Source organism: Brachypodium distachyon, chromosome 2 (assembly GCF_000005505.3).
Source record: "Brachypodium distachyon strain Bd21 chromosome 2, Brachypodium_distachyon_v3.0, whole genome shotgun sequence".
NCBI lineage: Eukaryota > Viridiplantae > Streptophyta > Magnoliopsida > Poales > Poaceae > Brachypodium > Brachypodium distachyon.
The window spans coordinates 57,501,494-57,618,220 of NC_016132.3; the positions used below are offsets into that span (position 1 = coordinate 57,501,494).

Below are 116,727 nucleotides of genomic sequence, written 5' to 3' on the forward strand. Positions count from 1 at the left end.
ACAATACAAGCATCGCCAGAAATTTAACAATTCGTTCAGATACCTTCCTAAAGCAGCAAGAAACAAATAAGAGTATGGAGATCAAACAAATTTTAGAAGCTACCTAAAACACTAAGGTACCCCTTGCATTTTTTTTTTCTTGCCCATGCTCTCAATTTAGAGACGAAACCACAAAATCCAAAAACAAAACAAGAAGATCTAGCCTCACTCGTGGTACCACGGATAGAGGATGAGTACTGGAGACAGAGATGGAGCTTGGTCGCAATAATGGAAGTCGGCCGCTAGTGAGACAGTGGAGATTAGTCTCCTTCAACTGCAGCTCCCCCGCCTTTTTCTCCACTTCTGGCTGCTCCTTGCGGCCATGCCGGGCTGCTCCCAAGCGCTAGTGGCCGGAGAGAGAGAGGGGGAGGTAGAGAGATGCCAAGCGCTAGTGAATGGAGAGAGAGGGGGGAGGGAGGGAGGGAGAGAGCTAGAGCCAAGTATGGGAGGGGAGGGAGGGAGAGAGGGTAAGAGAGATAAAGCCTGGGCAGCACGTGGACGTTGTGGCAGAGATATTAGCAGATGGGTGTCAGAGTGATCAAGAAAAGGAAAACACACGCGTTGACTAGAGACGATACGGGTAGATGCCGTTAGCGGCACCGAGAGGTTTGGCGGCAAGGAGGCCGCAACCTGACAAGGCAGATGCTTGTCGGCATGCACATGCACTCTGTATCAGCACTGCACATGCTCTTTTGCGATCGGTGTGGTTGAGATATTTTGCCAAAATACTAAACATAGAAATACTCTTTATTTACATTGTTTTCACTGTTCTATGTCACATATTATCCTAGAGTCGGTTGCTGTTTTTTTAAACAGTTTTGCTATTCAAAAGTCGTATGTTTTTCAGTTAGAGAATAGGCGACATGTTTGGCCATCGGATTTTAATCCAACGATATCACGTGGGAGATGGAAGAGTGAGGATGACCATTAGATCTTAATCCAATGGCTTGACACATCAACTGAGATTTCAGACATTTTGCTTAAAAATCAGGTGACTGAAAAATAGCTACACCCTTTTAAAAAAAGCAGCTCTTAATAATTCATCAAAATGTCGAAAGTAAACAGCCGAGTCAAACATCAGTGCCTATTACCCCAGCTCTTAACATTTTCTCCGTTTGAAATAATTTCATGGTCTTTTTTATAAACTCGACAAGACATAATTTATGCTCGGTCTCAGATGACTTGGCATTATGAAACTATTGACATGCTCAATGTGCATGCTCTGACAACTGATGGCGTGCGCTTGCCTGACCAACATCAAGGACCAAAGCAAGGGATCATGGTATTTTATTTAGGACAGTAAAACTGAGCACAATCTCAGCTCTCTCAGGCCACCTGAATTTTCGACAGGAGGCAGGGTATTGGAACAGACTTGCACACGGCCAGTGGTAGTCGTAGGTCCGAGTATTTTGAGAGTGAATTCCAGTTTTGACCCACGAGTTTGACTTTTTTGACAGCTTTGACTTCATTTAGTGGGATTTTTATTTTTTGATCCCATTTAGCAAAACTTGTGCCACTAATGACACCATTTAAGATTTTTGCCCAAATCTCCTCCCACCCCATTTTTTTCTTTTTCTCTCTCTCCCCATTTTTTATGCTTCTTGGCGTCTGTTATACATAGGCGGTTTAGGTTATGTTTGGCAGCAAAGTACTCTAAAAACTAAGGTCTCGGCAAACCATACTATTTTAGCCTATACATATAGGATACTACAGTTGTAAGAAACTAGGGTATTTTAAAGTATCGAAAAAACATTGACCTGTTTGGTGCTCTATTTACCATGCTAAAAAAAATTTAGCTAGCCAAGCTGGAAGTTCAAGGAGCTGTTTGGATCATGCCCCAGCCAACCCTGCCAAAATTGGCACGCTGCCACGATCTCGCCAACACGCGGACGCAAACAGAATGCGGTTACCAAATGCGTGGTTCCAATTTTCTGACGTTGAACCAAACTGAAGCCACGGTAGCGGTCAACGACCAAATAATTGGCAGGGCAAGTTGCGGTTGCAATCCAAACAACCCCCAAATCCTCTGGCCGCCATACGGTGGCATGCTGCAGCAGCTGCAGCTCACGGAGACATGGCGCCATGCTGCTCGTTGTTGATCTTGCTTGTCCTAGCCGCGTCGAGTAGCCGGGCAATCTCGCTCTGCAGCTCCCTGGCAGTTGCGGAGCGGCAATGGCAAGCTGCAGCGGCAGCGTGAAAACCTCCCGCAGCCGGCATAACAAGCTCCCGCGGCCGGCGCCGGAGCTCGGGCCAGACCGCGAGCTAGCCTGCGCATCTTCCACATAGCCGCCGTCGTTTGGGCAAAAATCTTAAATGGGTCATTGGTGGCACAATTTTGCTAAATGGGGTTAAAAAACGGAAATCTCACTAAATGAGGTCAAAATTATCAAAAAATTGAAAGTTGGGGTTCAAAGAAATCACTCGAGTGATTTGAGTCTTTTTCTCTGTGCTTGTTTACCATCATGTGCTTTCTAGCAAACCATGTTTCTGATATTTCACAGCTGAAATTTCTAGCGACAGTGTGTCCCATTGACAAATTCAGTTTTCTGTATTTAGAAACATATATGCGGAGAGGCTCATCGTGTATCCACCACCGAATCATTGTGTACGGTATCAATAGATCCTGCTGGTTGAGCTGATTCAGGGGTGTTTTCTTCATCCATGTCAGTATCTATCACCACACACGTGAGCAGCACGGACACACTTACACGCAAGGATGTGTTTCTGCATGCTTCCCATTCCCAAACACATGTTGCCCTCTACATGACCGATACACATCGTGCTAATTTGCATTGCTCTTCCGATTTTATGTAGAGATCCTGTATCATGACGAGACGAGGTAGGAGATCAGCTTGGCTGAATGAATAAGTGTGGAAGAAAGCAAGCTGATGACTCACTTTGCAAGGACAGTTCGTGCTTACTTACACCAGTCACGGAAAGTGGGTGGCTATATATCCTTCCATTTTGACCAATTTAAGGTCACATATTTTAACACCAATTTAAGATCAACATTTATCTCTTTTTACTCCGTGCTCAGACCAGCGCGTTTTTTTTTCACTTGATTTTTTTTACTTTTCAAAGCCTTCAAGATGCTTTGTTGATTTCCACATTTACAATTTTAAATTAAAATGCATTCTAAATATATATAAAATGTTCTAGCTAAATTTATGAAAAGTATACCAATATCGGCATATCAAAATAAACTAGTAGAAACCAAACCAGTTCATTAATGCATTTTGATGCCTGTGAGCCACAACAATTCAACTAGTGCCTTATTACAGACCATTCAGCTAACACATCTCATCTGAAGTTAACTCCTCGGAAAACAAAAACAAATAAACGCCGAATTCGGCGAGTTGTATTCCACCACATGCTACCATTCTGTTGAATTTGTGCATACAGAACAATGAGCAGATGGAGTAGCACAACGTGTTCTCTACCGTCTATCTAGAAATCGAACAGAGATGAGTCGTTCAGCTGATTGACCAGAGTTTTTTACATCCATGTCACTGCCTTCACGAGTATCTCTAAGGATGTGTTCCTGCATGCTTCCCACTCCCAAATGGCAAGATGTCCAGTTGTCGGACACAAATCGTACTAATTTGCATTGCACTCCGGTCTCCAGAGTGTATAACCATGGCAAGATAAAGTAGCAGATCAGCTTGGCTACTAGGATTTGGGGGAAATATCTAGCGTATGTGGTCAGGTGGCTTTAACGGGCTGAGGTGGGCAGCAAGGGCCACGCATCCGTGCCTTGCAAGAGGCAAGGCACTGGATCTCTGTCCCAGGTGGCTGCCCTGCCCACATCTTCCGGATGCGTCTCACCCACATGTTCTTTTCTGTTGTGGTCATCAGACGTGAACCGACGAGTATAGCATTCTTTGGAAGGAACGTTCGTTTGGCAGTGCATCAGTGATGATCGATGTCCTTCCCCTGCCTCCAGTTCTTTTCGTCTTCCCCTTTCCGTAGCTTAGAACCGTGTTAAATTGGTTGAGTGTAGCGTCAGAATATATGGTCCTTCAAGGTTCCACGGTTTTATTATGCCGGACGAAGCAAATTCAGTTTGTTGGTTCCATGGAGCCAAATCAAGGCAGGAGCAGATCGTTTTCAGTAACTCCAGAGATCTCCACCGTCGCCGAAGTCTCCGCTTTCCCAGCAGGACGCTTCGTTGGTGTCCTGCGGCGGCTCCATGAGCAGCCCCTCGGCGAGGTCCGCGTAGTGCATCCCCAGGTCCATTTCGCTCGGCATGTCGAGCTCCAACTCCAACTCCAACATGCCGCTCCCCATCGCCATGGGTGGTACTGGCAGTGGCACCTCAAACAGAACTCCAAGGAACGATGGCCATGCGCCGGCGGCACCATTATCCACAGGAACAACGGCCACAGGAACCACGGCCACAGGGATGACGACGGACACGATGGAGGGGGCGGCCTCCCGGCTTAGGAAGCCGGCGACGGCGACGACGGCGGCGCAGCCGAGCGCGGGCGGCGTGGCGGCGGCCGAGTCCGGGAAATTGAGGAGGCATGCCGCGGCGGACGGCAGGAGCGCGAGCATGGCGGCGTCGTGGGCGCGGCCCGCGGACTCGGCGGTGAGGTGCGTGCCGAGCCAGAGGCGCTTGCCGTGCGCGCCCGGGACGCGCACCTCGCACACCCAACGGCCCGCGGCGCCGCGGTGGCGCACGCCGCGGTACACCGGGTGGCGCGTCTCCTTGAACTTGGTGCGCCCCGCGGGGCGCTTCGACCACACCGCTAAGCCTTCTTGCGAGGAGGACGACGACGGGGAAGAAGAAGGGGAGCTGCAGATCCTTTCATCGAAGCCGTCCATGGCCATGAAACTGCTTGCTGGGTTACTGCTGCCGGTTTTCGATTTAGCTTAGTAGTGGTAAGTACTCCTTTGAGCTGAGGCTGGAGTGTGAGGAGGATATTGAGCTTTGAGCTGAAGAGTTCAGTAACTCTATGGTGTCTGGAGCGTGCTCCTTTATAGGCCAGCCAGGGAGGAAAGGAAAGCCGGTGCGAAGCGGCGCGTGAGGTTCTGTTCTGCAGCGTTGAGCAAAGGCAGCAGCTTCCTGAGTCACAATCACCTTGTTGTAGCTAAATATCTGGCCTGTTGGCCATAGGATGCACCAAATGAGGAGCTTTGTCAGTTTTGATGGAGCTTGAAAATAATTTTGATGAAATCATCCAACTGATACTCGTTATTTCTAGTTAAATGCTCATATATATATTTCCATCTCAGAAAAGCAGGACTGATAAAATTATATATTTCTTTTCTAGCCTAATAAGTATGCTCGTGGGGCATACATTATGAAGGTAGTGTCAAATATCTCGAAAAGCTGGTTGATCATCTATAGTTTTTATTTCAACACATTTATTAAACCCATAAAAATTATAGTATCATTGAAAATCTTTTGGAGACGAATCTACACATATATATAATCCATCAGTTTACAAAGATATATGTAGTCAAAGTTTGACCACAATCATTTCCATATATGATTTTGGTGAACTTTAAAAAAAAAGTACAACCAACAACGCCTATGCATATGGAGTAACCTAAATAAAGGTCACTCTCTACAAAAATTTCCAAAAAGTTATGGAATTTTATGTGTGTTATGAAGCATGCAATATTAAGAACGTTTTTTGTTGTCAAACTCGGATCCAACCACACACACGGTTGACCACAACTGTTGCAAAGGAAGCTCTGATCATCTCACGACAAAGGAAGCCCTAACTAAGAAGTGACAGCAGGGAAGATCGATGAGATCGCTGGTTGTTTAGCATTCATTTCCGACGTAGAGCCTAGCCATGTGGCTCATGTTGTAGACACTGGTGAATTTTTCTAGGCAAATTCACATAAATATCACCACATATAGGGCCTCTTGTGCAGGGGATATGTTCCGGATGCCTCCCGTTGGCAGCAGCACTGCACATGCCTCTAAAATTTGGTGCATACCATATCTCTCTCCGGAATCTCAAGTGTATTACTATCTCTGTAATTGTTGGTGCACTAGCTCCAAGTTAAATGGGATCCAAAGTTACTCCAGGTCAGAACTGCACTATGGACTTAATTGTTGATTGTCACAACTAACTATTGGAGACGAGTTCTATATATAGGATTTGAGAAGGGGCAAGAAGCTACTCACTCCGTTTCATAATTCTTGTCGAAATATTACATGTATGTAGACGCATTTTAGGAATAGATACATCCCTTTTTGAGTAAATTTAAGACAAGAATTATGAAATGGAGGGAGTAGGTTGCAACTTGACAAGGCAAATGCTTGTTTGCATGCATGTGCACGCACTCTGCATGCTCTCCGCAACTGGCGCAGTTGAGATATTTGCAATCTTCGATCTCCTTTCTTGTACAATGATTTCCTTTAATCGAACGACGGAAATCGACCATCTTTTTCTCAAATATTTTGTCAAAGCACTGAACATAGAAAATACTTTGCATTTACATTGTTTGCACTGTCCTATGTCACAAATTATCCATTAGAGGCGGCAGCTGCTGTTTATTTTCTAAAAGACAGCTCTTAACTACAGTGTATCGAAGTTCATCAAAAGGCTAAAATTAAACAACCACGTAAAAAAGAAACTCAATGAACGACCTTGCATTTTTCTGTTTAAATGACTTTATGGTCTTTTTTATCAAATCGACAAGGCATAGCAGTGTTTTCTAGCAAACCATGTTTGTTGTATAGCAGCAACAGTGTGTATCGAAAAACTTTGTATTATATACGAAAAAACAGTGTGCATCGATGAATTCAGTTTTCTATACTGGGAAATGAGTGGACTGATTAGCTATGTATCCATTAACACCAATTTAAGATCACATCCATTAATACCAATTTAATATCAACATGTGACTCTTTTACTCCGTGCTCAGAGGTAATTTTTCACCTTTTTTTTAATACTTTTCAAAGCCTTCGAGATGCTAGTGGATATACAACGGCTTGACTGCAGTGTCTTTCCAAGACATTCTGTGTCATAGTCTTTGTAGTGTTAGAAAGTTGAGTTCCATATGAATTTGTACTCATGATAAGAGAGGTAAAGTTTCAGGATTCATGACCAGTCTTAGAGAATTGGGCCTTCTTGATCAAGTTTTTCGTGCGGGATGCTTTGGGTCCTACCACTAATTTCTCCTCTATACAACACCCGTCTTTCTCTCTTGGTGTGAAATTGAATGAAGACCCACTCAGCCAAGTAGGGTAGAATCATTTTGAAATGATCAAAGGGGTTGCCCATTTTGAACCTTAAAAGAAATCACACAAGTAGTACTCCTAACAGTCTTTTTTTTTACCCATTGTCCCGCCTTTCACCAATCGTGTGGTCGATCTCTACAAAATCTTCCGATGTTGATGGATTTTTTTAGTGTATATGAGGTATAAACATGATTGTTAAAAACAATATGTGACATCTCATCCAGAACCATCCGTCGTCGTTGAGAACAATTGTTGTATAGTAACCCTTGGTGAGTGGACAACAGATCAATGGTCAAGACAACAGATCAATGATTTTCCCGCCAAGTTGTTGCCTTTATAAGTAGTACAGATACAGATACAAAATAGTAGCGTGGCTCCTGTCGTTGGCTGGTGAACTATCCAAGACACAAAAATCTCGTCCTTGGATGTGGGTATATGGCAGGAGATGTATTCTCAGATGCCTCCTATTCTCAATAGTAACACCTAAAAATCTGGTGCACATCATCTCTCTCCGGAATCTCGAGTGCACTCCTGTTATTTATAGGCGCACTAGCTCCAAGGTTGGAAAAAAAGCTATTAATTGGTCGATGCAAAGTACTACTCCTAAGGCCTCGTTCGTTTCACAGGAATTTCACTGGAAATTCAAAGGATTCAGGATTCTCTATAGGAAAATTCACTGTAAATGCATTCTTTTCATAGAAAACAAGCAAATTGATTCCTTAGGAATCTCATGGAATTCCTTTGTTTTCGGAGGAAAATGAACGTTAGGTCCAACCTCTTTTTTTTATAGGAATGAAGTTGGACCAATTCTTTAGGATGACAAATGCCACCCTGTGACAATCCTATGTTTCCTATGTTTTGATTTCCTTTGAACAGAATGAGCCCTTAAATCTGACAAAAGTACGGATCGAAATATTTGAGCAAACAGAAGAAGATGAGGTATTTTTTTGAATTAAATTTGTATACAAATATACTTGCTTATGATTATAGTTTGGATTACATAAGTCATATGTTATGTTAATGCACTAATTTTTGTCAAAAGCCTAGTCAAAGTAAATAAAATAAGTGACGGACAGAGGGAGTACTAGTATTTTTTTTAGAGAGTACAGATTACCACTGGTGAGAAGGCACGATTTCAGTGTTGCTGGCTCTAAACGGACCTTTTACTAAAAAAATACACCTCTGCTCCAACCTGCGCCGCCGCTCAATCTGCTCCAGCCTGCGCCGCCGCCCTCCTCTGGCCGACGGAACGGGGCAGCCCAGAGCTTCCGCCGCTTCCTACTCTGACCTCGACGGCGCCCTCCTCCGACCTTGACGCCGCCCCCCCCCCCCCCCCCCCCCTCCCTTGTCTTCGTCTTTCGAGCGAGCGCCGCCACCCCTCCCTTCCCATCCCGCTGCCGAGCAGCGCCCCAGCCCCCTCGCTCCGTCTCTTGTCTTCCTCCTCGTGCGAGCGCCTCCACCGCAGGTATCTATCTCCCCTCGTTTCTCTCGCTCCCGTCACCCCACGAACAGATCCCGCCCTTTAGCTTCCCGTTTCATCTCCTTAATATTCGTAACTGAGGCAAAAATCAAGGTAGGGCGGTCGCCCTACCGGGTCCTCCGCCCTTGTGTGCATCTAGAATAATGTCCGTGCTCACATGCGTGCTTGAAAGCATGGGTTCATCCTGTAGCAGACCTCACTTGAACGAGGCGGAAGCAGCTGAAAACGGAAAAGTAAGCTCTAACTGATGCAAGTAAATGGCTACGCGGATTGGGTCGACTGCCACATTTGATTTCCTTCTGATACACCTGGTAACAGTCTGCAGAGATTGACCGGCGGATTTTGCAAGAGACCAAGGCTGAGCAGCACATCCACAAGCTCTTACTTCTCGGTACTACCAACTGGCTGAAACTTGAAGAGACATTTCCTTATGTTTGTGTATTTCCTTTGTTTTTATCATGTCTGTTATTAACAAATTAGTGAAAAGTAATGATCCTAGAAAAAAACACTTTTCTGTACTGATAGCGGTCCTTTTCAATTTTTTTGTTTTATCTCAAGGTGCTGGAGAATCAGGAAAGTCTACGATATTTAAACAGGTAAGGCTTCTTTATGTATCCTGGAAAATCATTATTCCTATGACATTGGTGTGTCTTATGTATTCTGAATGTTTGTTCGCAGATAAAGCTCCTTTTCCAAACTGGCTTTGATGAGGCAGAACTGAGGAGCTATATATCAGTCATCCATGCTAACGTATATCAGACAATTAAAGTATGCAATACTGGAAAGGGTGTGTTCAATATTTTTTTTTCCTCGTAGTGGGGATTATGTAGGGAGTTTGATTAGGGAGCTGTATGATGTGTTTGTGCCTCTTTTGCCTTAGTAACAAGTTAAATGTGCACAGATACTATATGATGGAGCTAAAGAACTAGCCCAAGTGGAACCAGAGTCTTCAAAGTATGTCATATCCCCAGATAATCAGGTATGTACATCCTATTTTGTTTCGAAAATAAAGTTACATATGGGCATAAACATCCATATCTCTGCCATGGGTTTACAGCCCTATGGGAGGCACACCAAGGATTAGGGCAGCAGGTTATTATGGACAGCATCTCTTTATGATTTGTTATTATTACATTCTTTTAGACAAGATTAATTACCTTATGTTAAAAATAGCTTTCTAAGGGGCTAAGCCGACCTGTCTACAAAAGGAAGAGCATGTATCCCACATGAATTAGTCAGAAATAACCAATCTATCTCCAGTCTCCTTCTGCCTGCCGTTGAGGCGCTGCTGCCGGCAAGGTGCCATCACACTTCTTGGCTCCATGGCTGCCTTGAATTAGGCTTAAATAGCCCCTATCTACCCCACACGTGTCAATCTGACAACAAATTTGGTCTGTAACTACTGAAGAAATAGGCTATACTCAAACCTGTTCAGACTTTGCACTTGCAATTAGCTCTGCCGCATTATTTTGTTTTATTGTGGCATTCATAAGTGCAAGGATATGTATTGAACTGTTATAATTTAGCCAAATGGAACATATATATAATGATTTCTAGCTTGTCCTCCTTTGATTTTCCACAAATATATCTTCTACTAGATGGGAATAAATACTCTACATTGTTATTATACTTGATTTCTTCAGACAAGAAGATTAACTCGGTAATTGTTCGTCGGCTCAAATAATTGTCCTTTTGAATGTTGATTGTTTATATTTGAGCACTTTGAGGGCTTGACAGTTTACCTTGTTTGATGGTTCTGATACTAATTCCTTGTTAAGTATTGCCTTCTTTTTATACAAGATAGTGGTCACCAGCTTTATATTATTATTTGACTGGATTGCCAGCTTTATATCGCACACCTTACAAAATCAATGAGATTATAAAGTGTGTTTCTTTAGAGTGGCATGCTATCCTAATTTCAGGAGATTGGAGAAAAAATATCAGAAATCGGTGGCAGGTTGGATTACCCACTGCTTTGTGAAGAACTTGTACATGACATAAGAAAATTATGGGAAGATCCAGCCATTCAGGTGGAGCAAAAGTTCTTATCTCAATTTCTTTAAATGTGTTTACTGTCAAATGGCTAGCTTAACTAAAAGGAGATGCATCTGTAGGAAACTTACTCACGTGGAAGTATTCTTCAAGTTCCTGACTGTGCACAGTACTTCATGGAAAATTTGGACCGATTAGCTGAAGCAGATTATGTACCAACAAAGGTCTGCAATTATCCACTATCTAATTATTGTATAGAGACATTTATTTACTGGTTTTCTGATGTCTCTGAAACAGTACATCATTTGTTTCATATTGGTTGTCAGTATTGTTGTGAGGACCGTTATATGATCTCACTAATGCCAACTGACGTGCATCTTATCCTTGGATTGTGATTCATCTCGTCTAATTGCTAGTATCGCGACACATGTGTGGTTAGATGCATATCGGAAAGATCAGGTCATGTGATTGGGCAGTGTCGGGGTGCTCGCGAGAGAAGTGAGCTCGCCCCAGAGTGTGCTCTGCCCCCGGCCCAAGGTCAATGACGCATCTCCTCCTCAGCATCGAAGAGGGCAGCGTGGAACCTGAGTGTCACCTCAGAGCACCGCTGCTGGCGCTAGGATGATGATATGTTCCTACTACTGCTCCTCGGTGTTGGATTGCGCAGTTTGGTTCACAAGGACAGTGATGCCACATTCTTGTGTTCCTCCTCGATCTCGGTGTCATAGTGCTGAGTGTGAGATACGAGCTCGCTGCAAAGTGTGACTACTGGCGCAAGGGGCATGATGCTGCTCTTGCTCCTCCTGGGTGTCGGCGTCTTGACAATTTGGCCCGGCGATACTCGACTTGCCTGCGCTCAACCCGTCAAACCCATGCAAAGTGTCCAGCCCAAAATCTTTCACACCATGTTATTTGTGAGCTGGGCAAAACCGCGTTAACCCGGCCATGGCTGTGAATAGGCCTACCGTCATCTTATTCTGGTTATCATATGGATATAATGATGGTTAGATATAACATATGATAGTTTTATTTCTCTTTGTAAACTGTTGGAGTCTAATATTTCAAAACTCAATATTAATGGGTCAAATATTCACTTTAACTAGGGTCTGCAGAACCCCCTTGCCTAGTTACACGGCCAAACGATCCACATTAAACTAATTTAGTCAGTTGGTGGCAGCGGTCCGCGCCACACATCTGGTACAAACTGTTAGGATGAGAGCATGTATGAGAGCTTGATATGGCACATTCTTTGTGAATCTGTAGCTCCGTACTGTTGTTATGCTAGTTAAACTAAACATCCTATACCTTGGCTACTAGACGGTTATTTACAAGGCACAATCTTATTATCTGAACACCTTGACCTTTTGAGTTTCCACATGTGCACTGAACTGTCGATCAAAAGTTCAGTTACTTAGTTTATGTGTTTGTAAGTACTTTGCTTCATCCTAAGTGTATGGAAACTGAAATTCATGTGTTGTTTAATTTTCTTTATACAAGGGATTCCCTCCATATTTCTGTTCAACATTTCTAGATTCCCTGGTCACTACTAGCTGTGGAAGTTCTAGAATCTGCATATGGAATTATTGATAATTTGTTGCTCTGCATGGTTACTCAAGGATAGCTTTAAGGGGTGGTTACTGTTCTATCATTCTTATTCTTATTCAAGAATACATCTGCAGTATTTTGCTTAACATTTTGAGAGATTTTGCAGGAGGATGTGCTCCATGCAAGAGTACGGACAAATGGCGTTGTGGAAATTCAATTTAGGTAATATGTTTACCCGAGGTTTGCATATTTCTTTTGCTCTACTCCATACAGGATGACAGACTTGTATCTTTTAACATCCAAGATACATCATGAGAGGATTCAAACGAGACTCGTCATGTTAACTGGGTAGTCTTTGTGCAGCCCTCTTGGAGAGAGCAAAAGAGGCGGGGAGATATATAGGTTGTATGATGTAGGAGGTCAAAGAAATGAGAGGAGGAAGTGGATTCATCTTTTTGAAGGTGTTGATGCTGTTGTCTTTTGTGCTGCCATTAGTGAGTAAGTACCATTTCTAAACTGCTAAGTTCTTCTGAAGCTACCTGCTTACTTAACATTTAGTTTGTCTGGGCAGCACTGCATAAGGAAGTGCTGTTAGTTGTTAGCATTTAAAAGCTTTTGTCTATACTCTGATCAACACTCATTCTGTGATTTGTTAGTCAGGTTTAATTGTGGTGCTTGGACTTGAGCTGTATTATCTTTTTTTACTTTTGAATTTAAAATCAATATGCGCTAAGAATTTAAATACTTGATCAACTTAGAACTTGCTCCATTAATTCAAATTGATGATGCGGGAAATAAGCTAATATTTGCACGTATGGATGCTTCCTGACACGAGAAGTCAAGAATACACACTTCCGGCACAAAGCATATGAACTTCCACTTCACATAAATGTTATCATTATTGTTTGTTATTTGACTATTATTGATTTTATTATTCACTAACAAAAGCAAATGAAAGGCATCTTAACTATGTTAACAAGCATCTTTCTTTGTATGTAAAGTATTTATAACCATGCCTTAATGTAGCAACAATGGCTACAGCGCTTACATTTATGTTTGCACCAACAGCGTGTGCATGCAACTACATGAACTAGTGCACTGAATGCTTGTGCCTACAAATACATGAATAGGTGCACGGAGTGCTTGTGCATGTGAATACATGCATGTAGAGAGCCGGAGACACAACCTTTGATGTAATGTTGGGGCTTGTTAATGTCAGGTACGACCAGATGTTATTTGAGGATGAGGCACAGAATAGAATGATGGAGACCAAGGAACTCTTTGACTGGGTATTGAAGCAAAGATGTTTTGAGGTCTGCATACATCCATCTCAAATTTTTTGTTCTCATGCTATGTATCCCATTTTGAATCCTACTTGACGCGATGCATTTTTCCAGAAAACATCATTCATGCTGTTCCTCAACAAATTTGACATATTTGAAAGGAAAATACAGAAGGTAACGAGTACCCTTCGTACCCATTGAGAGATGAGTAATACTCAAATCAGTACTCACATTTGTGCCAACATTTGCTGCCCTTATTTGTAGGTTCCTTTAACTGTGTGCGACTGGTTTAAAGACTACCAACCGATTGCGCCTGGGAAACAGGACGTGGAACATGCCTATGAGTGAGTGCACCCCTCTTAACGGTCTCCCTGCCACTCTTAACGGTCTTACAGAGGACATCTGTCGGCTTATGATCTGGGGGCACGTTTTACAGGTTTGTCAAGAAGAAGTTTGAAGAGCTCTACTTCCAGAGTAGCAAGCCTGATCGTGTCGACCGGGTGTTCAAGATCTACAGAACAACGGCGCTGGACCAGAAACTTGTAAAGAAGACGTTTAAGTTGATTGATGAGAGCATGAGACGCTCCAGGGAAGAAACCTGATCGAGGAGGCTTGGTTTGCGAGCCACAGGAGAAGTCAGTTACGATGGAACAGAAAGTTTATGATGTTGCGGCTCTGTATTTTTTGTAATTCTTTTTTTCACAGGAAGAACACTGATTGTCCTCTTTGTGCTTTGACAAGCTAGGAAAGAAATCTGATGATTACTATGCAAGTTTGGATTTATTTATTTTTTGCAGATTTTCTCAGATCCCCCTTCATGGCGTCACACAGAGCACCGTGCATTTGTTCCTGTCTGTGTGTAATCTGGGTATATGTTTGCCAGTCAGTATCAGATGGTTACTGTAAATGCATGATAATTGTTGTGTGATGATTAAACTGGTAGAGAAGGATAAGCAAAACGGTGATGCCTACTATTCATACTTGGCGTTGTTCACACTTATTGGACATTTGGATTTTTATGTTCTTATTAGCTAACAATATGGGGGTAAATTCATTGAAACCTGGGTCGAGCCAGTTCAGTTCTGCAGTTTTACAGCAAGTTTATAAAGTGCAACGCAAAAGCCTGATCATACAACTGGCACATGGCTCAGCGAGTGGCACAGAACACAGCCTGGAGATGTTTGGTCGAAGTCTTCGGCTTCTTCAGCGGGGAAGGCTGCGGCAAGAGGTTGCCGATCTCCAGGGGCAAAACGTGTCATCGGAGCGTCGAACGTCACATGGTAGCGCAAATGGGTGGAGTTCAGAGCTGCAACGATACATTCTTGCAGAAAAAAAGAACACTGGATGGGATCACAGCAGAAGCTACAGGAAGAAATTGACGATATTAGTGCTTGTTGTCTTGCAAGTTAGCTCGCTGGATTCCCGCAGAAAGTTCACATTTTATCGCGGAAAAGGCGATATCTGCAGTGCAAAGGAAACATTCATTTGGCACAGCAGATCATATTGTTTGTAGAATAACATTATACTAGGATCTGAAGAGAGCAGACACATACCTTTCGAACTCTAGCTTCTGGGCAACAATTCCATTCAGCAAAACCTCCGAGTCAAATATTCCCAAACCTGCAACGATGGCGAAGAATGGGCAGAATCTGCCCGTAAATTCCATAGAAGAAGAAACTGAAAGCCCCAGACAAAGAACTTTATGGACAGAAGATATGTAGTGCTAGTGTACTAGTACATACCATTCTTAATGAAAGGTAAACAGATGTTGTGGTCTTGTTCACAAGAGATTACAAAGGCTCCTCCAAAATTCTTATTCTTCATAAACGCTGTGAACCTCTCCAATGGCTGACAAACAAACAAACAAAACGTTATCAGCATGGAAGCAAGTTAAGAAAATTCAAAGCAATGTATCGAATAAATGACAGTTGAAAGAACAATTGTTCAATTTCTGGCAAAACAAGTGCACACTAAGAAGTTGAGAAAATAGAAAAAAAAGGTCACTAGAAAACTAGATACAGGTACATCCTAGCCATGCTAGGGCTCCACTTTGGCTCCACATACTTCCATACCTTACAAGTTCCTTTTGGGTCTGCATTGCAATCACAAGGTCTCCCAATTCAGGGTGCACTTTACAGTTTACAAAAGAACATGTAACTCGAAACTGGCATTGCCATTAAAATACACTCGACACTTAAACAATTCAGCAGATCCATAAACAAGTATCTATATTCAGAACGTCAATGCAACAAAGGTATACTGCCAAGAGCAAGGGGATGGGGATCTTCTCTAATAAAAGAAAATGGACATCTGTATGGATACTGGATAGAGATAGGAATAGGATAGCCAATTGCATACCTTGCCACGAGCCGCCAGTACTAAACTTTTCAGAAGCTCCTTGGTAGGCTTAGCATTTGGCGTGATTAGTACTCTTATACCCTAGAATGAATTTTAGAGACTCGGTAAATATGAAGATATCACAAAAATTATACGGAGTAATAAATTTGCCAAGACAATATTACTACGAAAGTTAAGAGATCACGTCAAGATTATATAATTCTCCTCTGACACTATTTGTTGTCTCATTTTAATTTATTTTTAACTGCTAACAAATTAGACACTAACCTCTAACAATGGCTTTTTGCAGGCTTGGCTTAGTGAGGCAGGCATGCTGAAGCCTAGCTCCTTTTCCTTCTTTGCATCCCTCATAATGTATTTTTTCTCATCAATGAAGCATCTTGCTTCTCCACAGCATTCAAGCCATGATGGTGTGACTACAGGTATGCCCATGGCTATTGCTTCTAGCATGTTCCTTGTACGAGCAAACTTTTCAGCAACAAAGTGTGTAGCCTCTGAAATAGTAGTTGCCACTGGTAATCCAAAGTGTATCAATATCTGCCAGTAGTTGAAAAGTGAGAAACATTGAGATATCTTCAATTACTTGTGTTTAGTATGTGCAAATGAAAAATGAAACTACCTTTGTTTGTTCTTTAATGGTTTTGCTGTCCATGCTTTGGCTGAATAGAACACGGACTGTGGACATATGTCTCTTTCTTCGCCTGCTTGATTGCAAAACTGGAGATACTTCATTACTAAATAGACTAGCAAGCTCTCTGGAGCCTGCTGATTTTGTCAGTCCTCTTTCCATTGGCTTCTTGGTTGTATGTGTCCTAGATTGGGGCTCTGTACTATTTAGCTTTCTCAGTGGTACTCTACTCTTGAAGCTAGAATCATTGTCTTTCTGTTCAGATGTGGATTGTTTTACCAGTCTGGTGCTAAATGTTCCTTCAGGCTGACTGGAATGCGAAGTTTTCTGAATTCCTCGGACCTTGCTACGGGTTGTAATTCCAACAGAAGCATCAGCAGAGTTAGCATCTGATACAGATGCTTCATGAATAGCTAAAGAAGACTTGCGGGACATGTTTGTGCCTTTTATGGTACCAGGATCGAATATGCATACTGTTTTTGCTGCTGGCAATTCTGTTACTCCTGTAGTTTTGGCTCTGACTGTAGTTGATCTGGTAGCTTTATAGAACTCAACTTTCGAACTTCCCGAGGTAAGCATACAGGTTCTCTTTCTTTTAGGATGGATTACAGCATCTTTACCTAGTAAACGAGTATTTGGGTCATCTGGATCAGATCCCATGATTACTTCTGACACCTCATCATTTGTGACTCCTAAAACCCCACTGTCCATGCTTCTTTTTGCTTTCCTTGTCATCTGATTTGTATTCTTCATAGTTTTTGACTTACTGGGACAATTTGCCAAAGGGATTGAACTTCCACCATTTGGTCTTTCTATGCCATCTACCTTGAGTTGATTAAATTGTGTTATCATCCCCCCTGAGCTCTGAGGTAAGCAGGTTAGCTTTTGGTTTTGAATTGGTGAGTTTACTGAACATACCATATCCACTTCAATTTCTTTCCCTAAAGAACTTTCCAGGTGATCACTCTCCCTGACATCATAACTGACAGTTGCATTGCACAATGCTTCCATCGCTTCAGCTGCCATTTGAGTATTTGGCCCAACATCATATGCTTCATATAAATCATTGGCAGCAACAGCTGTTTCTGGTTTCTTCAGATAGATCGAGCCCGAGTCCTCATCAATACACTCTAGCATGGCCCCAGCCCTGGTACCTGATCCATAGCCACCGCATCTCTGGTAGTCCAAATACGAAATTCCGTTTTTTACATGAACTCTTGGATTTTCTCTGGAGATGTTACTGATAATGCCATCATCGTGATTGGGAGTATCATACCAGTCAAAAACACCTTCCTTCTCTACTGGGCAACTGCGGTCAGTCCTATTTGCCAAGCACTGGGCTACTTTTGAACCTAAAGTGGAAGCTGACTTTGTCCCACTTATCTGGTCAATGGTTATTGCCTGAGAAGTTTCTATATCATCATCTACTAGCAGCCTATCCACAATATCAATAGCATTGGCCTGTGATGCATCACCTGGCTCCTGCGAATTAAGGTACTCTAACCTTGCACGCTCTCTTGCAGCAGTCATTATGCTCATACTGTAATGGCTGATATAGATAAGCAAGCGCCAATTGAACCTATAACTTGAAACTTGCAGGCCCTGTTACCAACACTATATAAATCATTACCAAAGAGTTGTATTGTTAAAACAGCAAGAGAATGCAACCGGGTGTTGAAATTTTCTCAGATTAAAATGATCAGAATTTTGAAGATACCAATACTACAGCAAAAGACGTGGTTGTTTTTTGCTGTTGTACCAATACTACAGCAAAACTGAATGAGTGGTAAAAACATAGTTAGGATGCGAAAATATCCAATAAATATAGATACACACAAGTGCACACGGAGAGTGTAAGGTCACAACGAATAGTGCAGAGTTGTCTAGGGATATGGAGAATGAAAATAATGCAGGGAATTGCCACAGAATTCCTGCAAAATCTATATTACTTTCCACTATTGAGGGTTAAAAATGTTGGGTTCAGATCACATAGTGCTCACACGTGAGAAAACACAAAGCATATTTTACACTTAAATGGCGGGTTTCAGATATATTTGGCTACCATTAAATTTAATTTCAAATATGCACCATGTGATAAAAAGCTTATCTAGATTGAAATGGAAACCAGTTGCATGCGTACCAGTATCATTTCCTCTAAATTACAGGAGCCACTTATTCTCTACTAGGTAGATTAGAAGTCACAAGCATAACAGCTAGCAAATAAGACTAGCATCTACTAGCCTTAAACCTCAACTAGACGGTAATTAATAAAAAAAAAGCATCACACCTTTTTAGCAACCTGAAAATCAGTGAAATGAGATTTCTCAACAACAGCCTACAAGTGCATGCATGACACGCAGCTCAACCTTACTTACACACCATAGCAGATTTCACCATGAGCATGAATCCATAACCAACACAATATGTTGCCTAATTAACCGTTTCTGCGTATTTTCACCAGGGTTTCTCGGCAATACAATCTGTATTCAGCGACGGCCAACCGAACAGGGGATGCCCTGGCCGCAGCAGGGGGGCTACCTCACACATCAGTAACCCAATGGCCGAACAAGCGGACGGGGTTGAGACGAAACGGGGTACGTGGAACGGGAACGGCGGCGATCGCGCGCGCGAGTGTGCAGGGATGGGGGGTTGGGCGCCCGCGGAGGAGGGGCAGGGCACACCAGCAGCTCCGCATTCGGTCGGATTCGGTTAGATCAGGATTCAGTTGAGGGGGGAGGGAGGAAGAGAGGGTACGTACCGGGGTTGGACGGGACGGCAGCCGGATTTTGAAAGCAGAGATACAGTACTCCACCCACCTCGTGGCGCTAATCCGCCATGAATCGGAGCCGGCGGTGGAGCATCCGATGCGGCTTGCGGGATGCCGGCGAGCGTTTAGGGCTTTGGGGCGCGGTAGGGATGGGATGGATGGGGAAACGGGAGAGGGAGAGAGAGAAGGCGGGAGTGAGAGGGAAGAGGGAAGGGAAGCGCGGGGAAGTGTGCAGGAGAAGCCAAGCGCTGTGCCGCTCTTCACTTCTTCAGTCTCTCTCTGTATTTTTTAATTCTTTGGAGGGAAAACGGATTTGCTGAAATCTTTTGGAGCGAAAATAATCACTGCTCTTTTGAAATAATTATTTTTCAGAACATATGTGTACATATTTTTATTAGCCCTTCAAAAATTATCCTGGTGAGGTCAAAAGATAGTGATCTTCGAAAGTACCGTAGTCCGTACGTGAATTTTGAACAACCAAGCTCCTGTGCTCCTTTTGTTTTCGCGAGAGTACATGGGAGATGCACGCAACTCATGGCCTGTTTCGTAAGCTGTCCTCCCCCAGCTTCTTGGAGAAGTCGCCACTTATTTGATTAGGTTACCAAACTAGTTTATCTAAACTATTTTAGAAATCTAGCTAAACTTGTGATAGGTGAGAGCAGTTTTCTAGAGAAACCGAAAAGAATGCATCCTCAATCTCTCTCTCTCAAACATCTCGCACGTACGTGTTAATATTACAAGTGCATAAGCAGATTTTGAGTGTTAAAAGACAAGCTGTTAACCTTACACACAAAAGTTAACCTATGCTCAAACACGGTTCAAAAGGCATGCGGAACATGGGCCGCAGATGAATGAACAGATGTGCTATTGCAACACTTGCCCGTAGAATTGCAAGGTAACTCTCCCCATAATCCATTCACTCACACCAGCCAAAAGATAAAACAACACATCTAGCTTTTGCAACCTTACAGAGTTGACGGCATCTAACTGTCCTAACAGGCTTTACATGCTCTCAGTAACAGGTAGAGTACCATCGTTGCAGAGTAATAACACAGGTGAACACCAAAGAAATAGGACCAAACAAATGCCAGAAACAAGAACACTTCCTATCTCTTATGGCAACCCTCCTCTCAGACTCTCTAGGTTGCAACAAACATCATCTGTTAAACAGTGCCGCGGCCCACCTACGGGCGACAATCGATGTGACGCTCAAATTCAGATGGAGGTTAAGAAAGTGGTACTAAATGCTAATCTTTGCGTCTTGCCACAAACAGTTTTCCCATATCTTCAGTGACAACGTTACTCCTGTGAAACCAAAAAAAGGGAAAACAATATTCAGGGACAACAAATACATAATGTGGAAGAACTTTTCTCAGCATAATAGATGAAAACACTTTCCTATTTGCCTTACTCCACTCGAACAATTTGATTGAAAAAACAACTTTCGAGAAGCAACTAAACAAGTTATATACATGCCACAACATCTTTTGAAGTATCTGGAAATTATGACTAACCTTCCGCTAAGCTGTGGTGGAACTAATGTTCTTGCAGCATTCCTGGCACCATGAGATTGTGATGACTGAGCCCTTGGAAATTTACTCCGTGGATCTTGAATAGCAGATCCATTTGATTCTCTTTTCCTTGAAGAGCTGCCCACCATAACAGCAGAACCTCTAGAGGGAAGAGAAGGGGAGCCAAAAAGATCAGCAACATCTGGTAGGTCAAATGATGGTGTGGGCAGGGAGGTGTTGCTTGAATTAGTTGATGCTACATTCCTGGACAAACAACAGAAAATCAAGTTAAGAACTCTGTGATACCATGCCAGAACGTTTAGAGGGAAGAGAAAGTAAGGAACATGAAATTAGACCAGGCAGCAAATGAAATGTACATGTGAGACAATCCACAAATATGACATGTGAGTATCAAGTATGTGACCCGATCAACTCAACATGGACATGGTACAAATTACCTGAAAAAATATCAGCTGCACCACATGAAATGGCTAGGAAGTAGCTGACTGACTTTTATGAATTAAGTACAAGCACGCAAGTAGAGCTGGTATTGGACTTCGACAATCCATTGGATTATGGACTTATTCTTTCTTGGACTTCGTTGGATTGGATTTAACTGGATGGTGTCATGGTGGACATAAACTGGATCACACCCAACATAACATTGGACAGATGGACTGTACCCAAGGAAGGTGTATATACTACAGAACCAGAATATCCTTTCCCAGGTCCCAGCAGCCACATGCGAACCTTCCTGTTGCCCCTCTCGACACGCTGCTACTGCTGGCCAGCAGCGACGGTATGGCATCATCCGCCATCACCTACCCTATGGCTTTACCTTCTCCCATCTCTTTTTTCTCCAGATCCGGGCGATGGCATGGAGGCTAGAAGAGAATGCCAATCACGGCAGAGCTGCTCGAAGCTTTCATCGCGTTATTCCTGCCGGTGTACATGGTGCTCGCCTGTGGCAAGAGGCTTGAGTTGGATATTTGGACAGGCCTTGGACTCCAAGTACAATGGATTGGACTGGATTGGATACTTAAGAGATAGGTTTGATTTTATAATGGGCGTGGACTTCTTTTGGTTGGATATGAATTGGACTTCTGTTAAATTGGATTTGGACATCTACCCATTGCCACCTCTATGTGCAAGTGGCATGGCATAGATCACAAGAATAGAAAGTTACAAATAAACAGCCTACCTAATTGAAACCTGCAAATAATTAACAAACTCACAGACATTCTGAAAGAAAGAAAAACTGTACATTAACAGAAAATGTCCCTGTGCATGATCTTTCACAGGGGACAATTTTGAAGAACCAACTGCAGTTTGTCAAACCATGACTCGTGTTAACAAAAGTTCAGGCACTACCACAACAGAGGAGCCCAAAAGGCATTTGTTCAAATGAATCATTGCTTGACAAATTCAAGCAATTTTAGTTGTAAGTAGAGCCGGTCAACTGTGAGGGAAGCACACGTCAAACAAATTGATGAGTTGTGCTACTCATGATTGCTTTCTAAAAGTACCAACATCACCATTTTTGGCACCATATATCACTCTATCAGCATTGGGATTTGCAACTTGCTATAAAGGCAAACGCTAAATTAGAAGAACACAGAGCTCTCCTCTGGGTTCTGAGGCTTACATGATCCCCACCAATAGAACAAGTGAACCCAGCCTGAGCGAACCAGTTCTCATTTCGAACGTGACATTCATATCGTTGCACATAGTACAAACTAATTACAGCCATCGACTTGTGTTGTTGCATGATTTTCTACTATGGTACAGTGTTTCGATTCCCAGTAGCTTAAGCTCTAGCATATCCGCATAGTTCTACCCCAGCGGTGAAATCAACAGCACCAATATGCCTAAATCTAGTAGACGCAGACAAGAGCTCCCGTAAGTGAAAGCCCAGATCAAGAGTCTCCCCACCAATTTCCCTTTCCGGCGGACGAAACCCTAGGAAGACAGACAGCACGGGGGCTTACCGGTTGGATGCAGGCGGCGGCGGCGGCGGCGCAGGAGGCTGAGGAGCGGCGCGCACGGACGGAGAAGGTGACGGAGGCCTCGGATGCGGCCCTAGGGTGGCCGAGAGGTGGGGAGGAGGGGCTGGACCGGCGGCGGCGGCGGCGGGGGGCTCGCCGGCGTCTTCCTCGTCTGAGGAGGCGTCGTAGGCGACAAGCGACATCGGGTTTGGGTAATGGATCCGTGGGTTTGGTTCCTCTTTTGGACCGTCTGCGTCTGATGCTGTCTGGTTTACATGTGGGCCTACTGGTCTCTGGAAACGGGCCCGGATGTATTCGTTCGGCCCGAGTGTTTGCTTCTTTCTTCGATTTCGAGCCTGACCAGATTTTTTTTTTTTTATGAAACAGACCAGATCTTCTTGTCTTGTTAAAAAAAAATCAAGGAACTAAATATGAACTGTATTTGTTTCCTTTTTTTGCTGGAGTATCTGTTTCCAGTTCTGTGATTTGCTTTCATCTAAAAAAGAATCTGGAATTGTTTTCTCAGACAACTCATTATTCAACGCAGACAAGATGCTAGGTCCAACTGATACGTATTACACACCTCAAGCATCCGTTAAGGCATATAAACTACCGAAAGATACAAATATTCTATCGAGAAATGCTTCTTGGCAAGCAGGGAATCATGCTAATCGTCCTTGGGGTCAAAACAAACGGCCGTTCTTTCCCGCGTGAGATGCACGCGTAAACAAAGAACATGTACATTGAAAGGGAGATTCGGCAGCATCGAGTTCGAGCGCATATGAAGCTACAAGAATAAAATACTCCACACCCTCCGATCAATAAAAAATGTCGCCTACTTGGTACAAAATTTGTACTAACTTAGTACAAAATGGGTGATATTTTTTATGTATTTGAGGGAATGCATAATTTTTTAGAACATTGAGCGTTTTTTAATGGAAAATGATGAAAGAGCCCATTGCTTCGAAAAACATAAAATTAGAGTACTACTACTCATTTCTCCTTATTTTTCAAGCCATATTAGCTTTAACACAGGTATGAATCAAGATTCTTTACAAGAAGGGCACACCCATATATTAAACCAACACTAACCATTTAAAAAGAAAAGGAAGACCACACACAAATCTTTGGGGGAAACAATGTTTGTCATCCTCTTCCTCTGCACTAACCGGTGACGCGTCGTGAGAGAAGTTTGATGTTTTCTTTGGAGAGACAGAAAAATGTTGTTGATGCAACAATCAAAAAATCGTAGGGTAGGACAAAAAACGCCAGTGATAGTGATATGAGAGATAGATTGCCATCTTGAAGAAGGAGACGAGGAAGAGGGCTGGATGGCCAGCTCATATCCGGCCAGACAGGTCTAAAGAGACCTAACTAAGGACAGAGCCGAAGCATGGGGGCACTGGTGCCACTTGAGCTAAATACACATACAGATTTTTAAAAATTTGTAATGTCCAAAGCTTCAACCTTTTGAGAACCAACAAGAGCATGATACCGGAACATAAATTTTAAATGTCTCGTCGCGAATTGTAAAGGAAAATCCCATGTTCTTCCGATAGAGTACTCCCTCCGTCCTATAGTAAGTGCTGAAATATTACATGTATATAGTCGTTTTTTAGTTATAAAAACATGCATATTTGAAAAAATTGTCAATTTTTTCTGTCGTCCTTGACCGAATTTTTTTAGTTGCTCAAACGTGCAAATCAAGAAACCGCGGAGAGACCAAACTCTTCCAAGATTTAACGTCTTCACGATCCAACCTATACAGCCACCCTCGATTATCTACCGTCCGATCCAGAATCTTGCAGCCCTCTCAGCGGTCGGATCCTCGGGCTGTTCCAGGATTTCTCGAAGCCGCGGCCGCATAGTCCGGGGAGGCTTCGGAGCCGTCGGGGGTTCTCCTCCCCTGAGTCCACACGGTTCCATATAAAGCACCCCGGTTTTGCTCCTGCCCCCTCTCTCAGGATTCGAAACCAGCCGAGATTTCTCTCGCCGCGTAAGCCAAACCCTAGGCGTCCCACCCTCGACCTCCTTCCCTCCAGCCGCCGGCGCGGGCTCTCGCGAAGGAAGGTAATCGCCCTCCGCAATTCTCCCCCTTTCCTCTTTATTCATAGTTCGATTATGATGTGCTGATCCGATCGGGGCTAGCGCCCGCGTCTCGCGTCGTCGATCGGGTCTGTCGTGGTGTTTGATCTGATCGGGGTTTCGCGGAGAGGGTACCGGTTTCCTCCGGGGCGGATCCGCCGCCGGCGCAGGGGATCGCGTGTAGCCGCGCTGTTCGGCGAGCCCCTGGAATAGTTTACCTTACTTTTTCTGGGTTTTGGGAATTTCGTGTAGATGTGTTTTGCTTCGATCGATGTCGATTTTGCGGGAAGGATTAGATCAGTTAGCATTGTTCCTCTGTAAATTGTCGATGTGGTATTGTGGATGATTACAAATTTGTTTAGATGATGCCTGTCTCATGTTTGGGTTTTGGGAGTAATGTTTTCCATCCTGTATCACCCCTTCGTTGCGTACGTATAGCAGTTTAGTGTGCATAGGTGTCAAATTTATTTGTAAATTTGGGCGCGGAAGTTCGGTGAGGAGTATTGAGGTGTCCGATTTGCATCAGGCTTCAGCGCACTACTGCTTGCATCCGATGGGGATTGTTTTTTGTCCCGTAGTCCAGAATCATTTACTCGTGGTGTCGTTATGTGTACATATGGTATGGTAGTTACTAATAGCTATTAGGCGTGGGTCGCAAGGATCGCACGATCTTTATATGTGCATCTCTTGTAGTGCATTTGAAGGATGCCTCCTAATGATATAAGGATTGTCAACTCTGCTGCACTTTCTTAAACGCAGTTCTACAGTTTTTTAGTTTGTGGTTGGTAGCTGTAAAATATGTTGGGTCTGTTTTCTCTTTTAATTTGTTCTATCTTCAACTGTTTTATGGACCAATATTCTTAGCCTCTGCTTTTATATGGTATGGCAATTGATCTTATAGAAGTCTGTTTGCGCTGCGTCTTATTTGTTGAAGATGATTCTGTATCCCATACCTTTATAACACTTGCATGTCTTTGTTTGAAAGGTTCTTAGTATTCTGTCATGTTTTCTTTGATTAATAGTGGTCCTTTGAGATAACTTATTTGCTGTAAGCTTTATATTTCTTACCTGATATATCATTGAATCTTCTTTGACATGGTAGCAGTTCCTATCTGAAATTTATACCCATTAACTTATTTGGCATCTACTTTTTACTTTCATGACTGCATGTTTATATTCCTTCTTTTATGGACGAAGTTGCATCTCCATTTATATGATGTTATAATTTGTTCTCGTTTCTGCTCCTGGATAATATGTTACCCAGCTTTCTAGGCAACTCCAGTTAACTTATACATATACTGGATTTTAATCTTGCAGGTGAAGGTAGAGGTGGGAACACAACCAAGATGGCAGACGGTCATGAAACTGACAAGAACATTGAGATCTGGAAGGTCAAGAAGCTGATTAAAGCACTTGATGCTGCCCGTGGAAATGGGACAAGCATGATTTCATTGATCATGCCTCCTCGTGATCAGGTGTCTCGAGTCACCAAGATGTTGGGTGATGAATATGGAACTGCTTCTAACATCAAGAGCAGGGTCAATAGGCAATCTGTCCTGGCTGCTATTACCTCTGCCCAACAGAGGCTGAAGCTGTACAATCGAGTACCACCCAATGGATTGGTACTTTACACAGGAACCATTGTCACTGATGAGGGCAAAGAAAAGAAAGTCACCTTTGACTTTGAGCCATTCCGACCAATTAATGCTTCCCTGTATCTCTGTGACAACAAGTTCCACACTGAAGCACTGAATGAGCTGCTTGAATCTGATGATAAGTTTGGCTTCATCGTCATGGATGGTAACGGGACACTTTTTGGAACGCTGAGTGGCAACACAAGAGAGGTTCTTCACAAGTTCTCTGTTGATCTCCCAAAGAAGCACGGGCGAGGAGGGCAGTCAGCACTTCGCTTTGCCCGCCTGCGCATGGAGAAACGTCATAACTATGTGCGCAAAACAGCTGAGCTAGCAACACAGTTCTTCATCAATCCTGCCACTAGCCAGCCAAATGTTTCTGGACTCATTCTTGCTGGTTCTGCTGACTTCAAGACTGAGTTGGGTCAATCTGACATGTTTGATCAGCGTTTGGCAGCTAAGATACTCAAGGTGGTTGATGTCTCTTATGGTGGAGAAAATGGTTTCAACCAGGCAATTGAGATATCTGCTGAAGTCCTTTCAAATGTCAAGTTCATCCAAGAAAAGAAGTTGATTGGGAAATACTTTGAGGAGATAAGCCAAGACACTGGGAAGTATGTTTTTGGTGTGGATGACACCATGGCAGCACTTGAAATGGGTGCAGTTGAGACACTGATTGTGTGGGAAAATCTTGATATCAATCGGTATATTTTGAAGAATTCTGCAACCGGAGAAACTATGGTAAAGCACTTCAACAAGGCACAGGAGGCAGATCAGAGTAACTTCAAGGATAAGGCGACATCTGCAGAGTTGGAAGTAGTGGAGAAGGCCTTGTTACTGGAGTGGTTTGCTGAAAATTATTGGCAATTTGGTTGCATGCTGGAATTTATCACAAACAAGTCACAGGAAGGATCTCAGTTCTGCAGGGGCTTTGGTGGCATAGGAGGGATCCTTCGCTACCAGGTTGAGGTGAATGCGTACGAAGACCTGTCTGATGAGGAGAATGACGACGACTTTGAATAGCAATCAATTGAAACTCCAGTGAATCCGGTCCAGGAGGAGCCTGTGCTGGCCCGGAACCGGGACGCTCCGCGACAGGAGGCCGAGACATCCGCAAGCTCGTCGAGGAAAACTAAAGGTTTGTGCTGAATCCACGCAAGCTTCTCTTGACCTCTCTTATAAAAGAATTCCTTGTATCTTCCCTTTCTGACATTTGAATTCGATTTTCTGCCTTCAGGTGCATGACTAGAAGACTCAAGAAACGGTGATCACCATGATGATGATGTGATGGAAGCATGGATAAGGGAAGTCTTCTCAGCGTAAGGAGGAGGAAGTTTGCATCTGGTCTATCAGAAGTCAGAAGACTATCGTATTTATTTAGTACCGTCGCTATTGATAACAATAGCTGTAAGCTATTAAGCGTCTCTTGAGTGAGTCTTGAACTAGTCCGTTTTGAGTCTGTAAGTTAGTGTCGCTGCAGCTGCAGCTCTACTTTATATTTCTGAACCTAAGTTGTGATCATGCTACGGCTACATTTGGGTGTGACGCAACTCTGTCAGTGCGGTCACTATACTTGGACCTACTTGGACCAAATCTATTGTGTTTTCTCTACATGTGTCGTTGATCATATTCGTGCCCATCTGGCCTTTTATTTGCTTTTACCATTGTGCTTTTGTATATGCGAGTATATTCAGCCATGAGCAGAGCATGCTGGTGCAGTTCGGTCCCTCATGTCCGGCCGGTGCTTGCAGCTTAGAGTGTTGTATTTTTGTTGTCGAGGCTCTGTAAACAAGTGTGCCGATGCCAATTCGATCTCACGTTTGATTTGGATGCTTTACCACGGCTTCAATCAACATTAAAAGTATTAGGAATATAACCCCGTCAACTGTTAACCCGAGGGCGGTTTAAGTTTAGTCTGTCGCGTCCAGTCGATCGTCGTCTCCCCGGAAAAGGCAATAGAGAAAGCACGAGCAGCTCGGGAAGGAGCGAGCGGGCGGCAACACCTTCCTCTTCCTCCCCCACTCATTTAATGGCGGCCACAGCTTGGTTGGCGCCATCGTCTACCTCCATCAATGCCTCCATCCACCTCCCCCATCTCGTACAGTCCTACTTAACACAAGCCCCCGCGGTCGGGGCCGTTGCATCCATGACCCATCCACCCACCGCCACCTCCACCTCATCACTTATCCACCCCCGGCCTCACCGCCAGGCCAGCTCCGCCTCCGCGGCTCTCGAGCTGGACGGTGGGTGGACACGTTTAAGGCCGCGGCTTTGCCGTTGCTCTGCTTTTGCTTTACCCGCTTCGATCGATCTGCTTTACTCTTATCCTTGCTCCTCTGAGCGCGGGGTTCTCGGTGTTGCGTTTGATTTCGCGTTCCACGGTTCTGTGGTTGTAGGTGGTGGTGGATGACCAGCTCTCGGAATTCCTCCGGCGGGATTGGGGTCTTGTTAGGTTCGTGTTTGGTGAGCGATTTTCGCGCGTTGTTGGGTGACGCGAGCGTCGGGCCTTAAGGTGTTCGACTAATTGCCGAGGAGAGCAGAGCACACACAAACATTTTTCAGCATTTTTTTGGTTCGCCGCTGGATTTATTTCCCTATTGCCTATTGGTTTGCGTGAGGGGGAGATGGTGGGGAGCGTGCACGTCAATGGATCGCTGAACGGCGCCAATGGCACCGAGGAGCGGCTGGACGAGCTGCGGCGGCTGCTCGGCAAGTCCGAGGGCGACTTGCTGAAGATCGTCAGCGTTGGCGCCGGCGCCTGGGGCAGCGTCTTTGCTGCTCTTCTGCAGGACGCCTATGGCCATTTCAGGGAGAAGGTGCAGATACGGGTCTGGCGCCGGCCGGGGCGGGCGGTCGACCGGTCCACCGCGGAGCATCTCTTCGAGGTGATCAACTCGAGGGAGGACGTGCTGAGGCGCCTGATCCGCCGGTGCGCCTACTTGAAGTACGTCGAGGCGCGGCTTGGGGACCGGACCTTGTACGCCGATGAGATTTTGAGGGATGGGCTGTGTTTGAACATGGTCGACACGCCACTGTGCCCGTTGAAGGTGGTCACTAACCTGCAGGAAGCTGTCTGGGATGCTGACATTGTGGTGAATGGGCTGCCTTCCACCGAGACACGGGAGGTGTTCGAGGAGATCAGCAAGTATTGGAAGGAGCGGATCGCTGTCCCGGTGATCATTTCCCTTGCAAAGGGGATAGAAGCCTCCTTGGGCCCAATTCCTCGTATCGTCACGCCTACACAGATGATCAGTTCGGCAAGTAAGCATCTCTTCTTGTACTGTGCTTTTGCTCACATATATTCTCACTATATTGAATAATGTAATGTAATCATTTGGTATCCTCGAGGGAGATGAAATGGAATTGGTTAGAGAATGATGTGAAGCCTAGGACACGATTGGCTGTTTGGTCAATCAAGTGTTGGCATTGGTTATTTTCTTGTGCAATGATTGCATAACATACTGTTTGCTGAGAGAGGAAAAAAATAGATCTCAATGAAAGCTTTCTAAAAAGTAATTCCGGTAGAAAGAAAAGTGACTTTAAGGCTTGATATTGTATTGTGCAATGTCTGACATTTTTGTCTGCAGTTCATGGCAATAATTTCACTACATGACATTCCGTGTTGCATTATGGTCTGATTAGTGTCGGTTTACAGTTAGGGAGCAAATACATATTTAATACTTCTCTGTTGCCATGGCCCTGCACAACTAAGGCAGTTAGCACTGCACAGCGACTCTGGATATGTGCCAACCTTCATTTTACTCAATCACATCGGGTGCCAAGTTACATTTGAAGTTTTGCTTGTGGTGAAAACTGAATTATGGCATGCCTGTAAATTTAATGAATGACTGCGACATTTGTTTTGCAATCACCCTTCATGGTGCACTTAGGCAACCAATTCCAGTTTGGGCAAAAAAGGTAAATCAACATAACAAAAATCATTAGTTAGTATTTTAATACCCTTTGAAATTTCACTATAAGAAAAAGAAAAGTTTTAGGTGGGCATTAGTATTTATTTTCTCCTATTTTTTTTATTTTCCTTCTAATTTATCATTTGTCAGCCTTTATCCTTTTTACTCTTCACATGGGATGAATTTGAAATTCAAATTGGTTTCACAAAAAGTAGGGTAAATTGAGAAGAACTTCTAGGATTTTGGAGACTTTCATGTTAATTTGGTAACTAAACCAACATTGATAGCATGAGTACACCAAGGGTGATTTCATAGCATATACTGTATATGTTACAACAACAACATGCGCGTATCTTTTGATTTTGTGCAAATATGTTTGATCTTGACCTGAGTCATATAATTAATTTATGGCCGTTAGCATAGTGACCTCTTGGGCAAACACCACCGACTGTTTATTTCACTCAATCACATCATGTAGCCTGTTCCATTTTAGAGCTACATGAAAACACAATGTGCCATGTCAATGACATGGTGCACATCTTCTAACTTGCCTGACAGATGTTTTGGTGCTGACATCTACCCATCTTGCTCATGTAACTAAATTTTGTTGTCTTGTCCGAGTTCACTCTTTGACTTATTTATCCAAATTGCACCAGATCTAATTGTTTAGAAATGAATTGCAGCTGGAGTTCCAACTGAGAATATACTCTATCTTGGAGGCCCAAACATTGCCTCGGAAATTTATAACAAAGAATATGCAAATGCTCGAATCTGTGGATCCAACAAGTGGAGGAAACCGCTTGCTAAGTTTTTGAGGCAACCGCATTTCATTGTGTGGGATAACAGTGACCTTATCACTCATGAGGTGATGGGTGGCCTGAAGAACGTATACGCTATTGGCGCCGGTAAGTGTCTCCATTTTTTTCTTCCAAATATTAGATATTAACTAGCTTCATAACACTAAATTTAGTTCACTGAAACGAGGACGATTTCCTATTGTATCTGTTGTTTTGGCTTTTATGGTCGTAGTGACTTTCAACTATCCAAGCAAGCATGGATAACTTGATCTGTTTAATGCTCAACATGATCTCTTGCCTCATTAGCGTATGGGCCAGCCACATTGAAATCTGAGGGTGCAACCTAGTTTTCTCAAATCTATTTACTTACTCTCTTTTTTGCAGGGCAAATCTTTTTACTTACCCTTTGATTTTATACACAAAACCATAAAGACTATTTAAACTGAGAAGCTTCATGACAATTTAAACACTTGTTTCCCTATTTTGCCAGGATACTCATTTGGTGTTTATTTATTTGTGTTCTGTGTAAATATACAGAACCTTTTGTTCTGTGTAAATTTGCGACAGAAGAAACCTTTCGTTCTTGCCTACGGGATCGCCTGGTTAATTTCTTCTGTAACTATGTTATCTTTCCATCTTAACCATAACCTTTTGTTCTCTGTTTCAGGAATGGTGGCAGCTTTAACAAACGAAAGTGCAACAAGCAAATCTGTGTATTTTGCTCACTGCACATCAGAGATGATATTCATCACTCATCTACTGACAGAACAGCCAGAGAAACTTGCTGGCCCTCTGCTGGCTGATACTTACGTAACCCTCCTAAAAGGTCGCAATGCATGGTACGGGCAAATGCTAGCGAAGGGGGAACTCAGTCCCGATATGGGTGACAGTATCAAGGGAAAGGGGATGATTCAGGTTATCTCATAGCAATGCTCTTTTCTTGTCTTCCAGAAGTTCGTGTGATTGCTGAGCATGTTTTGAATAATAACGAAATGTGAAATCGAAAAAAGATACATTGCCAAAAAAGGCAGAAAAAGAAATCGAGAAAAGATACAAAACCTTTTGGATAGTCTTGTAATAATATATAGTTGCATTTAGCATTTTTGGTTCACTTTTATGTTTTGTCTGTATTACATTGACTGAGTATAGGCTCTTTGCATTTCATTGGACAGGGTATTTCTGCTGTTGGCGCATTTTTTGAGCTGCTCAGTCAACCCAGCTTAAGTGTACAACACCCAGAGGAAAACAAGCAAGTTGCTCCTGCTGAACTGTGCCCAATTCTGAAGAGGCTTTATAGAATCCTAATAAAACGGTTTGTGCTCTGCATTAAAATTATGGATATGGAAATCTGCATACTTTGACTATGTACAGAGTGCAACGTAGTTCAACCGAAAATTCAGCCTCTTCTCTCCTCACCAGTCCACTGCTGCTTCTTGCCAGCCTAACCAGACATCAGCAGAACTGCTAACAAGAGATTGGTATACATGAATTTAATGTAGCTCCAGCAGTCTACGAGCATAGAGCTGACATGCATTCTCGCAGGAGGGCATGTCGTTTCCTTTGCGTACGCAGTGCCAGAGAAATCCTGTTTTGTTAGTACATTCTATTTACATTTTCCATGAACAAATTGGTTATGCCCTTTGATCATAATAAATTGGTATACATTTTTGTCTTATGCAACTCTTCTCTCTGAAATCCGCAGGGAGCTCCCGGTAAGAGACATTCTCCAAGCCCTGAGAGACGAAACGATGAACGACCCTCGTGAAAGGATCGAGATGGCACAAAGTCATGCGTTCTACCGGCCGTCTCTGCTTGGAAAGCCATGACCTTTGTTAGTCCTGTACATGATTAGAATGTAAACAAAAGTTGGGTTGGCTCCAACTCGTGACAACCATTTCCAATTGAGCAAGGCATCTCTGGGTTTCTTCTACTGGCTTTTGTGCTTGGATCCCAGGAGCCTTCCTTAGAGTGGAGGGTTTGTTTGTGCGTAGTACTTCTTAGTAGATTATCATGTTGTACAATAGAGTACCATGTCAATAAAATATTTCCTGGACAACCTGGACAATAAACACGAGACAAGACGGTTACCTCCAGTAGGATGTTACTGGCACCTTGCCGTTTCTGTTTTGCAGAACTGTGTCATACTATTTAAACTCTCGCTGCTAAATTATTTGTTAGCGTTGGAACGAGTTGCAGATGGGCAGTGAGATTCAGTTACTCGTGTTCCTCTGTTTGTTAGCAGTGGAACGAGATGCAGTTATTCGTCTGGTTCTGGTTCTAACAAGAAAATTAAGAAACAAAATCTCTCTGAGCAACCAGGCAAGCACGTTCCGTTTGATCTTGAGCTGTGCGGTTACTGGATTCAAGGAAAAGGGGTTAGACAGTCGACAGACACGTGTCGTATATACTTATACTGATAAAAATATTCAATAAACACTTCTGTTGGGACCAAGACATGATGCACGATTACGAGTCGTCCATTCCACAGTCCACACTCCAAAGCGAGAACGTGGGTTGCCATCGTGCACCCAGCCCGCACGAGTCCGATCACCGGTTGCAAGTGTCAGACCAGGATTTATTCCCTCTGTTGTATCGTGGCGTATCCGTTGCCGACATAGTCCGGTGACTTTGAGAAATATGAGAATCCAGCATGCGTGATTAGTTGCAGGTATGTCTTTCGCACTATGTGTAGGGTTTGTGAGTGTGGTGTGCGTGTGTCAGTGTTAGTGCGTGAGTTCACAGATAGCTGTAGTGTAGCCGAGAGGCCTAAAAAAAAAAGAGTAATCAAGATGCGTTTATTCAGATTAATAAGAGGAGCAAAAATGAACCGTGGGTATTTCCACACGTGCATGCATGCATGGATCAAACTAGCTAACAGTACAACTTCAAATGCTCCATCTGAGTCCTGGCAAGGCATGTCTGCGTTAATATCGTAACTAACACTCATATGTGCGAATAACACCTCCTAATTAACGCTGTAAAAAAAAACACCTCCTAACTAACACTTGAGATACTGGCAACCATGCATACATCTATCCCAACAATCAAAGAACATTACTACCAAATGCATGCTATGGATCATTGCTTCTTGTCGTCGACGGGGGGCTCCTGTTGCTGCGCTTGCGCCTTGCCGATATCCACCCCGAAAAGCCTCACGACGCGCTCGACTACTGGCGCCGCCGCCGCTTGCTGCTGCGCCGGATCCTGCTTATTCTTCTTCTTGGGCACGATGGGCGTGCCCTTGTAGTGCCTCCGCTTGTGGCCCCCGAGCTGCTGGCCCTGGGCGTACACCATGCCGCACTGGTCGCACGCGTGCATCTTGGCCGGCTTCGCCGCAGCGCCCCCGTGGCACGCCATGGCGCCCTCGCCGGCGCCGGCAGCGAGGGATTCCTGCCTGAGGCGCTTGTTCCTGTGGCCCGCCGCGTGGCCGCCCAGCCCCTGGTGCGTCGGGTACCACTTGTCGCACCCTTCCTCCTTGCACGGGAAGTACCCCGGCCGCTGCTGGTTGTTATTGCTGTTGTTGTTCCCTGCAGGTGGGTGTTGCTGTTGCTGTCCGCCGGCCGGGGAGACGACGACGGCTAATTGCTGTTCTGCTTGTGCAGCGGAGGGCAGCGGCATGGGCGCCATGGCTTCTTCTTGCGGTTTGGGTTCAGGCGCAGCTTCGGTGGCCGACGGCGGGGGAGCGGAGGAGTCTTGTTGCTGTTGAGTATCCATGGGCGAATCGCTCTTGCTCATCTCTTTGATGGCGACGGCGACGGCCACGACGCTCTGCTGATTGGGGCTGCAGGTACTGGTGGTGGTGCTCGCGATCGCGAGCTGTACGGGCTTGGCGCCGTCGTGCTGCACCACGGCGACTGCAACGGCGGGCGCCGGGGCAACGGGGAGGAGCTTGGGCGGCTCCTTCTCCGGGGCCGCGGCGGCGGCGGCGGCAATGGCCATGGAGATGGGGGAGCGATGGTAGTCCACTTGTTGCGCTTGCGCCTCGCGCGCCTTGCTGCCCTTGCCCTTGGTGGCCTGCGCGTGGACCTTGGTGTGGCCGTTCACGGCCTTGATGCTGCCGAACTCCTTCCCGCAGGTGGTGCAGAGGAACTTCTTCCCCGGCGACGGGGCCGGTGCCGCCGCAGGCGCGGCGGCGGCGGAGACGGCGGGACCGTTCCCGGCTCCTTCCATGTCGTCGTCGACGGTCGCGTCCGAGTCGTAGCCGGAGGCCACCGCCGCCGGCGCCGCGTTGATGATCGCGGCCGGGCTGCGGCGGGGGGCGTCCAGAGGGTTGGGCCCGAGGTAGTATCGCACGGCCTCGTCCTCGCTCTCCTCCCCGTCGCTCACCGCGCCGTCCTCGTAGTAGTACGGACCGCGCGGCGGCGCCACCATCTCGTCCTCCTCCCGGCGCGAGGACGACGCGCGATCATCCGCGGAAGAATCTCCCATGGAAAGAAGCAACAGAAAGAGAGCGATCGATCGAGATCAGTAGGGAGGGAAGAAGCGAGCTAGGGTTTAGTCTCGCTCGGATCGCTTTGCTTGTGGGTGGGGAATAGCCGGCTAGGGTTTGCTACGGTTTGCTTGGCTTTGGCGCTTGTGGGTGGGGGAAGCAAGGCACTGGGCTGCCTTATATGGAGACTAGGGAGCGAAGATTTCGTGCGGCGGGGGAGAGTGCGTGAGGGCCAGGATCGATCCCCCGAGAAGCGCGGCGGCAGGTTTAAGAGTGCCACTCGGAGACGGAGGGGCTAGCTGGAGAACAACAGAGAGATAGAGCTAGCTTTGTTTGTTGTGTTTTCTTTCCTTTCAAAGCCGGCGGGAAGGAGATCGGAACGGATACGCGCGATCGAGTTTGTTACGCTCCTCCGGGGTTTAAACGATATTAGCCCGGTAACGGCCCAATCGGTCCGGCCCGGATGACACCATCGGATTTGGATTCTGGATATTTTTCTTCCAGAACACTCTTCTTCGACTCGTGTCTCTCTGGTCCTCCTCGCCAGTGGCTCCATCCAGTCAGGCTCTCTGCTCGCTCCACCCACCGTCCCCTCTCCACTCCCTCTGCTCCGGCGATGGCGGCGGCCGCGCCCCCTCCTCCGGCGGCGGCGCCGGCGCAGCTCAGCAAGAGCAAGATGTTCGGCGGCCACATCCTCCGCTTCCGCCACCACAGCGCCGCGCTTGGATGCCCCATGACCTTCTCCCTCTTCGTCCCGGCGTCCCCGGCTTCCAACCTCCCCGTAAGTGCCCGCTCGACCTGGCACCATCCTCCCCGGCCCTCCGGGATCTGACGGCGTTGTCGTGGCCGTGCGCAGGTGCTGTACTTCCTCTCGGGGCTCACCTGCAACGACGAGAACTTCGTCATCAAGTCCGGCGCCCAGCGCGCCGCCGCGGCACACGGCATCGCCCTCGTCGCGCCCGACACCTCCCCGCGTACGTCCAACTCAAACCCTCGCTCTCGACCTGTTCTGCTGTTTCTAGGGTTTATGCCTGTCCGATTCTCGGTCACCCTGTGGTCATTGAGTCCAGTTTTGAGTGGTATGTACTGGGCAGTTGTGCGGAGTGTGGATGGAATGCACGTTACGTTAAATTTCAACTGAAGTGACAGTTTATGCTTATGCATTTATGTCTATGATGTGTTTGATGAACAGTGAGACTTCAAGGAGGCATACAGTCATGTGTGATTCTAGAACTGATGGGAGATACTTTTAATTTACACAGTTGGGTGTTACCCTGATGCACCTGTAAATAGTTTTGTTCCATTCTTTCATGATGATTGGTAGATCTATAGTATTTCTAATATTTACATGGGAAACTTGTCCATTGGCACGAGCTACAACTTAGGAGGCTCAACAAACCTCGCTCATGAGTAGACTAATTCTCCACAGCAGTGCTGCTGTGCAAGCTGAAGGAACAAGAATAACCACTGAAATGTTAGCATCTTCCTGGCGTGTAATCACATACATTCTAGCTGTTTGGATTGGGCTTTTAGGGGCCTGAGGACAATATACTGAATGAGGCCAAGTATACACAGTCTCTCTCTTGTCCTGGGCATGTCTAAACTGCATTTTACATTCATGGTTTGGCCTAGTTGAGCAATAAGATATCTCCCATCTAAAAGATGGAGTAGGGTCGAGTCTGAATAACATTAAGAAGAATCTTGCTTTATGAACGACTAGCATGATATTCTGATAGTCAGCTAAGTGCTTGTTTCCTTTGACTAGCAAATGATTGTGGGATGATCGATATGATCTCACCTAGTCAGCTCTATTGCTCCTCTTCACCTTTCTTTTGTTAAGAACACATTTTACGATTCCTTGTCCTTGTTTAAACCTGTTCCTATCTTATGACTCCTTCCCTTTGTTTCATGCAGGTGGCTTAAATATAGAAGGAGAGGCGGATAGTTGGGATTTTGGTGTTGGTAAGGACTGTAACCAAGTCACTCTTGTTGTGCCATTTGCAGTTTTTAAGATATACCAAGCCATGAACTTCCTTTTGATTTTACAACTTACTGCCTGACTTCCCATTGCCATAATATATTAGAAAGTGCAACTGATTTATATCTGTGGAGTTCTACACAAACGCCTTTTGAAAAATTGTGTCATACTTATATGACTTATATGCATATGCCTAGAGGTGCCTAATACTCTTATCTTGAATGTTCATGAGTAGGTGCTGGATTTTATTTGAATGCCACAAATGAGAAGTGGAAAAATTGGCGCATGTATGACTATGTTGTGAAGGAGCTGCCAAAAGTTTTAAGTGACAACTTTGAACAGCTTAACACTTCCAGGGCATCAATTTTCGGACATTCAATGGGAGGGCATGGTGCACTGACTATCTACTTGAAGAACACTGACAAATACAAGGTACTGTTTGATGCTACATGTTAAAACGTCAACATTTTGAAATTCCTGTCTATGGACCTGTTCAAAAATAGGTAAATTGTCTATTTTCTATAGTATCTGTACTCTCTTTGTGTTATCGTTTGCAACTTTGCATGAAATCTCACTTGGCATTGTGAATTTATCTTACATATCCAGTCGGTTTCTGCGTTTGCTCCAATTGCTAACCCAATAAACTGCCCCTGGGGTCAGAAGGCATTCACAAACTATTTGGGCACAACTAAATCAGAATGGGAGGTAACTCTTCTCTTTGGAGAGCATCTTCCTCCCTCCCTCCACACTCCTCAACCATGCATGTTAAATACTTAATAGTGCGTACTTACTGCAGGATTATGATGCGACCTGCTTGATTAAAAAGTGCAATGGAGTTTCAACTCCTATCCTGATTGACCAGGTATGATGCAAGCAGCCTGCCATGAAATGGATAGTATCTAGTTCCTGCTTCCATGTTGCTTTTATCCTATCGTTAGAACTATTAGTTGTTTGAGATGGCATGTCACTTTTCTAGTGCGGTGACGTAGGTCTATAGGAGCCCACTGAATGCAAGTGTTTTTAGGGGCAACCACGCAAAATAGTTGGAAAGGTCCCTGAAAGCACCATTGATCATGATACAAGGACCTTAAATCGGGCATTGTGACAACATGGTAGTCTTCCTCCTGGTTAATAGGCAACTGATCGGCTAATTATTAAAGAGGGGCCTTAATAGTCTTCCTCCTGGTTAATAGGCAACTGATCGGGTAATTATTAAAGAGGGCCCTTAAACAATTTCAAATAAGGTGGTATCTGTAAGTGGCACCACATTTTTGTTATGTCTAGTGCATGACGGGATTAGCCATTTAGGTAGTCTTCCTAACTCTGGATGTGATACCTATTGTTAAGTGAGTCTCTACTTCCGAACTTGGTTTGCGTAGGTGGGAGTCTATTACATGTTCAGTAAGCAGAGTCTATCAGGCCATGTCATTCTATCACTTATCTGAAATACACAAGCGGACCCACCAGTGCATCATCCTTTTTTGTCAAGTTGTCAAAATATTAGACCATGCATTGTGAGATGTTGCAAATTATTATATCAAGCTCAACTTCCTGGCCATTGAAATATTCAACTCTGACTGACTGAAGGGATCGATGATTGTACATAGATGTTAGATTTTGACCGAACAAGGTAGACAGTACATGGCCCTAGAGTAGGCGTTGGCACGGACAGTTCTCGATGGGTTTCTTCACAACTTGCCACTATCATTCATGATCTCATGGGGTGCTGCTATTTTTTCCAATCTGTCTAAACTCCCTAGGGCTGTCACATCTTCCTTTTTTAATATATTTTCTCCGAAAAGTATTGGTAAAAGGAAAGAAAATGAAATAATTTCTGTGAAAACAACTTATCCGTATTTTTGTATGTGGATTTGAATAGGGAGATGATGACAAGTTCCTGGCCGAGCAGCTGCTACCTGGCAACTTCGAGGAGGCGTGCAAGGCTGCCGGGGTTCCCCTGACCCTCCGCATGCAACCTGGATATGACCATTCCTTCTTTTTCATCGCGACATTCATTGATGATCATATCGCCCACCATGCTCAGTTTCTCAAGAGCGCCTGACTGGCAAGTCACCTGTAGTGATGCAGTCAGTAGAAAGGCGTCTGAGCCAGCCGCGTTGCTTCGATGAGTGTAAGCCTACCATCTCTGTTATCTTCTGTCTGTAATGGACATGCTGTTTGTTGGTGAGGTGAACACCTAACGGTTTACCCAGCTGGTAATAATTCGGACTGCTGTTATCGCGTCTCAAGCGTGCCACAGCTGTCATTTGCTTTGTGTAATCGTTGGCCCGGGCGCGAGCTATTTTCTGGAGGAAAGAAGTGATTGTATGTGCCACCGTCTGACTCTTGTATGCTTTTACAGGGGAGCAAATCGTCTGATCCCTGTTTATCAGCTAAAAGTTGGCTCGTAGCACGCCAATGTCAGTGTCACGCCTCCTCCAGCTACAAAGTCAGCGATTCAGTACGCATCAACCGAGCATGGTTTTCCCCACGAAGACGCCGAGCTTTTCTCCGTGCAATTGCCCGTCTCGTGAACCCCGAATCAATCACTGTCCGTCCACATCTCATCTGACTGGGTACCTCGCTGTCGATCTTAGCACAGTAGAGGAGATGCGAATGCGATCGATCCATTCCAAGCGCGTCAAATGCGTGTGGGGACAGTAGTTCCACGGGCGCCGGGCGAGAGTGAGCTATAGCTGCTGCAAGCCTGCAATAGTGTTCCTGTCCTACTTAACAATTTCAATACGGTGAATTTCACTTGTTTACCGTTACAGACTCTCGACGTTACTGTTTTCCTTTTGCCGCTGCTTACTCGCCGTTAAAAAAATAATCTTAAAACTTATCCCATTCCGATGCGCATTGCCGGCCTGAAAAGCTCCCACTCAGCCGCCCACACAACCATTCTTTACAAACGATTCCAGCTCCTCTTTTCTTTCTTTCTTTTGGCTACGTGTGCCTCCCCAGCCCAGCCGTTGGAGTGAGTCCAAAGCGATGGACGCAGCCGCCCAAGTAAACTATGCTAGCAGCGCCGTTCCGGAGGCCGGCCAACGCATCGGCGGCAATTGCCCGGCACTTTCGCACGCGCCAGTCGATGCCGGGGCAGGTGGCCGACCGTCTGTCCCGACCCCGTAACCCACGCGGCATCTGATGGAGGCCCATGCTGGAGTAAAGTATCCTTTATTACACTACGCTGCCCAAGATCGGATCTGAAGCTTGACAAGCCAACACGGATGACGTCTACTCTGACCGGCTGACACACGGGCCCGGTTACGGCACTGGCCCGCGCGCCAGCCAGGAGGCCAGTGCGGGTTCCGGGGCCGGTGGTGTACCAGCTTGGAGAAACCCCTCTGCTCCCGGCGCTTATTTCTACCGCTGCTAGCCGCGTGTGGAGGGGGCAAAAGCGACTGAGAAAGAGGCCGTCGAGCCTTGGAGCTCCTGGCCAGGGGCTCCGGCTACCGGCCGGCCCCCTCCTCCTAAAGCTCGCCTTTCCGGCGAGCATGTATCAACTGAAGAAGAGAGCCTGAGGGACAAGGATATGAACTGAGGAACAGGAGGTTTGCTGCTCTCTTCTTTTCGTTATACTAGATCGTCGAATTTAATTGATTTCGTCAGTAACAGTGAGACGTGCATGCCGATACTTTTTGTTTTGTGTTGGCATAGGAGTATTAGAATAGAGCGTGTGTCATCCAGTATAGATCTACAGCGTTGGTATATGGCAGTAGGAGTATTTGTAGGAGGGTTGCTCTATTTTTATTTATTTTTGCCTTAGCTAGATGCATGATATCGTCAGTTAATATTGTTCAAGAACCAATAGATGCTGCATCTTGATTGGGTTTTTTATTACTGACCGTGTCAAAAATTCATGTAGGTGTACTATCAGTACGGAATCTAAAGAGTGTGACCACGCATGAGTTCTTTCTCTGAGAGGCTAGTCTTTTTGGCTAGCAAACAGCACATAAAAACAGAGCAACAGCTGTATGGTCTGCTCACAGCTGCTTGTTGAATGATAGTTGGAAGAGATGAAGGTGCGGTATTATTATTTAGCTATTACCATACACCTTACTTACGGAGATCCGACAACGAGCACATGAGATCAAGTATCATATCATGTACGCGGCACACCTTGGCCATGTCCTTGTCGTCGATGTCTACTGGTTGGATCATGCTTCTATTTATAAGCTCATTGAAGTAACTCTCTCCGAGCTCAAATAGGCCAATTTTTTGTTTGTGTGATACACAAAACCTTCAGCTACCCACTTCCATATCAAATCATCTCTCTTGGTTTTCTTGTCTTTTGGAAATATACTTTGATATGATAAAAGATGAGAAGGTAGATCCTAGCTAGAACAACATCATATTAAGTCTTTAGTCTCAAGTAAGTCCGGGTAGGCTAGAGATGAAATCCAATAGGAGCTTAACGTTGTTTCAGGTAGTGTACAACTTGTTAGTAAAAGATGCTTACTTGTAGATTATGCCAAACCATGATCTATAAGTCAAGTCTCTTTTACTAATAGTTTTGATCCACCTTCTCATCTTTAGTGTTAGTTATCATATTTAACTATGTATTCAGAAGATTAGAAGATTATGAGAGATAACTTGATATGTAAGTGGGTAGTTGAATGTTTTGTTTATCATGAAAACAAGAAATTAGCCTACGTGAGCCCGGAGAGAGTAACTCAATGAGCACATAAATAGAAGCATGATTCAACCAATAGACACCGATGACGACTGTGAAGGCAAGGAAATGTATTATTGTATACGTGTGTGTGCATGATATTATGGTTGATCCCATATGTTCCTTGCCAACCGAAGACAAACTTGTGACAAGATTGCATGGTTTGAGCAAACATCATCATCAAGCAAGATCCAAGATTATTCATCTGAAAAGAGTACGGCGGATATGGCCACCATCAGGATTCCAGAAGCGGGGTATCTGGGACCTATTGTTGACCAAGTATACAGCTTGGTTCATGCAAGCTTTCAGGTTCTATGTGGAATGGATTTTATTGGTCTCACTTCCATTTATCCCAACCAAGATGGTCAAGACTGATCAAGATTCAAGAGCACTGTATTTGCCTTTTCGCCGTTGGATGACATGAAGCTCTCTGTCTGATTCTGTTCTCCAATGTTTGAATTCTCTTATTGCTTCTGTCAAATGAAGAACCATGTAATTTCTAGAGTGGCTCCTGCATTCTGCTTCTTTTAAAAGCAGTATAATTGTAACCCTGATGTACTGCTGGCTGGTTCATTTGCCTGCTTCAGATACTTAATTAATTGCACTGCTTCCTAGCAGATTTCAGACACGTTTTATTCCAGACTTGTGAATGAAGTGCCGTATTCAGATTCAGTCCAAGACTTGTTTTTGTTGGCTCTTGCTCCTCGTTTTATGTTTGCCTTGTGCATAATTAATTACTGTCCATGTACAACGTGCTCATGTATCTGTCCCTTGTATTGTTCATCAGAGCTTTCTGAATTCCTGCTTCATCGGAGCTTTTACAAATTTGATATCAGTGCTCTCACGCATCTCTAATCATCACAACCATTCCTGAAGTGAGTTTAAATGGGCACGCCATGGTGATGCGTGGTAGGTGCCAAAGCTGATTAATCCAACCAACCAACCAACGTGGAAGTCTGTTTGGCTAGGTACGGAGTAATGCCCATCTTCTCTGTTTTAACTAAACTAGTGCCCATCTTCTCTGTAAAAGAAAACTAATTGCCCACCTGCTCCGAGGGACCATTTCGCAAGTGCCAAAGAGCGGGTGGCGCTTAACAAACATCGGATGGTGTTATCGATTAGTGTTACACACGGTCTGAGGGAGCAGATGGAATCTCTGAATACTCAAGGTCAGAGCATGGAGATTGGTGAGGCTGGTGTAATTTAACCCGGTCAGTCGGCCACTGCAGTCGAAGCGGCATCCGATGCCCATTTTCGCCCGTCTCAAGATCGCATCTGAGCCTCGATCGGCAGACTAAACACTATACTAAATGGTGGTACAGGAGTAATTGGCAGTTTCATTTGTGATGTGCCTTCGCTGTTCGCTAGTACTATGCCAAACGTTTGGTAGGCAATATGGCTTCTCTTTTACTAGGACAGTAAAACATACACTTTCCGGAGTGCCTTCCGAGTCATGAGTTAACCGCGTAGAGCTATGCGAACTCTCTTCCACCCAAAATACTCCACTGGCTAGTAGTACCACAACAGCGTGTGGAGAGGTCGAGCAATGGAGCTAGCCATGGGGGCCATTGGCCCTCTCCTCCCCAAGCTCGGTGATCTGCTTGTTGGTGAGTTCAACCTGGAGAAGCGCGTGAGGAAAGGCATCGAGTCTCTCGTGACAGAGCTGACACTGATGCATGCCGCCCTCCGCAAGGTGGCCAAAGTGCCGCCTGAACAGCTCGACGAGGGGGTCAAAATCTGGGCCGGGAACGTGAAGGAACTGTCCTACCAAATGGAGGACATCGTCGACGCCTTCATGGTGCGTGTGGAGGATGATTATGCCAACCCGAAGAACAGAGTCAAGAAATTACTCAAGAAGACCATGAAATTGTTCAAGAAAGGGAAGGAACTCCGTCGCATCTCCGATGCTTTGGAGGAGGCGGTCGGTCAAGCTAAGCAGCTGGCCGAGATGCGTCAAAGGTACGAGCAGGAGATGAGTGACACTGGGGCAGGTACTAGCATTGACCCTCGCGTGACGGCTCTGTACACAGATGTGACAGAGCTTGTTGGCATTGAAGGTGTACGGGATGAGCTGATCAACATGTTGACACAGGGTGATGATTGGTTCAAGACCCCGCTGAAGACTGTATCTATTGTTGGATTTGGGGGATTAGGAAAGACAACTCTTGCCAAGGCAGCACATGACAAAATCAAAGTGCAATTTGATTGTGGTGCGTTTGTTTCTGTTTCTCAGAATCCTGACATGAAGAAAGTCTTGAAGGATATCCTTTTTGAGCTTGACAAGAACATTTACGCAAACATTTATAATGCAGCAAGGCAAGAAAAACAACTCATTGATGAACTCATACAATTCCTTAATGGCAAGAGGTATGCTTAATTGTTTCTATTTCTACTATTAGAGTTTGATCATCCTTTTGTCTAGCAAACCATGACACTATTTTTTTTTCTTGCTCGGTACACATCTTTAAAGCACATTGTTTGCCATATCCACCAATCAGTATCCTTCATGTAAATATATGTACTAGTCCATTTTTGCCTTGATAATTCATCATTTATGCAAGAAATATACAAGTTCATTTGTCAGCTGATTAAGTCTGAAAAATTTACAGATACCTCATCGTAATTGATGATATATGGGATGAAAAAGCATGGAAATTAATCAAGTGTGCATTCTCCCAAAATAGTCTTGGAAGTCGATTAATCACAACAACCCGCAATGTCAGTGTCTCTGAAGCATGTTCCTCTTCCAATGGCAGTATTTACAGAATGAAGCCTCTTTCTGATGATGTCTCAAGAAGGTTGTTCCATAAAAGAGTATTTTCTCATGAGAAAGGGTGTCCTCATGAATTGGTGCAAGTATCTGAAGACATCTTAAAGAAATGTGGTGGGGTACCGTTAGCCATTATTACTATAGCAAGTCTTCTCGCTAGTAATCATCGGATAAAAACAAAGGACCAATGGTATGCTTTGCTCGATTCCATTGGCCGTGGACTCACGGACGATTGCAGTGTGGGGGAGATGAAGAAAATATTATTACTCAGCTATCACGATCTACCTTCTTATCTAAAGCCATGTTTATTATATCTAAGTATCTTTCCAGAAGACTACAAGATTGAGAGATGCAAGCTGATATGGAGGTGGATAGCGGAAGGTTTCGTACATAGTGAAAAAAAAGAAACTAGTTTATGTGAGCTCGGGGAGTGTTATTTCAACGAGCTTATTAATAGAAGTTTGATCCAGCCAGTGGGCATTGATGATGATGAAAGGGTAGAAGCTTGCCGTGTACATGACATGGTCTTTGATCTCATTTGTTCCCTGTCAAGCGAAGAAAACTTTGTTACCATATTGGACGGTGCCGAGAGGAAAGCGACTAACTCACAAAGCAAGGTTCGCAGGTTATCTATCCAAAAGAGCAACATAGATATGCCAACCATCAGCATGCCACATGTGAGGTCTGTCTTTTTTGCAAATGATGTTGGTGATGACCAAGTAAGCCCTATTTCGAGTTTCCAAGTTCTTCGTGTATTGGATTTAGAAGGTTGCACTATTTCAAGTATTGGGTATCCGAGGAATTTATTGCACTTGAGGTACCTAGGGCTAAAATATACGGATGTTAAAGAGCTCCCAAAGGAGATAGGAAAGCTAAGATTTTTGCAAATCCTGGACCTGAGAAAGACTGGTATCAAAGAACTGCCGTCAGGTATCGTTCGTCTGAGACATTTGGTTTGCCTCTACGTTCACAGGCATATAAAGCTGCCATCTGGGATGGATAACCTGACGTCCCTAGAAGTCCTATGTGACTTGATGGTGGGTCAGTTATCTCCAGGCGTTTTTAATCTAGACATCGTGAAAGAGCTGCGACATCTAACCAAGCTGAGAGTGCTCCGGATCGAATGCAGGGGTCTGAATGAGAGCCTGGACAAAGCCTTGGTGGAGTCCATGAGGAGCCTGCACAAGCTGGAATGCCTGGATATTTCTGCCGGGGGAGGACGGGTCGATCTCATGCGGGAAGGCTGGGCGCCCCTCCACAGCTCCGTCGATTGACATTCCAGGGACCGACCTGCTCGTTCCTGACGCTGCCGCCATGGATGAACTCTTCATCGCTTCCTGTCCTCTCCTATTTGGTGATACTCGTGGACAAAGTGCGGCCGGGGGACATTCGTGTCCTCGGGATGCTGCCGGCTCTTCGTTCTCTTTACCTGGTGAGCGCCGGTGCAGGAGGCTCCTTAGAAGGGCATGACGAAGAGGTCATGTCCGTCGTTACCGCTGGCGCGTTCCCGTGCGCCACGGAGTGCAACTTCTTCGGCATCGCGGCGGCGCCGTCTGTGTTTCCACGGGGAGCTGCACTGATGCTGAAACTCCTTCGATTCAGCTTCCCGGCTGCATGGATCGCCCGTGGCGACTTTGATATGGGCATGGGGCACCTGCCTTCCCTCGAGAGAGTCATGGTTGACGTTCGGCGTATCGAAGCCAGCGATGAAGAGGTGGAGGCAGCGAGGGTTGCACTGAGCGCCGCAGCTGACGGCCATCCCAACCGTCCAACCCTCAATATCAGCGAAAGGTAATGCTACTGACACAAAGAAAAGCTACTGTGGATCGACGGTTGTTCCGACGCATATATGCGGGCGTCGTAGCTCTCTTTGGATGCATCATTTAGACCTTGAGATCTTCTTCCACCTTGAATCCAAGTGAAAACTCAAGGTGCGGTCAGCAGATTGGCCTTGGCCTGTGCTCTGCTCACTCATCAATCCAACAGGGATTTCAGAAATCGATCTCATTGTCCTTTCGGATGGTGGTGTTGTGCATGCGTGCTGACAAAATAAGCTGTCTTAATCCAAACAACGTGGCTGTACGTGTCTCAAGATAATGCAAACTGAGCTGTTTTAAGTAAACTAATGCTGCACCTGCTGAGAGGCATCAATTGCATCCATCAGGCAGGGCCATTTCGCAAGTGCCAAAGAGTAGTGGGTAACGCTTAAACATCGCATGGGTATTACTTAGTGTTAATTTCGTATATGCGTGCACACACTTTGTCTAAGGGAGCAGGTGTGGAACCTTTCTCAAGTCAGGGCACGGAGATTTGGTGAGTGCGGTGTAATTTAACCCGGCCGGCCGCTGCGGTCCAAGCGGCATCTGAGACCGTTTCTTGCCCCGTTTTAATATGGCATGTGAACTTCGCCAGGGTAACACTTGCCACGACTAGCTGACAAATGGGACCATGCACTCCAGAGGCCCACATGGCAGCTAGCTGGTTCGTCCACATGATCAGTTTGTTACGTAATGTTCCTTTGGTTCGCTAATGAAAGATGAGAAGGTGGATTATAGAACGACAAGGGATCGAGTCTTTATTGTCAAGATTTGATCCGCCTTCTCATCTTAAACTAAACTAATGCACATGCATCGATCGCATGCGTTCAGACCATTTCACTAGTGCCAAATTGACTTGACTCTCAAACATTTTGAGTCAGTTAATTAATGTTGCATGGTGTGGCCCGGTCTAATTTTCCATTTTGTAACAACGACGGCGCATGCGAGGCAATTTCATCCTCCTTTCCCACGGTCGCATCCGTGACATGCCCGGCTGACACTTTTAGCTAGTCCCACACCAGCTGACACATGGGACCCGGATACGCTGAGGCCCACAAGGAAGCCAGTACTGTGCACATGATTAGCCATGCCCGGCAACATCCTTTTGGCCGCTAAACTACTCCCATCATTGGTTTTCCGGCATCACTACCTGCTAATTAAGCATCCCGGCCCTATAGGAAAGCAAAACGAATAGTATTACTCAGAGTGCTTTCGTTGTACAACCACATAGAACCACTAGCTTTCTTCCACCCAAAGGCCAAAGCACACGGCGGCTACGGAGTGTCCAGAGGTAGAGCCATGGAGATCACCATGGGGGCTGTCGGCCGTCTCCTCCCCAGGCTCGGCGGCCTGCTTGTTGGTGAGTTCACTCTGGAGAAGCGCGTGAGGAAGGGCATCGAGTCGCTCCTGACGGAGCTGACGTTGATGCACGCCGCCCTCCACAAGGTGGCGAAAGTGCCGCCGGAGCAGCTCGACCTGGGTGTCAAGATTTGGGCAGGGAATTGTCCTACCAAATGGAGGACATTGTTGACGCCTTTGTGCTGCGTGTGGATGATGGTGGCGAGCCTGCAGCCAACCCGAAGAACAAAGTCAAGAAATTACTCAAGAAGACCGCCAGATTATTCAAGAAGGGGAGGGATCTCCATCGGATCTCTGATGCCCTGGAGGAAGCGGTTGGTCAAGCAAAGCAGTTGGCCGAGTTGCGGCAAAGGTACGAGCAAGACATGGGAGACACTGTGCTGGTGCTAGCGTTGACCCTCGTATGATTGCTCTGTACACAGATGTGACAGAGCTCATTGGAATCGAAGATGCACGGGATGAATTGATCAACATGTTGATAGATGGGGATGATTGGTTGAAGCATCCATTGAAGACAGTCTCTGTTGTCGGATTTGGCGGAATAGGCAAGACAACTCTTGCCAAAGCGGCGTATGACAAGATGCAGTTTCCCAGAAACCCGACATGAAGAAAGTCTTAAACAATATTCTCTTTGAACTTGACGAGGAGAAGTATGCAAACACCTATAATGCAGAAAGGGGAGAAAAGCAACTCATCGACGAACTCATTAAATTTCTTAATGACAAGAGGTGTACTTTTCTTTCATGCTACATATCTATAGTCCTTTCTTCAAGTTGAACCATGAAACTTTTGATTGGTCTACATGCACGCTAGTAGCATATTGTTGCTTAACTATATATAAATTTATAGTTCTCAATGTAAATTCCTGGAGTTTTCCGGGTGCATTTTTGCCTACATATATGTCATCATTAATCATTTATTCAATAATAGCCTGCAAATTAAATAATCTCAGGTATATAGATTTACTTGTGAACTGACACTCGGGAACATTTATATAGGTATCTTGTCGTAATTGATGACATATGGGATAAGAAGGCGTGGGAATTAATCAAGTGTGCATTTTCCAAGAACAATCTTGGAAGTCGACTAATCACGACAACCCGCATTGTCAGTGTGTCTGAAGCATGTTGTTTGTCTAGTGACGATATCTACAGGATGAAACCTCTTTCTGATGATTACTCAAAAAGGCTCTTCTATAAAAGAATATTTTCTCATGAGGAAAGTTGTCCTCCTGATCTGGTGCAAATATCCCAAGATATCTTGAAGAAATGTGATGGGATACCATTAGCCATTATTACTATATCAAGTCTTCTGACTAGTAATTGTCAGGTAAAAGCAAAGAATAAATGGTATAGTTTACTCAATTCCATTGGTCATGGACTTACGGAAGATCCTAGCGTTGAGGAGATGAAGATATTATTATTCAGCTACTATGATCTACCTTTTTATCTGAAGCCTTGTTTATTATATCTAAGTATATATCCAGAGGATTACGAGATTAGGAGTAGTGACTTGATATGGAGGTGGATAGCGGAAGGCTTTATTCATAGTGGAAGCCAAGAGACTAGCTTATATGAGCTCGGAGAGAGCTTATTAATAGAAGTTTGATTCGGTCAGTGTACATGAATAATGATGGAACGGTAACAACTTGCCGTGTCCATGATATGGTGCTCGATCTCCTATGTTCCTTGTCGAGTGAAGAAAACTTTGTAACAATACTGGATGGTAGCGGGAGAAAAGTGCCTTACTCACAAGGCGAGGTCCGGAGATTATCCATCCAAAACAGCAAGGTAGACGCGGCTACCATCAGCATGACACAAATCAGGTCTGTTATTGATTTCACAGGAGATACCATCAACAAAATGTTGCTTACTTCGAGCTTCCAAGTTCTGCGGGTGTTGGATCTAGAAGGATGTGTTATTTCAGATATTGGGCACATCAGGAATTTGTTACACTTGAGGTATCTAGGACTAAAAGATACACATGTCAAAGAGCTCCCCATGGAAATAGGAAAGCTAAGGTTTTTGCAAACCTTGGACCTGACAAACACTCGTATAAAAGAACTGCCATCAAGTATTGTTTTGCTAAGCCATCTGATGTGTCTGTATGTTGATATAAAAACGAAGCTGCCGTCTGGGATGGATAAGCTAACGTCCTTACAAGTACTAGATGGTCCGTCTATTGGCAAGTGTATCGGCGTTTCTAATCTAGACATTGTGAAAGAACTGAGCTATTTGACCAAGCTGAGGGTGCTTGATTGTTTTTGGGGACCTATGGATGATAGCCTGGACAAGACCTGGGTGGAATCCGTAGGTAGTCTGCACAAGCTGGAAAGCCTAAGTATGCGTGGAAGCCATGGACCCACCCATCTTTTGCAGGGAGGCTGGGTGCCCCCTCCACTGCTCCGTGTATCAAGTTTCAGCTGGTTACCAACGGTGCCGGCATGGATTAATCCCTCGTCACTTCCTCTGCTCTCAAGCCTGACACTACTTGTGAACAAAGTGCAACCGGAAGACATCCGGCTCCTTGGGATGTTGCCAGCCCTTCGTTATCTCCATCTAAGGCGTGACACTATGTCAATTATTAGTGCGGATACACTGGAAAGGTCTGTCGTTACTGCGGATGCATTCCCATGTGCGACCAAGTGCCACTTCTTCGGGGTTGAGGCGGTGCCATGTATATTTCCACGAGGAGCTGCGCCAAGACTTAAACACCTCCGCTTTGCCTTCCCGGCCATATGGATGGCTCGTCGTGACTTTGATTTTGGCATGGGCCACCTCCCTTCCCTGGAGACGGTCCACGTTGACATTGACAGTGGCGGGTCCAGCTATGCGATGGTTGAGGGCGCGGAGGCTGCGCTGAGGGCCGCAGCGGCCGACCATCCTAACCATCCCACCATCAGTTTCTACTAATCAAATTTGTTTTCGCACACAGGAAAAGGTGAGCTGTTAATGGTCCCTTGTTTTTTTTTATCTACAGAAGTACTTACGTAGTACGTACTACTCTATTCATATTCCCTCATTTTCCCAATTTCAGGTGCAGTGCTCGATTAATGAAATCCTGCAATCAGGTACTACCAACTCCATTATTTAGCACCCAATTACTCTTTCAGCATTTTACTTGGCCTATTTTCTTCAACTAGCTAGATAGTTCGATCGGTCCACCAAAGGCCTAAGGTTATAGTCTACTTAAATTACCGGGAATGTTGTAATGTGAATTCTGCGTTAGTCCTGTGTGCATTCTGTCTTCCCTCACAAAAGAAAAGAAAAATGGTCTTAATAAATTGTTGCTCCTGCCCACGACAAAATTACTTCATGATCAAGAATAACAAAACAAATCAATACTAGTGTGTGTGGATAAACTCTGCTTCTTCTTATTTCTGTACATTTAACTGAACAATTTGTATTGTTTTTTTAAAACGGAATTGAACAATTTGTATTCTTGTGCTTCAGGTAGCACTAACAGGAGCTAAGAAATTTCATGGACATAGTGCGAGCGCATATAGTGCGAAAGTCTCTTAACTCCTCTGCTGCTTCTCTTCCAAGTTCCAACCAACACAGCCAAGACTCAAGAACACCGCATTTTCGTTGCCCGTTTGATTCGTCTTCCTCCTGCAACGACATGAAGCTCACATGCTGTCCATTTATGCCTGCATTCTACTCTGCGCTATATGTTTAAGATGAATTTTATTCTTCTATTTATCTTCTTTCAAGACGATCGGGAGCTCTAACTTACGATGTACTGCTGGATGTTTGCCTGTTTTAATTTCCCATTGCGGGTGCTTCCTTCCTAGCAGCAAGCTTTCAGACTCATTTTCATTCCAGACTTGTAAAATAAATTTTCCCATTCAGTTCTGTAAGATCGAATTTTTGACGTTTCACCTTTCATTTGCAGTGTTGCTCTTTGTTTCTATTTTGTTTCTGTAAGGGCGTGGATAATGCATGAATGTTTAGCTGCGAGCCCTGAATGTCCTTTCCTATCACCATCAAGTGTTTGATCGGTTTAGATTTCAGAGTACGTCCCAGAGTCTGTTCCATGGCCTGCCTGTTGCCGACGGCACATCTTTAATTTACCGTGGTCGAATGCTGATTAGCATGAGGTGAACAACATACTGCTGCTGGACCGGAAATTTGGAATGATATGAAACATTTGGTTCCACAGGCTATTCCAGTAGAACATCGCCGTGTACTAATTAATGATGTATTGACAATTAGTATCACTGAAAATTTGCTAGCCCCTCTGACAAAATAGCTGACGACTTTGTCCAGCATATTGGAGAAATGTATAGATCAACCACCATTCTTTGTCTTTGAAATTAGAAGTTCAAATGTGTGTTTTTCCCTGTCTGACACAATGCCTGTGGTGCATGCCAAAGTTGATTAGTCCAACCAATTAACGTGTGCACCCTATCTCTAGGTAATGCAAACTGAGCTGTTTTAACTAAACTAATGTGTCAACCTTCTCCATCAGACATGAGACCATTTCGCAAGTGGGTAAACGGTCACACTTGTCCTGGCACTTAAACATTGCATGAGTATAAATTACTCAGTGTTCCACACAAATGGTCTCGGGGAGCAGGTGGAAATGTGGAATTTACCTCTCTCGTCCGTTTTCTTTAACACAACAACACGACCAGAAGGAGATTGGTGGCTTGTAATGGTGTCAAAACGATCATTATAACCAGAGTGCCTTCCTAGCAATCGCACAGCGGCACAGCGCTATAATACTAGAATCGATCTACTGGCTTTCTTCCAACACAAACGCTACCAACAGCGGCAGAGAGAGGTCAAGCCATGGAGATCGCCATGGCAGCGATCGGCCCTCTCCTTCCCAAGCTCAGCGACCTGCTCGTCGGCGAGTTCACCCTCAAGAAGCGTGTGAGGAAAGGTATCGAGTCTCTCGTTACAGAGCTGACGTTGATGCAAGCAATCCTCGGCAAGGTGGCGAAAGTTCCGGCAGAGCAACTCGACGAGGGGGTCAAGATTTGGGCAACAAAAGTGAAGGAGCTGTCCTACCAAATGGAGGACATCGTTGATGCGTTCATCGTGGGTGGGGAGGATGGTGGTGAACCTGTACGTCCGGAGCATGGGATCAAGAAGTTACTCAACAAGGCCATCAAATTATTCAAGAAAGCAAGGTATTTCCATCAGATCTCTGGTGCCATAGAAGAGGTAGTTGGTCAAGCTAAGCAGTTGGGTGAGCTACGTCAAAGGTACGAGCAAGACATGCACGACTCCGACCATGGCGCTAGCGTTGACCCTCGCTTGATGGCTCCGTACACAGATGTGACAGAGCTCGTTGGGATTGAAGATACACGGGATGAGCTGATAAACATGTTGATAGAGGGGGATGATTGGTTCAAGCATCCATTGAAGACGGTCTCTGTTGTTGGATTTGGTGGGTTAGGCAAGACAACTCTTGTCAAAGCAGTGTATGATAAGATGAGAGTGCAATTTGATTGTGGTGCTTTTGTTTCGGTTTCTAGAAACCCTGACATAAGAAAATCTTGAAGGATATTCTGTTTGAACTTGACAAGGACAAGTACACAAACATATATAATGTAGCAAGGGGAGAAAAACATCTCATCGACGAACTGATTGAACTCCTAAATGACAAAAGGTAACCCTTCCTATTGAAGATAGATAAAAAATTTGCCTAGTTAAATCATGGCAACATTTTATTTTGTATTGGTGCATATTCATCCTAGTATAGCATATTCACTATATATAGATACATAGTCCTTCCGTTTCTAAATTATTATCGTTGTTTTAGTTTAAACTTGCACTAAAACAGCGACAAGAATTTAGGAACGAAGGGAGTAGTATTCATGTAAAGAAGTGAATTCATGTATTTCGCTCTGGCCTGCAACACCTAATCAAGTAATTATGAACATCGACCAATAGTAATTGATGAGTTAGGTAGGGGGGGGGGGAATGTGCTGCACTTTCATGAAGACTATATATATGTAAATAATGAATCAACAATATGATTAATATGTCAACTACAACTCGGGAAAATTTGTATAGGTACCTCATCGTAGTTGACGACATATGAAATGAAAAGGTATGGAAATTAATCAAGTGTGCTTTCTCCAAGAACAATCTCAGAAGTCGATTAATCACGACTACCCGCATTGTTAGTGTGTCTGAAGCATGTTGCTCTTCTAGTGATGATATTTACAAAATGAAACCTCTTTCTAACGATGTCTCAAGAAGGTTGTTCTATAAAAGAGTATTTAATCACGAGATAGGGTGTCCTCATGAATTGATGCAAGTATCAGAAGACATCTTGAACAAATGTGGTGGGATACCATTAGCTATTATTACTATCGCGAGTCTTTTGGTTAGTAATAACCGGGTCAAAACAAAGGACCAGTGGCATGCTTTGCTCAATTCCATTGGTCGTGGTCTTACAGAAGATCGTAGTGCAGAGGAGATGAAGAAGATACTATTATTCAGCTATTATGATCTGTCCTCTTACCTGAAGCCTTGTTTATTATATTTAAGTATATATCCAGAAGATTACAAGATCATTAGAGATGAGCTGATATGGAGGTGGGTAGCAGAAGGTTTCGTTGAAAGTGGAAAACAAGAAACTAGCTTATATGAGCTTGGAAAGAGTTACTACAACGAGCTAATAAACAAAAGCATGATCCAGCGAGTAGAGATAGATGATGAAGAAAGGATAGAAGCTTGTTGTGTACATGACATGGTCCTTGACCTCATATGCTCTTTGTCTAGTGAAGAAAATTTTGTCATGATATTAGATGGAACCAAAAGAAAAGTGCCTAACTCGCAAAGCAAGGTTCGCAGATTATCTATCCAAGACACCAAGGTAGATCTTGCTACCACAAGAATGCCACACGTGCGGTCTCTTACTGTTTACACAAAAAAAATTGTTGACCAAGTGTTCCTTATTTCAAGTTTTCAAATTCTGCGTGTATTGGATTTAGAAGACTGCTCTGTTTTGGATATTGGGTGTGTGATGAATTTATTACACCTGAGGTATCTACGGCTAAAGGACACACATATTAGTGAGCTTCCAACTGAACTCGGAAAGCTAAGATTCTTGCAAACCCTGGACTTGAGAGAGGCTCATCATATAAGAGAATTACCGTCAAGTATTGTTCGTCTAAGACATCTTGTGTGTTTGTATGTTCATATAGATATGAAGCTGCCGTCTAGCATGGATAATCTAACATCCTTAAAAGTGCTAGTTGGAGTGATGGTGGGTGGGGTATCTCCACACATTTTTAATCTAGATATAGTGAAAGAGTTGAGCCATCTGACCAAGCTAAGGGTGCTCTGGATTGCTTGCTGTGGTTTGGATTACAGCCAGAATAAAGCCTTGGTGGAGTCCGTGGGGAAGCTGCACAAAGTGGAAAGCCTAGAGATACACATCATGAGAGCCTGGGTGCCCCCTCACCTCTGTATGCCACATTTTGGAGAGGTCGCCCCCTTCAACTTCAAGACATTGCCATCATGGATTAATCCCTTGTCATTTCCTCTACTCTCCTACTTGTACTTATTTGTGAATGAAGTGCAACAAGAGGATCTAAGACTTCTTGGCATGCTTCCTGCTCTTCGTTATATCTCCCTGACGGTGGGGGCTGGTGTGATCTTCTCAGGAGAGCATGTAGTGGAAATATCCTCCTTTACTGCTGACGCGTTTCCATGTGCAATCGAATGCTATTTCTTTGGTGTTGCGGCGGTGCCATCTGTATTTCCACAAGGAGCTGCGCCGAAGCTTAAACGCCTTCGCTTCAGCTTCCCGGCTATATGGATCGCCCGTGGCGGATTTAATATGGGCATGAGGCACATGCCTTCCCTCGAGAAAGTTGAAGTTCACATTTCACGCAGAGGAGCCAGCACTGCGTTGGTGAAGAAAGCGGAGGCTGCACTGAGGGCTGCAGCAAACGACCATCCCAACCATCCTGCCCTCCGTATGTTCTAAAGCTACTCTATTTTGGGCCTTTTGGCACGTAAGAAAAGGTACATTGGTATAGTATCTTGTTCTCTCACAACGTGTTTACATTGTACTCCATTCATCTTCCCTTCTTTTTTCCCCCAATTTCAGATGGAGAATGGATGAATGTGGCTGTGGACTCATCTGGAATGTGTGTAATTTCAGATGGAGAATGGATGAATGCTGCTAGCTTGGTTGCGGTTGGCCAGAGAGCTGAACTCGGAGATCGCACGATGACGAGCTGAAGCTCTGAATGTGTGTAATTTCGGTGCAGGCCTCGTATATTGCCCCTCTGAAGCTCGTCATCAGAATCGGCGTCTTTTGCTCGCAAGTGAGGGTGGCCGACTGTTTGGCATGGGCCGACATGAGCTCGCGTGCCTCCGGAGGCAGGGTCCATGTTCTTGGGCGTTTGTGGGGGTAGTCGGAGTCGACAGCTCAGGAGGAGTGTTTGTGTGATGACGATGACTTCTGCGTGCAACCTCAACAGAAATCTTCTTTCGGTAGCGTGCGTTGAGTGAGTGTGGGTGGCCAGGTTGGTCAGTGCGGTCCTACTGCGGTCATGTTCCATGACGGTGTTACAGACTTTTTGTTACGATTTTTGCCCGGTTTTCCATTAATAAACTGGACAACTCTATTCTTCATCCAGTCCACGGACTCCGGTTCGAAAAAAAGAGAGTAAATTTCACAAAACCACACTTTTTGGGGCTAGGGTTTCAACTAGCCACAGTTATGACTAATAGTCTCACAAAACCACACTTTTTCGGACAGATCTTCTCACAGAACCCAAATCAGGTAATTAAGAGCGTTTGATGGTGTTTCTGACAAGTGGGACCCACATGTCGATGCCAGGATCGAATCGGGATTTCCCGGGTAGACAAAGGAGCTTAACGGGGTGTCGGGCAAAAGCTGACGTGGACAAAAAAAACGGTTCGACCCGTTCGACCTGGCATCTGACATGTGGGTCCCACTTGTCAAAAACTCCGTCAAATGCTCTTAATTACCTGATTTGGGTTTGTGAGAAGATCTGTCCGAAAAAATGTGGTTTTGTGAGACTCTGGCCTGTCAAAACCCTGACCCGAACCCGAGAAGTACGGTTTTGTGAAATTTACTTTTAAAAAAAAAGATCGCACGACGATTTGCGTAAGTTTCAGTCTGTTGGAGCTGAACCCCCACTACTCTGCCTACTCCGCCGCCAATCTCTCTGCTCATCGCACCGCCCATGCTGCAGCTTAACCGTCGCCGACGACGACCCCATCCAGGCATTCCCTCTCCCGACCTCCCTCTGTCCCCATGGCCGACGAGGGCGGCCCCTCCAATGCCGCCACTGCATAGATCCACCAGTCGCGGAGGTGCTTCGAGCGGCGCCCCGTCCAAGATCCGGCGGCGGTCGGCTCCTCGATCCGCCGCCCGCCCGAAATCCGGGGGCGAGCTTCGAGTTGCGCCCCGTCCAAGATCTGGCGGCGTGAGGCTGTTGGAGCCACATTTTTAGCATCACCGGATGGGGGCATGGGGCTTCTCTTGGAGCTGCTCTAAGCATCCTTTTAGGAAAGCAAAACGAAAATTACTCAGAGTGCTTTTGTAGTAACCGCATAGCTAGCGCCGCTAGCTTTCTTCCACCCAAAGCACGGCGGCTTACGGTGTGTCTGCAGCCATGGAGATCGCCATGGGGGCTATCGGCCCTCTCATCCCGAAGCTCGGCAACCTGCTTGTTGGTGAGTTCAACCTCGAGAAGCGCGTGAGGAAAGGCATCGAGTCTCTTGTGACAGAGCTAACGCTGATGCATGCTGCCCTATGCAAGGTGGCGAAAGTGCCGCCGGAGCAGCTCGACATGGGGGTCAAGATTTGGGCAGGAAATGTCAAGGAATTGTCCTACCAAATGGAGGACATTGTTGACACCTTCATGGTGTTTGTCGAGGATGGTGATGAGCCTGCCAACCCGAAGAACAGGGTCAAGAAGTTGCTCAAGAAGGTAACCAAATTATTAAAAAAGGGCAGGGTTCTGCATCGGATCTCTGATGCCCTTGAAGAAGCGGTTGGTCAAGCAAAGCAGTTGGCTGAGTTGCGGCAAAGGTATGAGCACGCGATGGGCGACAGTAGCGTTGCTGCTAGTGTTGACCCTCGCGTGATGGCTCTGTACACAGATGTGGCAGAGCTTGTTGGGATTGAAGATACACGGGACGAGCTGATCAACATGTTGATAAAGGATGATGATTGGTTGAAGCATCCCTTGAAGACAGTCTCTATTGTTGGATTTGGTGGATTAGGTAAGACGACTCTTGCCAAAGCAGCGTATGACAAGGTGAAAGTGCAATTTGATTGTGGTGCTTTTGTTTCGGTTTCTCAGAATCCCAATATGGAGAAAGTCTTGAAAGATGTTCTCTTTGAACTTAACAAGAAAAAGTATGCAAAGATCTATAATGCAGCAAGGGGAGAAAAGCAACTCATCGACGAGCTCATTGAATTCCTTAATGACAAAAGGTTGCTTCATTTTTCCTGTTACATAACGATAGGCATTTCTTCTAGTAGAAGATTTATAAATTCCAAAACTTTTTTCCCGCTGGATTTTCGCCTACATATATCATTATTAATTCAATAATCGTTTTCTAAATAATCTTACATATATTGATTAACTTGTGAAATAACTCTCAGAAGCATTTATATAGGTATCTCATCGTAATTGATGACATATGGGATAAGAAGGCATGGGAATTAATCAAGTGTGCATTTTCCAAGAACAATCTTGGAAGTCGACTAATCACGACGACCCGCATTGTCAGTGTGTCTGAAGCATGTTGTTCTTCTAGTGATGATATCTACAGAATGAAACCTCTTTCTGATGATTACTCAAGAAGGCTCTTCTATAAAAGAATATTTTCTCATGAGGAAAGTTGTCCTCCTGAATTGGTACAAGTATCCCAAGATATCTTGAAGAAATGCGACGGGATACCGTTAGCCATTATTACTATATCAGGTCTTCTGACTAGTAATTGTCAGGTAAAAACAAAGGATCAATGGTATCGTTTACTCAATTCCATTGGTCGTGGACTTGCAGAAGATCACAGTGTAGAGGAGATGAAGAAGATATTATTATATAGCTACTATGATCTACCTTTTTATCTGAAGCCTTGTTTATTGTATCTAAGTATCTTTCCAGAGGACTACAAGGTTAGGAGTTGTGAGTTGATATGGAGGTGGATAGCAGAAGGCTTTGTTTATAGTGAAAGGCAAGAGACTAGCTTATATGAGCTTGGAGAGTATTATCTCAATGAGCTTATTAATAGAAGCTTGATCCAGCTAGTGGGCATGAATGATAAAGGAGGGGTAACAACTTGTCGTGTCCATGATATGGTGCTCGATCTCCTATGTTCCTTGTCAAGTGAAGAAAACTTTGTCACAATATTGGATGGTACAGAGAGAAAAGTGCCATACTTACAAGGCAAGGTTCGCAGATTATCCATCCAAAAGAGCAAGGTAGACGCGGCTACCATCAGCATTTCACAAGTCAGGTCTCTTATTGACTTCACAGAAGATACCATTAACAAAGTGTTGCTTACTTCGAGCTTTCAAGTTCTGCGGGTGTTGGATTTAGAAGATTGTACTATTTCAGATATTGGGCACTTCCAGAATTTGGTACACTTGAGATACCTAGGTCTAAAAGGTACATGTGTCACGGAGCTCCCGATGGGAATAGGAAAGCTAAGATTTTTGCAAACCTTGGACCTGAGAAAGACTGGTATAAAACAATTGCCAACAAGTATTGTTTTGCTAAGCCATCTGATGTGTCTGTATGTTCACGGGGATATAAAGCTACCCTCTGGGATGGATAAGCTAACGTCCCTAGAAGTGATAGAAGGACCGCTGATTGGTAAGTCTCATGACATTTTTAATATAGACATTGTGAAAGAACTGAGCTATTTTACCAAGCTGAGGGTGCTCCGTTGTACTTGCAAATTTATGGATGATAGCCTCAATAAAACCTTGGTGGAATCCCTTGGTAGTCTGCACAAATTGGAATGCCTAAATATATCTGGCCACTATGGACCTGTCCATCTTGTGCTGGAAGGCTGGGTGCCCCCTCCACAGCTCCGTGTATCATATTTCAGCTGGTTACCAACAGTGCCGGCATGGATTAATCCCTCGTCACTTCCTCTCATCTCAAGCCTGACACTACTGGTAAAGAAAGTGCGACCGGAAGACATTCGGCTCCTTGGGATGTTGCCAGCCCTCCGCTATCTCCGTCTAATGGGTGACCCTACATTACCTGTTAGCGCGGATACAGTGGAAACTTCTGTTATCACTGCTGATGCATTCCCATGTTTAACCGTCTGCCTCTTCTTCCGCGTTGCGGCGGTGCCATCTATATTTCCACGAGGAGCTGCGCTAAAACTTAAACTCCTTCGCTTTGCCTTCCCGGCTATAAGGATGGCTCGCGGCAACATTGATTTTGGCATGGGTCACCTTCCTTCCCTGGAGAAGGTTGAGGTTGAAATTTTGAGCGTGGGAGGCAGATGTAAGATGACAGAGGAAGCGATAGCTGCACTGAGGGCCGCAGTGGCCGACCATCCCAACCATCCCGCCATCCGTTTCTCTTGAACCAGAGGGAAAGGTGCGCTGTTTTGGTCCCTTGTGTTTTTTCCACAAAGTGTTTATGTAGTACTCTATTCATCTTCCCTCTTTTTCCTGATTTCAGGTGCAGGGCTCGATTCATGAAATCCTGCAATCAGGTAATACCAGCTCCATTATTTATTATTAGTAGCACCCAATTATTCTTTCAGCATTTTGTTTGGCCTGTTTTCTTCAGCTAGATATATATTTCTATCAGTCCCCCAAAGGCCTAATGTTACAGTCTAGTAGTCAAAGTACCGTGAACTCTGCGCTGGTCTTGTGTGCATTCTGTATTCCCTCAGAGAAGAAAAAGGTCTTAATTGTTGTTTCTGCCCACGGCAAAATTACTTATGACATGATCAAGAATAACAAAACAATTCAATACTAGTGTGTAGGGATGAACTCTGCTTCTTCTCATTTATGTACATTTACCTGAACAATTTGTACTCATGTGCCTCCCGTGGCATACGCAGGTAGCGCACTAACAGGAGCTAAGAATATTGTAATGTGAACTCTTTGTTGGTCTTGTGTGCATTTTGTCTTCCCTCACAAAAGAAAAAAGGTCTTAATCGTTGTTTCTGCCCACGACAAAATTACTTATGACATGATCAAGAATAACAAAAGTACAACACAGTGTGTATGGATGAACTCTGCTTCTTATTTCTGTACATTTAACTGAACAATTTGTATTCAGGTAGCACTAGCAGGAGCTAAGAAATTTCATGGACATGGCGCGGGCGCATATAGTGTGTAAGTCTCTTAACTCCTCTGGTGCTTCCGTTCCGACAAACACGGTCAAGACTCAAGAACAACACATTTTCATTGCCGTTTGATTCGTCTTCCTCCTGCAACGACATGAAGCTCCCACGCTGTCCATTTATGCCTGAATTCTCTTCCTACTTCCTTCAGTTCAAGAACCACTGTATTTCTAAGGCGCCACCTGCATTCTGCTCTGCCCATGCATGATGATTTTTCTTCTTCTATTTCTTTCTCTTATTTCTGAGAGGACCAGGAGCTTTAACTATGATGTACTGCTTGGCTGTTTCCTGTTTTAGTTTCTCATTGCGGCTGCTTCCTTCCTAGCAGCCAGCTTTCAGACTCCTTTTCATTCCAGTCTCGTAAGACAAAATTTCGTATTCAGTTATGTAAGATCTAATTTTTGACGTTTCACCTTTCATTTCCAGCGTTGCTCTTTGTTTCTATTCTATTTTTGTAAGGGCGTGGATAATGCATGAATGTTTAGCTGCGAGCCCTGAACTTCTTTCCTGTCACCATCAAGAATTTGATCGGTTTTAGATTTGAGAGTACGTCCCCAGAGTCTGTATCTAAGACCTGCCTGATTAACCTGAGATGAACAATATATGCTGCTGCTGGGTCGGAAATTTGGACTGATGTGAAAGATTTGGTTTATAGGCTATTCCACTAGGACTGGGTCGTCGAGCACTAACGCTGTATTGTCATATTGACAATAAGTATCACTGACTATTTGCTAGGTTGGACCCAAGAAGTCTAGCATATGCCTGACATCTCATTGAAGCGAACAGTGGAACTGCATTTTGGTCTGGACTATCTGTTTGAAGAGAGCAGCGACTTTTTAAAGTTCACGGGTCAAATTTAACAAAGATAGTGTCCATCTAATTCGGAAGGTAGCTCATTTTCATCATGGCGTGATGGCGTGACGCCGGAACAAGAATAGTCCAATTCCAGACTATTCTGCAGTTAGCCACACGGTTAATTAATGGCTACCTTCCTAATTAGGCGGATCCTACGGAAATTTGGTCCTCCACTGCAGCCGGCCAATGGAAGCAATGAGTGGGGCTAAAATCGAACTGAGAGCCAGGGGAGGGCAACAAGAGTATAGCAAGAGTAGATCAACCATGAAGCAGCGGCAGTAAACAAGAAGAAATATACAAGAAGAGTATATCCGGACTCTTCCACCTGAATTTCGTCAGGCCGAGCAACAAGATCACCATTTAAGAATCATCAGGTATCCATTCACCCATCAATATAAATTAAGTCTATATAAATTCATCATAGATCTTCCTTCCAAACTGTGAATGCTACTCGTATCTGTAAGTTCAATTTTGCTCTCAGACTTCCGTTCATGGAGCTCAAATATAGATTTTAAATAGCAACGTACTACTACAGTAGTCCGTATAGATTTTGAAGCTCTGAGGGGAACAGGTCCCGTTGTCAATCTGCACTAGAAAGAAGCACCTTATTCGAACGCAGAAATGATGGTATACATATATGTCTCCCTCTCGGTCTCAGAAGCTAATGGAGTACGCCGGTGACTTATCCGGGTTAAACAGCCCAAAGTGTTTCTCGGTCTCAAGCCCCGTCTTCTGATTCTCGTTGAACATGGCAAACACGTACGTCTCCAACGGGCCGGCCTTCTTCGGCGTGCCGCCACCGACATGGCCGATCAACCCCTGGTTATACCTCCTCGCGTTCTCGGCCGTCGCCGCGAACCCGCCAGCCGACGGCCACCCGCTCTCCGACACGACGACCCCGACTCCCGGCGTGCCGGCGTCCTCCAACGCTGCGTAGATGGAGTCCACCATGGCATCGAAGAGGTTCGTGTAGACAAGACCGTTGCCGTCGTCCCTCACGGTGGTGCCAGGCTGGAACGTGGCGTAGCCGAGCTGGATGTCACGTGGGTTGTCCACGTAGGCGAAGTACGGGTACACGTTGACGAGCAGCGGCGCCCCCGTGGACGCCAGGTACGCCGCCACGGGGCCCATGAACGAGGGGTCGCTGAACACGCCGTTGGATGGCGGGAAGGTGTTCGTGATCGCGTCGAACCGTAACGCCGTGGACACCTTGATGCCGATGCCGGACGCGGCGAGCGCGCCGGCCAGGTTCTTCATGGCCGGGAGGATGTTCTTCTGTCCCTCGCTGTCTACCACCTCGTTGCCCACGGCGATGTACCGGAAGGAGACGCCGGAGGAGGAGCTGTAGGGCTGCACGTTGGCCTTGACCCAGGCGGCGGCGAAGGGAGGGCTGGAAGCCATGGCCGTGAGGTTCTCGTTGGGCACGTCCATGACGAGGCCGATGCCGGTGCCGGCCAGGGCGCGCAGGATGCCGGTCTCTGGGGCGTAGATACGCATGGAGGCGATGCCCTTGGACTTGTAGAGCTGCACCACGTCGCTCGGCGTCGGGAGGTTGCTGCCCAGCACGCCGTTGCAGACGCCGATGGAGTGCACCGCTGTTATGTGGGAACGGACCGCAAATGCAATGCAAAATGTGCAGACAAATTAAGCTAATCAGCCGTGTCATTCATATATAGTGGAGTAGCACTGAAATTTAATTCTCGCATGCGTGAGTGTATATAATTAGCAGGATGCGGCTGATTTGTGAACCTTTCTTATGTCCGTGAGGCTTAGCTGCCCGGTGACGGTGAGCACCGCACTCTTTTTATGCGAGAGAATGCATGCATATAACAAATGCCGTGTATTAATGATTTAAGTAGGATTGATAAGAATAAGTTACTGGTGTATGTACTCCGTGCATGAACTAATTATGTTACCTGCTGGAAATGCCGCGAGGAGGGCGACAATTAGGACTAATGCTGCCCCGAGCACGGAAGCAACACTAGCTTGCTTCGCCATATTCGTATGGTGTATGTGTGTGTGTGTACGACCGAATTGTGCAATGCAGTGTACCAAGAACGCACACACGGATGGCACCTATATATGCAGATAATTTCTCCAACTAGCTAGCCAGTTTGGCGCATTACACGTTCGGTCCGGTTTCCGTTTTCCTTGTCCACCACAGCACTACCACGACCACTAGCACAGCAGCTAGCTACTGTCCTGTACATGCTCCTCAAGTGACGCTGGCTTGACTGACCAGCCGGCCGGCCAGTGCAGTGCACAACTTGTCCGTTGGCCCCGTACGTGGAAACCGGTTGAACAAGGCGCGCGTGCAGGTCACAGTCATCGACCAGAGTCATGGGCAAGTCGACGATGCATGGAGGAACCAGCCGCCGCGGTCGATTTCGTGGACAGAGAGTTTGGCTTGGCATTATGCATATTCCGAAAATTATAGTGTATGCTGAGCTTTGTCCTGGCTCGTAGAATTTCCTGGGCGCGCTGACCGCTGACCTGGCCCGTCCCACGGGCTGATAGTGCAGTGGTGACATGGGTCGATGGACAGTGCGAGATTTTGTTGCTTGCTGCCACTAGCTGTATTGCGTTCTGGCACGCATTGTCCCAGTGGCCAGTGCCGATCGTGGTTGCACACCCGATTTCGTAGGCCGAATTGTGGTCGTCGGCGTTAATTGATCGTAGGTTGCTGTATAAATCCACTCGATCAGACACCCCGCGATGTAGACAAAGCAGGTCGTCACGATCTGCTTCCGCCAAACTCTCAGTAAACGGACGTGTACAGCAGGCCATTTTTACGGGTTGATTTTTAAAAAAAAAAAACAAAAAACAAAGAGGCCAGCAGGCCGGTCACTTCAGATGGGAAAAGGCCGCATGCATCAGAAACACTAAGTAGAGGCCCACGAGAGACCCTTTTGGGCTCTGAAGGAGGTGCCCCGAGCGAGCGTGCCCGCCCCGTATGTATAGGCCCAGGCACGGGGTGCTCCGTCCTCGCAGCTGTGAAAGACAAATGAATCGCTCAAGGAAAAATAAAAAGGTGAAATGCACATGCAAAGCGCGCGCAACTTTTGTTGTTTAAAGTAGTACTACACAAGCGATAAACAACATTTCTTCCCATAAAAAAAAGGATAAACAACATTTCTTACAATAAAGTACCCAAAAATAACAATCTTACAGTAGTTGCTTGACTTGGCTGGCGTGATATCCCTGTCTGATTGTGTATGGAAAGACTAATTAGTTACCCGTGCAAGCAAAACATTGCTAGCTGCAACAAAAACTGCTCCAATCAAAGGGTGATTAACCTGTCTGTCAGGTTGCCCTCGGTCAGTCATCGACCTCGCCGTCGCCGTCCTCCGTGTCCGACCCTTCAATGTCCACGTGCTCATCCTCGTCCGACGGCAGCAGTTTCAACAAATCTTCCACCACGCCCTCGCGGCTGCTTCCTCCGTCGGCCATTGCCGGCGGCGCGACATCAATCACCACAATAACACGAGACGCCGCCGCCTTACCCAGACCCGGTGTCGTCGCGGCGAAGAAGGTCGTCTTGTTGCCAACGCCGACGTCGGCCTTCAAGGCGTCCGCCCGAGGGCGCTTGCGAGAAGACATCTTTTCAGTTTCAGATAACCGGTGCCTTTATTAACAGGTGCTAAATCTGGAAGGAAGCTGCGTGACACTGATCTGCAGGACTTGGGTTTCTTCCTCTGGGTTTTGGGGTATCCGGCCGACGAAACGGGTTCACGGTTCGGGATTTATATGTACGTTGTGGGGGGAGGAAGCTTAATTAGCTACCTAAGTCATAATCCGACTACCAAATTGCACTCGGGTAGGAAGGAAGTTGTCCGGTTTGGATTAAGATTAGCACTACTAATCCCCGCGCATGGTCATGTTGTGATCTGCTTAAGATCCAGACGCGGCGTGGCCTCTTGTAAAAAGTAAACGGGGAGATCTTGGCATATATAACATGTGTCTTTGTGTGTTCTGGGCTCGATCAAGGTTCCTCATCACAAAGAAAGAGAAAAACTTAATTCAAGAATCGAGTGTGGAACAAATACACTTCTTCGATGTAATATCATGTATGTATATGATTTGTATATGTAATGCACAAATAGAATGGGGGGCGAAAGGTTTCAGCTGTTCGATCTGATTCTGAAACAGTAATGCCTAAGAGAGACGAGACACAGTTCTTACCCCAAAAACGTCAAAACTAACATGTATCCTGGTTTCAGCTGCTCAATCTAAATATACTCTACTTCTGTTCTGAAGCTTAGGATATCACACATGCATAATCGCATACTTTGTCGATCAAACTGAGGCATTTGCAAACATTCCTTGGAAGATTATCATGCAGAATCAGCAGAAATATATGCAGCACCTTTTTCTCGAGTCTAACTAATACACTTCCCTTTTCGGCCTGTTCCTGGTGCGCCGGCCACCAGCAGTGACAAGAACCTGCTCCTTCTCCACCGCCGGCTCCACGGACTCCTGATCTCCGTCGTATTCTCCACCGTCGTCTTCGGTCTCGCCTGCTTCCTCTGTAGCGGCCTCGTTCTCTTCCAGTATCGCCTCGTTGATCTCCATCTGCACATACACATACATAGAGGCAGCACGATCTTCAGTTCAAAGGTCTTACGGAGCACCATACATAGTGATGGATCCTGCGGTTGTTCACTCATTCATGTCTAAATAATGCCACATGCCAGAATCGGCAGAGGGTCATTGGAAATGATTAAACGGGTCTGTAATCTGTTACTGCTGCTAGGACCAAACAAATGAAGCAGAGCGCGCGGTTTATTCATAATTTGCTTTGGCGAGGGGCTGCGTCGTGAATACATACCTCCCTTAGGAAGCGCTCGTCGAGGTCGTCGGCGACGCGGGCGGCGGCGACGAGGGTGCCGACGAAGAGGGAGAGGGGCAGCACGAAGGCGAGGATGAGCACGTTGGTGCTGGGCGGCCCGCCGGCCCGCACCACCATGGGCCGGCGCCCCACCGGCCCGGCGGCGAACCGGATGCTAGGCCGTCCACCGCCGAGGCGCGGCTGGATGGATAGGGCGGCGAGGGCTCGGGAAGGGGAAGCCATGGACGGGCGGCGGAGAGAGGCCCTGTGGCTCAAGCGGCGCGCGAGCAGCAGAGTGGTCGGGCGAGAGATAGATAGATAACAGAGCGGCGATGGAGCGTTCGTCTTATCCATTCTTTCCTGTACCACGAGGATGAACCAACCGGCCCACCGACCAAAACAGCCCAAAGCCCCGCAGCGTCACTAGTAGCCCGCGTGGGTTCTGAGTTTTCGGGGCAAGTTCGAAGAAAGAAACGGACCATCTTCGTGGGCTTGCTTATATCACGTTCAATTTCCTAAAAGCCCATGGGCTGACAATACCAGGCCGGGCGTTTTCCATGGACGAACGCAGAGACGCGAGGTCTGAACAAGTCGAACCCCGCGTGACGCACGTGTTTCCGCCTTTCCGGCTCACCGCGTCGCGGCACCGCTTGCGTTCTCGGGCAGCCAGCCGGAGCCTCTAGACCTGCATCGCGATCGATGGATCGAGGGTCGAGTTCCCTCGATGGATCCATGGACAGCGAAAGCGATCAGACAACATCGATCAGGAACACACACGACGTGCGCACTCGCGTGTGCGCTACGCCGAACGTCCGTCCGTCAGTCAGCTGGGCCAGCCAGCTCGCTCGACACGTTTCCGCTGTCCTTTTTTCGAGCGACAAGGACGCGGCTACCTAGATGGATCCACGTCCACGTCGCCCGCCCCCGGCCCCGGTCGGTGCGACTGACGGGTCGACGACTGGGCGAGACGGGTGTGCTAGCTCTCTACTTTAATTATGAGTAGTGCCAGTAGGTCTCTTTCGTAGAGTACGTTTAGGCAGAAAACGTAGACGTACCATATGAAGAGCTTAGCTGCGATTACTGGTTAATTAACTTACGTTGCCAAGTCGGAATGAGCGGCCGTCGTGTCACATCAGTTCATCGCCATTGGATGTATGGCCTAGCTACGGGTGTACTTTCTATAGCCTGTCGGTGGCGTCAGGAGGAGGTCGATCGTGGCCCGTGACGCACACACGCCGATGTCGATACCGGATCTAGTCAGACAACCAACGGCGGCTACCAACTGCGAGCTGATCGATCAGCTCCACAGATAACTGAAATTGGAATGTGCCAGCGTAACTGGGATCGAATCTGCAAGTGCCTCAAGTCAAACTCAATTTGTAATTTTATACTATCTCTCCGTTCCTAAATACTCCTTTAGTTACATAATTATTGTCTCAAATTTGCCCAACAATTGATGTATCAATTCCTAAAAAATGCCTACATACATGTAAGATTTCGACAAAAATTGTGGAAGAAGTTAGTATTTGTCGTGGTTTTAGCGCAATTTTACATTAAAACTAAGTTGCCCTAAAACCACGACAAGTATTTAGGAACGGAGGGAGTGGTACACACGAACGTGCATTCTATGCCCATGATTAATTAGAGTCGGTGTCCGGCTCTCATGCATCTCTCGCTCGCAACATTCTCTCGACGTTTATGTAAACAAAGATTGAATTGTCCAGGCGCGCGCGTGAACTCTGGCGCTAGCTCGCAAACGAACAAAACGCTCGTAAGCAAACAAGAGCTACAACATAATGCCACACGCAAAGGAACAACAAAGGCATGCATCCACGTTCAGAGAAGCCTGCAGAACGCATGCAGGGCCTGCCTGCCTCGATCGATCTGCACGCGATCGCTGTCCCGTGAGCTGGATATCCTTCCATGGATATATGGTCATGGAAAATACTACCATAGCAAATACTACCACCTCGCATGCAGGCATGCATGTATGGTCATTTATATATGTATGCAGCTCGGACAGAAAACACAATGTAGTACAAGAACGCATTGCCGCGCGGCCAAGCTTCGTTCTTGCCGTCTGGCCGTGTAGCACGCACGCATGCATGTGTCTCACGCGCGCCGCCCTGCATGGCTGCATGACTAGGCTTTAGAGCGTATACATGTAGTGTTTGTATGTCAGGCGACAGTGACATTTGTTTTGTTGGCAAAAATACGTGCTACTACCTATGTGTGCAAATTAATGTCGTCGGGACAAAACGTACACGGCAGATCCACGTTGCGATTAAAATCACGACAAAATATTTAGTGACAATTATTTAGAAACGGATGGATCGACCGTCTCTTTCGGCTCCATCCTCCATGCATGGCCAAACCGGACACCCGGCTGGCAGGCTGTGCGAAAACTCAAGCGTGAAGCCTCTTTAGAGTGTACGGTCTTTGTAGGGTTTTTTTTTAGGTCTGATGGCATAGGAGCTACGTGATCGTCCTGATGCTCCGATCCTAATTCCGTTTTCAGCAAAATATGACGGTCCTAGGCTGCTAGCTAGTTGGTGTATTGTTCTACATATTGTAATTCTATATTTTGCGCACCGGCACCAATGATTAGTATTGCATAATAGTGTGTTCTTTATCGCTGCTATCCAACTTGCCCTCGGCTCAGCCCTCTTTATACGGTTGCGTTAATGCGCCACTGGCCACCGCCCATACAAAGCAAGAGGAAAAAAGGGCTACTCCTGTAACACTACGGAGACGCATGTTGTGGCTTGATGTCGCGTTCGAGCCCGGCCTATTCTACGGAATAGGCTGTTAAGTTTCTTTTTAGATTGGGGACAAGCTCAAAGGCTCATATGGATCTTTGTCGGCTCTCTATGGAGTGGAGCGATCTAGTACCAACCGATGATCACCCCACGCGTCTAGCAAAAATGTCCAATTAAATCAATGAGCCGACGACATACATTCACTGCGCGTATGGATAGCTATACCCCTAGCGTGTCTCAGGCACTGAGCTACCTATTCCCTAGCTAATAGCCTCCATGGGTTTTACATCGCAAGTTAAATCATTTCACGGCTGCATACTCCAGCCTCAATAGCCAATAGCGCCCCAAGTCAGATCTAAACCTATCTGTGAAGAAATTAATGAACGTTGATTTCGCGGCAACTATCATAACGTTTAAACTTTCGTGTCATTATAGCAGCCAAATCGCGCACTATTTATTTCTATGGTTAACAGTGAACAAAAAACTACTCCCTCCGATTAATAATATGAGTCTACTAGGAGTCTATGATTTAGCAGTGCAAAGTTAGTAAATTATACTAAGGAAATGCAGTGGAGTAGTAAATATAGGAGCATGTATACACAAGCACAGTATATCAATCTCTCCTCTCTTTTTTTTTCTATCGGGCATGCGTGTGTCTGCATGGTCCCTTCGGTACGTAGCTAGGGTGTTTGCATCAATATCCCGTGCTCCTATGCGCCGGTAGCTAGCTATACTAGGCTCGTCGACATACGCCAGCTGGCCCGGGCATGCAAGATCTATAGGCGGCCGTACGTGAGCGCGTAACAAGCTCTTGCTAGCTAACCAGGGCCGTACGCACGCACGTAGTCCTGCAATGAACAGCGCACCAGAAGAAGGATCGATCTTTGGCACGTAGTCCCTGTACGTACATAATTCGATCGCCCACACACCGACGTGAGACGTCCGGCTGACAACGACAGCTGTTGCGCATGCACCATACATATATACTCCTGTCCGAAAATGTGCAGTACACGATCGATCTGATCTACGACGTACGTACGGTGTATCCATGAAGCTATGCACGTACTAATACGTACCGCCGATATGTATATATGCATGGGAATATATATCGGAGCTACTCTCAGGCCGGGCTGCTCTCAATTCAAGCTGAGTCTCGATCATCGATGGATCCTAGCTAGCTACTCTTAGTACATACGGAGTTGCACGTACATCAGCAGCAACAGTTTATATATGCAGTCATTAGAGCAAGACCAGCATGCATGCAGATCGTGCAGTTTGTACGTAAGATGGGAGACGCATGAGCCTGTATATATGACGTACGTACGGCGCGACGAAGCCGAACAGTGAAAAATTACACGTGCCCCAATCCAACGAGCACAAGCATAGCTACTGTATACCGTAAGAACGTCGAGCGACGAAATGAACCAACACTGTGATTCCTTGCACGTACGTAGCTGTACCTTAATTCGTGGCTTCAATTCATCGATCTGACTGCATGATGTCTCTGTTAGAAATTCCTAGAGGGGTGATAAAAAAATTGGATTTCTTCTGAAAGAGATTGATGTGGCGGAAGGGTGTGACCGGAGAGAAATACATTTGGTTAACTGGCCTGCCATCGGTCAGCCAAAAGATCAACGGGGCTTGGGGGTGCTGATCTGGAGGTCATGAACTTCTGTCTCCTCTCCAAATGGCTATGGAGATTGGAAACTTCTTCCAGGATGTGGTAGAAAGTCATTAGTAAGAAATATTGTAGAGGGAAGCCTTTAGCTTTAGCGAGCTTCAGAAATGGGGATTCACATTTTTTGGCTGGTGTTATGCATGTGAAGGACACTTTCCTTAGCTGTTGTAGGCGCTTGATTGGTAATGGTAAGAGGACTCTGCTCTGGTATGATGGTTGGATAGGAGGCAGCCCTCTTTTTGTGCAATTTCCTCGTTTATTCCATTTATCTTTCAGTTCCGAGATTACGGTTCACAAAGTGTTCTTTGATGGCTGGGGTTCAATTAGATTTAGGAGGACTCTAAATGGGGAGACTCTGTTACAGTGGGAAGGTCTGAAAAAGCTTTGTAGTGATGTTCAGTTGACTGACCGAAAGGACAAACTGTTCTGGAAGTTGGAAGCGAAAGGTAAATTTTCTGTGGGCTTACTATGTAGATTGCTAAAAAGATCACAGGTGCCGTTTCCTTTTAAGTTTCTTTGGAATGTCAAAATTCCGTTGAAAATTAAGGTGTTCATGTGGCTTGTTAGCAGGGGCTCGATTCTCACTACGGATGTGCTGAAAGGGAGGGGGTGGGAAGGAGTTGACTGCTGTGTGTTTTGTTCTCGCATAGAGACAATCGATCATCTGTTATTTTCCTGCTCTCTGGCCAGTACATCTGGAGGATTGTACATGTTAGTTTTTGTGACTTCTCTTTGCCTACTAATATGGAAGATGTTTTGAATAGCTGGGTCTTTCAGTTTAGTAAGCAGGAGCGAGGTGTGGTGCTTGTCGGATTCGCTGCCATCATTTGGGTGCTTTGGAAAACTAGAAACAGTGCCTGTTTTCGTAATGAATTCCCACATGATTCATCAGCTGTAATGTTTGCCATTTGTTCCTTGCTTGACCGTTGTGCTGGTCTCCAGAAGTCCGAGGCTCAGGAGGTGCTTCTGCGAAGCTCGCGGCGACTGTGGCGAGTCACTGCTGAGATCTTCCGCCGATCGAGAGAATGGGCGCCAATCACAATGCGGCTAACGGGCTGAAGTTTCAGATGTCAAATGAAGCCGGTGCTGGTTCTTTAGGAAGTTGTTATGAAAAACTACAGGAACTTTTCCTATTGTCGTTTTCTTCTGTAGCCCAGTGTAGTGGGCAGTTGGTTTCAGGCGTGGGGTGTTGTTCACCTGATAGGGTGGCAGAGCCCTACATGTTTTCTTCCTGTGTTATCCTGATTACGTAAGACACTATGATTTTCCTTAATGAAAACGGGGGGCCGCCCTTTGATAAAAAAAAAATCATCGATCTGACGGGCGATGTTCGAAGGATTTCAGGATCATCGATCTTTGGCGGCGGATATGGAGTTCCGATCCCGGAGATCCTTTTCATAAATGGAAACGCGCGCGTACGAGACGCGTTTGGATGCGATCCAGCCGATCAGGCTGCTGGTTCCGTACACACGGTCGACGGTCGATAGAAGCGTGATTCAAACGGACGATCGAGCGATCGCGTCTAGTTAATGCTGCATGATTTTATGGGCCGTGCACCATCCTAGTAGCTTGGAAGGAAGTTTTATTCTCTATAAATTCGCCGTCCGGCAAGAACAGCGGTTCTACGACTCAGTTTGATTTACACCAGTACGTATAGTATACCCAACGATCCTAAAAGGTAGTAGCAGTATACTGAAATACTAGTATATACGGCACTAAAGTAGGAAATAAATGAGCTATATATAGGTGCGGAAGCATGAAAAAAATATTGGAACGGACAGAATAGAAGAGATAATTTATTAGGTTGGCAACGCATAAAAATACGAAGCTTACATGATGAAATTGCAATGATTAAACGTAGGCTTAACTAGAAATTACAAATCTTAGGGGGTCAAGGCCCCGGCTGGCCCGGGACGTGCCACCGCCACTCACTATATATATAACTGGTTGATGTGCATTTTAATTTGAACTTATCTTAGTCCAAAAAAAACATGGCATTTACTACCAATTGAGAGCCTTTCAGATATGTTGTCTTCAAAACTAACAAATTACTTTTTTTGCGGGAAGAAAAAAAAATTATGCGTGTACAGATTTGTCTTGACAAATATTTATATTTAACATTGTCTATTCATCGATCGTCTAATTAAATTTAATTAATTTGGGTCAGCATTTTAAGCCGTAGGATTAATATCCATTTGTGCCTCGTCTCCAATTAATTCTATGTACAACAAATATGAACTAAAAAAAACAGTGACATTTCATTAGAGTTGCACAGACAGAGCAGCTTTGGCCTGCCGTTTGCAGGTTTTCAGTGAATGAGACATTAGAAAAATTCAGTCAATGTGAATTTTCGGTAACAGCTGTTATGCTTTTTTATACGGTACTAAATCCGTTTGTACTGCAGTACAGGGCTTCTTTTGTTGGTCCGAACAACTTGGCGAGAAGTTCACGCTATAGGTGGAGTCGATTATTCGGAGTAGTCGATCGATGTGGCTGCAGCCTGGGCCTGGCCGTGACGGGGTTGTAAAGCCGACAAAGCCCCCCGCTGTCCAGAAGACAAACAGCTGGCCTGTACCTGCTGCCCTAAACCCCAAACACGGAGGAGGCCGGGGAAAGAAAATAATTTTAACCCCTGCAGCCTCCCATGTCCAAACTGCAATCCAGCTCACCAGCACTCCACCGAACACTGCTGCTGGTGGCTTTTGTTTCACTTCCACCGCTGCTTTGTGCTTTCTGCTTTATGGCTATATTCTTCCCACTTGAAAAATGGTAATTTACCTCCAATTTTGTTTCATCTCTCGCGCTTTGCCGTTCAAAACAGATTGCTCTTGTCGCGGCCTACATACTCCGTACTTCATTTTAGTCGTTGCAGTAGGAGTACGTAGTACTTCACTGTATTAGCAGCAGGTAGTGATGGTGCTGCATTCACAAATCATACACTATGTTCAAGTTTCTATAGTTCTTTTTTACTACTGTATGGGAGTGGTAAAGTACTCCCTTTGCAGTGAATCGATGTGATTGAGGAAGCTGTCTTTTCCTGGTCAGCCCACGTCTGTTTCCAGCTAGGATTGGTCAGGCTCCAAAATGTACCAGCTGGTGGTGTCCCTGCTGCTGTATCTGCTTCGAGAGGTTCGAGGCCGTCTCAGTCAGCTCAACCACAAGTCCACACAAATGGCCGACTAGGGAGCTACAGCCTACGTACAGCTAGCCGCTCAGCGGCCCCAGGTCACGAGCCATGATCATACACACTGTGGCAAATATATATGGACGCATACGTAGGTACTGTCGATCAGCGACGCAGCGCTTCGACGACGCGCTGGAAATCAACACGGAGACAAGCAATCTTGTCCCCGGCCGACGATGAACAGAAGGAAGAGCAACGCGCTGCGAAATTGTGTGAGCCCAACAAAGTCCCATCGTACAGTGGATGCCGCTAGCTGCTTCCCGGGAACAGCGTGCAAGGCTCTCAGGAGAGACCGAGCAAAGTGGCCGTGGCAGCAAAAGGCTCTCTCTAGTCTCTTCCCGTTGCGCTATCTCAACCACCCAACGGGGGCGTGCGTGCAGGACCGCAGGAGGCAGCGCGCAAACAACAGTGTGTTCTTTGCCCGCGGGCCGCCAAAAGGGCTGTTTCCGGACGTACCGGGCCTGGCTCCTTCGCCATTGCCGCCCACGGCACATGCCCCCATGTATGCCTTAACCAAAGTCCAAGAAACCAAAACCATCACGTGCCGGCACTGTGTATAGCTGAGCTGCACGGCCCGTGTAGTACTGCTGCGACTGCGTCCTGCACTGCATCTACACCTACAGCTCTCCAGCTCGAGAAGAGAAAAATCTGCCTCGATCGCCCTGCACATATATCGATCCGCCACCTCTTTCACGTGCGCCAGCTCACGCCCCATAACGACCGTCGCTGCTGTCCGGACCCAAGCTTTTTTTTTTGTTGCCGTACAGCCGAGGACCGCCGTCCGGCTGTTGGATCCCGATCCGGTGGTGGTGCATGCACACGGACCGTACGTGGTGGCAGGGAGGGAACCAGTGGGATTGCTGGGTGCGGGGAACGAGGGGTGGGCCCACATGGCGGTGGGAGAGCGCTCGAGCCCCGGGCCCTGGCTCGGGGGGTGGGCCGTGGGCTTCCACGCGATCCATCACGAGGGGGTTTGCGCGCGCCCGTCCAGGCTCCGCCCACCGGGAACTGTCCCCCGGCTTTATTATTGCACCTTTCCCTTCCCTCCAAAACCTTGCGAGACTGACCACCTGTGCTGCTGTGCAGCCCCTAAACTTGGCTGATCAATACCCGTATAGAGCCGCAACCAGCGACAAAAAAAACTCATACAAAAAGTATTTAGGCGGTTTTTGGACTATGCTTGTAGATGGCATGGCTAGCAGTCTACAAAATCTGATGGATGCATGCGGTAGGCTAGTAGGTCTAGGCTCATCTGTTCACAACAAACATCTATTTAATTAAGAAGAGAAAGATACAATTGTTGTGTGGACCACTAAATATATTACTAATAGTTTGAATTTTCTCACAATAATTGGAAAGACTTGTCCGCAATCACAATAGGCGATCCATTTATAAAGACGACGCAAGAAAGATATTTATGTATCGAGCTCGTGGTTAAGGCACATTATGTAAGATGCGTGCATCTAAACCGAACATATGCTCTTCTGCCTGGCACAAAACATACACTTGCATTATGTTTATCGAAATTAACCACCTCTGGAAAAGTCTGTGGTGGTTGATGTTTTGTCTTGAGTATTAGCCTCGATTACTTGATAAAACCTTTAGAGGCATGCATGGAAATCATACTTATATGAAAAAAGTTTCGCAAGACTCCATTCTATATATTGGGGATGGCATGGCCAACAGTCTACAAAATCCCATGGATGCTAGTATAAGGTAGGATTAGGTCCACCTACTTTAACAAAATCATTTTAGCGAGCAGAAATACAAGTGTCGTGGACCACTAAACATGAGCACTCCATTTATCAATGATAATGATTTTTCCACGATCAAAAATAAAAATTAATTTAATTATTATAGGAATGAGGCGAGAACCATATTTGTGTATATCGAGCTCGTGGTTAACCACAGGCTGTAAAATTCTAACGTGTTCGTCGAATAGATGCTCTGTTGTATTAGCATTGATTTGGTTTATCAGGTAACCTCTTTCGAAAAATTGTATACAGAGTTGATGACTACATACTTTCCACTAGTACCATTTAAAATTCCACGGTTGCGAATGTATTTAAGTAATAGCTCGAATATTATACTTCATAAAAAAATAGCTTGAATATTTTTTTCAAAAATCTTTACAAGCATGCTAATAGCAAATCATATTGTACTTGTAGATACACGAAAAGAAATCCATGGAGTAGATGCATGCATGCATCTTCTTTATTCGGAGTTGGTTTTCTTCTACTTCAGCAAATAAAAAAACAGGACACTCAGTGCGATTGCAAGCGAAATACAATCTCAGAAAAGCAAATACTCCAGCCAACATATACTCCAGCTGTCACCAAATCCGTTTTCTAAAATTTATCATTGCGATTGTGCTGGTAGCAAGTACTACTAGTGGTAGTAGAACTTTACAGGAGGAATATAAATCAAATCATGGGATTGTATACAATACGCAGCGAATAGTGGGTGCCATGCAGGCGTGAGGGCGCATGCATGCATGCATGCATGCATGATTTCCTGGGTGGTTGATGGTGGGGAGGCGTGGCAAGTGGAGGGTGGTGGGGCCCCTTGCTATGCTTACGTGGACGGAAGCGGCATCTCGAGGAGGGAGGGAGCGCGTGGGTGTGGGAGAAGATTTTCGGACCATGTATTTTAGTCGAGGAAAAATAAACAACAATATCAAAAGCCGCGGCAGGCGCGGCCAGAGAGCGCCGCGTTGAGGGCAGGGGGGAAGCGGAGAAAGGTTGCGGTGAGCTGGGAATGAGCGGAAGACAGCTGGAATTTCTGTACCGCGGGGGCAGCAGCAGCCCGGGACGCAGCTCCCGTCGCCGCTTCTTGCTCCACCGGCAAACGCTCCCTAGGCCCGGTCTATGGATCACCCGGTTTTTATTTATTTTTCTTGTGTTCGAACCGTTGCTGCTGGCCTGCCGGGCCGGGTTCCAGTGTTTCTGGAGCATGTCACGTGATTACGTGATTAGTGTTCCTGCGCTAGTACTAGTACCAGCATGAAATCTTTCGTTTCACTAAACCAGAACGTGGCTTCTGACTGGAAATGGCATGGCCTTCAGGCTTCAGCCAGATAGAACCAGCCATCAAGTGAAACCAATAGAAAGCAGATAATTGATTCGGTCTAACCCATAGCACCCTTTTTTTTTTTGACAGCAACTGTTGATGCACGAAATTTCTGCCTTCTTCAAATGAATCGCCCCGTACTATTTCGGCTCATTTCATGCGAATCATGCCGTAAACTGTGCCGTACTGCATGCTGCTCAGCCTGCGTCTACTTCGTCCGGCCTACCGTGGATCAGGTTCACGCGTAGCCCGGGGAGCTGTAAAACCTCGCCTTTTGTTTTCATGTCCAGAACTGTAGCCGCGCTGTCCCCCCGCTCCCTTCCAAGTGTCCCACACACTTTACTACGCGCGGGCCCACAAGCTCATTCCATTTCGCTCCCTCGAAATACCCGTTTTACCCCTCCACCGCTATACCGGCAGAAAAACGATTTCGGGTTTGGTCCCCCACAAATCTTCGAGCTGGAGCCGAATTGGCATCTCCTGGGAAAAAAATAAAAATTGCATGCCGCACAGTCTCGTGTCGTCTCTCTTGACCGTGAAGGGCAGCTCGCTGAATAGTCAAAGAAAAATAGATATATGACCCTGACAAAACGCACATGCGTGCTTCGTTGCTGCTACTAACCGTTGAGTGAGAGTTACATTTTGCCCATATTAAACTCTCAACTGGTCAATGGATCTTATGTCAATTTATACTCCACTACCCCCCACTAATTTATTATTCTGAAGGTCCTACATGGATTAATTCTTAACATTTACTATTACTTAGTAATATAGGCTAGAAAACGGACCCTCCACGAGGACAAATACTCGGAGTAAAGCAAACCATTCTGCAGAGAGGTATAAAGTTTGTTACTCCATTCGATCCATAAAAAATGTCGCCCAGTTACTTCCTCTGTCCATCTATAGTAGGCGTGAAAATACGAGGCGCATTTCTCTAACTACCAATGAGATGAACCGCATGCTCTAACTGTCCAATGGGTGTAAGTGCAGTAGCTTTTGTTGGTACGTGTGCAAACCCAATTCACACCTAGGAAATTAAAAAGGATGGAGGGAGTCAAAATTTGCAATAACCTAGTACAAAATGACACATTTGGAACACAGGTTAGGAAAAACACAGGAACAGAAAAAATACAGGATTTGACATTGCATACATCTTGAATCCTATAGGAAAAAGAAACATAGGATTGAAGAAAAAAGTCATTTGGAACACAGGAACACAGAAAAGGATTTTTAGCACGCAATATTGATCGTATAGACAAGTACTCGTACTCACTAGCTAGTCAGCCTAAAAGTCTTAATTAATCACCCGTGACCCATGTTATACACACACACATCTTGGTTAGTCTTTATCCTCTGGAAAAATTGAACCATATTACAACTGACGAGATGGAAGGCTTCGCGCCGAGTCTTCTGCCCGAGCACGTGGTTTATCTGTTGAATTGTCTCGTTCCTGTGTTGAGAAAAAATGAGCTCAAGGTAGATGTTTTATTTCATGTGAAATGGTAGGATGAAACATTGTTTCATAGGAATGTGATTTTCCTATCCTTTGTTCCAAATGGTCTATAGGAAACCATTCCTGTGGAAACTAGTTCCCGTGAAAAAATCCTGTGAAAAAACTGCGTTCCAAAGGGCCCCTAACTTTTTGTTTTCGGGAGAATATACTACTACCTCTACGGGTGGAACTTTAACGGCCGCTCTCAGATTCTCCCAAGTGGGTGGAGACACACTACCACGTACTACGTACATTCTCTTGACTTGGGACGCTTGACCGGTCCGGGAGCTTCACCAACACAGCATCACGAGCTAATAATTGCGCCCCATGCATGCATTCTAGTAAAACACTCCACGTCACCACACATGCATGCATGGTTCCTCTTATCATAATGTGCCCGCGATGCATGGAAGCGGCCAAAGATATACTACTACTACTCCGTACCAAACTGATACCCATGGCTAGCATGCACGCATTATCATCTCATCTTTCATTTACAAGCATGCAGTTTATTTACTGAACTCTGAGGTTTAGTTTTCGTTATCCCTTGATCACGCTTCTCGCTCGAAGCAATGAGCGATTAAGCGCACGCTCTGGCGTGCAGCTTCGGATCACAGAGGGAGGGAGCGCATGAATCTAGCATAATATAAGCAGTTATGTCATTCATGTGACGGCAACACGGCGGTTGCGGAAAACTCTAGACATGGAGTACTAGGAATTGAGCGTGCTGTACACACTCGTTCTGGTAGCGCGCACATGCGAAAGTTCCACGTCTGATCGCCGCGGCCGGCCGAGCTACTGTATGTACATATACAGTACTCCTACTGGCCAGCTAGTACGGTCGGCAAGTAGTGAAGGACGCATGCGAGGTTGGTTCCCAAATCTGCCATCACCGATTCATAACCTTTGTACGTGCACGTAAACAGAAGAAGAACTGCTCCTACGTTAACATACGCGAACCAGCCCCGAGCGGGCCGGGCCGGGGGAGTGTTTACTGCAACGTACGGAGTACCCACTAATGGCCTTTGGTGGTTGCATGCACGCTGGAGTATATACTCCTGTTGGTACCGGTAGCTCGATCGATCGACGCAGGCCGCGCGGGCAGCTGGTCGACGGATGGATCGCCACGCGGGACTGCCTGCCGAGCAATCAATGGACCAACTCCCCCTGCTAAAACTGTTCCCTGCGCCCCGCGCGTGCCTAATGGAGCGATTGAGTCAGTACTCGACGTTTATACTTACCAGGTGCCCGTACTATAGCTAGGTAGCCAGTGTTAATTCAAATCGGGAGCTAGAGAGTCGTCACCGACCGGATCGATCGAGCCGAGGAAGCACGACTGCCAGAGAACGGTGGATCCACGACGAATTTAATGGTTTTGGTGCCGCGCGCGGCGGGGCTGCTGGCTGAGGTCTCTCTGACAGAGGGTCCGTGCGCGCGCGTAAGCGGCTCGTCCGGTCTGGTCCCGCGGCGCTCGCTCGGTCGGTCTCCGCGCTCGCCCGTCTCGCGCGGCCAGGTCAAAAAAGGCAGGCTCTCTCGCTAAGTGCTGCGCCACTGACGGGCACCGACCCACCCGCAGTGCCAGCCGCCGTAAATACACGCAAACGTCCACCACCCAGAACCCGGCCCGTCGCCGTCTGCCTGCCGCCCGACACAAGTCAAACCCGCACCGCCGCACCGCTTTCGATCCTTCGGTAGAGTTCCGATTCCGTGACAAATCAGCAATTCCGCCTCGCTCGCGGGGGCGCTCCCGTCATTTCGCCCCCATCCATGTACTACTTACTACTTGGCGCGCGCGGGGGGGGGTCCCACCCACCACTTCGCTCGCGGGCCCACCCTGCTCCTGGACTGACTGGCTGGCTAGGGGACCTGGACCAGAGCACGCAGCGTCGGTTTTTTTTCTCTCTGCCCGCGCGGCCGCGCGGGGGCGTCTGTACGTCGAGGGGGGCAGATGGAATTCCTAGGTTCTACGGGGGCAGCTGCGGGGTGGTATATTGCGGTTGCTGCCGCAGCTCGGCCGTCTGTTCTCTTTTCTGGTTTGAAATCTCAGGCGGGGGGGGGGGGGGTTTCTTCTTGTGAAAATCCCCAACTCGCGGGAGCGGCGGCGGCCAATCGGGCGACGCCGGGGGTTGGTGGTTGACCTGGGGGCGTTTGCCGTTTGGTCGTCTTTGACTGCATGTCGTTGCGTGCTGACACTCACATCACCATCAGAGCTCACTAGGGTGTGTGTGTTAGGTTGTCAACTTGAACGAATATTTTCCGGTGATGCTTTTCTAGTCGGTGTTTATGTGCACGTATCATTAGGGCGTCCGGTTGGAAATAAATTTATTTTTGGTAATAGAAACATGCTGCCGATTAGTATTGCTTCTACACATTGCAGCAAACCACCATGGTCATCCTAGCTTTGAGCGTGACAAGAATTTGCTCGTTGGCTATCGCACAAAACGAGAAATAATGGTTCAGGGGCCAAAGCTTAGAAACGATTACGATTAACAGCTTGACGCACAGGGTTAAAGCTCGCGAAGCTTCTCACGTGTACTAGTAGTTGGGATGGATGTGGGTCCGAGTGGTTGGTCTCGGAGTCTTTGGTCTGATTTGATTCAATCGAAAACGGAAAACATGAGAGTGTGCATTTGCTAGGGGAATCCCCCTAAGGATTAGAAACCTAAACAAAAAATATTACTCTTTCTTATGTGTTATCTAGAGTGATCTCGTTCGGACTCTTTTTTCCGAGTACATTGATCAAACCAATATAGTTACGCTTGGCAGTTACTAATATTTGATCAGTGTGTTTCATGGAAAACATATGATTGGTTTGGAGGTGATAAGAACAATTTTAACATATTGGACACTAAAGCGCTACCCTTGGCGTCGCTCTCACGCTTTTTATTTGTTCCGAGTACATAGAACAAGCCATAATATTTGATCAAGGAGTAAGATGGATGTGGGCCCAACCGGCTAGTCTCCATACTTCAGCCTGATTTCTTTTGGTGAAAACCAGTGTGATCTCAATCATCCCCACTTTTATCGAGTGCATTGAACAAACCAACAAATTACACTTGCCTGCTAATAGTATTTGGTTACCGCGTTTCAATGAACACAGATGGACGGCTCGGGGGCGATAAGAACAATATTGACAGGTTGGACACTGAAGCCGCTACCTTGGCGTGGCTCTCACGTGTGCTGGTTGTTGCGATGGATGTGGGCGCTAGCGGCTAGTCTCGAAACTTCAGCTTGGTTTCTTTCAATGGGAAACCCGTGTGATCTCATTCATCGCCCCTTTTGCGAGTACATTGAACAAAACAACACGAATACTTTTGGCCGCTACTGGTATTTGATCAGTGCGTTTCAGTGAACACAGATGGACGGTTCCGAAGCGATAAGGACAATTTTGACAGGTTGGACACTGAAGCCGCTAACCTTGGCGTTGCTCTCACGTGTGCTGGCTGTTGAGATGGATGCGGCCCCAAGCGGCTAGTCTTGAAACTTCGGCCTGGTTTCTTTCAATGGAAAACCCGTGTGATCTCATTCATCACCCCTTTTGCGAGTACATGCGATAAGGACAATTTTGACAGGTTGGACACTGAACCCGCTACCCTTGGCATGGCTCTCATGCGTGCTGGCTGTTGAGATGGATGTGGGCCCCATCAGCTATTCTCGAAACTACGGTCCGATTTCTTTCATTGGAAAATTGGTGCGATCTCATTCATCCCCCTTTTTTCCGAGTACATTGAACAAACCAGCACAATTACACATGGCCGCTATTATTTGGATTAGTGCGTTTCAATGAGCAGAGATGGACGGTTCAGAGGCGATACAAATAATTTTGACAGGTTGGACACTATAGCCGCTACCTTGGCATGGCCCTGACGCGTGATGGCTGCTGAGCTGGATGTGGGCCCCACCGGCTAGTCTCGAAATTTCGGCCTGATTTCTTCCGTTCGAAAACTAGAAAAAAACATTGGACTATGTATTTTTAGATAAATCCCTAATCTTCTGCAGAAATTCCATCAAAGCCCTATAATCTATAATGTAGAAAAACAAGTGGATGCAGTATAAAAGGAGGCTAAAATGATAAATTGCTTGATAGATTCAAATTAAGAATAAAAATAGAACTTCATCTTGCATGGGCAATCGTTTCCTCTTTGGAACATCCTTGGTAGAGACCATTCGGAATAATTGGCTTCATTTCGAAACTCATAAAGACTTATACATTTCTGAATGGCCTGGCCACATAATAAGCTATCTCTAACAGGCAACAAAAATCACAGACCCAAAAACCAGGAGCTATTATTAGCACTGCAAATCTGCAAACTTTATTTTAAACTCGAGGAATGCCAACAGAGGAGGCAGTGAAGTCACACCCCCCACGCAGGGAGGAAAAAAGGAAACGTTCCAGGGACGGGGGAATTTGGTGATAATATGAGGGGCTAATGGGAAGAAACCCCCCACGCAGCATAAATAAAAGCAGACACCAGGCAGGCGCCTCGCTTTCTCTTCCGGATTTTCTATTTCTCTCTTCTCTCCGGCCCTTCCCTTCTTCTCCTTTCCCCTTCGCAACCCCCCAACACCACTGCTGCTGCTAGTCCCCCTCGCATCCGCGCTGTTCCATCCCTCCCATTCGCCATTCCGTCGGCCGCCTCGCGTGCTGCTGGGTGGCGGGGGCGCGTGGGTGCGGGCGGGTAGATTTTGTCGGGTGGTTTTGAGATAAGGGAGGCGGAGATGGCGTGATCGGCGGCGGAGGAGAGGCGGGGATGGGGAGGGTGGGGTTTGGGGTGGCGGCGGGGTGCGCGGCGGCCACGTGCGCGATCGCCGCGGTGCTGGTGGCGCGCAGGGCGTCGGCGCGGGCGCGGTGGCGGCGGGCGGTGGCGCTGCTGCGCGAGTTCGAGGAGGGCTGCGCCACGCCGACCGCGCGCCTGCGGCAGGTCGTCGACGCCATGGTCGTCGAGATGCACGCCGGGCTCGCGTCCGACGGCGGCAGCAAGCTCAAGATGCTGCTCACCTACGTCGACGCGCTCCCCAACGGGTACGGCCCCAAAGGTTCCTTACTGCTGCCCCCGCTGCTTCGTTCGTCGCCTTGCGATTCCTCGATGGTTTTCTTCTTGTAGCGATTCGTTCGTACGGTTTGTCATTTTGTTTTGCGATTCTTTTTCTGAAGAGAAGAGATAGAAGGAAAAAAAAAAGCTCGTCATGATTTCTTTGTTTGACATTTTGGTAGTTGGATCATGGTTGCCTTGTTAATGTGTTTTATGTATGCAAATGTGGTGTTCTCTTCACTGGTTTCTTGCCTCCCGAATAGTGCGAAGTGTGATGCGCGTTTCACGCCTTTCTTTTGCCCGTCCATGTGGAATGCTACCAGAACGTATTTCCTCCATATTTTACTTCAGGATTCTAAGCTCTCTCTACCAGAGTATCTCACTTTACGCCTTCTTTTTTCTTTGTTTCATTTGCACATCGCACAAGGGCATCGACACGTATATTGGTTGCTACTTTCCCCTCAATGTGGCCTGGTGTGCATTGCGCCTGCCTGTCATTGTTTGGACTGGTCGTCTGAACACTACTAAGTTCGATGGTTTCACATGTTTTATTTTCCCCTTTTGCGATTCTTGCTTCGTGCTTTTGTTTGGCCCTATTATGGAATGCTAAACTTGTTTGGGTCGCAATTTCTCTGAGTGCTCATCCAACAGTAAACACGTTTGGGCCGTTACTTTTGCTGGTATTATTATGTTCATAAAGGCAAAATCTTTATTCGAATCATAAATGCCGCGCACATCTCGGCATTCTCTTTCCGGAATTCTTGCAAGTAGTACGTCATTTAGTTCACAATGCTGTCATCTTTCTGCGGATACGGCAAAGATCGACGCACATCTCTTGCTTCGTGTCTGAGTTGGATTACAAGCTCCGTGTATTATTTCGTCATCCTTTCAAGTACTGTGTAGTTTTGCCGCCTGCAGTGCGATACCTTAGTGCCGGTGCTGCTCTGGGGCAAAGACAATTAATATGCCAGATGCCAAGAATTTGTCATGTGGGTTCTTATGCCTGCCTGATGCAGGCACTGTTGTTTGAGCTTGCATTCATGGCGGGGTTGTTGTCCGGACCACTATAAAGGGGTATCTGGTAAGTGAATCTGCCTACATTTTTATGTGGCCGGCATTGGGGTTCACAGGCCAGGTTGTATTCCACAATGCCAGTGTGGCCTGTGACGTTCTTGGTCAGATGAGAATCATTGCTTGGGACGTTGCACAGTCACATTTCTTTGTTGGAAGAATCTGTCGTGTCGATTGGGTGTTGTGTTGTGGACATTTTGTGTTTTTCAGTAGAAGAGATGAAATGAAGTTAAACGGTGGAGTACTGTGTCCTTCTGTGTTCATCAGATTCTAAGCCAGACACTGGCAACTGACAAAGGCAACTCAAAAACTGAATTACATCATTCATCAAGGGTTCTGAGATTATTTTGGTTTGGTGTAACTGTGATCGTCGGTTTCTTGTATGGTTGCACCTGCAACAGCTTGGCGTGCTGTTAGAACCTAAACTGCATGACAGCCGGATACGCATTGGCTTTGGTTGGCCTTTTGTATTTTTGTTTCTGTCAAGTATTTGGAATTTAGTTCTTTGATCTTTCTTTGTAGGTCTTGGTTTGCTTTGTTCCATTCTATTAACAAATCCTAGACGCAAACGATATGAAGTACATTTCTTGTCAGTAGATCTTTGTTGCTAGATCAATATTCTGATTTGCCAAAACCACATTCGCAAACAATATAGGCATACTTTAGTCAGGACGATGGTTGAAGACATGGAATGGGAGGTAGCTATTCTATCTTAGGAGATGTGTAACAGTGGATTTAAGGAGCACATTGTTTTATGTACCCAAGACATTAATCCTTTTAAAACATGGAAGTCATGGTTCATTAGTTTGCATATACTATGATAAATGGAGAAATTATTGACGACACCAATAGCATTGTTGCTGGTCTTTTGCACTTTGTCTGAGGAACTGCCATACTAAATTGAGCCACGGTTATGCCCTTAAACAGGAATGAAGAAGGTATATATTACGCCATTGATCTTGGAGGAACGAGCTTCAGAGTCTTAAGGGTGGAAGTTGGTATGGGGTCAGTAATTAGTCAGAAGGTTGAAGATCATACCATCCCTGAAGAATTTATGGGCAGTAGTGAGGTACTTGTTTTATCCTGCCTGATTTTTTTCTATATCTTGAAGATATGTTTTGGGTTACATGTACGAGTAATATTCTTGACTGCAGGATTTATTCAACCTCGTTGCCTTGGCACTAAAGAATATTGTCGAACGGGAAGATGGAAAAGATGAAAAAAGGGCACTTGGTTTTACATTTTCCTTCCCTGTTAGACAGAATTCAGTTTCTTCAGGATCATTAATTAGGTGGACCAAGGGGTTTTCAGTTGGAGACACTGTAAGCAATTTGTTTTCGCGCCCACAATTGTACCTTTTAATATTGGGATTTCCATGTTATGCAACTAATCTTACATTAGTAAAGATTCTAACATTAAGGTGAAACTTAAGTTTGCTAAAATGGTCTTGATGGTGTTGACTTGAATAGATTGAGAAAGTATTCTGGTAAAGGGCTCTATTTGTTACATTTGAAAAGAGAATAAAATGGGATTTACTTAAACATGTTAAAACTGCCATGTTTTTTTTCTGGTATGTAAAGCCTATGGCTGGCTGTTTATTTCACAACTTTCTGTAGTCACACTTTACTTTTAATGTTGTATATATACTTTTGTACTTCTACTGGACATGCTAATTTCTTTTTAACACCTGTAAACTATGGAACCTCAGGTTGGGAAAGATGTTGCTCAGTGCTTAAATGATGCGCTTGCTATGTGTGGATTAAATGTGCGAGTCACTGCACTGGTAGGTCTTACATAGCCTTTATTTTTGTCTTAACACTCGTATTGTTGCTTTTGCACTTTCATCGAGAAACACATTTGGCTTACTTGGATCACATATTATCAGTGCATGTGTGGATAACCTTATTTTGTGTACATGTGTTGTCAATATACAATAGATTCACAACACCAGATTCAAATGACAAGTAACCACCCTGTAAGATACTTAGTTTTACAGCATTTTATGTTTAAATGTTGAAACATGAGATCTTTTAGTATAACTTAATGTGTAGGGACAGTGTATTGTGCTGTAGATGTCTTGCTGCATCCGATGCTGCAGTAACCACTAACTACCACTGACAATTAATGTATGTATGATAAGAATTATATTTTAAAATGGCCAAATGGCTTGGCCTGATGCTATCTCTTCCTCTTATTGTTTTGTACTGGGCAACGTATTTTTTTATTTACCAAATTGTGTAAATATGCTTTTTCATGCTAATTATTTCATTCAGTCACAAAGCTATCACTTGAAAACTCTCCTTTGTGACAAGTTTGTTGTGACGTGCTTATTGTATTATTTTATTGGAAAATGTAATATTACTACCGATGTGTTTTAAATGATCATCTAATGTTATTTTTCTATTTAGGTCAATGATACTGTGGGGACATTAGCTCTAGGGCATTATTATGATGAGGATACAGTGGCTGCTGTGATAATTGGTGCTGGCACCAACGCTTGCTATATCGAACGCACTGATGCAATTATCAAGTGTCAGGGTCTTCTTACAAACTCAGGAGGCATGGTAACCTTCTTTTCTGCTTTATCCGTAATTGGCTTTATATAGCTTAACTGTTCCTGTGAACAAAGTAACCATGATGTAAATCTCTTGTGCTAAATCGTTCCATCCATCAGGTAGTAAACATGGAATGGGGTAATTTCTGGTCATCACATTTGCCAAGAACTTCTTATGACATCTCATTAGACGATGAGACACAAAATCGCAATGATCAGGTAAGTAAGCTATATAAATTAGAGTTGTATGGCGTGTTTGTATTGTTAGTAATAGGTTTAGTCTTACAAGTTTATGGTGTCACAGGGCTTTGAGAAAATGATATCAGGAATATACCTTGGGGAAATTGTAAGACTGGTGCTCCATAGAATAGCTGAAGAATCAGATGTTTTTGGTGATGCTGCCGATAGTCTATCAACCCCTTTCATTTTGAGGTATCTTCATGCTTGGATTGTTTGTTTCTTCCAATTATCATGCGTTATGGAGAAGGAAAAGTAGATTTCGTGATTATTTCCGGTTATTACTGGGATAGGAATGCCTTTGTTAGCACTTACCACTCCAACAATCCAATATAATTCTTTAAACTGCAATTAACTAGATATTTATTGGAAGAGTCATGCATTTTCTATGTTACATACTGGAGCTTATCTTGGCAACCAAGTCCCCATGTTAGTGGAAGGGATGGCTGGTTGGATAACTTCTACCATGGCTGGCCCAATTATTTGTACTACATCTAGCTAAATATTCTTGGAAGATCATGCATACTGGTGCTTGTGTATTTTACTACAATATTTTGAAATTCTCAAACCCACCCTATTAGTGGAATTATCTATTTGACTGAATGTCCTGGTGTGAGTCCCCGACCAAAGCTTAATCATGGAAAGCTAGACTTGTTATTATGTCTTTTTTAACTTACTTTTGTTGTCCAGCACACCGTTTCTGGCTGCAATTCGTGAGGACGATTCACCGGATCTGAGCGAAGTCAGAAGGATACTGCAAGAACATCTGAAGGTTAGCTTTCCCTGGTCACACTTCCTAGAGTACTCTATCATACATGAATCCAGCGCTGTTGCTCCAATTTGATGTATTTTTCCGAGGCATTAGACCTCCCTCTGATCTTACCATTGCTCGTTCCAGATCCCATCGGCCCCTCTGAAAACCCGAAGGCTGGTCGTCAAAATCTGCGACATCGTGACCCGGAGAGCTGCCCGTCTGTCCGCTGCTGGTATCGTGGGGATACTGAAAAAGCTCGGTCGGGATGGGAGCAGCGGCCCAGCCTCCTCGAGCGGAAGGACAAGAGACCAGCCAAAGAAGACGGTGGTCGCGATCGAGGGCAGCCTGTACCAGGATTACCCGGTGTTCCGGGAGTACCTTGACGAGGCCCTGGCGGAGATCCTTGGGGAGGAGGTTGCTCAGACCGTGACGCTGAGGGTGACGGAGGACGGGTCGGGGTCTGGAGCTGCTCTGCTTGCCGCCGTGAACTCGTCGAATAGACAGCGGCAACAAGGGGGTTCCATATAGTGGATGGGAGAGAGTGAGAGACAATGGTGATACAGCTTGCCCCTCTGTTCAAATGTAAAAAGGGACATTGTTTGATATCTATGATTCATATATATAAAATCTGGTCTTGTGCAGAGAATTCCCCCTTTGGTCTCCGTAATTAGCCTTTTGTGCGTGTGGTATTTCCTGTGCCGTAAGTAGGTCTTGTGCAGAGAATTCCCCCTTTGGTCTCCGTAATTAGCCTTTTGTGTGTGGTATTTCCTGTGCCGTAAGTAGGTCTTGCTGTGTTCTAGCCCCTTTTACTTGTTCTAGATTCTTTTGGTTTGGGCTTTCAGGGAAGTTAGAATAGTTTCTGCTAATAACTGAACCTCAGACCACACATGCCGGAAATTCATCTAGAACTTGAATCCCTACTTGACATTAGTTTACGAAAACATGGTGACTACGGACTGTTTGGTTCTTGACCCGTGAACCAGCACCGAAATTTAGTACGGAGTAACTCCTTTGGAACTCACTCACAGAAACAGCTATTCTTGTTGTTTTTTTGATCGGGAGCTATTCTTGTTTTTTTATAAGTGCAAAAAACATCCTTCATTTTCAAAAGAATTTTTTTGCGGTGCTCAATGTGTCCGTTTCGTACTCCCAAAACAGAAGTGACAGGTCCTGTATTTTTTTTAGCGCATTGTAGTCCTCTTCGTTGGTTACTGCAAAAAGGCGAGCCATTGCAAAGAGACAAAACTAAGCCCACTAAGCTCCAGTCGCTAGAAAGAAGCGGCCCCAATGGACCACACCAGCCGCGAAAGCCGAGGCCCATATAGAAACTCCGCCGCGTGCGCCGCATCCCCGAAAAGGCGCGACCGCGAACGCCTTCCTTCCTCCACAAGGATCACTCGCTCCCGTACCGTACCTCCGTCTCTGCCTCTCGCCTTCCATCTCCTCTCCTCCTCCGCGGCGCGTCGTCGAACGGCAACGTGAGCTCTCCTTCTGACCCTAATTCTTCCCCCTTATTACTGTTCCGACGTTTCCCAGCGCATGCGCCACCGGCCGCCGATCTAGGGATCTCTTGCCAGTTTCCGTCGTCCCCTCCTCCTCCTCGTCGTCGCGGATTGCGCGGGCTACTTTTTCCTGTGCTGACAGGAACAAGGGTTTGGCGGATCGCCGCAGAGGCTTCAGATGTGCCGCCGAGAGGGGAGGATGATACGGCTGTTGTGTAATCGCGGCGGTGGTGAACTTCAGTTTTGGTTCCCAGGTCCGCGAACTTCTGTTTTGATATACTCCCCCCTATGTCTGTAATTTACCAAACCGCGCTGTCCTCCGTATACTAGTACCGGTGTTGTCGGCGCGGGCGCTAGAGGGTTTGAGGAGTCGAATCTGGAATCGATCGCACCAATGATTTGAATTCTGTGTGATCCCCCCCTTGCTGTCAGTTCCGTTGAGCCGCCTCGAGGGAATGATTGATCCTTAACAGGGATAACCCGAGCTAGAGACTTTCTGTCAGTGGAAGTGAGGTCAATCAGCAGTAGTTTCAGGTCACTGACCCATCTTCATCAGCTTATTATCGGCTGGCGTGATTGACATACCAGTGCACCAACTGTTATCAGAAGACTAGTCGTAGTTCACAACCAATGATAAATGGGGTCCCATGATAAATTAGCCGGGATTGAATTGGTTGGTTGCATACTGTGATATGAACATGAGTAGTTTCTGTCTTGTCATACTTAAGAGCCGATGCTTCTGGCCTTTGAGTAATCTCAACAGTAATGCAGTAATGTTCTTTAGACGAACATGTCAGTGATGTTTGTATATGCTGCTTCCGTCCACATGTAAATGTGCGGTAGTCAGTTGATAGTTGATGCTTCAGCCTTCTGGTGGTGGTTGTCAAGCTGCATCATTAAAACTTGTGCTGGTTCAGTCTAACATGGTACAGGTAAACTCAATTCAGGTTTATGTAACATCTGAATCTAACCTGTTATTGTCAGCATTATGCAGATCAGTACAAAATTCTTTATTGCCCAACGTTACCCAGTTCCTCTCAGGCTTATTGAAACCCATCACAAAGATTAAACTATCATTAGTTATAGCTTATGTCACAAACTCTGTGACCATGATTTGTAAACCGAGTTGTCTGTCTGGCAAATCATTCTCCGATTTCCCTTCCTATAGCTTCTCTGCTAATACCAACATGCTTCTACTCTACCCCTCTTGACATTTTATAGGATTTTCTGTTTTAACTTCCTGTGTGCTAAATCACAGGTACTATTTCCGCTTATTTGGATGATATTCTTTGCCGACAGTTATCTGTAGCTGTCTATGAAATTTTATTTTATGCCTGGTGTTTTGAATATGCAACATCTTTAATTATCAGTGCTGAGGCTGTTATTGGATGAACTCTGATAGGAGAGATATCGATTTGCTTATTCAGAATTGTTTTAGGTAGATTGGCTATCCACCTTTCCCTGACAGCTTAAGCTTTTAGGCTTGATTGGCCGATGAGTCTCAGGAAAAATCCATTATTAGTGCAACATGTACGATTTTGGAAATTCACTGGTTCATGTGATGCTTGTGTTACTTTGATTCAAATTGGTATTCGATGCTTGTGTTACTTTGATTCAAATTGGTATTCATAAACATATGCTGAAGCTAAATGATATGTTTGTTTCTTTCTTTCTTACAGGATATGAGGCTACATCCCTTCAAAAATCGAAAATTTTGTCTTGCCTGATTTTCCATGTATACTTGACTGGTAAATAGTGTGCAGTAGCAGATCAGATATGATTGCCCCAAACTGCAAGAGTTGCATAATTTTTTGTGCGCTAGCTTTGATGGCATTTCTTTTCTGTTCCCCCGTCAGCAGAAGTGCAGGACATGCTCTTTTATTCCTGTCCCATTCTTTTGATACCACTTATCCTAGCCGATGGGCCATAAAATGCTGTATGCACATGCCTTCAAAATTCCCAAGAACTCCACTATTTAGAAAGATGGTTGATATGGTACTCGCTCCGTCCCATATTAAGTGACTCAAATTTGTCCAAATATGGATGTATCTATGCCTAAAAAACGTCTAGATACATGTAATAGAAAGTCACTTAATATGAGACGGAGGGAGTACTTTACTATTGCTTGCACAGTTGAGGGCATGATCATTTTGATTCATAATAATGATTAATATAACCTGCTGAATTTGTGCAGGTAGAACTGAGATGAGATCTGACCGACAAACCTCAATTGATAATGAGCAGTCTACCCTGAAGCTACTTTCTGCCGTTGTTAACAAACGACTCAGTTCCATTGTTTAGTGATACCAATGCGTTATTATGCAATTCTCTATGCTGTAACAACAGCTGGACTTCTCTTGTTAGTTGGACAAGTATAATCCTGCAATGATTGTCTCCAAAGTTGCATCCCCTACACCCAGAGTTAAGGTCAGGCTGCTCTATTTTTAAGTCTTTCTTTGAGGTATCCCCCACTACTGCTAGTGTTCTTCAGGCTACCTTTTTTTGTAGATCCTGTCTTTACAAGGGGGATATTTTTGCCTACATTTATGTACAGCATATGCTCTACAAAAGCCTTTACATAGCAGATACTGTCATGAAGACATAGGTAGTGACGCCTTTGGAAATATTCTCTGTCCGGGAGCTAGGATGGCTAAGGGATCGTACATGTGTTTCCTCCGTTCAAATGTCTCCCACCTTGCTCCAAAGTGGGCTTTCCACTGCTGCTGTGTGGTGTAGGGGGCTAGATACTGCTTCATCCCAACACCTGCCTTCTCACAGAAGTCTACTATTTGGTTGTTGAGGTTCACTGCATGTTCGACGCTGCCATGACCCGAGAGCGATGGTGCTGAAGACAGGAACCCCACAAGGTAGAAAATTTCTTCATCTGGAATGACCACTGACGTCCTGTTGTCCCATCTGCATCGAATGTGTCAAACACATGAGTTACCAAAACTTACAACCGCATTATAACTCAAGTGAGCCGGTAAATTGTTTTCAAGTTATTTACTTTGATTTGTTCACTGGGTAAAGAAGTATGGGACCATTGTTGCTGTCTTTCAGGATCTTGCCGAAGACTTCCTTCGCGAATTTGTGGATCGTGCTTCTCGGAATTAGAAGATTCAGCCACGGGTGTGGAACTTCCCAGAGCCCCTGAGCTCTCAGCTTCAGCTCAGAGGAGTGCACCCTGTCCAAGAACTCCAGGTATGTGACATCGGTGTGGAAAAGAGTGGACTGTATGTATCTTAGCCGAGACAGGAGCACTCCAACTTCCTGCCAAAACAAGACAAGACAAAAAAAAACAAATACGACCGATTAGATTAAATTACACAACGCACATATCCTAGTCATAATATTTAGGACGTCAACATCTGGATGCAGCAAGTGTTAATTAATTCACCTGTTCCATGCTGTCAGCCTCGTCATGGTTGAAGTTCTTGGTCATCTCAAGGCAGTAAAGTACTCTTCCGTCCGACTGGAACTGGCTTGCCTGGACTGGGTCCTGCGGCTTGAACGATGTCCTCCAGTTGTTCAGGATGCCCGTCCTATTTATGATCACGAACCCTTCGATGTAGTCGAAGGTCTTCTCTGCTGAGATCATCATCTCCTGGTCCTCGGTGAAGCTCGTGAAGTCCGAGTAGAGAACTCGAATCCACCTTACCTGTCCAATTAATGCAAGTTAGTTAAATGGTCGATATTTGAATTGAGTTGAGAGCAATGAATGATTTTCTTAGCTGATCATGCACATACCATCCTTGGAGCAGGCTCAAGAGCAATCCTGGCTCTGGTGATGATCCCAAACTGACCCAGGCCACCAAGAGCACCATAGAAGAGGTCCGAGTTCTCCTCGGGCGAGCAGGTAACGACATCTCCTCTTCCTGCATTTGGTGGTTATGAGACAAAGAGATGAGCTACTGTTTTTTCACTCGTCTGTTGCTAGCTAGTATTACTAGTTAATCATGGTATTGCTTTGTGTGGGTTTTGTCTGAGACCTGTCACAATCTCCAGTTGGTTGACATTGCTGACCTGCGGTCCTTGCCGGAACGCCTGGCCGCTGACCCCGGCATTCGACAAGGTGCCGCCGACAGTGAGATGGAGGTAGTCGGTCCATGACTTGGGTGCCAGGCCGTGCTTGAGCGTCTCATGCAGCACGTTGATCCAGAGCTCTCCCCCGGGTGCGTCCACGTAAGGTGACACGCCGCGGCTGCTCACCACCCGCATCCCGCCGCCGAGGGACTCCATCTTCACGACGATGCCCCCGGCGGCCTGCGACTGGCCCATGAGCGAGTGCGCGTGGCCGCGCGCCGCGACGGTGAGCGGCGAGCGCTCGCCCAGCTGGAACACATGCCGGACGGCGGTGGCGACGTCGGACACGGAGCCCGGGTGGAGCACGGCTGCCGGCAGCAGGCTGCACCGGTTACCGAAGTCCCGGGCCACGGCAGACACGTCGTGGAAGGTGAGTCGGCCGTCGAGCTGCAGCGACTCCAGCGGCGCGAGCACGTCCGCGTCCGGCACGTGCATGGTCACCCCGCCCAGGGCCAGCAGCAGCAGCAGCTTGAAGCAGCACACCACCGACGCCTTCACCATGGCTGGTAGCGTAGCTCGCTAGCTTGCTCCCCCAATTTTATAGCTCAAGAAATCCACCCCAATCCCCCAAGTGTCCGCCTAGTTCGGCAGGTTGGCGGATGGCAAGCCGGAAACTTGCAAGAGAGAACAACCTAGCTAGTAGTATAATCTAATTACCACAGCTAGCTTAGCGCGCGTGAGTTCTTGAGGGAGTGCAACTGGGAGCAGAGGAGAAAGAGGGGCCAAAGGTGGAGATGGAGGGGAAGGGGTGGGAGGGAGATTTAAAGGAGGCTGTCTGGCCGGCTGGCGACGCCGACAGCAGCACGGGAGGATCGCCGTCGGAAGTGCGTCCCATGGTAAGTGGCGTGGTCAACCAATCTTGGGCACTGTTTGGTAAGTAGAATCCGTAGGACTGACTGGCTCCGGCTGGCCGGCTGGCCGCCTCGTTCCTTCTCTTTGCTTGCACATTTGGGGCGCTGTCCCGCGGCGCAGACATCTCCTAGTGGCGCAAAAGGTTCCTTTTTCACATCCTGGTCGTCTCGCTTTGAGCATACGGTTGCATGGGCCGGGGGCGACATGTGTCGCTTCGGCACGTTAAAACATTTTGCACCCCCACATCACAACACTTGTACCTAGCTCGAGCTAGAAGAGAGAGAGATCGAAGAGGAAAAAAAGAGGCTTTGTTCTTCCATTTATTCAGTGGTCTAATTAAACCGGCCAGCTGATTCTCTCTGTGGATGTCCTGCAGATCTCGGAGACTGGCAAGGCAAAGATCAGGTACATGTTCTCCATGGATCTTGCAGGTGTGTTGCTGCCAGCCTCCGGCAAGAGGAATTGTCCGTCTCGGGTTCGTGATGTAATTGAAATTCCGTGGCGAGGCGACACCGATCTTCTCCGAAGCTGCGGCTGTTGCGCTCGACCGCGCCGAGGTCAGTCACATGGCGTGCGCGCGCTTGTCTGCGCCGAACCCACAGCGACATCCCAACACTTCGTGCCATGTTTATATGCTGCTGCTGCCATCAAGAATCTCACGAGACATATCAGCGGAATTAATTCTCGATAATAACCTCAAATCGCATGGACACGGATCACCGGTAAGTACGTCTGCTAGATCTTTTCTTCTTCTGCATACAGACCAGCCGTTGTCACATGATACATATGGATTCAAAATTGAGATACTTGACCTACATACGTGGCATTCTCACCCAACTACTCGGAAGAGTTTTGTTTTCCTTTCAGGCAGGCAGGGACGTACGTACTGTACCAATCACGCTGCTCGTATCGTCTGGGAATCCGGAGAAGCGTACGTGTGGGGGGTCCCGGCCTGGGCAGTTAGTTTCTCGTATCTAACAGCATCTCGCCTGATGGCAACGTTTACAGGTACGTACACGATACAGGCAACCACCTCCTTGTGGTAGTACGAATTGGACCGCCTCGTTTGCGTGCGTGCGTGCGTACGTATACTTACGTGTAACACGATCGATCCGGAGACGTACGCACCCGCAATTGCCAAACTTCGATTCTTTGGACGCCTTGGAGGAGCCGAAAATTTTAGAAGGTGTGACGTGAAACGGACCTGAGACCGACACGATGGGGGCGGTCGGCAACGGCGCGCGCCGGACGAGTGGCTCGCTCGCTCGCTCGGTCTCGGGCGCGAGAGGCGGCGTGAGAAAAGCGAGCTGGGGGCCCGCCCAGGCCCAGCGGTCGTCGTCGTGGGGCAGAGACCACTTTGACCGGTTTGGTCGTCCTGGTAGGCAGACTCCACAAGCGAGATTGGAGTGGAGTATATTCTTTTCTTCCCCCTCTTCTGCAAGTCACATGGCACAATTGCTGACCGACCTAGCGTCCACGTTTGTTTTTATCTTTCATCTTTACACTTATGGAGAGGTCGTGAGTTCGTTTCAACAAGACTACCTCTTAAAGGTTACGGAATCATCTAATTGCTCATTCTATATGTATCATGATATTTTGACTATGCTCGATTGGTTTTCATGACTTTCAAGAGTAATTGTATTTTTCAAAAATAATATTTTGACATAATTCTTATTTATCAGAAATTTTAAAAATATGAGCAACACATATTTAAACAACTCATGCATAACATAAATTCTTAATTTCATATCAGAGCACGGACATTTATCTAGTTTTTCTAAAAAGGTCCTACGTACTGCTTGTAATTAGCCTATTGTTTTACAATAAAAAGAAGACAGAAACTAGGTATAAATGTATACGTAGTTTTTGACAGTCACAAGTAAGCTCAGAAGGATATATAGGACTGACGCCGGAGATAAACCTGTGATCCACAAATTAAGTTCTCTCTGTTGGGTCACTCGATCAGGTGCCTGCGTGACAATGTAGTGCGTGCAACTCGTAGCATGATTAATATATCCCTTTTTACCTGAAAAAAAAAACTCGTAGCAGGATGCTTTGTGGTAAAATTATGGTAGCTACGTTGTCCCGGCCCCGGACCCGTGAAATCGGTCCCCTGCGTGTAACAATTCTGTGAAGAACAGTATTTCTCGCATGCTAGCTGCTTCCAGAACACGGCAAAGTTGGGGCCAAGGAACGCATGGTTGGATGGCACCCGGCCGTGCACCATCGGGTGGTGTTGGCGACGACCACTTTTTGGCACTTGACCCAGCTCGAGGGCCTCCATTTGTGTCAATGTCGTCCACACACCTCATCAACAGCCACGTGAACACGCATACCTTTCTTCCAAATGTTTTCCGAATTTTCCTTTTATCTTATTACCGTGAAATCGTTGCTTTCAAGGTAGTACACACCTTCTTTCTCTCTGGATGAGAATGTCAAAGTAGTACTTGCAACGAAAGCAGAAAAGTGCCACTTTACCTCAGGGTTCAGCCTATGGCAGTACAAAGATACTACAGTCTTTGCACAGATACAAAGAGCATTATATATATTCTGGCTTGCAAAAGTCCTTTGTGTGTGTACCAATTATATACGCATCTTGTCTTTGTACAGGTGTTGTTCTTTTGTTCCTGTGTGCGCACTCACTGAGACAGAGACAGTTACGCATGCATGCATGCGGCGAAGGTGGCCGGAGAGCGATCGCCGGTGCGGCCCCGGCCCGGGCCTGGGGATGTCGGAAACGTACTCGCCGGGGCCCGCGCCCCCACGTGGCCTTCTTGACATTTCCCCTGTCCCTTGGGCTTTCGGCTCGTGGGCTCTCCTGTCTCCTGCTAACGTGCCAGCTCCTCGGGAGGGCATCAACTGTGGGGGGCCGTGGGAGGCTCTTCTGCGCGTGTACTCTTCCTGGGATCATGTGCTTTTGGGGCACAACTACAAGAGCATGGCTGGGAAGATCAGATGGGTGTTCCTGCTGACTTGCTATAGTAGTTCTATCAGATGTACATTGACTTTGGTTTTTGATTTTTCTGGATCACGGGCTCACAGTTGGGTTGAAGTGAGTGGGTTTTTAGTGATCATTATGGAGGGCCACCTAAATGTACCGAGGCTTAACTTTTACCGCTGGTATTTAGGGTGTTCTTGACAGTAGTGTTGCAATGCATGGACAGTGGCGGACCCAGGAACAAATAAAAGACCAGGCTAACTTATGGTACACTAAAATTTTTGCTAGTCGATAATAAAATTGGACGATAGTAAAAGTACTTAATCAACGGCCCAAAAACTTCAATGGTCTCTAAAACAATAAAAGATAATCTGAGGTACAAAATGCATTCTTCTTAGATAAATACCAATTTTAAATGAGAATGACAACATGCAGTAATAAGATTAAAAGCATAAATACAAAACATACCACTAAGTTCTGTCGATGATTTTGGGTAAATGCCCTTTGCGATCTTGTGACCTTGAAATGTCTTCAAAATAACCCCATCGTCAACAATTGAAAACATTTCTCGCTCGGTATAGCATACCATGCTGTCATCCATCCATTCATCATTCATTTTATTTCTTAGTTCAGTCTTGATAATATTCATCGCGGAGAATGCCCGTTCAACTGTTGCCGTTGCCACAGGCAAAATCAAAGCAAGTTCAATGAGCCGATATACCAATGGGTAGCATGTGTGCCTATCACTTTGAACCATCTTCAGAGCAAGGTTTCCAAGATCATTACAACTTGAGAAATCCTCGTCACTTCTCACATCAACAATGAATGTTTCAAGTTGGGTTTTCAGAACTACACAATCATATTCAGAGAAGTCTGAAGCATAGATCATAGCAAGCTCAAGTAGTTTTTCTTGATCAAAGTTAGCGAAAGAATTCTTTGGATCAAGGCAAGCAATACATCTCAACAATTGTGTTGATCTTTCAGCAAAGCGGTTGTTCAATTCAACTAGAATTTTATCAAGCACAACATTGAAAATACCATGATGAAAATGATGGTAGTAACTTACTAATTTTGCACCACGGCCCCTTGAACGACCCCTGAGTGGTATTGTATCTTCCATATTCGGCACAACTATGTTTCTTTGTCCACAAAATGTGGTCACTTCTTGGAAAAGCTCTTCCCAACCATTTTCCTGCATGTCATTCATATTCTTTAACACCGACCCAATCAGCCCTACAGCACGAACAATATTCTGATTTTTCCTTTGCAAACACTGTGACAATTCTTGGGTCTTCCCCAACACTCTGATCATGAGATGCAGTACAAGTACAAACTCAAAGTTCTCCATTCTTTCTATCAAACCTGATGCTTTGGTTCTTTGCTCGCTATCTCCATCTTCAAAAATATTTTCCAATACTTCCAATACAGATGTCCACATGAGTTGAAGACGGGCCAAAGTTCTATGATGAGTGCCCCACCTTGTATCGCCGGGTCTTGCAAGACTAGTTTCTTGGTTTTTTCCTCTTCCTGGAAAAACTTCACCTCTTTCCAATTGGCCCACAATCTTGTCATGGTGATCTTGTAGAAGCTGATCACTCCTCTTACAAGAAGCACTAACAGTGTTGACAATTAAAGTGGTGTAGTTAAAGAAATCCTCAACGGAGCTGCAACACTTGGCAACAGAAACGACCACCAATTGCAATTGACGAGCAAAACATTGGATGTAAAAAGCCCATGGAACTAACCTCTCATGTTTGAGGCTCCATCATATCCTTTCCCTCACAATCTAGAGATAGATAAACAATGTTTCGCAAACATAGCATCCAATGCTATTTTAAGTGAAGCTGATGTAGTATCAGATACATGCTTCACCCCAAGAAATCTCTCAATTACATGACCATGACCATTGACATACCTACATGAAAAAATATATTAATAAATTATGCTTAGTAAGTTCGTAAGTCTGAAATGTTCATAAATCTGAAATGCTACCAACCTCAAAATCACGGCCATTTGCTCTTTTATTAATTTATCACGAGACTCATCAACAAGCACTGCAAAAAGACGCTCTCCCAACTCAGACATAATCGCACTCCTTGTCTTATCTACACAAGCCCTCACCAAGTCCTTTTGTATTTTGTGGGATGTCATTTGACAATTTCTAGGAGCATTATCACCTAGCACACTTGCAGCTTGGGGATCCTTGTTTTTATACCATCCAAATAGCTCTAAAAAATTCCCCCTATTGCTTGAGGTTGAGGACTCATTATGTCCACAAAAAGCTAGAGCTTGTAAAAGGAGAAATCTTACAATACCTAAAATAATAAGCATGCGAGCTTTATATTTATGATCCAGCTCCGTGCCCTTTTCAGACCGCACATGAGACAAACTTTGTCTCTGATTCAGCTTGGGGATCCCTGTTTTTATACCATCCAAATAGCTCCAAAAAATTCCCCCTATTTCTTGAGGTTGAGGACTCATTATGTTCACGAAAAGCTAGAGATTGTAAAAGAAGAAATCTTACAATACATAAAATAATAAGCATGCGAGCTTTATATTTATGATCCAGCTCCGTGCCCTTTTCAGACCACACATGAGACAAACTTTGTCTCTGATTTTGGAAATCCAGAGCATGTTTCCTAGCCTTGTTGTGAGTGCTATCGACTTTTCCAACATGAGCATTGAAAGTTTCTAATCCATTCCTCCAATTAACAAAACCCGTTTTGGTGAATGTATCATTACCAAACTTTCCTATTCTTGGTGGCTTAAATAGATAACAATAAAAGCAAAAGGCCGCCTCTTTATCCACACTATACTCGAGCCAATCAAATTTTTCAAACCAACTTTCTATGAATCCCCTCATCTGGCCTGATTGCATTTTCCGTTCAGAATTATGCCCAATTGGTCGACATGGACCCTTAGATAAATATGATCTCCTAGCATCATCTCTAATATCAGGATTAAAATCTTCAATTGGTTTTCGAAGCCCAGGATCACCCACAATATCATCCAAATTAAGCTCAATGCGTGCTCGTTTATGCTCTGCACTACTAGAGCCTTCTAATCTTGGATAGAATCTCTCCATCTAATTCTAAGTTAAACATAATCTAGTTAGACCTCAAACAACAAGTACCAATGGTGGATCATTCAAAAATTAAAATCTAATCTAATGCAAGAAAAAACACGAACCAATCAGGGATCCGCCGTTCGCGTCCTGCGTCCACTTCGTTGCGTGCTTGGCAGACAGCCGCCGGGCGCCTATCGCCGTTGTGCCAGGGCCATCCGGGTAGGGATTTTGGGAGCTTAGGGTTTGGGGATTCGGTTTCTTCGTTGCCTGGAACCGGGCAGAGAGAAGGCGCGGAGTCGAGGAGCCGCGGGACAGGAATTGATCGATCAGGCATCGAGAGATGGAGCATCGTGATGCCTGGGCTGCCGTGGTGTCTGTTGTATGGGCCTGTGTGATGTTGGGCTGGGAGAGTGGGGGTGCTGGATAGATGGGCTGAGCAGTCCGGAATCAATTCCATGGGCTGAAAAGTCCTATATCCTGTATAAACCAGTTGGGCTGGACCCATGCTATAGCCCGGGTAGCACGGGCCGTAGGCCCGCCCTTGGCTATATATGGGATCTCTCTATGTCTCTGATCGAGATGTCTCATCACTCCATGCCTCACTCAGCTGGCTCCTTGCACGCTCTAGGGCTTTTGTCGACTTAGCACAAAGGGCCCGGGTTCGTCCTTCGTCGTGTTGTGTAGGAGAGTAGTACAGTACGTACTCCACTGCACAGTACGTAGTACTATAGATAATTAGCTACGTGCCTACTTATATATGGAAAGACAAAAAAGTCGGGTGTATGCCAGTGTTATGTTAAACATGTATGCATGAATGTCGATCAGTGTATTTTACTGTAGATCCAAGCATGTAAGATCCAACTTGGAGATCAATCGACCTGATTTTGTATTGTGTTAACGTACGTTAGCTGATTTTGTTAGAAGTAATAAGTGTACTGATGTCTAAGTGTCGTTAATTTAGTACAATTTTATACTAAATCAGAGACACCTATTATGGATCGGGAGGAGGTGGTTAACTAATTAAGATATCGTTTTATTTCAAATAAGATACGTAAGAAGCAAATTAAGACCTGTTGGTTAATTTCGAATTACCAAGCAAGTCCTTTTGCACTTGTACCAAAAATACACTCTGTACTAGTAGTATTTGCTAACAAATGCACGCACGCACTCCGCAGATCCCAACATACGCTCTGCGAAAAAAGGATGGGCGAGAATCAAATATCTGTAGCAAACATGTACAGCATCGATCTGCATGGGTTTCGTGGCTTCTTAGGTCACCCGAATCCCTTGGTGGCGAAGGCTTCCAATTATGCTAGACGCGATGATGTGAGCCCAATCACTTCTCAAAAGCATATAGCCCTGTGCACTAGAGCCAAGACGATTAGGCGAGAGATCTTGCAGAACCAAGGATTCTAAGATAATAGTATTCGTAGTACGGGATTCGAAGAATGACATGTAAACCACAAACGTAACCTGTCGTGTGCATCTTTTTCTGTGAAATGATGTGTGGTGTGTATTCAAAAGCTAGGTGCACACCATGATCAGAACCAGCCCTAGATTAAAGGCTCGGCTAGTTAACTATTGCATGCCCTTGAGTTGCTATTACTTTGGCCAGCAACCAAACCACCTGATAATTAAATTATCATGTGTCTAAGTAGACAGTGTATACTTAACTATATCAATCCTTTGATCTGCCGTTGCCGGCATCTTTGAACATTACGCTGCTAACTTTTCACACATCAACTGCAAAGTACGAAATGGCATCAAATCAACTCCAAAATCAAATCTATTTTTCCTTTTCTTTTCCACTCAAGGCACAGACACCTACACATGTGGTGATTAATTAACCAGCCAGACAGCGATATAATTAAGTATACATATTGAGTGGAGAACGCATGCCAACTGATCAGTGAATCCATTATTGAGTGATTTAGCTAGCTAGCTATTGACGAATCAAAGAGCTAGGCAATGAAAGTTTAGGGGCGGCAAGTTATGAGCTTAATTTGGCGTGTGTGCTACTCAAATGGTATTAGCATCCATGATTAGCACATGCTCTTCTTTAAGTAACTTCCCTTCATTTTCCTAGCAGCTGCTTTCCGGATTAACAAGGAATTTCTCTAACAATTCACCGTTGTCATAGGGACTAAAAAAAGTCTTGCTTGATGAGCAGCTGCAGGTTGGACTAAATCTAAGCATGTGATGCATATCTATGTGGGCCTAGCAATCTATGTGGGGTCCACTTTTTGAAATCTCTTCTTCCCGTTCACCATAATATTTCAAGAGCCACAGCCTACGTACGTATATAGCGAGGGGCTATTTAGGGCTATAGACTGAAAATAATAATCATGCATTGTGCTGGAAATCAAAAGGGCAGGGCAGCAAAAGAAGAGCAAATCTACCAAAAAGGCCATCCATAGGCCTAACTGATTATATTAGCTGCGTGCAAGTGTAGACTGTGTGTATAGTACTGTACTATCAATTTTAAAGATAAATCTTGTAAACTGAAAAGGAGAAAGTACTTTGCATTTGAGTTCAGAAAAGAAGGCTAGGCTAGAAATATAAATGTCTTCAGTCAAAGTCTCCATAATTTGCATGCATGCATGCAACTACTACGACAATACGGACAAGAGTTATATCACCAAATTAACATACGTGCGCAACTTACTAGGATCCGGTCAAGAAGTTTGAACAATGAAGCCTACGTACTACTAGTACTACGTTGGAGCAGTTGATCTCTGCACACAATTAAACTCCAACCATGGAATTGGAGCTCATAGATGATGCAACTTGCGACAAGTGCGTGGAATTATATTAGGCCGGTAACCGTGCTCGAACCTTTGTTACGTACTATATATACTACTCCTGTGTGTACATTGTCATTGCTCATGACGCATCGCCTGTGCATGAACAGGGTTGGAGGACCCAATTAAAGTGGGTTTCCCAATATCTGAACTTTCCCTGCGTTGCATCTCCGTTTACTTGGTTTAATATGCCTGGGCGAATAAATTAGTTTCAGCAGTTTCTTCGATTTTTTTTGTAAATTTCATTCAGTTACTCTCTTTGTTTAAAACTATAAAAACTATATACTAACGTTATAGATGACATGGTCTCAAGCACTAAACATTTTTCTGTGCCCAGAGGCAACTTTTAATTAAGCACTAAACTTGTTTTTTTTCACATGTCATGATTTTTTTGTTTTTGATGAAATTGTACAAAGAATTTAAAGATCTTACATAAGCATTATTTTCTCTCTCTTTTTTTACATTTTGAACTTGTTCGATGTACCTTTGAGTTTGCACACAACAAAGGTAACCCTACCTCCTAGCACACCGCCATTGCTTCGTTGAAGTTAAACTGTAAGAGCTGCGCGATTGCAGTCCGACAGTATATAGATATATAATTTTACAAAGTGAGACACCAAAGTACGATCTTCGAGGATCGAACTCTGATGAGCTGCCAGCATACCTCGTTGGCTGACCACCGAAGGTATGATTAGTTCTCCACCGCCATTGCTTCCGTCGGACTATCTTGTCGGTCACACTAGTGCTAGTTACAATTTAGTCATGCGCCCTTGGCTACTCTAGCACCACAAAGAAAACAAATCATGCTGCTGATTGATCATTATATATGTGCAAATAGCAAGTGTGACGAATTTAGCAACCCTAACCGCAAGTAAAGCTCTTAATCTCTCTAGGGTAGGGTGATATAAGTCTGGCTCGATGACATTGTTTGCACCGTCGTCCATTCCATTAATCCTGCCGCCAACTTAGCTTTTGTGAAAGCCATATGTAAGCCGCCAACCGTTGGAGGCCGGCGACATGCATGCATTTCCCATGTAATCTTGCCCGATCAAACAAGTACCAAAGGGCCCAACTTTCTAAGCTTCTAGAGATCTTTAGCTTTGACAATTGACATCACCATGTATATAAATGTATGCTTTCAAGTTCCAACAATGAACAATATGATGTAGGAGTATCTTGCTCGATTGCTGTCGCACTCACTGGATCTCATCACTCAATAAGACAATAAGTAAACATTACACACCATGTATATAAATGTACACATGTTCTAGTTTCCAAGTTCCAACAATATAGTATAGGAGTATCTTGCCCGAACGCTGTCGCACTCACTGGATCTCATCACCAAATAAGTAAACACTAGCTAGCTACGCCGTGTTCGACTTTCTAGGTCTAGTTAACTAAAGTGGCCTCTTAAACCTAACTATATAGTAGCCATAAATTTATAATTATCACAGTTGCTTTCATGCATGAACAAGTGGCCAAGCCTAACTGCTACTAGATCGCATTACTAGCTAGCCTCCATGTAATGATCTTAACTTTAGCTGATCAAGTATGAATCAATCAATCTTTGACAACAAAGCACCGTATCTCACTAGGCATATAATATACGTTAGGCTTGTTTGGAATTGGATTAGTATAACTGGTAGTTAATTACATCCAATTAGCAACTGATATATCAAAAGCAGCGCACTAAAACCAATGACAAGATGGCAATAACACTAAGGCCAAGTATATATTAATTAATTGCTATACCCAAATACCAGCTGGTGCAAGCATGCTAAGCTTGCAAAAGCATATGCATATAGTCTAAAGGTCCATTTGCAGCCTGTGTTTGCGAAAACATATATTCTTATGTACTCCTTTCACTTCTAAATAGTAGTATATTTACGTTTGTCCTAAATCAAACTTAGAAAAGTTGGACTAGGTTTATATAAAAAACATCAACATGCATCTACGTACCAAATTAATATATTTTATGATGGATACATTGAAACTAATTTTGGATTGTAAAACTTGGTATATTTTTCTATAAAGTTGATCAAACCTAAGGAAGTTTGACTTATGACAAACCTAATGTACTAAATACTACTCCCTCTAATTCTAAATTCTTGTCATTGTTTTAGTTCAAATTTGCACTAAAACAACGACAAGAATTTAGAATTGGAGGGAGTATTTTTTAGAAACGAAGGAAGTGTGTCAGAGAAAATGTATGCCTCTCTGGAACTCGAGAAAATCAATTTGGAGCTCAATGACGCTGTCTCCTAGATCGAAAAAATAGCATTTGCAAGAAGACCCAAAAAAAATGGCATCGCGTACTAGATGCGTCGTGCAATAAATTAGCACCATACGAGCTAGCCTGCACTATTTTGTGCAAAAAAATATTTACTTTTGTTTTGTGTTGCACAAAATAAAAAGGCTGCGAACGAAGTCAAAATAAAATAAATATTGAGATCATCAAATAAAAGTAATATCATTATTATTATTACATTTATAAGGAAAATATTTGACATTCAATTAAATATTAGTAGAAACATATTTATATAAAGTTGAAATTTAACTTGAAACATATTTATATATTAAAGTAGTCGTCAAAATTGTATTTTAAACCGGCTGGATGGACCGTGATAGAATCATGCCAAGCTTCCTAAAATACAGTTCTCCTGTACTTCTTTAGCAGAGACCTTGGGTGAGCAAACTAGGTTACTAGGCAATCTATTGTCTCCAGTAAAAAGAGCACTCAAGCCGCCGGTTCTCATTTGCAAATAAGTCAAATTGATTAGTGCAGCTTTGCAATGCTGCGAGAGAGATTTGGTTGGTTTGGTTCGTGCCGGCCGGGTGCCGGGCATATTAGGACCAAATCCTGATCGTGTTTAACCCGGCATCATGTCTCCTAAAAGCCCAGCCGTGAGGGTCCACATCCAAATAAAGTTGCTGATGCTCCGCTATTCCTATTAGGGCAAACAATTACCATGTGCCTCGGTAGTTGCTTATTCATATGCTGTTTCCTGCTTCAGAATCTTATGCTGCGATAGAATATCTCTCTGGCATTTATTTTGGCACTAGAAAATTCATCAAAGTTTTGCAGGAAAAGTAAAGATCAGGGGTGACTCAAATTAATGTCATTTTGGTCACTCATTTTAACTGTTCAAATCTGTTATCGGCTAATCCACGATACCCAGATCTAGCCTGCACCGGCCGCTACTAGGTTGAGGGGCACTTGTCGAACAACACCACACAAAGTAGAACATGCTTGCTGCCCTCCAAGCCACCGCCGTGTGTTCCCATGGAACCATCTACCGCTGGCTGAATCCCTCTCAAGGCAAACACGACAACACACTGTTCTTCACGCACGCGGGCTTTGCCTGTCGGCATCCGCAAGGGGCGTCAAGGGGAAGGAGGTAGGAGACGCAGTGGAGGTAGATGCTAGGTTTCCACCACCGTGTCACCAAGGGATAGCGGTGCGAGAGGCTCTAATGAAATAAATCAAATCTCTTGTTTTTATCGGTCCGAATAGCATTTTTTTTACTAGTTCAAGTTGCAAGATTCTGGACCAAGATGAAATGGGAAAGAACCAGAGGAAATTATCAGACAAAGTTATTTACAATATACTTTGTAATGATACGCTCCAGCATTTATGCTGATTCGTCTTGATCGGTGATACATCATAGATGTCTGAAAAAACATTATTACCCATCAATAGGGAGCACTTATTGTTTGCCCCATTCCACTCAAATGGTAGATCAGGTGGCAAGAATATTAAAACTAAGATGTCGCGTCTTTAATTTATGGTCCTTTCACATGTCCTTGATATAAACTGATTAAAATACATGCATGTGTTTGTTAACCTGTGACACAAAAACATGAAAGTCAACGTTGCTCAGATTCTGTACTATACTTTTCTAGACACCTTCGGATGATGTTGTCTCAAAATAAATGAACATTTTTGGATCATGCTTCATGACGTGTAGACTAATTTACCTTGCTTGCAGTCGCAGGGTGCACCTATCATTTGGATCAAACGTGTACTAGTACGTACAGTACCTTTGATGCTATTTATCGGTTAATATCCGAACTTATTCTATATGTAACTTAATCATTGTTTCCCTTCATATTGCTACTGCAATCTCTCTCTCTCTCTCTCCTGATTTTTAGCCGCTGTGAAGTTTTTTTACCTAGGAAACTTGGAGATGAATATTAAGTAAGTTCTTTTTCCATCCATATTGATTGAATATAGTTTTATAGCACTTTCGATTTGAGAGTATGTCAATTGGCGTGGTTGTATGGACTTGTATGAACTCATGTATGTACTTTATTAGAATATTATTCTTTCCTTCCATGTTGTGCTTTATGTTATTTCCACACCTTCTCTCTCTCTATGCTATTCTCTTTAATCATATCGTACAGTTGTATGATGTAAAAGCTATCTAATTTATGCTAGAGAATGCCTCTACTACATATATATATATTTAATTAATCTTTGATAATAATACAAGAAAAAACAAAGTCCACGCAAATATTCATACGCTTTCCAATTTAACAAGCACCACCACATATAATTTGCGGACCAAATATGACAAAAATACCAGAGTAATACGAGAGGGATGCAAATCGTTGATGGCTATACAAGAACAAGAAGATAACAATGCGAATATCCATATGCTGGTATTTCAGTAAACCCCACTACAAGAATCTTAAGCAGATTGTGATCGATCATGTGAGTATTACCAGAGGGGAAAAAAGAAGCCAAAAATGATAGACATAAGGACTATAAAAACAATGCCATCACCAGATTTAGGTGGCGCGCGGAGCAATCTCTCAAATTTCCACTAACCTAAAGTTGATGTATGCCAGATGAAGCATATAAAATTTTGTGTAGGTTCATAGCTATGCCAAATTATTCGTCACCTAGTGTGATCAGTGATGGAATCTTTTATTAATAAATAATGAACTCTTAACCTTATTCACTTCTACTCGGTATTTGTTCCATTTTTTAATTGATTCAGACTACAGTTAGATACATGTTAACCATAATTATTTATTCTTAAGAAATTGTTCGCTACTCTCTCTCTCTCTCTCTCTACTTGTACACATAGCTCTTGTAAGTTTTCTCAAATTTTTGTACATTTAGACCCCAAAGCCTAATTAATCATGCTACCCTTATTTCCCTAGACAAATAATTAATGTTATCCTCCTATTTGGGCGAGGGGAGGTACCGGAGCCAAGAAGAGATTGGAGAACAATAGAACTAATGGTGCAATTAATTGCATGAGAATAGTACGAGAGAGAATCCAAATAACATTTTGTCCTGCTTCTTGCTTATTTTCTCTCCAAAAGGTTGCATGTAGAAGTAAAAAGAAATAGAGGAAGTACTGCACATGCATGTACAACACCACAAACGCGATGGCAATGCAAATATGGTTTGAAGGTTTCCTTCTGCAAAGGAGAGACAAAAAGATGTTAGTCTTTAAATATTACTCCCTGCATTTGAAACTATATGACATTTGGTATATGAACGTTCAAAGATACAACGTTGAGCGTTGCTTTTTATATGAATGTGTTAGTAGAAGGAATTGAAATAACATAATTATAAAATATTTTCCGTGACAAATATAATGACATTATTTGCATTTGACATATCACAATAATTTACACATATCATAACTCAAAGTTAGAAGAGTTTGATTGCATGCCTAAATTATTCGTATATGTGTATAGTTTACCCTTATTTTTTTCTACACTTCTGTCGCCATTTAACAATTTTAGATGAATTCACATTGTTGACCTAAGAAGTGTGATGAGAAGTACATATTGTCCAAATATGGGGTAGTAGGTCTAGGACAACATCTACTCCATTCTGTGCTACTAATAAGTTTGGCGCACACAAGTTAAACGAAAAGTAGGGGCCAAGAGCAAGTTGGGTAAAGGGTGACAGAGCATTTTCTGAGGGTGGGAAGGGAGCATATTTCTGGAGACATATCCTAACTGATATAGCAAATGCCTCGGATTTTTTTGCTGTGAGACAATTCTACTCTTACACCTAAAGGAGCATCCACTGTATAGTAAAGTTTTGATCTTTGTGTTGTCATAATGCTTGGCGCAATCATCGGTTAGTTCTGTTTTAGGGAAGCTTCTTAGTGATTCAGATATTTTTTTTAGTGGCACGGTGAGATTTCAGATGGTCTGTTGAGGAACAGATCCCAAGTCATGACAACAATTTTTAGACCAAAAACATTCAGAATTAAGTGGTGTAAGTAAAAAGGATCTTGATATAGAAAATCATGACACCTATGGTAAAAAAATCATACTGTATACAAAGCCATCCATGAGTGAGAATATAATATGGATCTAGTCTAGAACCCAAATCCTAGAGACCCCAGCTGATAAACCACACTTGACAATGCCCGATGCCACATCACCCACTCTTATCACCATGTGTGGCCATGAGACAAAGGCATGCATGATAGATGGCGCTTGGGACTCACACTTGACACAAGTGCAAGAACTAGGTAGGGCAAAGGGGAGGGGCTAGGGAAGGTGGTTGACAAGAAACAAATGAGTAAAGATAAGTGAATAGGCTGCCCCCTAGACCAGGCCCATATCTACTCATGTCTCTCCATCTCACTACATTCCACCCCAAATCCTGCCCCCTTGTCTTGCTCTCAGATCGGTCGGTCGATCAGAGCCCCTGTGCACCAACCATGCACAAAGATCCTCACCATCGTTCTTTAACTTTGCCCGGGGCTGGAGCCTGAATGACACATTGATTAGCTACAAATAGTGCAGCTTTTGAGAAGTGATTGGGCTCACATCATCGTGTCTAGCATAATTGGAAGCCTTCACCACCAAGGGATTCCGGTGACCTAAGAAGCCACGAAACCCATGCAGATCGATGCTGTGTTTGCTACAGAAATTTGATTCTCGCCCATCCTTTTTTCACAGAGCGTATGTTGGGATCTGCGGAGTGACTGCGTGCACTTGTTAGCAAATACTACTAGTACAGAGTGTATTTTTGGTAGTACAAGTACAAAAGGACTTGCTTGGTAATTCGAAATTAATTTAAAGAGAATGATATCTTAATTAGTTACTCCCTCCAATTCATAATAAGTGCTGTTGATTGGTATACTCCCTCCATCCATATTAATTGTCTCAAATTTGTCCAAATATAAATGTATCTATACGTAAAAAACATCTAACCTGTAATATTTCGACAATTAATATGGATCAGATGGAGTACTAGATCTGGCACTTATTATGGATCGGAGGGAAAGAGTATTTCCGTATAAGGTTATGCATCAGATGACCATTGCGCGTGGAGTCTCCAGCTTTTTTGTCGATATATAAGTAGGCACGTAGCTAATCTATACTACTAATACTGTGCAGTGGAGTACCGTACTATACTCCTACACAACACGACGAACCCGGCCCCTTTGTGCTAAGTCGACAAAAGCCTAGAGCGTGCAAGGAGCTGGGTGAGTGAGGCGTGGAGTGATGAGACATCTCGATCAGAGACACAGAGAACACAGAGAGATCCTGTATATATATAGCCAGTCATGTATATATAGCTATCGCCGCAAAAGCCATTTTCGTCGACGACAGTGGTACCTAGGACGACGTAGCTGTAGTACACGCGTGCTTCTCCTCTTTTTTTTTTTTTAGAGGAAAAACGCATGCTCCTCGTGTAATCGTGTCTGTAGGTCGACTCGTGTGGCCCATGAAAGACATGTGCGAGAGCGACGGCCAATCGGCCGGGCCAAGATTCATTGATGGGGACAACACAACACATCGACGACGCAAGGCCCGCTCAGCTCCTTCCGTAGCCCAACGGGCCCTGAATCTATCCTTGTCATTTTTTTCCTGTGCCCGCGCCAGTCCAGGAGTCTGCTGGGCAGGACGAGAATGGGCCTGGAGGGATATATTGTTAGCTCGGCCCAGAACCTGGAGGGATATATTGTTAGCTCGGCCCAGAATTGGTGCGGTCCGTCGTCGCGCGCGGCGTCCGTTACGGCCCAGGATTACAAGCTGGAGTAGGTCGCCCAGCAGCTCTGTCAGTTTTGCTAAAAAAAAAGCAGCTCTGTCAGTCTACAGCAGCAGAGCAGGGCCAGCCAGGCTGCAGGAGCAGGATGACACACAAGCTGAATGGCAACATTTTTTGTAAAGCTGAACGCGGCATTTTTTTACGAGTAAAATACACCACTAGTTCATGAACTTGACAAAAATGAACAGTGTAGTCCACGAACTCGGAAACGCACACTTAAACCCCTAAACTGGGACTACTGTGTCACTTTAGTCCAAAAACGGTTCAGCGAGGTTTAAGCACGTCACGTCGGTTTCGGCGACCTCTTCACCGGCGTACTCTTGTCAAAATTTAGCGTTGTGGGCCTGATAACAACCTCAGGCGAGGCGGCGTCGGCAACGGCGTGGTTCTTACGGCCCCAGGATCCCCGCCTAGACACAGCTGCCTTGCCCCTCGTGGACGGATCGAGCATGCGAATTTGCAAAAAAAAATTCTAAGAAAATCGAGTAGCAGCCTGTGGTCTTGGCCGAAGCCGACGTGGCGGCCACATGACGTGTTTAAGCCTCGCCACACCGTTTTTGGACTAAAGTGACACAATAGTCCAAGTTTAGGGGTTTAAGTGTGCGTTTTCCGAGTTCGTGGACTAAAATGTTCATTTTTGCTAAGTTCATGTACTAGTGGTGTATTTTACTTTTTTTTATTTACAAGTGTCGAATAATAATCACAAGTCTGGAAAACGACGGAGAAACCTGAAGCGGATTGTGACTCAAGTGGACAGCAAGACAGAGTTGCAACAAGGAAGACGGATCAAATGGCAATGGAAATGCAGTGCTCTCGAGCCGCCGTCTTGGTTTCCATGAAATGCAATTGGAAGCTGCCGCACGATCGATCTGGCTCCATGTCGACGGAATTTGTTGGCTCCCTGCTACGTGCCAAATCCAAGTGGAAGCACGTTCAGTCATACAAGTGGTTCAGTAAAATGTAACACACCAAAACAGAGTTCATCCAAATACATTGCAGCAATTTTCACTATTGCAAACTAATTAGTTGGCCTATTCCTCTTGTCCTTTTTTAGTTTTGAAAGAGAGAGGTTTCTATTCATTTTTCCTACATTCAACAGAAATTGCAGATTCGCAGGAACAAATAGATGCAAAACTGAAAGAGCATGCTTATGGCCTCTTTATCTGTGTTGTGAATATGCATGACATTAGGTCATAACCTAAATATTGCACATAGTACCTTTCAAAAAATATTGCACAGAGTAAATCATACAAGCTCGAGAATTGTTATTGCTGATCATGGAGTAAACAAATTAATGCTATTCCTGTTTCTTTCCTTTGTGTTGGTGTTTGTGTTGGCTGTGTGCATCCTAACTTGATGCTTTGCTATCGTGTATCGACGTGATGATGCATTAACAAAATAGCCCTTTCTCCAGAAAAAAATAGGCTACATGCTTCCTGGCCACATGCAAGACATCTAATATTTACTAAAATAAGAGTTCATCAGTAAACAAACAAACAAACAATCAAACAAACAAACTACCAAGACATCCTATGGTGTTTTGTGAATTCAAGATCTAGATCAGGTCAAGTTAATTACTACTACTTGATTAAAGGTCCGTCACGTGGCCAACGAATTGATAAGCATAATACCTGGAGTCTTTCAAAAGAGGGAAAGGAACAGAGAAGCATCTGGATAATCTACAAGCATGCAAATCTGGAGTCTTTCAAACGAGGAAAAAAAACGGAGCAACTTGACAATCTACGTAATAAATTACTTTCAAAGATTTTTTTTAATGCTTCTGTTCTAACTATAACTCGAGTCGAGAGGCTTTGGTGTTACTTCAATCCAAAATGAAGCAAATGGATGAACTCTGACAAAGCACAGTGGCGCTTCAATTGGAGCTGTTAGAAGCTAGTAAAAAGGTGTTCGGAAGCGGTTTTCCAATTTTTACAGAACCAGCAATAGTAACCATGAATCAAACTGTCTGCAGCTTTGGATATATAGGCTTCATAAGATTTTATTTCATTTTATCAAGTGAGTCCCACGTCAATGTCACCTATCATAGAAAAAATGAAATTCTTGCAACTAATTGTACCTCAAGAGGAGTGCCAACCTGCATAAGAAATGAGCCGGTAACTCGGCATACAATTCCTAAAGAGCAATCAACACCTAATGGAGATTTCATTTCAGTCCACTACATCGTAATTAAGGAATAAGCAATGCCAGTAACTTATAATACAATTATTGTATACCAGCTGTAAGTGTTTATATTTGTTTATTTGTGTGCTCAAGTTACATGTTGCCTTAATTCACTTTGATATTTTTCATTTATCAAATATGGACTATGTATCAAAGGATGTACACGTGTGATGGGCAAAGAGGTCAAAACCATTTTAGAATCACATCCAACCAGGGAATTAATAACATATGTGAGTGAAAAAAACCATTGCAGCAATTTTCACTATTGCAAACTACTCCCTCCGTCCCGAAATTCTTGTCGCGACGGATATTTTACAAAAAACCCCTTCCTTTTTCTACAGTCTTGCTGCGCCGTCCAATCACTTACTCCACCCCCCCTCTCCCTCTCGGCCTTGCCCCCGTGACCCCGTCCCCCTCTCCTCTCCCTCTGAGCCTCTCACCCCCGCCGCCGCTCTTCGTCTAGCCCAGCCGCCGCTCTCCCTCTTGTCCCCGCAGCGCTCCGGTCGCCTCCACCCCCTCCCCTCCACACCTTCCCCTCCTTTCTCTGCGCCACTCCCCTTCACCTTCCCCTCTCTTCTCTGGCGCCGTTGGCCAAGATGGTTTCTCCGACCAAAAAGGAGGCACCTTTGGTCAGATCCGGTGGCTTCGAGGCCGGATCCGCTAGTTTCGAGCCCGGATCCGGTGTTTCCGAGGCCAGATCCAGTGGCCCGCCGCCGCCGCCGCAGACCGAGGAGGAGGAGCAGCAGCAGCGAAAGAGGAGGAGGAGGAGCAGCTCCTCACGGCGGCGCGACGAGGAGCAGCAGCAACTCCTCACGGCGGCACGACGAGGAGCAGCAACTCAGGTTAGGTTTTTTACTCAGTTTCTTTGTTCGGTTGGCTAGCTGTAGTCATGCTGCGGCGACAGCGGTAGATTGATATTTTCACTCTTGGCGACGAGTACTCCTCAACGACGGCGACGAGTAGGAGCAGCTCCTCAAGGCGGAGCGGCTCAAGGCTCAAGGTACTGTGCTCTGTTCTTGTTCTTTTTTTTTTTTTGCACTGGCTCTATTCTTGCTTAGCTTCAGTAATCTGTTCTTGTTCTTGTTCAAGTAGGAGTACTGTACACTTAGATTAAGTACTCCCAGGTCATGTGTTGATTTTGCATGACTACGGATTTTCAGAAGTTAGATGAGCACAGATTTTCTGTGTTGATACTCTGTTTCTGTTACTCTAGATTAAGTATTCTTAGATCATGGAGTATTTTTTTGTTTGCCCTGGCTCTGTTCTTGTTCTTGTTGAAGTGCACAAATCAATTCAGAAATCCAGATTAAGTACTCCTAGATGTATTGGGGTTTGTTTCTGTTTTTACTATGCTCTCTGAGTAGATGGAGTAATCTATACAGAGTTCTACTTCCATCTTTATAGATTATGTTAATGTATTCCATGATCTGTGCAGATTTCGCTAGGAGTATTTGTTCTTCTTCATCTACAGGAGTGTGACAGATAAGTACTCCTACTGTAATCTTTTCTGATTGCTAGGAGTATATATGCTGATTAGCTTTGCTGAATCCATATTTGTTTTAGACTAGATTAGCTTTGCTTTCATGTTGCTGTACACTGAACTTGTCTGATTGACTGCAATGATGTGAATGACATTTTTTTGCATACAAGATCTATACACTGTTCTTGTCTCTGTATACCATGATGTCCTTGTCTAGATTAGCATGAGTAGTACTCCATGATCTTTTCTTGTCTGTTAGAGCTCCTTTGCATACAAGATCTATACACTGTTACATGTAGCTTAATTCTCTCTTCTCTTCTCTCAATCTCTCCTCTCTTCTCTTCTTATACTCTCTTCTCTCTTAATCTCTTCTCTTTTCTCATTCTCTTCTCTCTCCTCTTATCTCTTCTCTCTCACTCTTTCTCAATCTCTCTTCTCTTCTCTATGCTCTCTTCTCTTCTCTGAACCTAAACCTGAATTTAAACTTATTTGAATCTGAACCTAAACCTGAATCATCTTCTCTCTGTTCCATTTTCTCAATTTCTTAAACCTGAACTTAAACTCAAACCGGAATCTAACTTAAAATCAATCTGTTCTATTCTAGAGCAGCAACTTAAACCTGAATCTTTACTGAACTTTACAGTGCACATCTAGACAACTGAACTTTACTGAACTTTAACTGAAATTACTTGATCACAGTGC

The 116,727-nt window shown here is 45.1% G+C and overlaps 12 protein-coding genes, 1 long non-coding RNA gene, 1 other non-coding gene and 2 pseudogenes across 24 annotated transcripts; 10 read left to right on the forward strand and 6 right to left on the reverse strand.

Moving 5' to 3' along the window:
• Positions 1 to 3,240: 3,240 nt before the first annotated feature.
• On the reverse strand, positions 3,241 to 5,000 carry LOC100838171 (dehydration-responsive element-binding protein 1H). Its single transcript, XM_010234491.3, has one exon. It carries the CDS (start codon positions 4,867 to 4,869, stop codon positions 4,147 to 4,149), a length of 723 nt encoding a protein of 240 aa, XP_010232793.1. The 5' UTR covers positions 4,870 to 5,000; the 3' UTR covers positions 3,241 to 4,146.
• A 3,686-nt stretch (positions 5,001 to 8,686) lies between these two features.
• Positions 8,687 to 14,304, forward strand: LOC100824059 (guanine nucleotide-binding protein alpha-1 subunit). Its single transcript, XM_003564993.4, has 14 exons — positions 8,687 to 8,705; positions 8,814 to 8,953; positions 9,039 to 9,111; positions 9,279 to 9,316; positions 9,399 to 9,488; positions 9,622 to 9,699; positions 10,643 to 10,750; positions 10,835 to 10,936; positions 12,424 to 12,479; positions 12,621 to 12,755; positions 13,477 to 13,570; positions 13,655 to 13,714; positions 13,805 to 13,884; positions 13,977 to 14,304. The coding sequence occupies exons 2-14, from the start codon at positions 8,864 to 8,866 to the stop codon at positions 14,140 to 14,142; spliced, it is 1,170 nt and encodes a 389-aa protein (XP_003565041.1). The 5' UTR covers positions 8,687 to 8,705; positions 8,814 to 8,863; the 3' UTR covers positions 14,143 to 14,304.
• A 164-nt stretch (positions 14,305 to 14,468) lies between these two features.
• LOC100838468 lies at positions 14,469 to 19,528 on the reverse strand. 2 transcript variants are annotated; one of them, XM_024459450.1, is made up of 7 exons: positions 19,285 to 19,528; positions 16,518 to 18,128; positions 16,166 to 16,435; positions 15,899 to 15,979; positions 15,283 to 15,388; positions 15,094 to 15,160; positions 14,469 to 15,001 (listed from the first exon to the last, which is right to left on the reverse strand). In XM_024459450.1, the coding sequence occupies exons 2-7, from the start codon at positions 18,063 to 18,065 to the stop codon at positions 14,974 to 14,976; spliced, it is 2,100 nt and encodes a 699-aa protein (XP_024315218.1). In that variant the 5' UTR covers positions 18,066 to 18,128; positions 19,285 to 19,528; the 3' UTR covers positions 14,469 to 14,973. The 2 variants fall into 2 exon arrangements, with proteins under 2 accessions (XP_024315218.1, XP_014755104.1); XM_014899618.2 differs by having other exon boundaries at positions 16,518 to 18,140.
• A 540-nt stretch (positions 19,529 to 20,068) lies between these two features.
• On the reverse strand, positions 20,069 to 23,020 carry LOC100824580 (vasodilator-stimulated phosphoprotein). The gene is made up of 3 exons (XM_003564995.4): positions 22,793 to 23,020; positions 20,808 to 21,068; positions 20,069 to 20,598 (listed from the first exon to the last, which is right to left on the reverse strand). The coding sequence occupies exons 1-3, from the start codon at positions 22,990 to 22,992 to the stop codon at positions 20,541 to 20,543; spliced, it is 519 nt and encodes a 172-aa protein (XP_003565043.1). The 5' UTR covers positions 22,993 to 23,020; the 3' UTR covers positions 20,069 to 20,540.
• A 1,664-nt stretch (positions 23,021 to 24,684) lies between these two features.
• LOC100824892 (eukaryotic peptide chain release factor subunit 1-2) lies at positions 24,685 to 28,167 on the forward strand. Its single transcript, XM_003564996.4, has 3 exons — positions 24,685 to 24,859; positions 26,192 to 27,646; positions 27,746 to 28,167. Exon 2 carries the CDS (start codon positions 26,221 to 26,223, stop codon positions 27,529 to 27,531), a length of 1,311 nt encoding a protein of 436 aa, XP_003565044.1. The 5' UTR covers positions 24,685 to 24,859; positions 26,192 to 26,220; the 3' UTR covers positions 27,532 to 27,646; positions 27,746 to 28,167.
• A 278-nt stretch (positions 28,168 to 28,445) lies between these two features.
• On the forward strand, positions 28,446 to 33,344 carry LOC100825190 (probable glycerol-3-phosphate dehydrogenase [NAD(+)] 1, cytosolic). 3 transcript variants are annotated; one of them, XM_010234493.3, is made up of 6 exons: positions 28,449 to 28,751; positions 28,905 to 29,769; positions 31,103 to 31,324; positions 31,884 to 32,131; positions 32,389 to 32,528; positions 32,919 to 33,146. In XM_010234493.3, exons 2-6 carry the CDS (start codon positions 29,133 to 29,135, stop codon positions 33,040 to 33,042), a joined length of 1,371 nt encoding a protein of 456 aa, XP_010232795.1. In that variant the 5' UTR covers positions 28,449 to 28,751; positions 28,905 to 29,132; the 3' UTR covers positions 33,043 to 33,146. The 3 variants fall into 3 exon arrangements, 2 of the variants coding, with proteins under 2 accessions (XP_010232795.1, XP_003565045.1); XR_002963155.1 differs by having other exon boundaries at positions 28,446 to 29,769; positions 32,389 to 32,808; positions 32,919 to 33,061; XM_003564997.4 differs by having other exon boundaries at positions 28,449 to 29,769; positions 32,919 to 33,344.
• Positions 33,345 to 36,160: 2,816 nt separating this feature from the next.
• Positions 36,161 to 39,958, forward strand: LOC100825495 (S-formylglutathione hydrolase). The gene is made up of 7 exons (XM_003564998.4): positions 36,161 to 36,426; positions 36,502 to 36,619; positions 37,560 to 37,607; positions 37,859 to 38,055; positions 38,230 to 38,328; positions 38,420 to 38,485; positions 39,503 to 39,958. The coding sequence occupies exons 1-7, from the start codon at positions 36,262 to 36,264 to the stop codon at positions 39,683 to 39,685; spliced, it is 876 nt and encodes a 291-aa protein (XP_003565046.1). The 5' UTR covers positions 36,161 to 36,261; the 3' UTR covers positions 39,686 to 39,958.
• A 1,821-nt stretch (positions 39,959 to 41,779) lies between these two features.
• Positions 41,780 to 42,377, forward strand: MIR7757 (microRNA MIR7757). Its single transcript, NR_127046.1, has one exon. It is a non-coding gene; the product is annotated as a microRNA MIR7757 (primary transcript).
• Positions 42,378 to 48,029: 5,652 nt separating this feature from the next.
• LOC100839086 lies at positions 48,030 to 49,984 on the forward strand (annotated as a pseudogene).
• Positions 49,985 to 51,274: 1,290 nt separating this feature from the next.
• On the forward strand, positions 51,275 to 56,633 carry LOC106865414 (annotated as a pseudogene).
• Positions 56,634 to 57,340: 707 nt separating this feature from the next.
• LOC100839998 (disease resistance protein RPP13) lies at positions 57,341 to 61,997 on the forward strand. Of its 2 annotated transcripts, XM_024458881.1 has the most exons (5): positions 57,342 to 57,921; positions 58,008 to 58,687; positions 58,873 to 60,815; positions 60,900 to 60,933; positions 61,509 to 61,997. In XM_024458881.1, the coding sequence occupies exons 2-3, from the start codon at positions 58,038 to 58,040 to the stop codon at positions 60,800 to 60,802; spliced, it is 2,580 nt and encodes an 859-aa protein (XP_024314649.1). In that variant the 5' UTR covers positions 57,342 to 57,921; positions 58,008 to 58,037; the 3' UTR covers positions 60,803 to 60,815; positions 60,900 to 60,933; positions 61,509 to 61,997. The 2 variants fall into 2 exon arrangements, with proteins under 2 accessions (XP_014754976.1, XP_024314649.1); XM_014899490.2 differs by having other exon boundaries at positions 57,341 to 58,687.
• Positions 61,998 to 62,786: 789 nt separating this feature from the next.
• LOC100826015 (glucan endo-1,3-beta-glucosidase GIII) lies at positions 62,787 to 64,505 on the reverse strand. 2 transcript variants are annotated; one of them, XM_010234494.3, is made up of 3 exons: positions 64,344 to 64,503; positions 64,177 to 64,227; positions 62,787 to 64,022 (listed from the first exon to the last, which is right to left on the reverse strand). In XM_010234494.3, the coding sequence occupies exons 1-3, from the start codon at positions 64,423 to 64,425 to the stop codon at positions 63,082 to 63,084; spliced, it is 1,074 nt and encodes a 357-aa protein (XP_010232796.1). In that variant the 5' UTR covers positions 64,426 to 64,503; the 3' UTR covers positions 62,787 to 63,081. The 2 variants fall into 2 exon arrangements, with proteins under 2 accessions (XP_010232796.1, XP_010232797.1); XM_010234495.3 differs by lacking the exon at positions 64,177 to 64,227 and having other exon boundaries at positions 64,344 to 64,505.
• Positions 64,506 to 66,456: 1,951 nt separating this feature from the next.
• Positions 66,457 to 67,588, reverse strand: LOC104582947. Its single transcript, XM_010234496.3, has 2 exons — positions 67,256 to 67,588; positions 66,457 to 66,999 (listed from the first exon to the last, which is right to left on the reverse strand). Exons 1-2 carry the CDS (start codon positions 67,496 to 67,498, stop codon positions 66,811 to 66,813), a joined length of 432 nt encoding a protein of 143 aa, XP_010232798.1. The 5' UTR covers positions 67,499 to 67,588; the 3' UTR covers positions 66,457 to 66,810.
• Positions 67,589 to 83,922: 16,334 nt separating this feature from the next.
• On the forward strand, positions 83,923 to 89,732 carry LOC100826327 (hexokinase-3). The gene is made up of 9 exons (XM_003565000.4): positions 83,923 to 84,460; positions 86,469 to 86,610; positions 86,696 to 86,863; positions 87,250 to 87,324; positions 87,950 to 88,105; positions 88,216 to 88,314; positions 88,400 to 88,527; positions 89,023 to 89,104; positions 89,231 to 89,732. The coding sequence occupies exons 1-9, from the start codon at positions 84,189 to 84,191 to the stop codon at positions 89,612 to 89,614; spliced, it is 1,506 nt and encodes a 501-aa protein (XP_003565048.1). The 5' UTR covers positions 83,923 to 84,188; the 3' UTR covers positions 89,615 to 89,732.
• Positions 89,733 to 90,415: 683 nt separating this feature from the next.
• Positions 90,416 to 98,676, forward strand: LOC104582949. Of its 6 annotated transcripts, none has more exons than XR_002963027.1 (10): positions 90,416 to 90,564; positions 92,268 to 92,336; positions 92,783 to 93,015; positions 93,390 to 93,563; positions 93,649 to 93,789; positions 94,003 to 94,263; positions 94,350 to 94,444; positions 95,900 to 96,245; positions 96,372 to 96,531; positions 98,134 to 98,676. It is a non-coding gene; the product is annotated as an uncharacterized LOC104582949 (long non-coding RNA). The 6 variants fall into 6 exon arrangements; XR_002963026.1 differs by having other exon boundaries at positions 96,391 to 96,531; XR_731045.3 differs by having other exon boundaries at positions 93,390 to 93,571; positions 95,900 to 96,531.
• On the reverse strand, positions 92,964 to 95,424 carry LOC100826954 (cytokinin dehydrogenase 4). The gene is made up of 5 exons (XM_003565002.4): positions 94,578 to 95,424; positions 94,336 to 94,463; positions 93,986 to 94,246; positions 93,596 to 93,858; positions 92,964 to 93,504 (listed from the first exon to the last, which is right to left on the reverse strand). Exons 1-5 carry the CDS (start codon positions 95,170 to 95,172, stop codon positions 93,180 to 93,182), a joined length of 1,572 nt encoding a protein of 523 aa, XP_003565050.1. The 5' UTR covers positions 95,173 to 95,424; the 3' UTR covers positions 92,964 to 93,179.
• Positions 98,677 to 116,727: the final 18,051 nt, after the last annotated feature.

What these genes read in the sequence shown, in the direction of transcription:
- LOC100824580 (XM_003564995.4), bottom strand. Translation starts at nt 22,992, where the DNA reads ATGTCGCTTGTCGCCTACGACGCCTCCTCAGACGAGGAAGACGCCGGC. An exon ending in CCGCCGCCTGCATCCAACCG is followed by an intron (nt 21,069 to 22,792) that starts GTAAGCCCCCGT and finishes TTGTTTGTCCAG; the next exon opens with GAATGTAGCATCAACTAATT. An exon ending in CCACCACAGCTTAGCGGAAG is followed by an intron (nt 20,599 to 20,807) that starts GTTAGTCATAAT and finishes TTGGTTTCACAG; the next exon opens with GAGTAACGTTGTCACTGAAG.
- LOC100826954 (XM_003565002.4), bottom strand. Translation starts at nt 95,172, where the DNA reads ATGGTGAAGGCGTCGGTGGTGTGCTGCTTCAAGCTGCTGCTGCTGCTG. An exon ending in CCAACTGGAGATTGTGACAG is followed by an intron (nt 94,464 to 94,577) that starts GTCTCAGACAAA and finishes CACCAAATGCAG; the next exon opens with GAAGAGGAGATGTCGTTACC. An exon ending in TTGAGCCTGCTCCAAGGATG is followed by an intron (nt 94,247 to 94,335) that starts GTATGTGCATGA and finishes TTAATTGGACAG; the next exon opens with GTAAGGTGGATTCGAGTTCT.
- LOC104582947 (XM_010234496.3), bottom strand. Translation starts at nt 67,498, where the DNA reads ATGGCTTCCCCTTCCCGAGCCCTCGCCGCCCTATCCATCCAGCCGCGC. An exon ending in ACGAGCGCTTCCTAAGGGAG is followed by an intron (nt 67,000 to 67,255) that starts GTATGTATTCAC and finishes GTGTATGTGCAG; the next exon opens with ATGGAGATCAACGAGGCGAT.
- LOC100826015 (XM_010234494.3), bottom strand. Translation starts at nt 64,425, where the DNA reads ATGGCGAAGCAAGCTAGTGTTGCTTCCGTGCTCGGGGCAGCATTAGTC. An exon ending in CCTCGCGGCATTTCCAGCAG is followed by an intron (nt 64,228 to 64,343) that starts GTAACATAATTA and finishes TCGCATAAAAAG; the next exon opens with AGTGCGGTGCTCACCGTCAC. An exon ending in GCCTCACGGACATAAGAAAG is followed by an intron (nt 64,023 to 64,176) that starts GTTCACAAATCA and finishes CCCACATAACAG; the next exon opens with CGGTGCACTCCATCGGCGTC.
- LOC100824059 (XM_003564993.4), top strand. Translation starts at nt 8,864, where the DNA reads ATGTCCGTGCTCACATGCGTGCTTGAAAGCATGGGTTCATCCTGTAGC. An exon ending in CCACAAGCTCTTACTTCTCG is followed by an intron (nt 9,112 to 9,278) that starts GTACTACCAACT and finishes TTTTATCTCAAG; the next exon opens with GTGCTGGAGAATCAGGAAAG. An exon ending in TTGAAAGGAAAATACAGAAG is followed by an intron (nt 13,715 to 13,804) that starts GTAACGAGTACC and finishes CCTTATTTGTAG; the next exon opens with GTTCCTTTAACTGTGTGCGA.
- LOC100839998 (XM_014899490.2), top strand. Translation starts at nt 57,861, where the DNA reads ATGGAGATCGCCATGGGGGCTATCGGCCCTCTCATCCCGAAGCTCGGC. An exon ending in GAATTCCTTAATGACAAAAG is followed by an intron (nt 58,688 to 58,872) that starts GTTGCTTCATTT and finishes GCATTTATATAG; the next exon opens with GTATCTCATCGTAATTGATG.
- LOC100838468 (XM_024459450.1), bottom strand. Translation starts at nt 18,065, where the DNA reads ATGAGCATAATGACTGCTGCAAGAGAGCGTGCAAGGTTAGAGTACCTT. An exon ending in TTTACCTTTCATTAAGAATG is followed by an intron (nt 15,161 to 15,282) that starts GTATGTACTAGT and finishes CCATCGTTGCAG; the next exon opens with GTTTGGGAATATTTGACTCG. An exon ending in CAGAAGCTAGAGTTCGAAAG is followed by an intron (nt 15,002 to 15,093) that starts GTATGTGTCTGC and finishes TTTGCACTGCAG; the next exon opens with ATATCGCCTTTTCCGCGATA.
- LOC100826327 (XM_003565000.4), top strand. Translation starts at nt 84,189, where the DNA reads ATGGGGAGGGTGGGGTTTGGGGTGGCGGCGGGGTGCGCGGCGGCCACG. An exon ending in AATTTATGGGCAGTAGTGAG is followed by an intron (nt 86,611 to 86,695) that starts GTACTTGTTTTA and finishes TCTTGACTGCAG; the next exon opens with GATTTATTCAACCTCGTTGC. An exon ending in CACAAAATCGCAATGATCAG is followed by an intron (nt 88,315 to 88,399) that starts GTAAGTAAGCTA and finishes ATGGTGTCACAG; the next exon opens with GGCTTTGAGAAAATGATATC.
- LOC100838171 (XM_010234491.3), bottom strand. Translation starts at nt 4,869, where the DNA reads ATGGCCATGGACGGCTTCGATGAAAGGATCTGCAGCTCCCCTTCTTCT.
- LOC100825495 (XM_003564998.4), top strand. Translation starts at nt 36,262, where the DNA reads ATGGCGGCGGCCGCGCCCCCTCCTCCGGCGGCGGCGCCGGCGCAGCTC. An exon ending in AGAACACTGACAAATACAAG is followed by an intron (nt 38,056 to 38,229) that starts GTACTGTTTGAT and finishes TTACATATCCAG; the next exon opens with TCGGTTTCTGCGTTTGCTCC. An exon ending in CTCCTATCCTGATTGACCAG is followed by an intron (nt 38,486 to 39,502) that starts GTATGATGCAAG and finishes GGATTTGAATAG; the next exon opens with GGAGATGATGACAAGTTCCT.
- LOC100824892 (XM_003564996.4), top strand. Translation starts at nt 26,221, where the DNA reads ATGGCAGACGGTCATGAAACTGACAAGAACATTGAGATCTGGAAGGTC.
- LOC100825190 (XM_003564997.4), top strand. Translation starts at nt 29,133, where the DNA reads ATGGTGGGGAGCGTGCACGTCAATGGATCGCTGAACGGCGCCAATGGC. An exon ending in ACAGATGATCAGTTCGGCAA is followed by an intron (nt 29,770 to 31,102) that starts GTAAGCATCTCT and finishes AATGAATTGCAG; the next exon opens with CTGGAGTTCCAACTGAGAAT. An exon ending in CGTATACGCTATTGGCGCCG is followed by an intron (nt 31,325 to 31,883) that starts GTAAGTGTCTCC and finishes TCTCTGTTTCAG; the next exon opens with GAATGGTGGCAGCTTTAACA.